This window comes from Eumetopias jubatus, unplaced genomic scaffold (genome assembly GCF_037043125.1).
Source record: "Eumetopias jubatus isolate StellerSeaLion01/CBP00866 unplaced genomic scaffold, mEumJub1_p1.0 scaffold_11, whole genome shotgun sequence".
In the NCBI taxonomy this organism is placed as follows: domain Eukaryota; kingdom Metazoa; phylum Chordata; class Mammalia; order Carnivora; family Otariidae; genus Eumetopias; species Eumetopias jubatus.
The window spans coordinates 94524924-94669102 of NW_028274817.1; the positions used below are offsets into that span (position 1 = coordinate 94524924).

The 144179-nt window shown below is 40.3% G+C and overlaps 1 protein-coding gene across 1 annotated transcript; it reads right to left on the reverse strand.

The window, feature by feature from the left end:
* Positions 1-9428: 9428 nt before the first annotated feature.
* On the reverse strand, positions 9429-99720 carry LANCL3 (LanC like family member 3). Its single transcript, XM_028113543.2, has 5 exons — positions 99133-99720; positions 26215-26338; positions 23708-23905; positions 16502-16709; positions 9429-9588 (listed from the first exon to the last, which is right to left on the reverse strand). The coding sequence occupies exons 1-5, from the start codon at positions 99703-99705 to the stop codon at positions 9429-9431; spliced, it is 1263 nt and encodes a 420-aa protein (XP_027969344.1). The 5' UTR covers positions 99706-99720.
* Between the last annotated feature and the right edge of the window lie 44459 nt (positions 99721-144179).

The window sequence follows — 144179 nt, forward strand, 5'->3', positions numbered from 1 at the left end:
CCTTTCCCTGCTGAAATTAGGTGATTCCATCAATCGTAAGGCCTAGCTGTCATTTTTCTACTTAGGAAAATGATGTCAACACAAATAGAATATGAAGATTCAGAAGAAAGCAAGACAAAAATTGTAGAGGGAGAGAACATGAAGGGCTGTTTTTCTTCATTCTTGTGTGGCATGGGAAAATCTATTTACAAGGGTTAAGGGGAGGATTCAGCCAACAGCTGAGAGGTAGCAGGCCCATTCTCTGAAAGGATTACTAATATCTATTTATAGAACCCAGCAGGCCACCATGTCCTGGATCAAGATACACACACTGTCACAAACACAGAATAGGCAGCAACACTCCACAGAATATTTGGGTAATATTGTATTTGACACTGTATTAAGGTTTAAAGGAAAAATTAATTTGTAGCTTAGAATTATTAATTAGAGCACACTCAATATTTAGCCTTGGATTTTATTTTAAGGCAAAGAATTATCACAGGTTTCATATTATTAAGTAGACTGTACATAAATATGGGGAAAGATAAGCCAGAAATAACATTGCTTTTAACACTACAGAGTCCAGTTTATGGTGAATTATTTTCTACAGTACAAAACTAATACAGAAAACACATTTGGAAAGATCACAGTGTTTAGAACATCATAACAGCAGTTTTTAAAACAGTAAGGTGCATCTCTAAGCTTCTGACTCAATCTTGCTTCTAAAGAGATGTCATTATACCATGCAGTGACTGTGAGAAAATCTCCCCCCCACATGAAGGGGAGGCAAGATCAACTGACTGTAGCACTTCCCCTCCAGGAACAACCAAGAGCAAAAGCTAAAATCTGATGAGCATTTGCAAGTTGATCCTTCTCAGTATGCACACCAGCTAACTTGCCCCAGTGACCGTGTCTTTATGTATTATCATTTACCATTTTGTCCTTGAAAATAATGTATACATTCAAGCCTATGATTGCTCTTTCCCTGTAATACCTAAATGGATTTTGACTAAAGACCAATTTAATGTCACGTATTGCATTATACTTTCTCCCTAGGACTGAAATACCCATTTTTTAAAATATTATGTACATAATAACAGACTTATAGAAAGTGGTTTTTTGGTATAATAATAATATGTAACATACCAGAATACTTGAGAATTTGGTTTCATTATAAAATACAGTACTACAACATTTTGTGATATAGTAAAATATCTGGCAGAATGTTCTGCTCTAAATTTAGACCTAACTGCTAACAATTCGTCTTTGAACGCGCCTCAAAGTACCCCTAAAGAAATATAATTAGCAAGAGGTCATAGAACCTGTTTTTGGCAAAAAGGCATTTTTGAAGAAGCCTCTCATTTTGTGTGCAAGACTTTCAAAATTTTAGTTATAGGCAACAGATAACTGGTGTTGGATTTAATGTTAATGGAAATCAGGAGTTTAAGGTAATAACAACTAATCTCTATTATTTGGTGTATTTTTTAATAGTTTTATGTTAACTCTGCATTTGTGCTGAGGCAAGTGTATTGCACAGAGTACAGTTTTATTAATATTAATTTATTGATCAGTTCTTCAAAATTTAATACTGCTTTAAATAATAGTATGTATTCAATCCTAGATACAATTAGGAATAAGCAGTTATATTCTATTGACAGATTATTCTTTTGTATCCCCTAAAATAATAAGTAATTGCACTAGTTTACTAGAGAATGTGAAATGTATCATTAGGAGGGTGAGCTTTTTTTCCTCCAATGATACAATCATATTACTGTAAGTATTGTCAATTGTGCAAAAAATCTTTTTGGTGAAGTAAATTCTATTCACTTGGTAAATGCTCACTCCAAAACTAGCATGTGGTGCTTGACTAGTCCCCATTATATGGCTTTGCAAAGTGTTTCCTTAATAATTGGATTCTACAAAATCCATTTTTAAAAATGTTTGTTAATTTAGTGCCTTTAAATCCATGAGATTAAAATTCAGACTGCCTTTCCAAGTAGAGCTCCCCCAGATGTTCATAGTTGGGGGAGCTGTTACCTTTTTAGAGAAGGGGCTGCCCGTCATTATCAGACAGATTCTAAAACCAAACTCTTGCATTTCAAATGTTCCACTCCTACTCCTGGAGAGTCTATATAAAACCAATGGTACACTTTGCATTTTCAAGAGCAAAGGGATTCTGCTGCTCGTCTTCAGAAGACATTTCTAATATTGAAATACTAAAGTCCTAAAAAACAGAGACAAAACTGATCATTAAGATCAATCTTCTTATTTGAATACATACACATTATAAGAGTTACTGCAGTCAACTTGGACCAAATTCAGCAAAGAAGTTGATAATCAGTAATTGCCACTTAAGCACACAGATAGCAAAACAAAACTTATGGGGGCAGCTTCAGAGGTCCCACTAAAACAAAGGCAAAAATGTCATTTGCTGAAGATTGACAGCTGCTAAGTATAGTTTGTATCTTCTTTAAACTGATTGCTAACACGGCTACTTTACTCACTTTACAAAAACAGTACACATTAAAGCATGTAAATCAACACCACACACAAAATATAAAAAAGCAACAGCAGGGTGGCATTACTCTACTTAAGAGACTGTATTCTGTGTTTACACATATGCACATTCAGATGTTTCTCCCCTCGTCTTTCTAGAGTGCTCATAATTTCTGAAAGCATGAGAGGAAGGTGTGTATTTGGGTACTTTCTGAAGATCTACGTCCATGCGCAAGACATTAAAACAATCTGCTGGTTTCAATTTAGTAGGTGGCTCTAGAACAAGACAATGTATCTTGGCTCTCGGGTGATTCTGAATACAAAGAATAAGTAGAGATAGGTAGGCTCCAAGAAGAGTGGAGAAGGAGGGGAAGACACGAAATTTTTCTTATGTAGAGACACTTGTGGCAATTTTCAGAATTCTTGTCCCCAGAAGTGTAGTAAAGAATGACCTCAGGTCTCTGTGAGGACAAGATAATTAATAGGGATTAATAGTCTGGGACAGAACCATTGTTCTGATATCTTTAATGGGCCGGGGTGTGGGGAAGAGTATTAAAACTCCTCTATAGAAAAAACAATTTTATAAGTATACCATAAACATAGCATGCCAGACTAACCATGTTTTTATAGTTGGCAGCTGGGCAACAGCGACAATCAGGAGGTTGAACGTTACAGACACAAACAACTTTCTTTATCCAAGAGGGTCTTCTCCGAGTCTGTGATATGTTAATACACCATAAAAAGCTCCAAAAGGGGGTAAAAGAACAGCACTTGCCTAACTTATTTAATCACAGAATCTATTTTTCCCCAGGGCAGCTCTTGGTATTAGTGTTCGGAATCTGGGGAAACACCACAGGACTCAAAGAACATGCAGTGTTTTGTCTCCATTTCCTCTCATAACAACAAACACATACATCAGCTGTGGGGAGACCACATCAGTACCGTGAAACAGCAGTATATGCCAGCCCTCCGCTGTTCAATACAGTAGCCAGCCCACATGTGGCTCGTGAGCACTTGAAATGTGGCTAGTCCCATGTGCGACGTGCAGTAAGTGTAAAATACACACCAGATTTTGAAGACCCGGGACAAAAAAAAAAAAGGTAAAATATCTCATTAATAATTGTATACTGATTACATGTTGAGATGGGAATATTTGGGATACATTGAGTTAAATCAGATACATTATTCAAATTAATTTCCTCTTTTTGTTTAACGTGGCTACTAGAAAAATTTAAAATTGCATGTGACTCGCATTTGCGGCCTTATTTGTGAAACTCACATCTGTTATCTTCTGTAGCTGGCTACTAATGGCTCTAACCTGGCAGAAGTTTTAATGAAAATGAATGCTTAAGATAGACAACTAGAAGTGTAACTAGGGCCCTCATTAATTATGTACTCATTTATTAGAGGGCAGTTAACACACAGTGAAGACCCATTCATTCATCAGTGTATGCTTGCATATACCTATTCACCACTCAGATATATATCTAAGAGCTGTTGGGTTTTATATCATATGTGATACTGACTGACTCTCCCTAAGTTAGTCTTGCTCTCTCTCGCTCGCTCTCTCTCTCTCACACACACACACACACACACACACAGAATTTCCTACGGGGGAGGCGGGGGGGGGGGGCTGACTAGGAAAAAACCAAAGAGGAGACAAATAGGAAGGGCTTGCAAACCGTGTTTTCACAGTCCTCCACAGTCAAGCCTCGCCTCTTGCATCTTTTCTCCCTATCTCGCTTCTTCTTCCTTGATACTGTATGCGGACGAGAAAGGCAAGAAAAGGAAGGCCAGCCTGCTCTTTTCACCATCTGACTCACTAACAAACCTCTCCAAAGAACAAAAATATGATTTGGTTTTCGTTTTAAATGATTTTTCAAATTCAGTTCAGAGGTGAAAGTAACAGGTTCACGAAGGCAAAAGAAGATGCAGGAATTTCTGCAGATAAGGGACTTTGCCATTTGTGGAAGAGTCTAGGTGGAAATGACAAGGTTCAATATTTGAAGGGAATTTTTAAAAAATGTTTCTTAACCCTAAAGGCATCATCCATCAGGCCTCAATTCATTAGCACTTTCAATTAAAGAAACAGCGAGAGAGGGCACCCCCGGTATGACAGTTATGGTAATGCAGAAGACCCAGATACTTAATGTAGCATCAACTTTGGGATTTTTCACAGCAGTGCAAATAAAATGACGAGGTTTCTTTATGGAGGAGAGGCAGGACGGATGCAGCCGTCATTCTGTTCTCCGGCACAGCTGCACTCGGGGTGAGCTGTCCCGGACCTGTGGCCTGACTGCACAACGGGCCCAACTCCTGCGGCGGCTGACCTAGAGGTCAGCCCTTCTGGCCAGAGGGGAGTCCAGCCTTATTGAGCCTGGAGCTTTTAGCTAAGAACTGACAAGGATGGAAGAGATAAGGAGAAATCCTGCCCTCCCAGGCAAAAGGAGGTCACATGATTAAGCACACACAGGAAAAAATAAACATCAGAATGTACTATTTAAAGACCAAAGGGAGGACAAGAAGTTGCTGAATCGTGGGGAGATGGGTGGGGGTGGCGGGGATTAGAGGTCCCAGGAAGCAATAAAACCCACAAGTAAGATGACTGGTTCTTAGCATTAAAAAGTGCCTCAGCAACTCACGCTGAGATGCTGAGCTCCAGCAAGCTTTCCCCACCCACCCCTTTGGTTGCCTTTTCATTTGCTTTCCTGGCCAAGTTTATGCCAAGATAACGTGGCCTTGGCGAATCTGAGGCTGGTCTATTAATTTGGGACAGTGTTGAATAAATAACCCAGATCCCCAAAAGAAGGCCTCATATGTAATTGAGAGTATGTTTCTATTGCTATATGTCACACAGTCCTGAGGCCTGAATTATACTGCGGACCAAACTCAACCAAAAATACTTTTATTTCCCAGGTCATTTTTGCTCTGCAGAGCTCGCCTACCAGCTCCTTTTCTTACATTACTGGCACTGTAATCCTTTGTTTCCAGCAAGCAAAATAAATATTTGCATTAAAAGGAGCTCCGAGCTAAACCAGCCTATTCTTATTTATTAAGCCCCAGTGAATCAGAACCTTCTGAGGCACGAATACTATGGTCAGGATTGGTTCTAGAATATAAAAAACATACACTTCATTTTTACCCACCAAGTGATCCGGACCCCAAGCACTGCATCCACATATGGAGATTCCATTTGGCTGACATGCGTATTTGAGGTCAAAACTTGAGCACAATTTTCTATGCACATAGTAGGTACTTGTTCCCTTTAAAATATATAAAGGACCTGTATATTACAAAACTCTCTTATATTCATTTTTTTAAAGATTTTATTTATTTATTCATGAGAGACAGAGAAGGAGAGAGAGGGGGAGAGAGAGAGAGAGAGAGAAGCAGAGGAAGCAGGCTTATATTCATTTTTATCAGTGGCAACCTCATGACAATCCTGTGAGGGGCAGAGGGCTCTTTGCATTACTAATGTTTGTCCTTTTATTCATGTGTTTCCTTAGCATGGTTATAAATCACAAGCTTACATTAGTTGCATTGAAATTATTGAAATTTGTTCTGTACAGGAATTGAAACAATTTGAGTACTACCTTGATTAAAATCTTAGTGTGTCAAAGAAAGTTAAAGTTATATAGTGCCATGGAAGAGTTCCAAATTAACACAGACCAACAAAATGACTGTTTCTCAAATTATCAGAAAGTAAATACTATTGTCTTAATAGTGTCGTCAGTTGCCTAAAGAATCACAGGGGTGTATATGCTGAAAAACCTTTTCGTCAAACCTCAGTTATTACGTTAGGAATGGAGCAAAAAAGTAGAAACTGATGACTGAAATGTGATTGGGCACAATATATGATATTTGGGGGTATGTGTGGAAGAGAAGGTCCGTAATTGTGTTAATGAAGCAAATTCACAGAGTTGTAATATTCTCCAAAACTTCCCATTCTTAAAGTATACGGCAGTCTCCCCATTGTGGAGAGATTCTTTCAATCTATCCTCAAATATTTCCACTGTTACCTTCAGGGTTTATAGCTATTCATGCCACATAGAGTAACTAATATTAAAATTACACTAGTGGTGGTGAAAATGCCCCTGTCACCTTCACGAGGCAACCTGCCTAAGCACTTATTCAGAAAAGGATGTTACTGCTTAGAATGGAACAAGTTGGTTAATTAAATAAGAAGTGACAGGCCATGCTTTCTACCACAACACTTAAGGGTCTTTTCCCCCTTCTTGGGAAAACAAGATAGAAGAGGATCTTCCAAAAGCTACAATTCTACTCTTTCAGGAAAATGGAAACTTTCAACATGTTTAAGTGCTAAACAAGCTTACCCTTGTTTCTAATTTACCAACGTGTCAATTCATAAAGACACACTCAGACATGGCCTTTGCTTGGATTTGACACACAAAAGTGTTGCCTTTTCAGAAGAGTCAGCACAATGTCATGGTTACCCTGCTAGACCTTAAAAGGGTGGGCGAGCATAAATGAGTCCAGTTGTTCTGAAGTTCCTAGAAGTGAAACTGATATGTTGAACTAGATTATCGCTTCTTAGGGCGTTAGGTTTCAGGTTTCAAGAATTAATGGTGAAAGGATTGGCAAACAGAAACAGAAGGTACCTTCCAGGGGTACTTTGGTTCACTGCTGTATCCCCAGATTCTAGTCTGGAGTACTGAATAAATATACTTGTGAAGCGAAACCCTGGATTTGAATCTTCATTCTGCCCCTTCCTTGCTGTGAGACTTTGGATCAATTACCTAAATCATCTTGAAAGGTTGATGGATGATGACAAAAGCATGTATTCCATAAAGCCCTGTATACTGGATGCTTATTACTTTCAGCCTATAGAGGCCAAAGGAAATGAAATTGAAACCAGATGCTGAAAAGCAGGTACCACTATCATTTCAAAAGGAGACTGCTCCATAGAAGGCATTTCACTTTAAGGCTTTCGGAGAGGGCCGAGACTATTCATGAAAGAACTTCCAGAACCCAACTTTGAGAGTCAACCGAAGCTGTTATTTATGTGGTGTTGCTCTAACCTGAGTATTTTCAAAATGAACAATTGAAGCCAATTTCATATATTTATATCTGAGGATATGAAAATGAAACAATAAATGAAAAAGGTGCAAGTTTTTCAAAACCATTTTGTCCTAACTTGTTCTGATGAGTGCAAACATAAAGTCATAAAATATACAAAGGTAGTTTTTACCTTTCTTCGGCCACAGATCCTTTAAGAATCTTATGAATGCTAGAGAACCTCTTCCCAGGAAAATAAGTGTGCACACGTGTGCACACACACACACAGCACATGGCACACACACATACATGCCAACAGACAGACAGACACACACACACACACACACACATATTTTGAGACAACAGAGTATTCCCAACTCCTCCCAGTTTATCTATAAATCAAGAAGTTAGGAATTACTGAACTTAATAAGTGTTTGGGTTTACATGGAGATAGATGTAGAATATACATATATATTTTTACATCTATCACATATATGCAAATATTTAATGACTATTTGAATAATTCTTTAATCTTGTACGGCACGCAAGTCCCTCCTTACTCCGATATATGAAATCACTAGTGACCAAATTCTAGGAAACGGGTAAGCTCGCATTCTGACCTGACAGATGTTCCTACCATGTTCTGCAAAACCCCATTTACCTGAAGTAGTTTTTACAACTTCTATGTGTATATAGCAGGGTAGAATTTAATATAACAACTTGGCTCCGTGGGTATTGTAGACAGTTTCTAGTGGAGCCTGTGTCTTGGAGACTAAGGTGATCAGCCAAGGAGTTCACTCATCTCTTAATCTAACAGCATAAACTTTAGCAATGTTCTTTTCACGATCGCTAGCTAGGTCCCATTCTCAGCCGGGGTCTGCCTGTCCCAGGAAACACAGTATTCCATCAAAGGCAGAAATGACATACCTTTGTAGTGGCTACCCTGATCTTTGAGATGAGTGATTTTTACCACGAGTGTATTTTACAGTTCAGCTAATAGCTTCATAGGGATTACATAAGCATTTTATATTAATTAACAATAGACACAGCTCACGCTTCAAATTGAGAAAAACACTTGACAGCAACACTTGCTACAGTATTTGCTAGCCTATGAATTTTACTATTCCAATTGAGCTTTAAGAAAGAAAAAGGAACCAGGAAAAGAGATGTAAGGCCTAAAGAAACTTTGAACAGGACTTAAACTAAGTTAAGATATGTTTAGGGGCGCCTGGGGTTGTGAGTTTGAGCCCCACGTTGGGCATAGAGATTACTTAAAAATGAAATCTTTAAAAAAAAAAAGGTTATGATATGTTTCCTTTAAAGTGCCCAGATTAATGATTAACAATAGAGATTCATATGCAAATTTATCCACTCAGTAAAAACGATAAATTTCAATAAGTAAAGGCCTAAGACAACCAAGAGTTTCCTTTTTTTGTCCTTCAGCAACCTGACATTTCATTCCTCCTAGCAATTTTCAGCTGGGCAATTACTTTAGTTTTTGATTGTGTTTATTTCTGAATTTAGGGGTGGAGGGCACTCACAAATGGCCAAATTCTCTTTCCAGTTGCAAAGGTACTGGCATTTTATCTACATAGTCCACATTTCAGTTTTGTTTTCTATGCCATAACTGAAAAATGGATCATTTCTCTTTCCCTTTTTCCTCTGATCTCTGGTTTCACATCTATTCCCTGAAATTTTAAGTCTCTGTGGTTTTTAGAAGAGTTGTGGGGTCTTAATTCTGCAGGTTCTCAAGCTGTTCTCCGTCAAGTCTGGTATCATGTTGCCTTCACCTGCCTTCTCCCATCCTTCCTTCTGGCGGCAATGTTAAGGCTCATGGTTGTGATAACCATTGAATGTGGCTTATGTGGAAACTGCCTCGGGTAGGCTCGGGAAATCTCAGGGACCTTCTACAGGGCCACAGTGGGAGATGGAGCCTTCTAGACAAAGACGCTGAAGAGAGGGAACTCGGCCTGATTGGGTTGCAGCAGATCGATCAGAAAGCACACCGTCCCAGAGAAGCCTTCATACAAGCTGTATATACTTTCAAGGACCCGAGAGCCGGCCTTGAATTCCTCCGTAAATAAAAACTCAGCAAACCTAAGAGAAGAAAAGAACATATGAACACGGGAGTGTTCCCATATTATTGGCCTTCCGTTGCTTCTTCCTCCTCTCTGCTAAGTTAAAGTTCTAGCACCATTTTCTTTGCAGAACTATATAATATTCTACGAAAACCTTTTTCTCTGTTTAAAAAAAAAGAAAAGAGGATCTGTTATATAATTGTGTATGTTTCACAACAAATTGTGTTGACAAGCAAATTCAACTATTGTCAGAGTTTGCAAAGCAAAGCAGTTTGGTATTTTCTGTGGATTTCATTCCTTCTGTCATCCAATAATTAAAAGAGACAGATAAATAACCATATTTTTATTTATCTGGAATAGAAGCAAGCTGAGGTATGACTGTTCCTTTAAAAGAGTAAATATGCTGTGATTCTGCAGGCATATCATTTCTGAGCTAGGTTTCATTTATATGTGACAGAGAGCAGAGACTGTGAAAATAAATGGGCAAGATTTTATACAACCCGTGCTTTGGGCAAACAAAGGAATAAGATGAATGGGAAAAGGCAAGCAACATTTTATAATCATGACATCAAAGAGCAAACTCAGCTCCAAGATAGATTATTTTTAGGACATCTGCCTTAAAAATAAATCACTAGCCTCTAGATTCTCGATGAAAAATCTTTTTTCTTCTACCTGTATTTGCCACAAATCCTATTCAAATTGTTGATAATGAGTAACACTGTAGTAGTTTACAGCTTTGAAAGTGCTGTGATCTGTGTTATCTCTTTTCGGACCTGCTGACACAATCACCAATTCAGAGGAACTCACAGGTTGGTAAGGCCTGAGAGCTGATACTGTCATAAATTTAGATTATTGCTACTATGTGTGTGTGTGTGTGTGGGGGGTCCTACAAAGAGTAATTACTTATTTGATCTTTTTAGGGCTCTTGGAATTATCAACAGCAGCTTAAAATAAGTCAGCAGGAAACATACTGCAATTCTGTTTGGTACAATTTTTCTATCCACTGTTTTCCTGAATATGCAACAATTTTTAAATGGAGTTAAAAATTTTAAACAGTATAATGATGATGCCTCTTAAAGAGTTAATTCAAAATTTGTCATTATGCAATGAAACTTCAAAGTATAGCTCCAAGGAGTCATAAGCTTTACAGTGCCACGGATCATTTCACAGTTTGGACTCCTCCCAGAGAAAAAAGTCTTCAAATACAGAAAATAAAATACACAGGATTCCCAAGGAAATTAATTATATGAAGGCACAGTTAGCAAAAGTTGTAAAACCCAATTTGTGAAATAATAATATATGGATTCCTTATTAACACATTAAAGAACAAGATCTAGTAGTGGGTCTAATAACTGCTGACATTTCTAAGTAGTTATGAGAGTCAAATATATTTCATAATATCTGCAACAAGAGCAATACGACATGAGAATATCTATGACTTCTACTGGTGAGAGTCACAGCTACTGCTAATTCTCCTGTGGCTTATTATCTACAGTCAGAATTGAAGGTAATGCTCCATTTCAGTTTGAGATATAATACTTTTCTCAAGTAAATTCACAAGCCCTAGATTAAGAAGCTCTGGTAGAGCAGAAAGAGGAAGGGCTTTGGAGTTGAGATCCCCAATTCTGATAATTTCATGTTATATGAACTTTGGCAAATTTCTTAATCTGACTTTAAAACGGTGAAGTTGCAGAGTTGTGTAATATTACCTGTAAAGATTAAAGATACCATATGTTAGGCTCTGAGCATATGGCAAGCATTTGATAAATGGTAAATATCGTTTTTCACATAAACATAGTGGAATGTATATAAAACAGAGACTACCATTCTATCATACTTGAAAAGAAACCCATAGTTAATTTTGTTCTTTCTCCTCCTGACCTTTTTCCCCCACAAGCTTTGATTTATTTAGCACATTATTTAAATTATAGTCTGTATAATATTAATATCCTACATTTTATTTAAAAGTAATATGATAAACATTTTTTGTGCTTCTCAAAATAATTTCTAAATGATATATAGCATTTTATAAGAGTACCAGCAATGTATGAGAGTAGCAGTTTCATTGTGCTCTGACCGGTATAGTTATCACATTCAAGTGAAAATGACCAATTGAATTTGAATTAAAAAATCAATAAACAAATAAAGTGCAAATAACTGCTCCCCAAATCTACCCAGTGATGCAAATTTCAAGCGAACAAATTTATTTTTCTAAAAAATTCTGTCAAAATAGAAGTCAGAATGGTAATTCTAGAACTAAAATGAATTACAGACACTGAGAACATTACATATCAAAACATACTGATTATGACAAGAATTGAACTGGAAAATTCATCCATCTGAGAATTTTATTACTGTTATTGTCAGAAAGATGTAAGGTATTCTAATGAAATATTTTTTTAACTGTAGAAAATAACAAAGGAGAAGAATACTAGAAAATCAAAAGAAAGGCAGAAAGTTTCTATGAATTAAGAAGCAAAAGAAACACAAAAAGAATCAATAAACAAAACTAAAAGCCAGTTCCTTGAAAGGATGAATGACATAGACAAAATGTTGGTTTCTGACCAAAAAGGAAAAGCATTAGGAATGCAAAAAGGCATATAATCGCAGACATGGGAAATTTAAAATATCATGGAACTATACTGTTAAAGCTTTATATCAAACATTTGAAAATCCATATGAACTAAATGTTTTTATAGAAATATATTCACTACCAAAATTATTTCAAGAAGAGGTAGAAACCCTGAATAATTAAATAATGATAGAAGAAACTGAAACCATTATCAACTATTTTTCTGCAACTATAAATTTCAACCAGTGACTAAGTAATGTTTATTACAAGAAGGTACATATTGTCTGACATTACTGTTTTAGGAACTGCCAAAATTAGGGAAGTTTCCCCAGTTTGGGCCATAGAATATTTAACCTTGAATTATAATGAAGTGGAAATTTCAGTACACTAAAGCAATTAAATGCAATGCCCCCCCCCCATATATTCAGATATGACCTGCACATTTTCAGGCTCTACCTGGAAGTGAGAAATGGAACCTGTCTGAAGGGCCCTGGACCCCAGAACCTCATAACTAAGAGACTCTGTAATCTAGGACTGGTCTGCCAGAAAAATAGAGGGGTTGTTCTGGCCCTTTTGACTAGGCTTTCTAGGGCCTGACAATCTCTGATGAAACCAGTCCCAAGGGTGATATCACATTCGTCTAGACAGAATCCAAAAGGACTTCCTTTTTCTATGTTTGGGAAATAAAAGGTCAGGCTGCAACCAAACAGATTAGGGAGCCATGAATCAAAATATGTTAACAATTCCTGAACAATGAAGCTCCAAATGGAGGACTGACATATGTTAGTATTTTTCCTTCAGTGTCTACCAGCAAATGTCATAAAAGGTATTTTATATGTTGTTGTTGTTTTTTTACACTGAATATTAGCTAAGTTGGCTTGGGAAGACCTTTCTGCGAAAATGACTTTAGAGTGAAGGTCTGAATGAAGTCAGGGGCCTAGGAGATATATGTAGAAAGTGAGCATTACAGGTGGGGTGGGGGGAAACAAAACAGTGAGGTAGGTTGCACCTGGCACCTTCAAAGAACCAAAAGGAAGCCACTGTGGTAGAAAGAACTAGGTGGAAAAGAGCAGATGATGATCTCACAGAGGTAATGGGAGGCAAGATCCTGTAGCACCTTTTGTGCAAAGGACAGACTTTGGCTTTTCCTGAGTCATATGGGAAGCCACTGGATTTTCCTGAACAGAGGAGTGTCATGACCGGACATGATATACATCATAAGAAGCAAATTTCAAAGGTCAGGGTGAAACATAGAAGCATTCCTAATAAAATCATCATTACTATTGCTCGTGTTAATGAACATTTTTATGGAGATTCTGACCCATGCAACGGGGGAGGAGGGGGAGAATACAAATGAGGAAGGAAGTAACAAAATTATAATTATTTGCAAATATGTCTGTCTAAAACCCAATGGACTCTAATGAAAATCTAATAGAAACAGCAATGGAGTTCAGAAAGGTGGCCAGATATATCATTACATCTATCAAAACTAAGATGTTTATAAGATACAATGCAGATTTATATGAAAGAAGTGCATCTTGGATTGCTAAGCTGCAATAATATGCACTTTTTATTTTTTTTAAATATTTTTATTTATTTATTTGACAGAGAGAGAGACCGCAAAAGAGGGAACACAAGCAGGGGGAGTGGGAGAGGAAGAAGCAGGCCTCCCACCGAGCAGGGAGCCTGATGCGGGGCTGGATCCCAGACCCTGGGATCATGACCTGAGCCGAAGGCAGACGCTTAACGACTGGCCACCCAGGCGCCCATATGCACGTTTTAAAAAGCTTTCGTAAATACCAGTAATAAACGACCTGAAAATACAGTGCAGGGAAAGATTCTACTCACAAACCTGGAAACATAAAATACCAAGGAATAAAATTAACTAGAAACATGCAAGACCTTTTTCATAAGATCAAAACCCTACCAAATGACATTTCTAAAAACTTAAATAAAGGGAAAACATACCACGTTCCTGGACAGGAAAACAATATTCTAAAGATTTTAATTCTCACTAAAGTAACCTATAAATTTATTGGAATTCCAATCAAATTGCCACAGAATATTTTTTTAATCTGAAAATTGATTCTAAAATACAGTTGGAAGAATAAATGAGAAAATGAATAATAAAATATGGCAAGTCCAGAAACAAACATTTATATAAATTATTTATGATAAATTTGACATTTCAAATCTTTGGGGTAATTGGTCAATAGATATTACTGGAATGTTTCGGTTTTTTTCAATAAAAAACAGAAAGATACCCAGATAACACCATTAAAAAAAGTAAGTTCTCGATTAGTTAAAGATTTGAAAGTTAAGATGAACTTTTAAATGGGTGGGAGAAATGGGTGAAGGAGGTAAAAAATTTATTTTTTAAAAGTTAAAATCACAAAGGTACTAAAAGTGAATGTAAACTGATATTTTTGTAATCTTTGAGCAGGAAAGGTCTTTTTAAGTATAACACAAAATCCAGAAATCTTGAAAGTTTAACAAGAAAAATACTTCAAATTTTGGTCTGGCAAAAGACCACAAGCTAAGTTGAAAGAGAAGTGGCAAAGTAGGAGAATATTTACAGCATATATCATAACAAAGAGTTACAATCCTCAAGAGAAGCATCACAAGAGGATAAAAATGGGCAAACGATAAAGACAGGCTAGAAATACCCAGGGGTCTAATGACTTCAATTCTTAAAATTTCTGTGACAAGAAATGCTTGCACAGGTGCACAGAAATGTATGTACTGGATATCTGGGACAATTTTGCTTGTTATTTGTAAAGATCACACAGGTACCAAGTGTCCATTACTTAAAGACTGATGAAGTTAATCATGGTACATCTATAATGAATAACTCTACCGTCATTTAAACAATGAGATAGATCTATACAAACTGAAATGAAGGATGTCCCTTAAAAATTGTCCATTTAAAATTATAAGCTGTATGGAGCGCCTAGGTGGCTCAGTCGTGAAGCGTCTGCCTTCGGCTCAGGTCATGATCCCGGGGTCCTGGGATCGAGGCCCGCATCGGGCTCCCCGCTCCGCGGGAGGCCTGCTTCTCCCTCTCCCACTCCCCCTGCTTGTGTTCCCTCTCTCGCTGTCTCTCTCTCTCTGTCAAATAAATAAAATCTTAAAAAAAAAATTACAAGCTGTAAATGGCATGTATAGTACTATTATATATACATAATAGTAGGATCTTATTAATATATATTACACAGTCATATATACATAGATATATAAATATGCATTTATGTATAGAGAAATGTCTGGAGTGATAGAACTCTAATTTTTAGTAATAATAACAGTGAACACTTACATTGCAGTTATTATGTGTCAGACACTGTTCTAAATGATAAATGAGGACGCTATGCTAAGTGAAATAAGCCAGTTACAAAAAACAAATACTGCATGGTAACACTCATATGAGGTATCTACAACAGCCAAACTCGTAGATGCCAAGAATAGAATGGTGGTAGCCAGGCACTGGGGACAGAGGGGAAAATGGAAAGTTGTTGCTCAGTGGGTATAAAGTTTCAGCTCTGCAAGGTGAATGAGTTCTAGAGATCTGCTGTACCACACTCCCTACAGCTAACATTTAAAAATATGTTCAGAGGGGGGGTGCCTGGGTGGCGCAGTCAGTTAAGTGTTGGACTCTTGGTTTCAGCTCAGGTCATGATCTCGGGGTTGTAGGATTGAGCCCCTCATGGGGCTCCACACTCAGTGCAGAGTGTGCTTGAGATTCTTTCTCCCTCTCCCTCTGCCCCTCCTGCTCGTGCTGTCTCTCTCTCTCTTTAAAGAAAATATGTTAAGAGGACAGATGTCATCTGAAATGTTCTTACCACAATTAAAAAATAATCTCAAATATACATACCCTTTGGCCCAGCAATTCCACTTCTAGGGCTTTATCTTTCAGATATACCCACACATGTGCAAAAAATACATATATATAAGGTTATTCATGATAGCATTATTTGTAATGCAAAATATTGGAAATAATGCCCATATCCCTCTACATGGGACCTAGTAACTACACTCTGGTTCATTCATGCAATGTAATACCATGCAACAGTAAAAATGAAGAGTTGCTTATGTACTGATTTAGGGTGATTGCTAAGAAAGCAAGGTGCTACCACTTGTATAAAACAAAGAGGGATGAAACTTTATATACACAGTATATCTCTGAGAAGATAACTAAGAAACTTGGTAACACTGTTACCTGGAAAGAGAAGCAAATTGCTAGAGTGCACAGTTGATGTGATGCATCTCTTTTTTCACTTTTCAAACTACGTGACTCTATTACCTATTCAGAACATGAATTTGATTAATGTTTAGAAAAAAAAAATACACGCAAAGATCAGCTGACCTTTGGGCTCGGTAGATGTATTTCGAGTTTCCAGTGAGGCGGTAGAGCAGCAGGAAGACATAAGCACTGCCGGCAACACCATGGCAAATCCCCGGCCCCTTCTTTAGCAGGCCCTTCTGCCACGTAAGTTCCCCACACCGGATACACGTGTCCAGGTACTGTGGTTTTTTGGAAACCAGATAAGCTTTGGCAAACAGATAGGCAATTCCTGTGAAAACATCAAAGACATCAGAGGTGACTTTGGGGCTTTATGCTATTGAGCAGAACTTCTCCAACTGTAAAAGGCTCACACATCACTGGTGTAGAACACCCATTCTAATCTGGTAGGTCTGAGGTAAGGCCTGAGATTCGGCATTTCTACCAAGTGACCTTCTGGGAACCACGTTCTGAGGAGCAGTGCTATAGAATCTTCTAGTCTTATTTTACCTGTGAGATTTAGTTGTTTGAATTGTATTGTGATACTGGCCCCTGGAGAAAGAGCAACAAGTACAAAGAGTGATACAATCCATAATTTACAAATGGGTTAATATTTAATGATGCATACTCTGGGAAGCATTACGCATATCTGGCTATTTGAAATGGCTAAGTGTTTATACAGTCTGCCCATTCCCCCACAGAGGTTCAGAATTTGTAATGTTAAAGTGCTTATAACTATACACCTTTTCTTAAGGCAAAACTGGGAGTCCTTCCAGAAACAACAATGATCCCAAATGACCTGGCCAAGACTTCTACTCCAGCTGTGAAGCGAGTCCTTCCCTACTCGATTGTTCTAAAGGAAGACAATTGCCTTCCAAACTCAACAGAGGCAATCTCAATTACACAGGCAGGAACAGAAACAAGAAAAGCGACAGCTATTAATGGAAATGATTTCCCCCAAGTTCCAGGTGCTCATATTCGGAGAGGAGATTAGTAACACAAGATCCCTTTCTCTCCTGCATGGCCTCTAACTCTCTCCTACATGAAGTGGGAAAGACTGGAATTTAGCAGGTATCTCGACTAGCTCATCCATCAGGGTTATCTCTGCCTTTCACCGTCTTTTGACCAGGCTATTTTACAACTCTGTGGAGACAGAAATTACCTTGTAGACAACTGATAGTAATGTAAATAATTCCTATTCCTAGAAAATCACATTTCTGTCTGGGATAGGTTGTTTTGACTTCCCTTGGCCTTTGTGGAAGCAGCCAGTTTTGCATCTATTAAGCAAATTCATGTCAGCCCTCCTACTGGCCCATAAATATGCCTGCTCCTGGAATTTTCCTTTGAAACCAGCTGTAACACCATTCCGGTTCCCTCATTAATTAATGAGCTAAATAAAATTGTTGACCCACGTTTATTTTATATTTGTATAAGTCATGATTTTAGTCTCTTTTAGAATTTATCCTCTAACACTTCCTATGATTAACACATAACAACAGGCTCTCCTCAGCCAAGGATTTCCAGTCAACCACTGACAATGGTCACCTATAGCCTATTGTCCTTCTTCACTTCTAGGAACAAAGTGTCTTCCACAAGCTAAAAGAAGATTTTTAAAAGAATTGAACTTATTTAATTACACATTTATTCATTCACTGTATCCATTCTGTTGTAAGTGATCATTGGTTACTGTATACATGGCCCTAGGCAGGGCTTGCTTCATGGGCATGTGACCTGTACAGTCTCCAAGGGTCTCCAGAAGGACCTCATGCTGGGTTTAATACTCTGCTGTTACCATCTTGAAATTAATAATCAATTTTTTACAGAAGGCTGCCTTTTCACTATGTGCTGAGCCCGCCAAATTATGTAGCCAGTCCTGGCCTTGGGTTATATGAAATAAATGCTAAACAAGATTCCGGACCTTCAGGAAGGTACTGTCTAGAAAGGGAGAGAAAAATTTGTACATGTAACTGATACATCATAGGACATGGAGTTCCTGATGCTGTTGGAGCATAAAATGAATGACGCTGTCAATAACCCTAGAGGGATCAAAAAAGTGGAAGTTCCCTGAGGGAGACAGTTGGATGAGGCCTAGGATAGAAGTAGGGCTTTCTTCAGGACTTTGCAGGATGCATAGGAAACTCCAAGCCTAACATGAGTTACAGAGAGCATTCTAGACATCAGGATCAATAAGGGCAAAGGTTTGGAGCCAGGACAAACAATCCACATGAAGACCAGTGGTGCAGTGTTCTAACCAATAGGATAGGGAGAGGAAAGGGTAGATTGGGTTCACCTTATGGATGGTTTTACAAGTCCAGTTAGGCAGCATGGACTATATTCTGTGGGCAATAGGGAACCAATGGGAGGGATTTTGTTGTGGATTGGTTGGGTTTTACTTTTAATGATGCAGTTAGTATTATAGACAAAATGTCCCACAGTGGTGTCAAGAGAGAGACCTAAAGAAGCACAATGCGGGGGGCAGGGGGTTGCGCCTGGGTGGCTCAGTTGGTTAAGCGACTGCCTTCGGCTCAGGTCATGATCCTGGCGTCCCGGGATCGAGTCCCGCATCAGGCCCCCTGCTCAGCAGGGAGTCTGCTTCTCCCTCTGACCCTCCCCCCTCTCGTGCTCTATCTCATTCTCTCTCAAATAAATAAATAAAATCTTAAAAAAAAAGCACAGTGGGGTAGCTATGAGCTGATCATGTTGGCAGAAAGATAGCAAAGAGGCTAATAAAAGGCTCAAAGGATTTGGTGGTTGTTTAGATAGTAACTGAGCACCTACTATATATCAGGTACAGTAGTAGGTGCTAAGGTTTTAAAAAGCCCCTCCCTTCCCAGTGTTTACAATCTAACTGGAGGCATTAATTAGGTTATCTGAGGGGAAGGAGAGCTCTTATGGAACACACAGGAAGGCTCCTAACCCACACCTAGAGGTAGGAAAGGCCCACTAGGGGCAGTGACACCATTTAGCCTGACTACGAAAGATGAGGAAGAATTAGCCGGGTGAACTGGGAGCCCTTGGTGCTCTGCTGGATTGCCTTTACCTTACCTGCAGGTGCCCCATTTCCCAGATGCTATGAATTGGCTGCTAAGAAAGCTCACAGCTGCCCTCTTCTTGAGAGATTTGCACTCAGCCAAATGAAAGGCTATGCTATATGCCCACCTCCCCAGGAGATTTCAGCCAACGACTGGTTCCGACACAGGGAAACCAAAGGTCAACTCCCCTGCCTCAGGATGGACCGACACTGTGGTGTAATCTATGACTCTTAGCACCCACTCAGAAGCCAGGTGAAGCTAGTCTCCACTTGAGACACAAAAAGCGCTCTGTGATTCAGCTCTTATTCTGTTCTGCCAAAGTCTCCTCCATTACCTAGTTGAAGATTTTCGCTTCAGTAAAACCAAACCCCTCACAGTTCCCCTTCCTTCACTATGTGGTTCCAAGCCTCTGACTGACTTTTCTTGGAATAATCTTCCCAACTTTCTTGGCCTGGCCAACTCACCTCATCACTGCCTCCAGGAAGCCCTCCCCAAACCTGGAGGGGCACCTGGAATCCCTCTTCTGAGTTCCCATCATTCCCTATACAAACCTTAGCACTTAGACAATATCATATTAAAATTATGTTTATATGTCTGCCTCCCCTAGGACCTTACAAACTACTAACGGGCGGGAACTCTGTCTTGTTCACTTTTGCTCCCCTAGTCTATGGCATGCTGTTTGACCTGGCAAGGGCTCCAAAAACATCTGCTGACCTTATAAAGTCTCATTTCTCACCCCAGCACAGGCCGACACCGAGGCAGAGACGAGACGTGGAAGCAAGAAGGGCTGATATGGTCCAATTGCTGTGCCAGGCCATTAGCCCAAGGCAGCTTAATAGCTAGCGATCCTCCGCTTCTGGCCAGAGACAAAGGACCTCTTCCTGCAGCCTGAATCACAGAATGGCCCATGGAAGGGACCTTGGAAGACTTCTAAACCACTTGTCTTCTAACCTGACCTACTGAAACCCGCAATAAGGTTGCTTTAACTAAAAGGAAGGAAGGTTGGGTTTCTTTGCTTTTGATAGGAACCGTGTCATTTTGTCACCGGAACACTGATTATTGGGCACTGATCAGAAACCTAAGTCACCAACAATATACGTGTTTACCAAACACTGGGAAAAGAAATCATTATTTAAGAAATATGGTTTGAGAAGCTAAAGCTGTGAAAGCATGCAATCTAGCAGAGCCTCGTGACAGCTAGACTTGGCACGCATAGTTTGAACAGACTGGAGCATCACCACACAGGTCCGCTCTGCGGTCTGTCATTTTACTGAGGCACGCATTGTACAGTGTGTGACAAAGCTTGGGGACCAATGACACCTGCACTGGTCAAGCCCTTGTTCTCTATTCAAAGTCACGTACCCAGGACCCCTTGTGAAATGATTTTAAAAACTAGCCACACCTGTGTTTCCTCCTCTGTGTGAGGAAAGGAAATGCACTGTCCGTGTTAGCACAGTAATGATGTAACATAATGCAATCTAGAATTTATTTTAGACACAGCATTTGTTTTAATGATTTTGTAAATGACTCTCATCCTGTATTTCAGAATCATTAAGGCTATGAAGAGGTCATATGCATCTGCCTGCTGTACGGCGTTGTATTTAGTGAGAAAAACTAGATGCCACACTGGCTATTTCTAAGTGTGGGTGTCTACAGATCTTTTGGGACTCATTTTGTTGTGAATTGGTTGGGTTTTACTTTTAATGATGCGGTTAGTATTATAGACAAAATGTCCCACAGTGGTGTCAAGAGAGACCTAAAGCAGCACACAGTGGTTTTCTCAAGGTCATTTAGTGGTTAGCACTGGGGCTACGATTAGAACCCAAAGTTACTCGCTTCGAAGCAAGAACTCTTTCCACACTGTCTCAATGATAACTATGGCTGTCTGTCATCTGTAGAGGTGGGCTGAAGGACAGTCGATAGGAAACAATTGTAGGGGGAGATAAGGTATCGTTGATGAAGTTCCACATTTGGATTATCTCTTGCAGGTTTTTATTCACAGAATCAGTAGGCTGCCCCAAACCATCTGCACTGTTCATAAATCTCTCAAAAAATGTTTTCCTCAAACAAGTGAAAATGATTTTTCTAAGTCATCTTTTTTAGAATTTTGGGGGAGTTTAGTGTTGCCGACTTGATGGTCTTTAACCTGTACTTATCAGATTTATAATCACTCTTAGGTTGTTTTTAGCACATTGCATGAAAGGAGGACCAATATCCTTGAGGTGGGAGTGCGGGTTGGCATACATAATGGGCCCCAGTTGGTTCTTTATTCATTTGTGAACTGGTTTGTTTTTGGTAGTTCAGTGAATACGGGGTTTTAATGAGTTTGCTCTGCAACCTATGTTTAATCTTACCAAGATACAGAACGTGAATGATATATGAGGACAAATGAAGTCCCCAAGGTGATAAATCGTACGCTATACTGTTACGGTGCATGATTTACAAAGACACCCCCATCAATTAACCGACCCAGTCACTCCTTTTAATGGATTATCTTCCCATCTTTGCAAGGCTGTCACTAGCACATTGAGTCCCTTTAAAATATTCTGTATTTAACTTGGGACACCTTCAAAATTCAAGGATTCTGGGGGTGCTTGGAGGATAGCCAGAGACCATCACTGAGAATGATTAAAGGGAAATGGGATAGGAAAGTGCTGAGCGTAACATGAAGGGATATCATTTCCAGAATAGTAAATAACTTGTTGTTCTCCAAAAAGTTCAAAGCCAGAAGAAATGGGCTCAAATCATCACCAGTGGGAATGAGCTTGGACATAATGCACAATATGCTGGCGCCGGGACAAACACACACAGGAGCCTTTGAAGTCCCTTCCTTAGGTAAACGTGACAGGCGCAGAAAACATGGCCAATGAGCTAAAACTTGTTATTCTTCAACTCAAACTGTACCAAAGAGAAAATGAAACTGCAGTTGGATTACAGAAGATTAATTAGGTAAGGAGCAGAAAGGAAGTAATAAAAATCAGGTAACAGACTAAAGAGAAATTGAATATATTTTAAAGCTGTGCTCATGGCACTGAAGCATAGCCTTGAAAATTAAATCCACTCCTGGGGCGCCTGGGTGGCTCTCAGTCAGTTAAGCATCTGCCTTCGGCTCAGGTCATGATCCCAAGATCCTGGGATCGAGCCCCGCATCAGGGTCCCTGCTCCATGGGGAGCCTGCTTCTCCCTCTCCCCCTCCTCTCGCTGGCTCTCTCTCTCAAATAAATAAATAAATAAATAAATAAATAAATACCTTTAAAAAAAAAGAAAATTAAATCCACACCTAATCCAAAATTTTTGTGTTATTTTGGTATTTTAAATCTCTCCCCTGGCCAATCAACTGAAATTAATGGATTTATTTGAATTTAACTTCTTTCAAATTGCTCCTTCTCAGAAAGCCTAATTAACAGGGTAATGGGATTTAAAAAAAAAAAAAAAAAAAGAAAGAAAGAAAAGATGGAGTCTGATAAATTTCTAGGCTCAATTCCAGAGAGTTCACCGCAGATGGCTTCTCAGTTCTCTAGACTTTTTATTAGGTGATGATGGAAATCCTCATTTGAAGAATTATAGAATAGTGCATCTCAAAATTTAATGTGCATATAAATACGGAGGGATCTTGTTAACATGCAGATTCTGATTCAGTGCATCTGGGGTGGAGCCTGAGGTTCTGCATTTTTAACCAGCTCCGATGTTGCTCCTGCCACTGGCCCAGGGACCACATTTTGAATTACCAGCCTCCAGATTTATACTGTTCGAAGCAGATATTGAGCCCTTGCCATGTGGCTAGTGTGAATTGAGATGGGGTGTTTGTTAGTATAAAATATACACTGGCTTTAAAACACTTTAATATGAAGAAAAACTGAAACAGCTCAAGTTTTAAATTGGTTGCATGTTGAAAAAACACTTGGGGTATAAAATATCTATTATTAAGATTCATTTCACCTGTTTCTGTTTACATTTTTAATGGGGCTACTAAAAATTTAATTTCATATGTGGTTCATATTATATTTTATTGGCCAGTCCTAGTTTAATTTATACACAAATAGATATGGATCATATATTACATATCAAATTACAGGATCATTTCTAGAGATCCTTTCCAGATGAAGACTTTTTTTGGTTTGACAAGTTTCATGTTGACCTTTTTAGCTCATGTAGTAATGACATAAGATGAGAAATACCCTCAGTCCTCAGAAAAGACACCTCTCTTTGGCTAAGCCCAGTGAAAGGCAATGTTTTCAGATAACAGTGTGGGTGAGACCTGGGGCGCCATGGCACCAGTGCACCAGCTCGTTCTCTCTCTCGATGGCCTCGCCGAGCTCGGGTGGCCAGTTGCAGTTCTGTTCCTGCTCCATGAGGAAGTCCACACTCTGCCATACCAGCTCCTGATCTGAGGGCTTGAGGTGCTCGTGGTAAGACAGAAGCATTTGGAGAATGGACGACAGGCCATGAGCTGCTCCTGTATCAAGAAACACAGCATACTTAATTCACACAATTGGGAGGACAGCCCATTTAATTTAGTGAAAAGACAATCATGGTATAAAAAAATGAATGGCCGTATTACTTGAAAGCAGACACAGTAAATTCAACTCCATAACGGTAAAGCTTTCTCTTTGCACTCAGGCCCTTGGAACTGCCCAAAAATGGTCTTAGTTTTAGCCGGTCAAAAATGATTCTTCTGGGGCCCAGTCAGTTAGGCGTCCAACTCTTGGTTTCAGCTCAGGTCGTGATCTCTGGGTCGTGAGATCGAGTCCTGCATTGGGCTCTACACTCAGCAGGAAGTCTGACTGAGATTCTCTCTCTCCCTCTGCTCCTCCCCACCCCCCTCTAATAAATAAAATCTTAAAAAAACTTCTTCCTAAAATTTAGTCATAATACTTGAAGGTACCTTTCTTTCACTGGATTTAATTTGTTAGGTAAAAAAGCTTTCCAGGAAAATATTTATGCATTAGATAGCAATCTGGTTTGTGCTATACATGTGAATGACCAGAATGTTAATTTCTCTAAAAAAATGGAAAATGAAAGGAATAGTTCTATTAAGGAACTCTAGCAGACACTGCCAGTGCCCTGCCCATCACCTTGCCCACACTCACCATTCTGGGGCACCTCTCCTCCCCAGCTTCTACCTCAAGCATTTATCCTTCTGCCTGAGGCTTTCTCTGGCCACAGAGGTATGCCCAGCCCACAGGGACAGGACTGAGGTCCTAGGGAATTAACAGGTCTGGGAACAACCCTCGACACAGGAAGCAAGGAGCTGGTGGATGAACACCCCAGCTTCCTCACCATGGGGGTGGGGCAATTCTGAGGCATGTTCTAGACAGTCTTCGGGGTCCCCAGTGGAACAAAGCCTCAGTTATCCACAGCTGTTCACTATTACATCCTCTATTAACCTCTTTCTCTACCCTGTCTCATTTCCTCAGTCCTTTATCAACACTTTCTAGGATCACCTCCCAAATAAGCTATTTATACCCAAATCCTTGTCTCAAGGTCTGATTCTAGAGAAAGTCAGTAGGAACTTAAAAAGGTTCTTTGAGAAATCTCTCAGAGAACTACTAGTCTATAAGCTCATTGCTGAAGTTGGGTACCCTCATTATGTACAGGCCGTTGGTAAATGTCCAGGGATCACAAAGATAAGTGAGCAAAAGTCCTCATCCTGAAGGTGCACAAAGCCCTCTGAGGCAGCTGGACAGGCAAACCACTAATTACAGCATAAAGTGATAAAGGCTCCAGTAAAAGCGTGGCAGGGTGACCTGACACTAACCAATTTTGCTTCAGGGTAAAACCTGAAACGTGAATGTTTCTCCAGAGAAGATTTAATAAAACCTTTTTCCAAAAGTGCAAAGTTTCTCAATAGCTCTGATGATGTTTGATCGGCCTTGAAGTCTAGGTGTATTACAGATAGTTGAAAGGGTTGGGGGAGGCCGGGCATTCTGGGCAAAAGGAACAGGGACACAGATTTTGAAGATTTGAGAGCACGAGCACTTTGCTTGTAGGGGATTATAGGGGACAGAACCAGAAAAGGGAGAGAGACAGAGCTTGAGTTTGGAGAAAGGAGCAGGTGATCTACAGAGGGCCCTGTAAGTCATGCTCAGGAGTGATGGGGAGCCACTGAAAGATTCAAAAGGGGAGTAACCAATTTTCACTCTACAGGCCTCATGTCTCAAAAGTAGCCATTATGACTCAGTAGTCTGTTGTTATTATTATTATTTAAGATTTTATTTATTTATTTGACAGAGAAAAACGGTGAGAGGGAACACAAACAGGGGTAGTGGGAGAGGGAGAAGCAGGCTTCCCGCGGAGCAGGGAGCCCGATGTGGGGCTCAATCCCAGGACCCTGAGATCATGACCTGAGCCAAAGGCAGACGCTTAACTGATTGAGCCACCCAGGCGCCCCAGTAGTCTGTTATTGAGCCACTAATATTAAACACTTGAAAATGTCAGTGGCTTCATCCTGTTTCCCCTGTACAGAGGCACTGTTGGCAATGAGTATATAAACCATTCAATAACTTTTGGTGAAATTCAGCCAATGAACTCACAATCTAGAGTAAGGATTTTAGTCTTCAGGGAAAGCAATCATCAAAATAGCTACCTTTCTGTCAGACTATGAGAACAAACATTAAATTGTGATTTGTAGTATCCATCAAAAATTGTTTTTAAATGGCATTTTAAAGTGTTTCTAGTTAAATGAATAGTGATGACCCCAAATCAGAATCTTCAAGTTTTTAGTCAGTGTGGGTATTAGAGGACTTTGCCAACACTTTCACTCACCCAGGTATTCAGTTCCATAGTAAGAATACATCAGGGGGAATGGTTTCCTTTTTTTCATGGCATACTGCTTCCCAGAGTCCAGAATCGCCTGGCAAATTGATTTGATCTGTGCTGGGGTCAGTACCTGAGTAAGGAAATCAAGAAGCAGAAGTCAAATCAGGATCTTTTTTTTTCCACAGACACTGGATTTTCTCATTAAGGTCCATCAGCATATTCCCCAAATCCTTTTCCTCTTATGTAAATAAGCTTAGCCAGAAGTAACTTTTTGTTTTTAAACAACTGATTCACTTTTTGTTGTCAAGTTTATCCACCCTCTTCAGAAAATTTGCTGTGTTGATGGGAAATACACATTTTTATTGCCCTTGGCTTCGATAAAATGCAAAGACCACTTTACCGCAGTTATATCATTAATCTTTGTCACGGGAACAAGAAATTGCACAGAGAGGAACAAAGACTGGGCCTAACGGATCATGCTTAATAAAGCTGTCACTCCCAGTGTGCGGCGCAGGTCTGGCCCAGGTAATGGGCCTTCAGTCTTTATAAGCACAGTAGACTGTGCTTATAAAGCCACAGCGCTCTGACAGGCTGCTGCATGACAGACTCATGGTAGCCGCTGCACTCCCAGAATGAAACCAAAGTCCAGTAAGTACCAAGACAAAATCACTTTCAATATCAAAATGACTCTGAATAGAGAATGGCTAAAATGCAATGACTTGCAGTCTTCCATATTTTACTCAATCTACCCACAGTTCGTTCTTAGGACCCTAGAGATGAAAATGTCCTCAAGCTTACAAAGCAGTGTTGAGTTTATTAGGATTCTGCTTAGGTGTGAGAGGTTCTCAGGGCAGATGAGATGCTCCTAGCTCCCTCTGGCTCACTCCTTCTACCTCACCATGACTCTTTGGGGGAGCACTTACCACCTGGGGTGTTATGCCTCTGTCTCTCTCTACTAGACAATCAAGATGCCACAAGACTATGGCATCTCACCTTTTTGATATCCTCAGTACCTAACACAGAACCTGAGGGGGCCTTTGGGAGTAAATAAGTGCCAGGTTTTTACTGGCATGAAAAGCAGAGCTCTCCCTCTTTCCCTTCCTTCCACAATTATTTCTTACGCCCCTACTATATGACAGGAAGGCTGTTCTAGATGTTGGAGTTATGACAACGAAAAGATAGATAAGACCTCTGCTCTTATGAAGCCAAACTTCCAAAAATGCAGACCTGCTCCAGAAAAGTACCAGTCAGAATAACCGTGGCCACTGCCCACCCCCCACCCGCCCCTCCAAAAATCACCTGAAGTTCAGCCTTAGATTGAATGAATCTAAGATCAAAGAAAAGTCCATTGGATTTTGGCCTCTCTCCTCACACATCAAGTCTTTCTGCCTGATATCTACCATTATACTCACCAATTCCTTCTGAAATAAGGTACTAATGATTTTTTTCTTTTTCTCTCCCCATTTCTTTCTCTCTCTCTCTCTCCCTTCCTTCCTTCCTTACAGGGTTTTGCTCCTCTGATATACCCAACACGAGAAAGTCAAAATATAATCCAGATTTTGGCCTCCTCAAATCTAACATTTAATTTGGGAAATTAATTACATAAAGAGGAGGCTGTTCATTAATTAATTCTGCCAATTAACACTTCCTGAGTTACTATTCCAGTGAGGCCCTAAACTCGGTATTATGGGGGAAATTCTAGAAAACCCGGGACATATTTTTTTCCTTACAGGGAACTTATTATCCAGCACTGGAGATGAGATATAGCCAGAAGTCTACCGTAGAGCAATTTTAAGTTCATGAGCCTAAGGGTGGAAAGAAAGTAGTGCAGAGTATGTAACACAGACAAGGAAGCACTGTTCAGCTTCACTAAGACTTTACTATCTCATTTTCTATCTGGTTGCTCAGAAACAATGATGTCGTGGCTTTCAACTTAAATTTTCCTTCTATTAGCAACCTACCTCTGTCTTTTGGCTGTACTCCTCCTTTCTGTCTCAAATTCCTGAAGACTCTTATCTTCCCAGACATTCCTGCCATCATTTCAAGGCTCAGCCTTGGGTCTTTGCAGAGCTGAACAGCAAATTTCTCCTAAATGATTTCCTACCCTGCATCTACTCAAAGTGCTACCCCAAATTTTCATTTGCTATTAAAAACACCTTTTCCTTTGTGCCTTTATCAGTTGCCAGCTGATCTTACATTGAGTCTCACTCTACTGAATAGCTTCCATCCCCAGTCCCATAACAACCCCTCCAGCCTGGCTTGCCCTCAGAAACATGCTAAGAGACTCGAATGGCATGGATTTCATAGGACTCTGACCTGGTCCCAGCCCACATTTTCCTGGCAATATATCTGGCTCTTCAGATGAACTTAGGTCCTGTCTGCCAATTATTTGGTTCTGAATCCATATGACAAGAAATAGTTTTTGTGATAGGAAAAGATCACTGAATTTTCGGGGTATGTATTCATTGGAATTACTAAAATTCTCCCTATTTTACTTCTATGCTACTAACTGAAAATCAGCTTATTTTTTCCTCGGTTGAGCATTTACTCATGTTCTGTGAGTGTGTGTGTGTTCACCTGCTTGTTTTAAATGCAGGGAAAAAAATCAACTTAGATTACATGTGGTGCCCTCTTCCTTTCTTTCCATCCCTAATCCACAGCTCAGAATAGAGCACGAGTTTATAAAGTATTTCAAAACCTCCCCAGTCATGCATCATGTCTGCGTGGTTTCCTCTTATCTCTCAGAAACACTGTGAAAAACAAAGAAAAAGCGTGCTAGTTTGGCTGGATAAAGCCCAGTTATGCATGCAGTTCTTTATCTCTGGGAACAGACAAGACCGACCCTTGGGTTTATCGATCAGCAGATACAAAGTGAAAACAGTGCTTATCAAAAGTGTGTGGAGGAGGAACACTGAGGAAGAGAGTGCTGTTTCTCCCCCCCCCCCCCACCCCCCAGAGCAAATAGCACAGAAAGAAGAGATGCGGTGGGAGGGGCTCGTCCTTCCCTCCTGTGTCTGCTTTCTCAGGCATCGCGCCATCCCCGAGCCAGCACACAGGAATGAGCTCAGGAGCACACACACTATGTCTGAGAAGGTGGTCTCTGTGTGCTTCTGAAACACCAAGGCCCAGGGAATGAGGAAGTGGCATTTCCAGTAGGGGGAAAAAGTGACAGGATGGCAGAGAGAGGCCTCCTGCCCATCAGGCCTCTACCAAAACAAACGCAAATTCCCTCTCCTGTATTTGTAGCACCTAAGGCCTATGTGTGTGTTGGTATCTTGGATGGATCTGGTTCTTTAAGTAAACTGTTTTCTACACTGACTTAAAATAAATTACGATACCGCAAGAATGCAAAGCGAGGCCGTGGTGGCTTGATTTAAAGTTTCGTTAGTTTAACTGATTCCCTTCACCGATCCTCAAACAGAGGTGTCTGTGGTGGGCTCTGAGTTTGAAGAGCTGAGAGAAAGATAAAGCCCATGCTATGCTTCTTGGCCCTACCCGAGGGTTGTGTGGTAACTGAACCATCTCCATGCCGAGGAGAGAGTTTCATTAAGGAAACGGATGATGTGACCCAAGCCACACAAACCTTCCTTCGCCACAGACCTCTTTCCCAGGCAAGTGTCCCGCCCACAGGCCCTCTGAAGTGGCAGCCTTTGCTAGCTATAGATCAACCACTGCCAACGTGATCAAGCAATAGTCCAAAATGTCCTATGTGTGTGACTGCTCATCTACGTGGAATGCAGAAAGCCACGCCTATGTCACACCAAACACATAGTAAGAATCTGATATTAATGGAGGCGTTTCCTCCAGCAATTTATTTGGCCCCCGTTCTTTGTCTACCACCATATGTGGCCGCACAGGCTTCTGCTCAGAGAAAAGAAGCCATTTGACTACCAATGAACATCAAAATGACTTGATGCCCATGGACAATAGCTTTGAGGAAAAGGCTTTTGAGTTGTCAGAACCTGGGTATTTTTGAACTTCAAATTGATGCCATAAAGAATACACTTGAAGGACATAGAGAGTCAGGATGGAACTAGAAGCTGTTCAAGGTATGAAAAGTTGACACAGAAAGGAAACCAGGAAGTTGAAAGTCAGTGTGGAGTCCTGCTCTCCTTCCTACACCCCCTTGTGCTAAGCCTTAGGAGAGATCCGATAATCCACTGGATAGGTTTGGGGATTTATAGGTAAGCTAGGATGTGTGCCCTCTGCTCCCTCCTGGAATTGGGGAGATGGAAGCCTCAAAGATGTGTCTCTTGCCTCAGGGTCTAGGACCAGTAAAAGAGATAACACTGCATGGCACATTCCTGGAGAGAGCCAGAGACAGTCCTAAGTTTCCTGTGCGCACCATGGTGAAGCAGGAAAAAAAAAAATCCCATCCCCAAAAGTAAACTTATTGTTAAAAATTCTCTGTCCAAATAATCTCAAACTAAAAAGTTAGGGAAACTTTTTTGTACCAAGTCAATATTCACAAGTGGTTAGGTTTTTTTTGTCTTTGTTTTGTTTTGTTTTGTTTTACTTTTTATGCCTTTTGCAGGTTGTGGTTTGGTGGGAACCTACTAGGTTACAGAGAAGAGCCACGCCTTTAGAAAATCTCTGGAGTGGGTGGAGATTTACCTCAGGTGTTGAGAAGACAAAAACTGAGGGGAACTCCTTTGGGGCAGAAGAATCTTAAAGAGACACGACAGGGCTAAGGGACAGCTTTCAAGCAGGAAACAGATCTTGATGAATCAAACAATTCCTGTCTTGTGCAAAGGCTGTGCAAGGCCCTCTGGGGGAAGGTGTAATCTTAATAATTAGACTAATAATACCCAAACCATTTAAACAATGAAACATTCAACATTTGTTTAAATTCAAAAAGTCATGACCTGTAGGGGTAAGGTGGAGGGAGTAAATATTGGGGGCCTCATAGATGGAGAGGGGTCAGAGTTAAGCTTTGAAGGACAAGTAGGAAGTGATAAATAAAAGTAGCTGGAAGGGTGGGCATTTTAAGCTGTGGGATGATGGAGAAAACTCTGCGTATTAGGGCAATGCCTCTCAGACCCAATGTGCAAATTACCTGGTGTTCTTGCTAAAATGCAGATTCTGAGTCAGTCGGTCTGGGAAGGGACCAGGATTCTACATTTCTAACAAGCTCCCAGGTGATGTTGTCGCTGCTGGTCCAGGGAATGCGCCTGAGGTAGCAAGGGATTATGGGAACACAGAGGCTGGTTGCAGCCAAGGATTTCTCCTGGGAAGGGTGAGAAATATACTGAAGGAACCGTAGTAAGTTCCCAAAGACATTCAAGGAAGTAAGAGGGAGCACCTGGCAAGAACACTGCACACCATAATTTAAATGATCAGAATACCCAGAGAAGAGAAGCAAGCAACAACGGTAAATTCTCTTCCAATATGCTGTGTGTAGGAAAAACGTGTCCAAATTTACAAACCCCAGTGGAGAGTTCTCTTAGCCAATGTGGCCAGGTTTGTTATTTTCTTAATTAGTCTCCAAACGGGGGGCACATGTGCTGGTGCAGAATGAGCAAGTCCCTTCCATCTGGTTTTCCTGATGTTTCCTGACCATTATTATGCTGGGTGATGAGGAATGGGAGCGAGGGGGACGCTCTAGTTAATGATTATCTTCCAGTTATTAAAGGCATTCAGCGGGGAATTTCAGTTATAAACATTTGGTCCCAGATATCATTTCAAAGTTGTTTCTTTTCCCTTCTCATGTCAGGAAATACAAGCCCAGAAAACACTGGAAACCAGAAAAGAAAAACAGGTTTTACCCCATTCTTGCAGACTGACTGCTGGCTTTAAAGATTTATTACAAGTACCTGGTAACCCAGTCTGCACCAAGGGCCACTAGATGATGTCATTGTTTTCTGTAAGACACTAAATGTCTCAGAGCCTGAGCTTCCTTATTTATGGAAAGGGGATCTGAAGGACTTGCCCCACCTACCTCCTCAGGTCCTGGGGAGACTCCTAAAAAAGCACTTGCCAATGGTTGCCGGCACACTGCAATCACCTGGGGAGCTTTTAAAAATCATGATGCCCCGGCCACACCCCAAACCAATTACATGAGACTATCTGGGTGTGGGACCCAGGCATCAGGATTTGAAAAAGCTCCCCAGCTGATTCTGAAGTATGGTAAAGTTTGAGGATCACTGCTATGAGATATTGAATAAATGCAAACAGAATTTTTAAAAGCAAATAATAATAATATGATGCTGATGATCGTGATCATGATGAAGAAGAGCTAAAGGAAGGAAGAACAAAAGACCTCCCAAACAAAAGATACTCTAAGGTGGAAAAAAACACCCTTGGTGTGAATCGGGGGGGAGTGGAGGGAGAAACCGGATATGCCACATGAATGGATGCCCGGGTCAGGTTAGAGGGCCACTGAACCTCATCCAGTGTTCCCAACACAGGAACCGGTGCACATATTGTAGGACAGTCATGGAGAAACCATAGAACACAGCAGACAGTACATTGGACTAGGATTCAGGAGGTCTGGGCTTGAGATCCAACTGCCACAGTGACCATGGTTCAGTCATCAGAACTGTTGCCTCATCTTTTTTGGGGGGGAGGGGCAGAGGGAAAGGGAGAAATAATCTTTTTTTTAAATTAACATATACTGTATTATTAGTTTCAGAGGCAGAATTTACTGATTCATCAGTTGCATACAACACCCAGTGCTCATTACATCAAGTGCTCTCCTTAATGCCCATCACCCAGTTACCCCATACCCCCTCCAGCAACCCTCAGTTTTGTGTCCTATGATTAAGAGTCTCTTATGGTTTGTCTCCCTCTGTTTTCATCTTATTTTTTCCTTCCCTTCCCCTATATTCATTTGTTTTGTTTCTCAAATTACACATACGAGTGAAATCATATGGTATTTGTCTTTCTCCAACTTATTTCACTTAGCATAATACCCTCTAGTTCCAACCATGTCGTTGCAAATGGCAAGATTTCATTCTTTTTGATGGCTGAGTAATATTCCATTGTGTATATATACCACCTCTTCTTTATCCATTCATCTGTCGATGGACATCTGGGCTCTTTCAATATTTTGGCTATTGTGGACATTGCTGCTATAAACATTGGGGTGCGGGTGCACCTTCAAATCACTATATTTGTATCCTTTGGATAAATACCTAGTAGTGCATTTGCTGGGTCATAGGGTAGTTCTATTCTTAACTTTTTGAGGAACCTCCATACTGTTTTCCAGAGTGGCTGTACCACTTTGCATTCCCACCAACAGCATAAGAGGGTTCCCCTTTCAGGGAGAAGAGAATCTTAAGCAGGCACCATGGCCAGCATGGAGCCCAAAGCAGGACTCGATCTCATGACCCTGAAATCATGACCTGAGCAGAAATCAAGAGTCAGATGCTTAATCGACTGAGCCACCCAGGTGTGCCTCCTCACCTTCAACATAAAGAGACTGGACTAAAATCTACCAAGTCAGGGCTTCTTTAAAATTTAGTGTACCTTAAAAATCACCTAGTGAGCTAGCTAAAACACAGCCTCCTGGGCCTTCCCCTCAGAGATTCTGACTCAGTAGCTGTGGAATGGGGCCTGAGATCATCTGTTTGTAGCAAGCTCTCAGCAGCAGGCCCACTGCTGGTCTGAGAACAACGCATTGAATAGCACTGTACTAGGTGACCTGTAAGTTTCCTCGGGGCTCCATACTCTGGTTCTCTAAGAGATAGGAGGAGTCTGGCTCTTGAATGAAAGAAGGAGCATAGCATGATGATAAAAAATAGGGGCTTTGAGGTCAGACAGACCCAGGTTCCAGACTTAGGTTCATCACTTTCTAGCATTGTGGGTTTAGGCAAAGTTACTTATACAGCACTCTCTCCATATCTGAGGTTTTGCTTCCTGTGGTTTCAGTTACCCTCAGCCAACCATAGTCCCAAAGAAGTGATCCTCCTTCTGATGAATCATCAGAAGTCAATAGTGGCTTATCGCTAAGTCACAAGGCCTGCGTCATTCACCTCACTTCAGCTCATCATGTAGGCATCTTATCTCCCATCAGCACAAGAAGGGTGAGTACAGGACAATATGAAATTTTGAGAGACCACATTCACATAACTTGTATTGCACTATTTTGATGTAATTGTTCTCTTTTATTGTTAGTTTTGTTATTAATCTCTTAGTGTGCCTAATTGATAAATTAAACTTTATTACAGGTATGTATGTATAGGGAAACACAGAGTATACATGGGGTTCAGTACTGTCCATGGTTTCAGGCATACACTCGGGGCCTTAAAACATATGCCCTGTGGATATGGGGGGGGCTGCTATACTTTCTAAGCCTCAGTTTAATCATTTGTAAAAAGCAGCAACAATAAGACCTACCCATCTCACTGCATTGCTGTGAGGATTCCGTATAAGACACTTAGTACAATTCCTGACATACAGCTTACAATACATGTAAACTATCTGAAGTTCAATTAGTGACTCAACTCCCACCATTCAGCACCATTGACCTTGGGATCAGGATCACTTAGGATCTCTCTCATAAGGTAACCCTTATGCTTAAAAAGGGAATAATTTTTCTCTTTTAACTAGAGTCGGGAGATAGGTAGTCCTGGTTGGGGGACACATGCTCAATGATATCCACAAACCCCAGGATCTTTTTTTCTTCTCCATCATTCTTTGAATGTTGGCCTTTGATCCATGTGCTCACCTCTCACCCCCATGTTCCACCCAAGGACCAGCTTGTGGCAGTTGGCAACCTCAGTTGTTGCCAACTCAGTTGGCAAGAAGTTACAACAACCTCAGTTGTACAACAACTGAGGTTGTTGTAACTTCTAATTTATAAACTGGTAATGGGTAGCCCTTCATGTCTGTGTATTTACTTTTCTCATCACCACACTTTGAGCCTTTCACTGTCCCACTTACCCCAAGCCACATTTCGTTGCTTCTGTAAAACAGTTCTCAGGTTTATCTGGTTTCTAGACAAGTCTCTGTCACTAACTATGTAACTTTAGACCAATTGCGTAAACCCTCTGGACCTTGGTTTCCTCTTTTGAAAAAACAAGGAGTTAAGCTGGTCTTTAATGTGCCTTTCAGCAATGGTATTTTGTTATTTTGTGATTCAACACTTTATGACAACTATTTATAAATCTGTCTATACTCATTTGGGCTCTAATTCTGGGATGTGGATGTGATGGTCTGTTTCAGCGGTTTCATTTCTTACAGGCTAGGCCAAAGGTCCTTTGCAATGAGATCATAATGCATGTTTTTAACCTGTCCTCTGTCCCGGCCGTTATCAAGACGCATATTCTCTTATGTACTTTCTTCCTAAGTAGAAAGCTTAAAGAACTAGAAATTGTTTCAGCCTCTCAACACTGGCTACTTGAATATCTGTAGTCTCTGGCCTCCCAATGCCTCTAAAGTGAATGGCTCCATTATTAGGGTCGGATGCATAACTGACATTTCACATCAGACCCTCCTCTAAGCCAGGGCTGAATGAATGAGTCATGGCAGTGTTCTCAAACCGTGGTTCGACAGACATTTTCTTCAAGTGCTTGCTGGGTGCACAACACTGTGCTAGATAATACAAAAATACAGAGATGAGTGTTGAGTACAATCAGGTATATAGTAAAGGCCTTTCCTATTTGGAAAGGCCAATTCTGATTACATATTTGTGGCTTCCACCATTAGTTAGCTACTCAACATCCACTCTCCCCTTATTCCTTGATAACGAGATCTCAATTTTATTAGGGTGACAATCATGTTTAGCTCCAGGTTATAAATAGTGAATAGCCTCAGCCAATCACATCCAACCTTTTGTCTCTTGCCAGATACTCCATTCTCAGCCTTCCTTAAAGCCAGGCTTGGCTATGTAGCCTCATTTTGATCAATGGGGAAATCTTCTGGTGCAGGGGCTTCTTAGAAAGCTTATTATTTCATGATAAATGGAAATAAAGTGGATAGACTGGGCTGTTACCTGCCTTTCCTCTTTTTGGTGCCTTGGATGTTTATGTGAGGCCTGGAGCTATAGCAACCATTTTGCCTCCTGAGGCAAAGAGCACATGGATCAAAGGCCAACATTCAAAGAATGATGGAGAAGAAAAAAAGATCCTGGGGTTTGTGGATATCATTGAGCATGTGTCCCCCAACCAGGACTACCTAACTCCAGACTCTAGTTAAAAGAGAAAAATTATTCCCTTTTTAAGAGTCACTGTTCATTGGGTTGCTTACGGCCAAACTCACATCAACTGGGTAGCCATAAATTGCCAACCTAACAGGATGGCTAGAATTCATTTCCCTGTAAAGCAATTTTTGCCCACACGTACCTCTGCTTCCACGGAAACCTCTAGCTCCACAGCTCTTTAAAGTGAGGCTGTCTTAAGTAGACAAATTCAAATGCAGTTTCCAGCCCTGGCAGCACTCACAAAGTTGTGATGATTTTTTTTTAAGTGCAAACCTAGAGCCCAGAGACAAAGCCTGGGAAGCAAACTGTCACCTTTGCTGCCATTGCCCTGGATGATCTCCCTTCTCCTTCCACTTATCCTGCTGTAGGTCAGGGACAATGGACACTCTCCAATATGCCACCATGACAGTAGATCCTTAAATCCTCAAAGTCAATTTGGGAAGACAGAGAAGCAGCCCATGGGAGCCTCAGCAACAAGTGTTGTGAAGCAATTACCTGCTTTTCCAGGAACCAGTGTCACCTCAACTTAAGTGATTATGTTATGTGCTACCTACATTGTCACTTTAGAGAGCTAGTCATGAAAATGGCCATGGAAGAAGAGTATCTGAACAATCTGTGACATTTTAAGGCTCAATAACTCTTTCAATGAGATACTTTTGACAGAACAAGCTGAAAGGGTTTCTTTTGCCAAGCTTTTGGACGTGGGCCTATAGGACTGATGGCTGCCCTGAAGATCAGAAACAGGGGAGGGAAGGCAGAGTTTCTTTAAAACTGCTTAGATCTTCCCCCACCCCATATCTTAAAATACATTATATAATAGTAAATCCGTTCTTTGGGGTTAAAGGAACCAGTGTGATCGAGTGTGGGTTTGGCCATGAGTGGTACCTTCCCTGTGTGCAAAATGAAACCTAAAGCTGCTGGGGTGGGGGTGGGGTGGAGTGGGTGACCATGGCTGAGAAATTCAGAATTTCTGGCTTTGTCATTATATGGCACTGGGCAAGTGATTTAACCGCTTTGGCTTCATGGTTTTCATCTATGAAACGACACTGCTGACCAAGAAACTTCCCATGACCTTTCTAGTTCATGATTTATATGCTTTATAAGTATGTGCATAACTTTCCTTCCTCCCTTCATATTCACATAGCCATTGTAGAGAACCCTCTGTGTAATCATGTCCAAAGTAGTTTTGTTAGGTCGACATTGTGTCTTCAGGTGTTTGAAAGGGAAAATGATTGTGGTTTATTGTTTTCTAGCTTCTATTCAGAAAGTTCTGGCAAGGGATTTTAGGAGAGCTGGATTATAAAATTCAGATAGAATCGCTTTCTACATAACCGACACACTGAAAAAGGAGATCTGGGGGGGACCTGGGCATGAATATGTGATGGGAGCAGCCACCACCACCACCCCTAGGTAGGGATCAGGCAGCCATGATGAACAAAAGTGTCATTGTGGCTAGTTTTGATTTTCATTTTACCCCTAAAGGAAGGAGGAGGAGGAGCTGGCTCTGTGGCTGAAGACAGAAGAATGAAGTAAATTGACACCTTTACTCTGTTAAGGACAAGAAGGTCCCCAAATCTTCTTCATTAGATTTGAGCTTCCACAAATTCCAAGTGGGTTGCTGTCAAATGAATGGAGCTAGGGAGGCTTTTTCCTGGTCCTTAGCGAGGCTGCCGTGAGCAACTGGGATATATAGCCAGTACTAAGCAAAGTAGGATTTATAACCTTTTAAGTTAGTAAATAAGGTCCTTGTATTATACAGGGTTTATTCTGTAAATATTTATTGAGCCCTCCTATGGCTCACCAGAAGACCATCAGTGAACAAGAGAGACAAATCGCTGCCATCAGTGGAGATTACAGCCTAGTCTGAATAAATTCATATTGTGTCCATATTTTATTACCCCAAATATGTCTTATTCAGCCACTTTCCATCATTTGTTATTATTTTAATGTGGCTGTCTTCATAAAAAGTAAATTGTATGCGCCATCTCATGTTGCCTGGGGAAAGTTTAACAGGAGACGAAATCCATTCACAGGCACCAATGTTCAGCTGAGGGTAATCACCAGAATCGTGACGATGGACACAGGAAAGAAATTTTCAGCTGGCCAGCTGCTATAGCTTATAATTACACGAAAGGGTTTAAAAACTGAGGCCCCACTGTAGACCAAGATTTTATGGGAGGTGGGGTAGACTGGACACTCCTATTTTGTAAAAAGCCCCACTCATGATGCTGGGATACAGGCACTGCTTAATAGAGCTTTGCATTGCAAATCTGGCACTATTTAATATTGCAAATTGCACAGGTGGTTGGAACAAAGAACTCAGCTTAATCTTATGTGGTTCCCGTATTTATACCTGGTCACAGACTAGACTTTCAATTACAAGCTTAATGCCAGGTACCCTCACTATAAGTTTGCTTCATTAGTTGCAACACAAAATACTACTGACCGTTTAGCAAGTTTTGAATAAACAAAAGCATGCATCCCCACAATACTGAGAGAGTAGCCCCATGTCTCACATGTAAAGTGGGTGGGTACATTAAATATATAATTAATTATGAAGAGGTACTTACAAAATAAGGTCTCTCAATTACACCATAAAGGAACAACTCGACACAAAATTTATCCAGGTGCATGCATATGAGATCTATATATCTATATAAATATATAGATGTTTACTGTGAAAGGTGTATAATTTGGACTTCTGCTACAGTACATCAGCGTCCAAGGGAAATAAGTACCTAGGTCCACTTGTATAAGAATGTCCACAGCAGCTTTATTCATAAGAGTTTATTCATAAGCTTATTCATAAGACCTGGAAACATCCTAAATGTCCATCAAGGGGAGAATGAATGAATAAACTGTGGTATATTTACACTATGGAATGCTACTCAACAATAAAAAGAGAATGAATCACTGATACATGCAACCACACGGCTGGATCTCATGAACGTGCTGAACAGAAGACTACTTGCTGTATGACTCCATTTATATGAAGTTCAAGAAGAAGGCAAAACAAATTACAGTGATACAGAAGGGTGGTTACTTCCTTGTGTCCTTTGTTGGGGGGGTGGGGGCAAGTGGTACTGAGGGGGATAAAGGAACTTTCTGAGATGATGGAAATGTTCCTTTTCTTAATCTGGGTAGTGAGTATTTGAGTCATACAGTGAAATCGTTGAACTAATGCGCTTAGGATTTGTACATACTGCTATACGTAAACTACATTTTAATTTTTAAAAGCAAAATAAATCAGGGTATTGAACAACATATCTGTCAAATACTAGAACAGATGGTTTCACTGTTCGTTAATACATTTTGTCTGAATGTCAAGATCCTTTGGTTATAAGACACTAACCTTACTAGCTATCCTGAAGAAGGGCCTTCCTAAATCTTGTGTGAAATCTGCCCCTTCTGGGCAAATGAATTGCATAGAGAAGCACATTACCTCTGGGATGATGCAGCCCCAGGCCAAGGCTTAGTGACCAAAATACAGAGGCTGGATCTCACTTCCTTTTCCATTTTAGTCAGGTGCTCTTATTCAGGGCACCACCCTGCTAATCTCACAGGGCTGCCTGGCTCGCTGGAAGGAAGCTGGAGAGCTCCTGGAATCTAAGAGCAGCCAAACCTATGAAGGGACTAATACTTGGACCCAGAAATGTACCAGACCCCAGGTAGTGTTCTCTCTCTTGATGACAGTGGACTCTGCCTCTTTCTTTCACTTTCCACAGACCCATTTTTCCTACCTCTCTATGGCTGAAGGTGACTTCCCCTTACACTATAACATACTGGCTTCCAAGTTTTATAATGTCCTTCAAATTTAGCCACACTGCAGTATCATTCAGAACCACTGAAACCCAATTTCAACTTCCTGAGAGGGAATCTGATTGGCTCGGCCTCAGTCAGGTGGATTTACCCCAATTGCATCAACATGGGTGCAAAAGTCCAGCCAGAGAGGGAGCAGGACTGTTTCACAGAGAACTGGGGATATCTGGAGCTAGCCAGACTTGCCCAGAGGGTCTACTATACTTGTATCAGGGATGCATTTAAGTGAAATTTTTAGAAAATCTGACTTCCAGTGGCTTAATCAAGTAAGAAGTTATTTTTTCTCATATAACAAGGTCTGGAAGTAGTGTACTGCTGATACTTGTGTAGTGGTTTTTGACATCAGCCAGAATGTCACAACTCTCTCTTCCTTCCCCCACGTTGGCCCATAGGCACAAAAAGGCTGCTGTAACTCCAGACACCATGTTTATATCCCAGGCAGGAAGAAATGGGGAAGGGTAGTACCAGTCATATCCATTCTTTTTTTTTTTTTAAATCAGGAAAGCAAAAGTTTTCCCAGAACTCCCAAGTCGACTTACACTGACATGTCATTAGCTAGTAGTGTGTGGCACAGCCACCTTGACAGAGAGTTTGGAAAATCAAGTAATTATCTGAGAACACTGCTATGTCAAACAAGATTGGGCTTCCGTGAGTAAGGATGATGTGGAAAATGGATATCTGGTAGGCAACAGACAGTGTCTGTCACCATAGTGAACTTCAGGAATCCATATTCTCTGGAAAAATTTATGTTAGCCATTCGTGATCGTGTCTGAACACAGGTGATGGAAAACAATTTTTTTTTAATTCATTGCTTCTCACCACACACTAAGCCACTGTATATATATATTCAGTTTTGCACTCCACCATGCAGGATTCTTTGGCTAGGATTTGCATTCTATTTCAAAAGCTGTCATGGAGGTAATTGGTCAAGGCAGGTTTATCGGCTCCCAGACTCATTATCCAACCACTACACAAATGCCTCTTCTATACAGATAATACAGGATTATAGGACAGATGATTAAAGGAGCTCATTTTCTCTAAATATACTGCTATTTCAGAAGTGATGTCAAAGATAATTATTTCAATATATGTAAATAGATATTATTCCATTTTACATCCAGTCCCTAGTGCAAAACAGGTGCAGGAGGTGAAGGGAGAGAGTCTGAGTGACCAACTGCAGGCAACCTTTAGAAGGAATGGGTGGGACTGGATGGCTTTTAGGTGTCCCTCTATGCCTGAGATTACCCTTTCTAAATGGACTGCAGTCATGGTCTCTCCAAATCACAGGGACATTTCCAAGAATCGAGTCTAGATTAGTGCTACTTTGCAACCAGAAAATGATGTATTCTATGAGGTGAGAATAATGCCATGGAAAAGGACAGAATGTATTCACCCACATGATAAATACAGAAACTCGAATCTTCTGGATGATTTTTCACATATGAATAAAATTGTGTTTAGACTATTACCACTGCTTTTTATGTTTAAGTACTCATCATAAATACATTTAATTGTTAGTCACCATACATCATTAGTTTTTGATGTAGTGATCCACGATTCATTGTTTTTGTATAACACCCAGTGCTCCATGCAGTACGTGCCCTCCTTAATACTCATCACCAGGCTAACTCATTCCCTCCTCCCCTCTAGAACCCTCAGTTTGTTTCTCAGAGTGCATAGTCTCTCATGGTTCATCTCTCCCTCCCATTTCCCCCCTTCATTTTTCCCTTCCTTCTCCTAATGTCTTCCATGCTATTCCTTATGTTGCACAAATAACTGAAACCATATGATAATTGACTTTCTCTGCTTGACTTGTTTCATTTAGCATAATCTCCTCCAGTCCCATCCATGCTGATGTAAAAGTTGGGTATTCATGTTAATCTTATTCTTTTTATTTATTTATTTATTTGAGAGAGCAAGAGAGCACAAGCAGGGGGAGCAGCAGAGGGAGAGGGAGAAGCAGACTCCGCACTGAGCAGGGAGCCCGATGCGGGGCTGGATCCCAGGACCCTGGGATCATGACCTGAGCTGAAGGCAGACACTTAAGGACTGAGCCACCCAAGTGCCCCTTTGTTAATCTTATTCTTGCTTCTAACTTAAAAGTATAAGGAAAAGCCACAAACTTTAGGGATCCATTTATAAGCCAATGAGAAAAGGAGTTCTAAATATCTGCAGTTGGAAACTGTATTATCTGTCTTTGGGCAAGTCACTTTTGCTGTCTGGATCTCAGTTTTCTCATCCGTGAAATGGGAGACATTAAAGGACCTTAAAAACCCTTTTCTTGGGGCACCTGGGTGGCTCAGTCGTTAAGCGTCTGCCTTCGGCTCAGGTCATGATCCCAGCATCCTGGGATCGAGCCCCACATCGGGCTCCCTGCTCAGCGGGAAGCCTGCTTCTCCCTCTCCCACTCCCCCTGCTTGTGTTCCCTCTCTGTCTCTCTCTCTCTGTCGAATAAATAAATACAATCTTTAAAAAAAAAAAAAGCCCTTTTCTTACTCTAAATTTCCAGGTTTCTATTACTCTGTTAAAAGAAGTTTATCCAGGGCGCCTGGGTGGCTCAGTTGGTTAAGCGACTGCCTTCGGCTCAGGTCATGATCCCAGAGTCCATGATCGAGTCCTGCATCGGGCTCCCTGCTTGGCAGGGAGTCTGTTTCTCCCTCTGACCCTACCCCTTCTTGTGATCTCTCTCTCTCTCTCTCTCAAATAAATAAATAAAATAAAATCTTAAAAAAAAAAGTTTATCCAGATCCGTTTGTTCTGGTGGCATCAAGCCTTCACTCCCAGTTCTCCAGTGTTGCCCTGAGTCTTACATTTCTTCCTTTAATTCTGTGAAGTTCCCCAGTATTCTGCTGGTAAAACTCCCCCCTTTATTTTTATTTTTGTAAAATTTTAGTACAGTATTCCAAAAGTTTATATATAAGAATAGTACAAACTTTTCCATGTACCATTTACCCATAGTCATGTTTTGTTAGCATTTTGTCACATTTGCTCTATCGTTCTCTGGTTTTGGAGGGGGCATTTTAGAGTTCAGTTGCCTTTACCCCCAAATACTTGAGCATATATTTCCTCTAAACGAGGGCATTCTCCTTTCTAACTACAGTATAATTACCAAAATCAGGAAATTGAACACTGATATAATGCTATTATGTAATCTACAGTCCGTATTTAAATTTTTCCAATAATCCAAATAAATCCCCCTAAAGATTTTTTTTTCTCCTGTTACAGGATCCAATCCAGAATCACACCTTCCATTGAGCTGTCATGTCCTTTGGACTTCATTAATCTGAAACAGATCCTCAGCCTTTGTCTTTCTTGACTTTGACATTTTTCAAGAGTACAGGCAATTTATTTTCTTGGCTATCCCTCAATTTGGATGTGTACAATGTTCCTCATGATCCAGTTTGAGTTATGCACTTAGAGCAGGAATATCCCTGAAATCATGTCATGATATTTGACCCCTATTGGTGCCCCCACTTTTAAAACTAAGCTAATTCAAGTTGAATTCCTACCATCTGCGATTTTAAAAAAGTTATGACTAATTTAAGGCTTTAGTTGCTGAAGACCCACAGGTTCTTTTAATGCAGTTTTAATGGTAACATGTGTCATCACTTGGGCCTGGCTCCATCCCAGCTGGGCAGCAGGAGTTTGGGCCAAAGACAACCAGTGATAAATAGACCATGAAAATCAGCTAAGTCAGGGGAGGGTAGATGGGTAGGTCCAGGAAGTCAGAGTCCATGAGGTCGAAGTCTGCAAGCGCCAGTCAACAAGGATAGTAAGCACTGACTGTGGGGCAGGGGTTGTGGGCTCACTGCCTGGCATTATAGAGCTGATGGGTGGAGCTGGCCCTGGGCCCATGGGTGGTAGTCACAGACCTCAGTGGAGGGCCGGAGTAAGGTGTTTCTGGCTATGGCAGATTCTGAGGTGCCAGTACTATCTCGCATACCTCAAGGTTGGCATCACTCTGCAATTTCCCCTCACTCTGGACCAGCGCTTCTCAAATCTTAATATGCACAAGAATTCCCTGGAGATCTGGTGCAGGTGCAGAGCCAGATTCTGTAGGTCTGGGATGAGGCCTGATATTTTGCATTTTTAACCAACCTGTCCCCATGTCACGCCTGAGCACGCTTTGGGTTTCAAAGCCGTAGAACACTGTTTTTGGCTATGGCAGCAATGGATGTGCTGACGCCACCCACGTACATTGGAGTCCGCATTTGTGGGAAGATTCCCCTCGATACCATCACCTAGAAGCTTCGTTGACTCAGCCAGTTCAGAACTCACTGAATACCCTACTGAGTTATTTAAATCCAAAAAAGCGACTCCAAAAAGATAAAGAGGTGACAAAGGCAAAGGAGACATATTTGGCACCCTGCCTAGCCAGAAATAAAGTGAAACTCTGCACACATTAAGCAATCAATAATGGCTTTCTAAAAAAATAAGTTCACATAAAATTTCATTTTGATAGCCCTGAAAACATGCACGTCCCAAGAAAGGGGGGGCTATACCCCTGGCTGGGGAAGTGTTGGCTTTGCATCAATCCTCGCTTTTTCTGTAGAAAATTATAGTCTACCTACATAACAAACCTGGTGACTCAGGCTAATTTCCTTTTAGCAAGCACCTCTAAATAGGCCTGGCACAGTCTTCCCATAATACTCCCAGATGTTCTAAAACAGAGGAGGTTAGAATTGAAGGAACAAGGGCATTACTCACAGGAAACACGAACCTGCTTCTTTAACAATTCACATTTCTGGCAAACTCTTTAAAATCAGTGTTTTTTGTAAGGCTCTGCTTTGGAAAGGCAAGAAGTGCCAGTTGGTATTACAGCTCTGTGGCAGGTAAATTTAGGACATGGCAGCAGAAACACTATATGAAAAGCCAGTCTAGCAATGCAGCAAATTGTTTATCACATTTGCTTTCAATTAAAGGGAAAGGAACTTCATCTTCAGAAAAAAAAAAAAGATGCTGTTTTCCTCCAGCAGAGGGAGCCCATGCCAAAATCAACCCCGAAATACCAGTGTTCATTTGTTCTTGCCAGCGTGAAGTAAGGGTCCTTTGCCCCCCACCTCGCAAAAACAAAACAAAACAAAACCCTCATTTACAGTTTATTGAAGCACAAAAGCATGACAATGGCCTTGCAATAATGATTTCAGGAGTTCCATGAATGCTTGCTTAGTGAATAAACGCTCTGCCTCCTCCCTCAGGGAGCCTTCTGTTTTGGTGCCTTCTCATGCACACATCATGGAACGTCAGCATTAAGTCACACACCTGGCTTCTGGGAGGAACCCACTTAGTAAACTGAGTTTGGTGGTGGAGGTGCAGGGCTAACTTTGGTTAAGGGCTTCCTATGGCACATGATTCATTTTTAATCTTCACATCATCCCAGAGAAAAGAGCCCCATGCCCTCTTGAGAGGAGGCAACTAGTCATTTGTTTATGCTCACACCCCTAGGAAGTGGGAAGGTTGGATTCTTGTTCTAAATCTTCCTTCAACTGGAGTAGGATTATACATCCATAACTTTGTTATGTAACTGAAAGATTTCTCATTGTGGTAGAGCATACTTCCCTGCCCTACGGATGGGCTCTGCCATGCAAACTGCTTTGGTCAAAGGAATGTTAGTGACATAGAAGCTCTATTTTTCTTTTTTAAGATTTTTAAAGTAATTGCTACACCCGACCCAGGGCTTGAACTCACGACCCTGAGATCAAGAGTCACATGCTCTTCTGAGCCAGCCAGGTGCCCCCATAGTAGAAGCTTTAAACATGCCTGCATAGTTTGTCTTGTCCTGAAATACATGGACTTGGGCTGAACCCTACCTGCAGCATGGAGCAGAGCCACTCCACCTCCAGAGGACCTGCAGACCATCAGCCAGAAAAATCAATATCTGTTATCGTAAGCCACAGAGATTTGGGATTGTTTGTTACAAAGTAAATTTGACTAATACAACTCTGTGAATTATACCTAGCCCCAACTTGCAGATGAGAATACCGGGGCATTTAAATGGCTTACTCAAAGAGGAAAGTAATTTCCCAGGGGCACCTAGTACAGTCCTTCCGATGTCTCATTGGCCAGAAACATGTAACATGGCTACCTACACTACAAGCGAGGCTGGAAAAGTATCTGGCATTATGATTCTCTACTGTGGAGAACAGGGTCCCCCATCCTAGAAAAAAGAGATAAAGGGTTTTTGAATGGCCATTTAACAGTATCTGCCATCCCATTGTTGTCGGGCTCCAAGGTCCATTATCTTCATTACCCCATGTTGTGTTCTATCATAAGTAGGTAGAAGCTACTCGGAAGTCCCTTCAACTTGATCTTGGCGAGCTCAATACAGTGGCATGATTTGGCTTGTCCTTGTGCACTTCCGCACTTGCCATGAGATCACCCTCCAGGTAACTGAGAACCCTAGGGGAATGAGGACACACATGGGGCCAACCTGAACCCACACAGAGCTACCCCATGAGTGAGGACAACTAAATGTTTGTTGTTGCAAGCCCATGAGATTTAAAGGTATTTGTTATGTATTTTAAAATAACAGCAACAGTGTTTTGAAATTTACCCAGCCCTAGTTGGCTATCAAGTATAGACTCTAAACTAATGGTAAAGGTGAGGTTCAATTTGTAACTACCCAAGTGTATCTGCACATGGTACTGCCTGGTAGCTACTAAGAGGATTCCAGAGAATCTTCTAGGACATCCCCCTCTCCCCAGTGCCCTCAGTTTGACTGGTATACGATAGTGTGGGTGCTCCTCCATTCAGAGGCAGTTCAAAGGGGACGAATTCTCACATGGGAGTGCCAGGAAGGTGCTATATGTGGACTGATACACTTGTTACAGGTACCGAAAGCCCTGAGAGCAGTGAGGAGGAAGCAATGGAGACAAGGTTGAGAATGACTCCTTAATCACCATTACCTCCGCTACTGTTGCCTAATCTCAATAAAGTGTGTTATGACCACTTACTCTCCCAAACTTCAGGTCATAGAATCTTTTGAGAGCAAGGCAATAAGGACAAAAAAAAAAAAAATTGCCAGAACTGTGCTAACCATTATACTGTGGCCACAGCTGGTACTAAATAAATGTGTCAGATATTAGGTATACAACAGCTAATAAAAAATTCTGCCTCTGTTCTCCTGGAACTTGTAATAATGTAAGTAGTATTGTTTTTGCATTTTCTATAATAAAATAATTTCCAGATGGATAAAATATTTAAACATTTAAAAAGCAATCATACAAGTTGTAGAAGAAAACACACAAGAATGATTTTATATATGTTGTCAAATATATGACAAACAATATTAGTTTTTTAAATTTTACAAACCAAGAAAGAGCAACAATTCAAAGGAAAAATAGAAAAGGACATAAAAAGGAATCTGCACATAATGATATACAAAAGACTTCAAACTTTGGCAAAAATTATCTTCAAACTAGAAAAATGCAAATTAAAATGAGATACCATTTTTAATCTAGCCAAGTGGCAGAAATAGGTAAGTAAAATTCATAGCACTACTCGTGGGGCAGCACTCTAACACACTACTGGCGGGGGGGCGGGGCGCGGAGTAACCAGGTGCTGCCTCTTTGGAAGTCAATTTGGCAACACTGATCAAAAACTGCGCACGTGGAAACCATCTGAGAGCCCACTGACGAATGGAAAAAGAAGTTGTGGTATCTGGTATAGACAATGGAATATTATTCAGCCATAAAAAAGAGTGGAATCCTGCCATTTGTGACAACACGGGTGGACCTTGAGAGCATTATGCTAAGGGAATAAGTTAAAGACAAATACTGTTTGATCGCACTTATATGTGGAATCTAAAAACAAAACAAAACAAAACTCCATAGAGTGATCAGATTTTCAGTTCCCAGAGGTGGGAGGTGGAAGGAGGGGGGACTGGAGGGAGGGAGTCCAAAGGTACAAACTTCCAGTTACAAGTAGGTACTAGGGATGTAATGTGCAGCATGATGACCATAGCTAACACCGCTGTAGGATTTTTGGACAGTTGTTAACAGAATAAATCCTAAGAGTTCTTATAACAAAGAAAAAAATTTTTTCCTTTTTCTGCTTTTACTTTATCAATATGAGATGATGGATGCTAACTAAACTGTGATAATCATTTCACAACACATGTAAGTCAAGCCATTATGCTGTATATCCTTATCAGTGATGTGTGTCAATTATATCTCAATAAAACTGGAAAAAATATTGGGGAAATAATTCTTAGCTATAGGTGTACAAAGATGTACGTCTAATACATGATAGCATTATAAGCAATGGCAAAAGACTAGAAACAACCAGAATGCCCGTTAAGAGGGTATAGTTAAATGAAGTGTGGTACCACCTGGACAATGAAATACTATTCAGCCATGAAAGGTACAAAGTAGATCTGTATATGTTAACATAAGAAATTCTTCAACAGACATGGTCGGATTCAAAAAGTAGGGTCCACGACCGTGCTCGTAGCATGCTCTGCTCGCACATGCATGTGTGTGGACATGTCTAGAATATTCTTGGGAAAATTAGTAAGAAAGAGGTAAAACTGTTTGCATTTGAGGATGAAAACTGGAGACTGTCAGTCTGAGATGAGAGGAAAACTGATGTCTCATTTGATATACCACCTCGTACACTTGTGTGTGTGTGTGTGTGTGTGTGTGTGTGTGTGTACCAAATGCATGCAGTCTTTTTTAAAAATGAAAATCTAGTTAATACGAATAGAATAATTGAACAGTCCCTAAAGGTGTACAGAAAAACAAAAAGAAAGCCTAATAGCCTTCTTATTACTTTAAAATATCAATGCATTTAAAAGGATAACTTTTTTTTTTAAACAATGATCTAGTGATTAGACTGTGGAAGGCTGACTCTTCAAGGACTATTGAATTTCATTCAGTAGACAGAGAATGACCCAAAAAGCAAACTAATGACAGTTTCTCAGTCAGGAAGGGAGGTACAGTTATTTACATAACTCTGAGGACACACAGAAGATAATGTCTGCATTATCTTCATGGCCCATCTTCTACTGCAGAGAGGCCGCAGGGACAAGACCCTTGAGTTACACCTATGCTGGGATTGGTCCAAGAGGATTAAAGTGTTTCTGAGGCACTGAGCCATTGTGAAATTTGAAAGCAATCACTTCTGTCAAATTGGAAAAAAATTCCACAATTATTATCTCCTTAAAATACAATGGAAATAAGTGTGTTGGGGTTTTATGGGGGTAAATGCCGAGTAGCTGCACTGTACTTCAGTAATGAAAGTGCCCTCAATGCAAACAAAACAAAACAAAAGAAAAACCACAAAAAGCTGCCTATCAAAAGGTACCACTTCTATGGTCGAATGAATATTTTTGTCATCTGTCAATGAAGAGGTGTTTCAGCACATCTCTTATATCCTCAAGAGCCTTATATCCTCAAGAGCAGCTAAGGGGAAATATTGCAGTTTGATGTGATATGGTCATGCCTTAGGGGAATGTAGTTTTGTCGTGGGGACAGATTTCTGTTTTAATCGATGAAGTACTGAAGACAAAGTTACTGGCATTTGAAGAAAGGAGAAGCCTGAGGAGGCTTTACACAGGATTTGGAACAGAAGCTGTGCCTAAAGGTAAGAGTACCCAGGGAGGTAAAATAGCAGAAGCAAAGACCCAGAGGTGGACTACCAGCAGATTGAGAAAATGGACACCAGTGGAATAGCACATCATGTTGTGAAAGACAGAGAATGTTCGGGTTAAACAGAGAAGCTCAGTCCACTTTGTAGCAGGCTTGGAAGCCATGCAGAACTGTGCAATTCAGGGCACCTGGGTGGCTCTGTTGGTTAATCGACTGCCTTCAGCTCAGGTCATGATCCTGGAATCCTAGGATCAAGTCCCGCGTCAGGCTCCCTGCTCAGCAGAGTCTGCTTCTCCCTCTGACCCTTCTCTCTCATTCTCTCTTGCAAATAAAAAAAAAAAAAAAAGGTGTGCAATTCATGTGTTACCCATGTACTTACAAAATTCTGTCTTACCACATGATAACGGATGATTGGGAGAAGGGGGAAAAGAAGGGTCCTGGCCCTTAGGGTTAAATATTTGAGATAATTTAAATATTAGGTTAAAAAAGGCTTTTCCCCCCAACATATGATTTCTCAGTGCAGTATGAATCTCCAAGAGTGGGTCAGAGTTTGCAAAGAAAATATATGACCAAAGGTCCCTCCTTTTGCATAATCTCCAATATCACAACTCCGTTTGGGAAATGCCAGAGAGGCAACAGGGAACCTCTCCTACTTCCAGCCTAAGGAAGTGGTATGAGGACTTGCACAAGGTCTACAAGCTGTGAGGTGTAAAATAAGCTAAATCGTTGACATGAAAGAAAACCTGGGAACTCTCCTTTAGGACTACACAAGTTGCCCTCCAACTGGAGTTCCTCTCCCACACATAGAATTCTGACACCTCTCCACTACCCAAAGAAGTACAATACTAGGAAATACCAAGTGGAAGGGAAGTGCTGTGGGGGGCTCCTCAAATGAAAAGGGAGCTGAGAAGCAGGAGAGAAAACAGATGGTAAAGAGGAGCAGAAGCTGTGGCAATGATGTCTTGGGAAAGACAAAAGAAGAGGAGAAGTCAGCCTATGCGTCCGCACTGTAAATGATCCTCAGGGGGCACCTGACAGGCATGTGTGAGAGGAGCGGATAATATGACTTTGGCCCGAGCTATGGGTGCAGGGCCAAGGGGATACCAGTTTGGTGGTGGTGGTGGGGGTTTGGGAACAGGGGTTGAGCTGGATCCACACCAACATCACTTTTCCCATCTCAAGTTTCTGAGTGCCTCCCAGTCCCTGGGTATGGTGGTTCACTGAGGTGGACCACTTGGAGTTCAAAGTCAACAATTTCAAGTCATAAAATCGGAAAGACTGAAATTCTGGACATAGGACTAGACACAGTCCAAAGTCTTAACAAATGAGTATCTTCCGCAACAAATCAAAACAAATCATTTTATTGAACCTGGAGGGAAGAAAGACATAATTCTCAAGTGAGCTGAGGAAAATAGAAAAAAAATCACCAAATACTAATTTAAGGTGATAAAATGTTATCAGTATTCTCCTTATTTAGAAAGCTGCTTGTAAGGTTTTATTTCAGTGAATGTGAAAATATTTGTTATGGGCTGCTACTGATCCACCCACACTTATTCTACCATAAAAATGACCTTCAACCAGAATTCCCTTCAGCAAAGGAGTTTTGTGGAACTCAATGCCTATAGCTAGAGAAAGACTACATAACTGATCTTCAGAACCAATCAAATATCTTAAATTTACTTGTCAAGCAACAGTATGTGTATGGTCTGCAAATACTGTGTCAAGCTCTGTATAGAGTCTACAGAACTAATAAAAGACACACAGTGCATGACTTCCAAGTATGTATAACTGGACAAGAGGCTGAGGGCTACACAAACACCCATCAGAGCTGCAGAGACTGTCTGAGAAGCAAAATAATGGAGGGAAAAATACAAAGGTGCATGTTACTGAGATATCCAAAGCCAGCTTGGTCTAATTTAGAAAGGTTGAAATCTTGTATTAAAAGCTTTCTTTAATCTGGATTTAAATGAGATGGGGGAGCTATTGATGTGACAGAAACAAGGCTGTGATCTGTGGGGATCAGTGTTAAGAAGTTGTGAGCTAAGAGTCTGCCGCCACTTCTCCAGCCCTTTGGGTCATTCCAAGAATGTACTAGGAGAGTTCACACGATGGCAAGGGCCTCTCAGCTTTGGTAAGGATACTCCTTTAAGTCAGGCATGTGGGGTTCAATGTTAAAGAATAACTGAGGATCCAAATGATTACTCTGGATACAACACCTCATTTATCAGTTTCCAACAGCTGTTATCACTGGTCTAAAGGTATCGGGAATATAGCTAAATCTGTCCATCCTGGCCATGGTCTCATGGTTAGTCATACAGTCTTTGCCCCATTTGCAAATTCCCTGTGACACTGGAAAGACAGCCATAGGATTGCTGGGATTTCTGGTTCCAGAAGTGGGGCCACCAGCAATTAAGATCTGCATGGGCCAGGCCAGATCAATGTGTCCTAGCTTCTCTGAAACCACATAGGCTTTGGAGCTAGTGTCAGTTTCCTTAGACCTGATGGGAAGTGGGGAGATGAACTTCACTGACTCTATCACAGCCCCAAGTATCTGCCTCCTTCTCTCTTTTTAGGAAGGGTTTTGTCCTCCAGCGGCCCGAGTAGTACCCAGATCTACACGTGTGCCCTGTTGTTCCTGTTGTCTGAGACCCCAAGAGTCATCTGCTCTTTTGCCTTTAGGCCATCTTTCTCTGGAGACTCCCACACTCTGTATTTCACTGGAGCAGTTAGGGGGGGTTCTTAGGAGAGCAGAGTTCCAGAAAACTCCAAATGGTCAATAATGATGAGCACTTTGGGCATGGCAGAGTAAGAGGGCTACAGAGAAACACAGAAGGAAACCAAGCTGTGTCACCTGAGGATCAGCTTACCAGCCTTTCTGGGGGCATCCCCATTTTATGCCTTTTTGTATGTGCCCCAGAGCTCTCAGCTTAGCTAAGTCTTGAAGTTAGAAGGGATATATTTTAGCAGAAAACAAAGAGGGAAAAGCATTCTAGGTAGGAGTGACAGTGAGCAATGGCCAAATGTGATGCTTCAAGCACTCTGAAGAAGAGAAATGAAGGGAGCTTGTTGATAGACTGGGATAAAAGGGAGAGAAGACTTGATGACATAGTGAGAGTCTGAGTACAGGGAGGGGTGAATGGAGGTTCTGTTCAGCTGTCTTCCATTTCCAGGGAACATGGAATGACAGGAAATTTCCACTGAGTAAGAGGAAATGGTTGGAACATCTGACAACACGGTTGAATGCAAGAAAGTGCTAAGACCACAGTCTGCAGAGTAACTTCTCCTTTTTGCTTTCTTGATCAAGGGCAGATTTTGTCACTAGCAATTAGTATTTAATTAGCAAGTTTCAAAGTTTAATAATAATATGTCACCAAATAGAACCATACAATTTAAAAATAGCTCAACCAGATTTTAACCCCCTTTGTCAATGCCCTTACAAAACAAAATTTTTTTTTAAATTCCACTTTATATTTCTTCAGTGTCTCATTTACTATCTCTCTCCATCTCCCCTCACTTGGGCTTCAGTGTTGCATGAACTCTACTAAATTTAGGAAGATCCAGTTACATCTCTAAGCAAAGGGTTTTCTGCAGACAATCCTGTCAGAACACACCCTCAAGGAGAATTTATTATGGAGTAAAAGTGGATGGGAAAAAGGGGTTTTGATCACTGGAAGAAAGGAACATACTTCCAAATAAGAATCTGTGTGAAAGTGCTGTATAAATGATAATAGTGGTAATGATTATAATTATTCAGTCTTTGGTTCCACTTTTTTTTATTCTAACTTAGGATTCCATGCAAAAGATTGAATATAGGTATAATTTAGCCCAGCATTTCTTTTCATACACTAGTCTACACAATTTTCTCTTCAAAAAGAGTGAGGATGGAACATCCCTTGCAATAACCCACCTTCCCTAGTAATTGCACCGGTAGAAGAATTATAGGACTGGACTGTGGCGTCACCACTGGGATCAAGAACGGGAGGGGAGGCCCCAAAGAGAAGTGGGGGTCTGCAATACGGGATGTGTTATGGGTCAAAGTATATCCCTCCAAAAAGACAATGTTGAAGTCTTAACCTCCAGTACCTGTGAATGTGACCTTATTTGGAAATTGATGATTAAGTTGAGGTCACTGGGGTGGGCCTTAATCCAACAGGATTGTGTCCTCACAAAAAGTGGAAGTTTGGACGCAGGCATGCACACAGGGGGGACAATGTGAAGGCACAGAGCGCACACCATGTGAAGATGAAGGTACAGATCTACAAGCCAAGCGATGCCAAAGCCTGCCAGCAAACCACCAGAAGCTCGGGCAGAGACATGGAACAGATCCCACCTCACGGCCCTTAGAAGGAAGCAACCCTGCCAACACCCTGCTCTTGGACTCTGCCCTCCAGAACTATGAGGCAATAAATTTCTATTGTTTGTAAAACCAAGTTCATGGTACTTTGTTAACAACAGCCTTAGGGAACTAACACAGGGTGGTAAGGGCAAGAGGCGAGGAGCAGCACCACTTCTTACAAGGGACAGGGCTCCCCTTCCTCTGGTTGTTTCCCCATGATATTCTCCTCAACTCCAGTTTTAGCAACTCAGGGTCAGGAATAGGATTAAGAGCTGCAGGGCCACACGTGGTATTTGCAAAGAGCAATATCCTAAAACCAAATACACATACCCAGCCTGGGTTGCTGTGTTGTCCAAAGACACCTATGAAGTTCCAGCTTGAGGCCCAATGGGTGACCTTGCGCAATGCCCCATGGCCTCCTCCTCCAAGGAGACAGAGGGCCCCCCGAGAACCTTGGGGGTGGCAGGGTTCAAAGTAGCAGTGCATTGTTCTTCAGTTTGACCTTCAAGAAGGCCCTTTCAGTACAACATGATCACTGCAGTTAACACTGCTGTATGGTATATCTGAAAGTTGCTGAGAGAATAGATCCTAAAAGTTCTCATTGCAAGGACAAAAACATTTTTCCTTTTTTTTTTTTCTCTTTTTTGGTATCTACATGAGATGATGGATGCTAACTAAACTTTCTCTGGTAATCATTTCACAATATATGTAAGTCAAGTCATTATCTGTATACCTTAAACTTATATAGTACTGTATCGTCAATTACATCTTAGTGGGAAAAAAAAAAAAAAAAGAGGCACTCTCAGCTGGAGTAGGCCAGAGGCTGAGCAGGCCAGCTCCAGGCCTCCCATCTTACTTCTGACCAAAGCAGCTATGCTTTTCTCTCCTTCCTGAATAAGGCTTCCACATATGATTCCAATTAAATGAAGCGTTCCCCAGATTAAAGATAAATGCCTTGAAATTCCTTTGTAAGACCCCTGGGCTTCAGTCAAACTCATCTAGTAACCATTCTTCATACACACTTCACCCTCCCTGCCTTAATGTCTTTCCCTCTCCTGGGAATGCCCTTATTCTTAATTTCAGCAACTGTGCCATAGTCTTTGCCACTTAAAAATACTTGTTCCCTGCAAAAAGAAGTCCAATTCTACTTGAATCTTGGGCTAGAATTCCTAGAAGCCGTAGAAGGTAGACCAACCCCTGGTGTGGATGGTCATATGCCCAAATTCTAGTCAATGAGACAAAGGGGAGGTTTGCGGGGAGGCACCTAGGAAAGAGTTGCCTACTTGATCAGAAAGCAGAAGAATTCTTTGTCCCATCTCCCACCGCCCAACCTTTGCTTCTTGCCTATGAATACCGTTGACTGAGGATGTGATTCTCAGAACTACAACAGCCATCTTATGATCATAAGGGGGAAAAAAGAGGCATACTCCACATTTGCAACAACATGGACCTTGAAGGTAATATATTAAGTGAAATAAGACAGGAAAATACTGTATGATCTCACTTATATATAGAATCTTTAACGCCCGTCCCCAAACAACAACAAAAAATCAAGCTCATAGGTAGACAGACAGAATAGTGGTCATTAGAGGTGGGGGGTGGGAGGTGGGCAAAATGGGTGAAGGGGGTCAAATGTACAAACTTCCAGTTATAAAGTCAGTCATGCAGATGTAATATACAGCATGGAGACTATAGTTAATAATCCTGTACTGCATACTGAAAGTTTTGCTAATAATCTTAGTCATCACAAGAAAAAAAAATTTTGTAACTATGTATGATGATGGCGAGGAACTGTGATCATTTTGCAATATATACAAATTTAGATCTTCATGTTGTACGTCTAAAACTAATACAATGTTGTATGGCAATGATACCTTAATTTAAAAAAATGAGAGAGAGAGGGCTGCAGAGATACTGACCCAGAACCCTGACATCCTTGCATACTTGAATCAGCACTGGAGGCCACCTACCCCCGGGACTACACCTTGTGTAAGAAAGAACCCCTCTTCAATTCACTGCCAATTAGGTTTTCTGTTACAGTCAAACGCACTCCTCACTGATACATTTCCCACCCTCCAAGGCCCCCTCCAGGGAACATTCAGAGATCTCCCCACCTGCCAAACAGACAAAATTTTTCTCTTTACTTCCATCTTCTTTGTGCCTACAGTCACAGCTGTTAATGCTCCTTATCACATTTGATAATTCATATTCAAATTTCATTTTTCTTTTAAATTACAGGCCCATGAGGACAAGACCTTAATGTGTTCTTCCTCTGATAGAAGTGATCTTTTAAAACAGTGCTTTTAAAAATTTTTAATTGATGTATACTTGACAATGTTACATTAGTTTCAGGTGTACAACATAGTGATTTGACAAGTCTATGTATTATGCTATGCTCACTACAAGGGTAGCTACCATCTGTCACCAAACAATGCTATTTTACAGTATCATTTGCTATACTTCTTATGCTGTGCCTTTCTTCCCCATGACTTATTCTTTCCGTAACTGGGAGCCTGTGCCTCCCCCTCCCCTTCACCCATTTTGCTCAGCCCCCACCCCCTCCCATCTAGCAACCACCAGTTTGTTCTCTGTACTTACGGCTCTGTTTCTGCTTTTTGTTTATTCATCTGTTTTGTTTAGATTCCACATATGAGCAAAGTCATACATATTTGTCTTTCTCAGTCTGATTTATTTCACTCAGCATTATACCCTCTACACCCATCCATGCTGTTGCAAATGGCAAAATCTCATCCTTATTTATGGCTGAGTAATGTTCCACTATACATACATACAACACACCCCACATCTTCTTTATCCATTTGTCTAGTGATGGACACTTTCGTTGCTTCCATTGTTTAGCTATTGTAAATAATACTGCAATAAACACAGGGGTGCATGTAGCTTTTCAAATAGTGTTTTGGTTTTCTTTGGGTAAATACCCAGTAGTGGAATTACTGGATCATATGGTTAGTTCTATTTTTAATTTTTTTTAAGGAACCTCCATACTGTTTTCCACAGTGGCTGCACCAACTTGCATTCCCATCAACACTGCAGGAAGGTTCCTTTATTTTCCTCATCCTCCTCAACACTTGTTGTTTCTTGCCTTTTTGATTCTAGCCATTCTGACAGGTGTGAGGTGATAGCTCAGTGTGGTTTTGATTTGCATTTCCCTGATGATTAGAGATGTTGAGTGTTAAAAACAATGCTTCTAAAATATTAATGTGCATACAAATCACCTTATGAACTTGTTAGAAGTGGAGATCCCTGGCCCCAACCACTGAGTGTCTGATTCAGTGGTTCTGGGGTGGGGCTGAAGAATATGGATCTCAAACAAGTTCTCAAATGATGCAGGTGCACTGTCCAGGGTCACTCTGAGGAAACACTAATGTAAGACACGGCTCACCATTTCTATAATCCTCTGTTAACCTCTTTCCTTTTTGTATTGTATCCCCAGTGATTTTGTGAACTCCTTGAGGGCAGGTATCATGTTTCACACCCCTTGGTACCTCCAGAGTACCTAGCCCAGCAGCACTCAACGATCTTTACTGAGTGACCGAATGGAATGAATGAGTGAAGTGAATACAGCACCTAACCTTCAGGTCTGGTTTCTTCTTCTCCCTAACAGTGATAAATATGACACAAGCCACTACCTCAACTGATATTTCTGCAGGGTTTCAGAATTCTAGTCAGTAAGATGCAGCCAAGAGCCCTTTTCTTTTTTTTTTTTTTATTGGTATTGTGGGGCATTTATTTCTTTGCACTTATTTATTTAACAAATATGCAAGTCAACTATATTTCAGGCACAGTGCTAGGTTTTGAGGATGCAACAATGAGCAATATTGGTGTTCTTGCCCTTATAAGCTCGGAGTCCAGGGGAATGATCAAATATTAATCAACCATACAACAAAAGTGAAATTATAACTATAGAAGATGTTATAAAAGAGAAAGGACAGAACCTTCTAAAATAATTATACTGATCATATTAACTCAGAGAGTTTTAAACACATTTCAGTAAAACTGCCTAGAGTAACATCTTTAGAACTATGGCTGTGGCACAAGGATATACTCACACTTTGTGTGAAAATGCATTTAGACTATATCTTAACTGATTTATTACTCTATAAACCTTTATTATTCTATAAATTCTTATAAAAACAAATTTGATATACTTTATACTACACATGCACTATACATGAAATGAGTCATTCTATGTAAATGTAACCCACAAAACATTGGGAATTAATTAGCTAAACAGCTATAGACAGAGTAGAGATTTAATGCTGTTATATGGGAAGGATTTTACATAAAACAAGACCAAATCTTTTCTATAGCTAATACTAACAGCCATGAGGCAAAGTTCTGTATTTAACCAATTGTTTACTTTCCAGCACATGGTAAGTCATCACTAATGTTTGCTAAAAAAAAAAGAATAAATGGATTAAAAACACCTATAAGTCCCTATGAAAGGCATGGCTCTGCTTTCAAGGATCTTAAAAATAACAGGGGTAGAAAGACAACAATAGTCATGCTAAAATGTATAATACCGCAAGTATGAGAACAATTTAAAGAACTTTCTAATGAGTGCAAGGGCAGAGAAAGATGACTTCCTGTGGAAGGGAGCAGATAACCCAAGAAGTTTTGAAAAAGGGTTAGCATTGGCTCTTGCAGCATGAAAAATATTTGAAAGCAGAATTGTAGGGAAAGGACATTACTGGCCTAGGTAAAAATACAAAGGCAGGAAGATGATGTGGCTAAGCAGTGAGGCAGAGAATCACTGACCTTTGGTGACTTTCAAAAGTGATGTGATCAGAGTCTTTAGGAGGGCTCTCTGGCAGTGGCATTACAAATGGATAGCAATTGAGTACTCACAATTCTAGAAGACAGGGCAAAGTGTTTAAAAGTCCATGGCAGTAATTCTCTAACTTTCTGATCTTAAGACTGCTTTGTAATCTTAAATGTATAAGCATGTAAAGGGATTTATTATTGAAGACAACAAAGAACTCTTATTTTTATAATTTATATTTATCAATATTAAACATTGATTTCAAGATACTTATTAATTAAATTAAGAAAAGCTATAAAAAACTCTGTAATGTAACATAATGTTTTATGACTATATTTTACTAAATAAAAAATAGTGAGAATATTAGCATTTTTTTATGTCTTTGCAAATCTAATGCCTGCAAGAGCCCTTTTCTTAACGCTGGACCCCATTACAATGTAGAGACACTAGGATTTCACTTCTGATTCCTGTTGCATGAGGTCACATATATTTATTAGTTACAATTTTTTTTTTATTATACATTTTGTTCCCTCTGGTTCTCTGAGCCAAGAAGTGCCACTTAAAATAATCTAATAAGTAAATAAATTTTCCTCCAGGCAAAACCTCTTTGTCACATATATGCATTATCTGGTTAGAAAACATTATCCAGAGTGGTGGGAGTGCATAGAGAGTTCTTCCTGGAACCTGTAATGGTTGAATTGTTGCAAGGAACATTAAATTTGATTCTTATTTTGTTTTCTGATGGGCCTTGTTCTCAGGGAGGCCACTTATGAAGAAGAAAATCTATGGTATTAGGACAGAGTTGGGGATGGGAGCCTGAATCTCATCCACCACACAACTGTACTGAGTGTGGGGGCTACGGCTATGAAAGGAAATATTTCCTTTCACCCAAAGAGTGGAAATTAATTTCTATGCTGATGACCAAACCTTAAATAGCAGCATTATTTTTGAATGGATATTGTTGTTTAGACAGTTTAACAGGAAATGCTCCTATCAGCAGGATGCCAGGTCTGTGCCACTTTTTCAAAAGCGGAGCCATGGTAAAAAAAGACCCACAGAGAGACATCCCCAATGGATATTTGCTGAGCTGTTTCCTCTTTGTTCTCTGTTAATAGCAAGGGTGAAATGACCTGTTTAGGTCATAAGAAGAAAACATGGTAAAAAGATAAAAGCTGATAGATTCATTTCCAAGGTTTAAAAAGTACCAATGAAAGATAAATTGCCTGGGCTCTATTTAATACATTCCAATCTCTGACTCTACAGTGGGGATCTGCTGGACCCAGCACCCAATATCCGATTACTTATTCATTCAAAACCACTTACCGAGTACCCAAGCATAGTGGTTCAACAATCACCTTTGAGACCCCACTGTGTGAATTCTAACTATAGCTTCACTGTGTATGTGCTGTGAGAAGCTGGTGAAACCACTACTCCCTCCGAGCCCCAGAGTAATCACCTGAAAATGGAGACAGTAATAGAAGTTATCTCATAGGGTATGTCCTCGCTCCTCACGGTGTGGACCATGAACCTGGAGCATCAACACACCTGGGAGCTTATAAGACCTGCAGAATATTAGGTATTGCCCCAGACAGAGTGAGCCAGAATCTGCCTTTTAACAAGATCCCTAGGTGATTTCTATGCACGTTAAAATTTGAGAAGAACCGGATACATAAGAACCCAGTCTCTGGAGAAATGTCTGTTCATGTCTTCTGCCCAATTTTTAATTGGATTGTTGTTTTTTTTGGGTGTTGATTTGTATCAGTTCTTTATATATTTTGCATACTAACTCTTTACTGGATCTGTCCTTTGCAAATATCTTCTCCCATTCCATAGGTTGTCTTTTAGTTTTGTTGACCCTTTCCTTCGCCATCCAGAAGCTATTTTGATGTAATCCCAATAGTTTATTTTTGCTTTTGTTTCCCTCGCCTCAGGAGACCTATCTAGAAAAATGTTACTACAGCTGATGTCCGAGACATTTCTGCCTGTGCTCTCTTCTAGGATTTTTATGGTTTCAGGTCTCACATTTAGATCTTTCATCCATTTTGAGCCTATTTTTGTGTATGGTGTAAGAAGGTGGTACAGTTTCATTCTTTTGCATGTAGCTGACAAGTTTTCCCAATACCATTTGAAGAGATTGTCTTTTTCCCATTGGATATTGTTTCCTGTTTTATTGAAGATTAATTAACCATGCAATTGTGACTTTGTCCCTGGGTTTTCTATCCTGTTCTGACCTCTGTGTCTATTTTTGTGCCAATGCCATACTGTTTTTGATCACTACAGCTTTGTAATATAACTTGAAGTCTGCAATTGAGATACCTCCAGCTTTGCTTTTCTTTTTCAAAACTGCTTTGGCTATTTGGGGTCTTTTGTGGCTATGTATAAATTTTAGGATTGTTTGCTCAACATGACTCATCATCAGGGAAATGCAAATCAAAACTACAAGGAGCTATCACCTCACACTTGTCAGAATGGCTAAAATCAACAATACAAGAAACAACAAATGTTGGTGAGGACATGGAGAAAAAGGAACCCATATATACTGCTGGTGGGAATGCAAACTGGTGCAGCCACTCTGGAAAGCAGCATGGACGTTGCTCAAAAAGTTAAAAATAGAATGACCCTATGACTCAGCAATTGCACTACTAGGTATTTACCCAAAGGATACAAAAATACTGATTTCAAAGGGATATATTCACCCCCATATTTATAGCAGCATTATTTGCAATAGCCAAATTATGGAAGCAGCCCAAGCGTCCATCAACTGATGAATGGATAAAGAAGTGGTATATTTTATACAATGGAATATTATTCAGCCATAAAAATGAATGCAATCTTGCCATTTGCAATGACATGGATGAAGTCACAGTATAATGCTAAGTCAGTCAGAGAAAGACAAGTACCATATGATTTCACTCATATGCGGAACTTAAAAAAACAAATGAGCAAAGGCGGGGGGGGAGAGAGAGAGAGAGAGAGAGAGAGAGAGAGAGAGAGAGAGAGAGAGAGAGAGAGAGAGAACACAACAGGCAAACCAAGAAACAGACTCTTAACTATAGAGAACAAACTGATGGTAACTAGAGGGGAGGTGGGCAGGGGGATGGGTAAAACAGTTGATGGGGATTAAGGAGTGCATTTGGTGTGATGAGTACTGGGTGATGTATGGAAGTGTTGAATCACTATATTGTATACCTGAAACTAATATTACACTGTATGTTAACTATACTGGAATTAAAATAAGTTTAAACCTCTCTAAATCCCGGGGCGCCTGGGTGGCTCAGTCGGTAAGTGTCTGCCTTCGGCTCAGGTCATGATCCCAGGGTCCTGGGATCAGCTCCCTGCTCAGCGGGAAGCCTGCTTCTCCCTCTCCTACTCCCCCTGCTTGTGTTCCCTCTCTCACTGTGTCTCTCTTTGTCAGAAAATAAATAAAAAACCAAAAAAAAAAAAAACCAAAACTCTCTAAATCCCAAGCTGACTTTCCAAGAGTCCTTCTTAATGTAATTTTTTTCTTTAATCCATGTTTACAGACAAAACTTATAAGTATCTATTAAACGAACAACCAAAAAAAGAAAGAAAACAGTCTCTTGAACCCAAACTGCCTGAATCCTAGCTCTACCAGTTACCATCTGACTCCTTAAAGCAGTACTTAACCAATTTGTGCCTCCATTTCTTAACCCATAAAATAGGGATAATAATAAAAACTCAACTCACTGTTGAGAAGAGTAAATGAATGAACACATGTGAAGAGCTTATAAAAGGGCATAACACGTAAGTATTCAGTAAGAGTACTGTTATGGTGAGGATTAACTGAGTTGTAAATGCTGAGTGCAGTAAATAAATAGAAAGTACTCGGTAAATATTTGCTGCAGTGGACAAAGTGCTGTTGGGTGTTGTCAGGAAAGAGGATTTAAAAATAGACTCTAACTAGGGCACCTGGGTGACTCAGCTGGTTAGGCGTCTGACTCTCGATCTCAGCTCTTGATCTCAGGGTTGTGAGTTCAAGTCCCACACTGGGCTCCATGCTGGGCATGGAGCATAGTTATAAAATAAATAGTAAAAAAAAAAAAGAGACCCTGACCTCATGACACTTAGGACTTATTGGTACTAATCCTGCTTACACATGGTGCCCATTAAAAAAAGCCATCACAATAACAGTCTTTCTGAAGCACCCACTCAGTGGTAGTCAAGGCATCCATGCCACAGCCTGGATTTTAAATGATGGATCTAAACTATAATTCATTAGCCAAACTTGAGTTAATACTGCTCTAGACGCCATGAAGTGACTAGTATGGTGTGGGGGAAAAGCCACATTCCTTGGCTCCCTCATTTTCAAGCAGTTCTCATATATTGCTCACTGAGATTTATAAAGTGGACAGCATTCAAAAGAGCTCTATCTAGTAAATTATGTGGAAACAAGTTGATTCTGCTCGACTGGGGGGAAAGGGCTTAGTTGTTATTGCTGATTCTACACATCTACACTATTTCCTAGGATAAAGTGTGTCCTGCAGCGGTTCTTAAACTTGGCTGCCTATTAAAATCGTCTGGAGTGCTTTTCCAAATTACCAATACCCAGGCCCCACTGGCCGAGATACAGCTTTAATTGCTTTGGAATAAAGCTCAGGCATGGGTATTATTTTTAAAGTTCCCCAAGTTATTATAATGTGCAGCGATGGTTGAGAAACACTGCTATAAAACACATTAGGCCCAAAGGTGCCCCCAGTTAGTGGAGGGAATTAGCAGAAAGTGAACAAGAATCAAGGACAAAAGAGGAAAAGAAGGGAAGCATATCAGAAGGGATAGCTAATCAGGATTCTGCTTCTATGTCTTGGGATAAACCACCAGAAATGTGGCTTTTTTCTCCACCAGGCCAACTAGGGGTTTTATAAATGTGATTTAGTTCCAGACATTCAGCACAAGTCCAGCATAAATCAGAACCCTGAAGTAGCAGGACAAAAGGGGACAGATCCAGAAATGTAGGACTGAGAAAATGGGGTAAGGAGGAAACCGTCCAAAATAATTGCCATAAAGCCTACGGCCTTTACTCAAAGCTTTTTGCAAGGACCATCCCCCAGACTCATTTTCCCCATCAGCCAAACCTGGAAACAACCCACATGTGAGTAGAACGGGTTAAACACATTGCAATAAATATACTGGTACTATTGCAAGTGATGAAATAAAGCATGGACTGCAGGTTCACTCAGCAGCACGGATGAATCTTACAGACATATCATGTTGAGAAGGTGGACACAAATGACATGATTACGTTTGTCTGAAATTCAAGAATGAGCAAAACCAATCTGTGGTGAGAGAAGTCAGTAGAGCAGTTCTCTTTTGGAGGAGGGACTGACTGGGAGGAGCCTGAGGGGGCCTGCTGGGTGGGTGCTGGAAATGCTCTATATCCTGGTCCGGGTGGCTTTATAATGTGTGCACATATATACACTAGTCACTGAGGTGAATACTTCAGATAGGTGCACCTGACCATATGCAAGGTATCTCAATAAAAAAGAAAAAGAAACTTATTTGCTATTATTGTTCACTCAGTAAGTATTTATTGAAGGTCTACTCTGAGCCTGACCACGTGTTAGGCGAATAGAGAGGTGTACAAAACCAACAGAGCCCTTGCCCTCTTGGCACTTAGATTCTAATGAAGATACACAACGTGGAACATAAAGAAATACATGTAACAGGTCATCATGAGGTTGTGATTGTGATAAATGCCACGAAGAAAAATCAAGCAGGGTAAGGGGCTATAATGTATGTGAGGGGGGGCAGGGGGACGGGCCATGCTGTTTTAGATGGGAAAGTCAGAGAAGGCCTTTCTCAGAGAAGGCCTTGAATGTTCCAGCAAGTTCAAGGCACCTGGTTTCCACCCTGTAGCAGATTAGAGGCAGTGCATTACATGAGGATGGGAATGTCGTCTGAAGGCAGACAAACTGACAAAGATTGTCCACTGAAAACACGGGAAGGATGCAGGAGCTATAAACTAGCAGGCCTGAGCACTCCAATGATCCAGCATGAGGGCCACATACCTTCCCACCTCATTAGCCTCATTAGGACATCCCCATAAGGTGCAAAACAGCCTTCTGTTCTATCACTTCTCTTACTGTGTCATCCCCACTTCCTGCCCTCTCCTCCACTAGACAGTATCTTGAAGGTGGGGATTTGGTTCTGTTTGTCATTGTATCCCCAGCACCTACTACCATGAGGGGACATAGCAGGGGAATCAATACATATTTACTATTTGCTTGGCCTTCTGATGTTGAGTCACCTGAAAATATTGCTACAACACTATTTCCAGAATTCTCTGTGTAAGCATGTAATAGAATTTAGACTTCAGAATGAATAATACATCAAGTTTTAACTTTTAAGATTGACTGTTTAGGGGCACCCGGGTGGCTCAGTCATTTAAGCGTCTGACTCTTGATTTCGGTTCAGGTCATGATCTCAGGGTCGTGAGACTGAGCCCTGCCCTGTGTTCCACACTGGGCACAGAGCCTGCTTAAGATTCTCTCTCTCCTTCTGCCCCTTCCCTCCAGCCCCATCCCCCTCTCTAAAAAAAAAAAAAAAAAAAAAAGATTGAATGCTTAAAACAAAAGTGTCAGCCATCTGGATCTGGAGAACTCACAGGAAACTCATTTCCCAAAGTTGTTAGGGAAATGAGGTGTCACTGTGCTAATCAATCTTGTCCTGACATCACCTGATCTCTCTGTCTCTGCCTCTCAGCCTGGAGTAGTGGTGTTCAAACTTCAGGAGCTAGTTAGAAATGCAGGTTTCCAGGCTCCATCCTCAGAGATTATGATTCACTAGGTCTGAGACATGGGCAAGAATAATAAAACAACACCACTGCTGAATGCTTAGTAATTCTAAATGCATCGTTCTAAATGCATTTCATGTCCTATCTCAGCTAATCCACAGCATAATCACATGACACACTTTACAGATGAGGAAAACAAGACACAGAAGTCTCAGGTAACTTGCCTGGGAACACACAAGTGAGTAGTTCTGAGATCCAAACTCAGGCACTCTGGATCCAAAGCCTATGCACTGAGGTTCCTCAGTGTATTGCCATCTGGTATGGATTTACATCAAGCAGGCCAATGATGCTGGTGGTCTGCAGGTACCACTGTAGGAACACTGGCCTATAGCAGTCTTTCCCTTCAATTCTTGCACCCTCTATAACTAGTTACCTTGACCCTGCGCATTCCCCACATCAGAAGGGGACCGCAGGCCCTATCCTTATGGTTAAAATGATGACTAGGTCTATATCCATGAGAAGGATGGAACAGAATACAAACCATGGTAAGACTGGTAAGCAAAGGCACCTCAAACCATGGTTTGGGATGGGAGACAGAAAAGAAACGGCCACAGCCATGGAACAGATGGACAAGGCATGGGGGTGCTGTGTGTAAGAGGTAAAAAGCTAACTGGCATTCAGCACTCTGCTTCTCTGTCTTGGACTGAAGCAGCACGATCATCTGGGAGATCACGTAAATACTGGCGCGCTCTGCCTGATGCCTCTCCCTGGCTTTAGGAGTGTGTTTGGTCTGGACACGGGGTAGGCTAGAGGTGTTACAGTTAATGCCCTCAACCAATAAGGGACAGGAACCGGCAGATAAAGACACCACATTCTTCACTCCTCCTGGGGGACAACTCTGGGTTGTGTTTCGACACCAGCAATGAAAGGTCCCCATGGGATTGTGCCCCAGCCACCCAGAAGTAACTTGTTCATCATCATCCTCCTCCTCCGTTGGCTTTCTTCCCTTCTTTACCTCACTTTCTACTCCCTCACTATGCTTCCCCGGGTCACCTCCCATGTAAACTAGTCGCTCCCAAAGTACACCCTCAGAGTGTACTTTAGGGGAAACCGAGCTAAGACAGGGAGTGCTTACAATAAACATAGTGGCTACTACAGGTGAAGTTCTAAAATTGATGAATCCCTTAGTGTGTGATGATGGCCGCTGCTGGCTGGAAAAGCCACTGATGAACACTAGAAGCTTCTGCTTTTCTTGTTGAATTCTTTTTTATTCTCTCCTTTCCAGGTCTGTGGCCCAAAATGTTTGAAAAGGGCCAAAAGTGACCTCTTAAACATGCAAGCAAAAAATGGGGCTGCTTCCGAGATTAGACTATTAGTAAGGGCCAAGCATTCTGTCTACAGGGATAAAAGGAACAAGGCGAGGAATACAGAGACACTAATTCAAAGCTTAGGACATGCCTTAGGTTAACTTATGTTAACCTATGTGGCAGGTTACATTATCCAAAAAATGTCCACAGTAGCCCATCCATGTACCTTCCTTTGCCTTCCCCTGCCCCTTGAGCCTCAATGTCCATTGTGACTGCTCTGGCCAACAGAGCACTTTAGAATCGACACTATATGACATCCAAGGCTAGGACATGAGGAGCCATGCATTCTGCCATATTCTCCGGATGCTCATTTAATCCAGCCACCACACTGTAAGAAAGCCCAAGCAGTCTATGGGAAGGCCAATGTGGAGAGGAACCAATGCTCCCAACCCCAGATGAGCTCCCAGTAGACAACCAGCACCAACTTGCTACCCCTGTGAGTGAGCCATCCTGAAAATCGTTCCCCTAGCCCCAAGTTGAGCCCTCCCGGCTGATAACAGAAGGACAAGAAAGAAGCCATCTCTCCTGAGATGAACTCTACCCAAATTTCAGATTTTTGACCAAAATAAATGATCGTTATTCGGAACTACTGAGTTTCTTGAGGCAGTGTGTTAGGCAGCAGTAGGTAACTGATACACTCAGTTTCCCAAGAATGGAATGCTGACTCAGAATTTTTACCAAAACCTTCTTTTGGAAGCCAAAGTAGATTTTCCCCTTTCTGAAGCTTGTAGTCTCAAGTGCTCTTCTGGACCTCCATAGCCTCACCTCTTCCACTAGTTCTGCTAGAGCAGCAGGAAAAGTTTCCCATTTTGCCAACAGCAAGAGCTTTCAGGTGACTGTAAATATTTGTTAACTGATAGATAGGTATAGTGTTCCTCTTATCCCATCCAGGCTTGTTTCCTTGGAAACCTAATTTTCCATGGATTCCCTTGATTGCATCTTGCAAACAAATTTTATTAGAGCAGAGATTGAGTCTTAGGTATTTTGGGTAAACTTAATAAATCCAAGGACCCATGTGGTCCAATCCTGGAGCAATGTCTCTTTTGGCAATTTCAGATCATCAGAAAGCAGCTCCTTTCTTTTCTTGTCTTTCAAAGTACAATAAATCTATTCATAACCCGCAGTAACACTTCCTCAAACCCCTTCCCCATTCTCCAATCCCTTTGTCCCTCACAGCTGCTTCAGAACCTTTTACACACAAATGATTTATCTGGCCCCAGAATCTACTTGGGTTCTTTTTTTCCTCTTCTCTTTTCTCTCCCCTTCTCCCAAAACCTTGATTTTGCCTCTAGGTCAGCAAGGAATAATTTTTACCCACTCTAGGAAGGTGAAAAGGACAACAAAGAGGGACTCTGAGCAGACAAATATGGATTTCTTTTTAGCAGGCAGTTTTCTGGAAGGAAGTGGGAGGGAAGGATGCTACCACAAATTTTGATTTTGTTTCAATGTATTATAAAGCATCCATTTTAATCTAGCTAATGAATACAGACAAAAGGATAAAAACAGGAAATAAGAAACTATGTTAATGAAAAGATGTGCTTAGAATCTATTGAAATAATTTAGTTTTTAGATTTAATCTTAATATTAGGGAGTCTTCTCATTCTGTAGCACCAAGGAAAACCGAAAGCACATTTCTGGCAATTTAATCCAATTCCTGCTTTAAGTTTAATTCCTTTTGTCAACTCAATTACCTGATTTTTGTTTTCAATCATTACTTCTGGTTTTCCTTTTTCCTATGTTAATGTGAATATTCAAGATGAATAAAGGCAATTTGATGATTTCCTGGTGGGGTTTAGATTCTGAAGAGGTGTTTACAATTAGCCATCATTCCATATTTTAAGGTAGCTCTCAAGGATTTTCTCTTCCTCGGCCTTGGTTTGCTATGGTCCCTTTAACCCATTATCCAGGCACCCAATGGGTCATAATTCTGAGTCAGGTAAGAAATTTACCCAGTATTTGTGCAAACAGTAGAAATCTCACTTAACAATAATTTCAAGTGCAATAGGAAAAGTAAAATAACTAATAGACCTATTCCCTGAGTACAAAGATACTCAGGACTAGCTAAAATCAGTCTTTCCTCTTTCCCTCAAGAAAATTCCACATTTATTCTTGGTTTCCTGACATTCTCTCTACCCCTTAACCCAGTGGTTCTGCAAGTATGGTCACTGGATCAGGACCATCAAGCATCACCTGGGAACTTAATAAAAATGCCAATTCCCTGTCCCTATCCCAGACCTACAGAAACAAACCCCGCAGTAGGGGCCAGCAATGTGTATATGGAACAAGCCCTCCAGGTGATTCTGACGCCTGCTGGACTGAGAACCCCTGCCTTAGAACATAAAACTGGATCAGAATAGGGCGGCTGGGTGGCTCAGTTGGTTAAGCGGGTTAAGCGGGTTAAGCGTCTACCTTCAGTTTAGATCGTGATCCGAGGTCCTGGGATGGAGAATCGAGTCCCAGGTAGGGCTCCCTGCTCAGCAGGGTGCCTGCTTCTCCTTCTCCCTCTGCCCGCCCCCCACTCGTGCTCTCTCGCTCTTACTCTATCTCAAATGGATAAGTAACATCTTAAAAAAATAAAACAGGGGCGCCTGCGTGGCTCAGTCGGTTAAGCGTCTGCCTTTGGCTCAGGTCATGATCCCAGTGTCCGGGGATTGAGCCCCGCATCGGGCTGCCTGCTCGGTGGGAAGCCTGCTTCTCCCTCTCCCACTCCTCCGCTTGTGTTCCTGCTCTCGCGAACTCTAATAAATAAATAAAATCTTTAAAAAAAATAAAACACAAAACAAAACTGGATCAGAATGGTCCAGTGAGCTGAAATTGAAAGGACCTGAGTTCTGTTCTGTGCTCTGCTATTAGTTTACTGTGTGGCCTTCATCAAATCAGCGCACCTCTCTGGACCTCAATTTTCTCATCTATAGAAAGAAGACCTTGAGACAGAACTCCTCTTAGGTCCTCACCACTTCTAGAAAGTAACAAAGTCACTGCCTTCAAGAGCACTAGCCAAGTACTGTAATATCATGGCATATGATTCCATTTTTTTCATGTCAGATTTTTTTTAAGTTTCAGGAAAGGCTAACCCAATCTTGTCAAAATGACTAAATACTTTAAACAGCTAGAAGCTGTATTTAAAATGTTTCTGTCAAGACCAAGTCATTTGTTAAAGTTGCTGGTGAATGCTCCTTGACAGTTCATCTCCCTCAGAATTTATCATTTCTTAGCCAGAAATATTAATTCATCTGATCAGTCCAGGAATCTTGATGTGCAATTATTTTTTATTTGTGCTAAAAATAGATTCATAATTCCCCTTCTGTTCAGAAGAATATTTTCCGTGTACAGAAGTGACTCAGCATTCGTTAGGACTGTTATTAAGATGCCAACTGAGGATATTCTCTTGATAGGAATGATATTTCAGCACATTCTTGCAAAAATATTAGGACTAAATTTTGATAGCAAATGCTACGTAAGATTTATATTCTGAGATGGTCCTACGATACTCCTTTTGAAAACCTTTCATTTTTCCTCCTGATAAGTTCAATTCAGTATTTTGGAGCTGAGACTAAACCTAAGTAGAGACATAGAATGTGGGCTGGGCACTTCTTGTCGAATTGCAACACATGATTCATTCCATCCATTTGTCAAACTTCAGAATGTGACAAGCAAGGCTCTGATGAAATGGATAGACTTTCCAGGTGGGATGAAATCCTGATACAAGTAGTTTTGAAATTAGCTTAATCCTTCTATTACTGGGGGAGCGGGCAATGAAAAATAAGGTTTTTACCTGAAGAGTCAGTGATAAGAGGTCAACTAAAGAGCTTACACGGTCACAGTGAAAAATGGTTTCAGATCTGGAAACAGAGAAAAACAAGGGCACATATATGGTGTGGGGGGAAAAGTCCTTTAACGTGGCTCATTTGCCTTTAAAGATAAAGACTGATAGAAAAAACTGACATTGCTTGCATAAATGTCACCACCGGACATGAGTCAATTAGTCCACCCAGGCCACTTTTCAGTCCAAATCAGCTAATAATGTTTAAAGAAAATATAACATTTCCTTAGCACTGTGCTGGGCACTGTGGGATGGCAAAAAACCAGATGGATCAAGAGACCAGGTCCCTCTGCACACGGTGCCCCTGGGCAAGTGGACTCATGAGGGAGAAGGTCCTTTCCAGCTCCCACGCTGCATGAATCCATCATAAGAATGGCCCTTTGTGGATGAGATGGACTTACATGTGAAACAGAGAATCAGATCAGGGTGTGGAAGCTCAGCTTGTTTCAAGCCCCCTGGACAGGGAGTATGATGAGTCTGCTGGTTCGGGCAAAGCCTCACAGGTGTAAATCAGGAGATTCTGTCTCCTTGACATGGTATTTCTGCCACAGAGAAAGTCCATTCAAGGGTGTGGGTTCCAGTTCTTCATTCAATAAATACTTATCAAGCACTTACTATGTGTCAAACACTGTTCCAGGGGATAGGTATATCACAGAACAAAACGAAGATCTCTGTCCTCAAGGAGCTTATATTCTTGCATGGTGTGAAAAAAAGATTATCACAGCAGTCCTGAGACTGCCATCCTTAGAAAGGTCTGCTTCCAAGGTCGGCCCTCAGCTGGCGTTTGAGAACTTAGATCCCCGGACAATCACTCCCAGGACTAGTAAGCGTGGCTTGCTATGCCTAAACTGTGTTTATTTGTGAACACTTGCTTTCCTTCTGGGAGGTGAGAATTTGGGTACATGCCAGGCAGAGGGTGCCTACATGACCAGCCCCCTCTATGATCAAAACCTGGGGCACGGAGTCTCTAATGGGCTTCCCTGATGGGCAACATTCCACACGTGTTGTCACAACGCGCTGCTAGGGGAATTAAGCACGTACTTTTGGACTCCACTGGGAGAGGATCTTTGGACCCCAGACTTCACTCCAGGCCCCTTTTCTCTTTGATGATTTTGCTTTGTGTCCTCTGGCTGCAATAAACCACAGCCGTGGCTATGACTATATCCTGAGGTCTTTGAGTTTTCCTACTGAATCATCAATCCTCGGGTGGTCTTGGGGACCCCCAACACACCGGAGGAGGAAGTTCAGACTACATGCAATTAATACTATAAATGACTAAATTATCTAGTACACTAGAAGGGGATCGCTGCTAAGAAGAAAATGGAGAGCATTTATAGTATTAATTGCATGTAGTCTGAACTTCCTCCTCCTGTGTGTTGGGATGTTGTGGTGAAGGGACAGAGCATACTGTATCGAACAGGAGGGGCATTGCAGGTCTCAATGAAAAGGTGCCGTTTGAACAGAGACCTGGAGGAGTTAAGGATATTAGCCAAAGTGATATATGAAGGAAGAGCTTTCTAGACGAGGGCACGGCTCATGCAAAGACCCTGACATGGCAGTGTGCCTGTGTGTTTGAGGTACAGTCAGGAGGCTGGTGTGCCTGGAGCAGTGAGAGCCAAGGGGAGACAGGAGAGGAGGTCAGAGAGGCAAGGCCAGGAAGGGAGGATGCCCCTCATAGAGGGCCTTGTAGGCCACCATGAGGGTAACCAGAAACAAAAATTAGACTAAGATAACTAAGATGAAGTTAAAGGTAAGGTAAATACATAAAAATAGACGCACCATGGAACTTCACAGTTGGTAAGTAAGATGAAAATCTGTATTGCTCTGAGAAGGAAAATCTCAGGTGTTGATTTATTGTATTTCAATTTAAAGTCAAGAATTATGTCCAAAGCAACCACATAATAGCTTAATAATTGGGATTAATAATCACCATCCATTTTTTGCTTTTCATGTGAACAAACAGCAAAAGCACATCAGTGAACACCACCGAATCATTCTGGCCAAACCTTGCAGTTATACACACTTAATACCTAGCACTGGCCATATGGAGGGGCAGAGGGAGAGATGGTATGATACCTGTGAAGTGAAGAAAGGTATTTCAGATTATTTATGGCACCTTAATGAGACATGTTGAGGGAAAAGGGGATGTGGGGGTGTGGAAAACTCAGCACCTGTCCGTACCTTCTCTGGCACACACACATCTCCCCACGCTTCCCAGAAATCTAGAACCCTGGGAAGATATATCCACACATGCATGCCTAACACACTACATCATGATGTCTCTGATATCACACACTGTGACAGACTGCAAAGCCTGCCACCAAGGCTTTCCCCGTCTGCATTCATGCCCTTGAAATTTTACCTTGTAGTTCCTCTCAGCAAGAGGTGGAGTCCAATGGTCTATCCTTCTAAACTGGACTGGTCACGTGACTTGCTTTAGTCAGCATGCAGAAGTGATGAAGCACCACTTCTGAACCTAAGCCTCAAGAGGCCTTGCACGCTTCTATTCCTTGGAATTCAGTGACCCCTATCACTCCAGCCAACAGCTGGCCAGCTGAAAAGCATATAGGTGAGGCCATCCTCCGCCAGCCAGCCCTGGCTGACCTTTCAGCTAACTGCAGAAATAGAAGTGAGCCCTGCCAAGATCAGCCAAGCCTGGCCCAGATCTGCAGAACCATCAGATGGACTGGTGAGCAAAAACAAACGAAACATAAACCACTAAGTTGTGAGGTAGTGTTGTTTTGCAGCAATAGTGGACACACGTGCCCAAGATTGAGTGTCTCTGAAAAAATTCTCCAGGTGACTCCACACAGGAGCTCCAGAGCTCAAAGTACTGCAGAAACTCTCACAGTAGCTCTTTGGACAAAGGCAGAACTAACTACCACTTTAGAGCCAGAAGAACTTGGAGGGAGGCCACACACTTCCAGGACGGGATGCTTAACTTCGTAACAGTCCTTACATTTTGGCTTGAGAGTCCAACAGCTGTCACACTGCTTCTCTCTCTCTCTCTCTCTCTCTCTCTCTCTCTCTGGCTCACGAGAAGGAGAGCAATTGAAATGTTGGAAACAATTTCTGCTCAAGTACAACAAAGGGCAGATTCTTACATTGCTGAGGGAGGCTGGCCTTCGGCAAAGTGGGGAACAGCAGGAAGGGCACAGACGCCAGAGCAGCTGAGAAAGAACTCAGTGCCTGGGTGAAGTGTAGGCAGGCTGCCCAGTGGGGAGGCTGACAGCGTTTCAAGATCACAGCCTCACTGCATGGAGCTGAGAGAATATTTTCATCTCCTACGAACAACAGAGCTGCCCATTTTATTGTTTCTTAGGCAGCAACATGTAAGGCTAATTCAAAATCTGAATAAGTCTGTGCCTGTCAACCTCAATGCTCTTTACATTCTCTTCAACTCCTTTTTTTTTTTTTTTTTTTGCTTTACTGCTGTACAAGGTATCCTCTCTAATCAATGTACTTTGAAAAGAAAAGGTCAAGATATTTCAAGTACCCCTCAAAGTTATACCAAGAAGTCTCTCAAAACGAGCTGAATAAGTACACTGAAAGCAGGTACAATGTTCCAGTGAAAATGTGGATCATAAAATGGCATACAAACTAAGAATCGCAGTGGGGTTCTGCATGCATGCATCCATTTATTTGGTACCAAGGATGATGTAAAACAAGACAGGACATACTCCCTGCCATCTGGAGGTTGAGTTCTTGGGTCCGCCCACAAGGAGCGCTCAGCCCTGGCAGAGCTCAGAACCCAAAGTGCCAAGTGCAGTGGTGGAAGCAGTTTCCAAATTCTGTGCAAACACAAAAAGTCTGTAACACTTACATGTATGTCCAAAGGGCAGAGGAACCCATGTGAAATTAGAGTCCAGCACTCCAATGTTCACATCTCCCAGGGACCACGAGTCCCGTTCATTCACTCAGAGGAATACACGAAAAGCTCTGAAATTCTATGTTGTCATATCTCTGCCACACAATCCTACCAGGACCCTGCCCATCCTTTAGACCTGGACATGAGCTATTCTACACTCTTTTGGAAGCAGGAAAGGGAATTCTCTGTAAGAACTAATCTCTTGATTCAAGAGAGCTCAAAAGAGGCCCACCCGTATCTTTTCCCAATCACCATCTCCTGCCAGACTTTCTATGGGAACCGGTGAAACACCTCTATTTCCTCTAGATGAATGAAATGAAATTAAAAGTTGTCTTTTATCTCACCGTTCTCCTCCAAATTCTAAAATCTGCACAACACAGAAATCATCATTCCCTTTCATCCAGTGACCAGGCTACAGATAAAAATGTGAGTGAATTCAGAGCCAGAAAGCACAGAGAAAGGGGATTAAACAAGGCAATCACCTTCAAAATGTTACAAAACCAAGCTGAAAAGCCTGACCTTGACCATACGCCCTGTGTTTTTAATTCAGAGAAATACGTCACCCTCTCTCCTCAAAATTGCATTTTTCTTCATCTTTAAAAGAAGAGTTAACTCCTAGCAAATAAATTATTTTAATAAGGTTAAATGAAAAAGAAGAGGGGGTAAAAGCAGATAGTTACCCAGCTCAACAGTGTGGAAAATCATAATCTTACACAGGTCTAATTAACTCTACTTGATGCAAAATGTTGGCTAAAAATCAACAGCAAACATAGAGTATAACATCGCTGGAAACATCTTATTTAAGAATAAATGTCCAAAGAACATTTTTAAAAGGGAAATACCCCCTTGATTTTCACATTCCATGTTGTTTCATTCTTTATCAAAAGACTTTATTGATTGCTCCTTATCAAGAAGTGAATCTTGAAGTGTCCCAAGAGGCATTCTAATTATAATTAATAGTACAAGGTTTTCTTTCGGAATCATTAGGGATGCATTAAGCTGACAACACAAGCTGTTTAATACTTGAACTTTCTAATCAAACTGTAGGATAAGGGGTGCCGTCATATTTATGACTTTGGAAATTTTGTTGTTGAATCTCCAAGCTACTTTGTGTGCACAGTGTCCATTTACCATTCCTTTCAATTTTAGCTGTAATTTGTGCCTTCAAAACCCAATGTATATATGTATCTCACCGGAAGGAATAAAGTTTGGATGCTGAAAGGCCATCTGACTTCTGCTTCTTCCCTCTACCAAGCCTCCCCCTAGCATATATTCTATTTCCTAGTAAGGAATATCGGATTCTGCTAAGAAAAGAACAAAGTTTAAGTCACGGAAAGCAGAAAAATTTTACTTGTAGTTACTTTAGGTTGGCATACAATTAGTTGTCTACCCAATATCTCTTTCTCCCTGACAGAACCCCAACGGTTTTCAAGGTAGTCCAGGTAAATGCAAACTTTCCCAGGCTCCTCTCTGTACAACGCAACAGTTTGGGTCAAAAGACAGAAGGAGAAATTTGCTGGAGATTTCGTGGACAGATACTGCTTCCCTGGTAAGTCCAGACATAGTCTGGCCTTCCCTCTTCTTTCTGCCTTGAACACAGACATTGTATCTGAAGCTTCCACACAGATTCTGCAGCCTTCACGCGGGAAAGGCAGACACCTAAGTGCAGACTTCTTTGCATGTTAAAATAATAACCCTATCGGTTTAAGCCACTGTAGGCTTAACTGTAGGTCAGGTTTTCTACCACTTACAGCTAAAAGCATTGCTAACTGATACATTCAGGTAAGAAAGGAATCCAGCTTTCACACTCACATCTGAGTAGATTTCGTTGTTTGAAAAACCCCTGTTAGAATACCGTACGTTGCTCCTTGGGACCAGAAGCACATGAGGGCCTCACAGTGAGCAATGGCTGCACACAGGCTCTAATAATCTCTCTCATCACTCCTATTTCGCCCAGGATGAAAACAAGCAATGAAACTATTTTATTAAGGCAGCACTCACCCTCATGCACCACTGACCACAAGTTGGGTTTGCAAAGTGAAAGCTATGGCCTTCTGAGGACATTATTAAGTGGCACAGCACAGAGCCTGCATCATAGGTCTCTCCTTGGGATTTGGGTTTTTTTTTCCTCTGATACGATGCTATGTGATTACCTTCAACATGACATTCATCACAACTCTTCCTCAACAGCATTTTCCGACGAGAATAAAATTGACATTTTTAATGAGCAAAGTAAAAAGATCTTAAAGGACACAGACATAAAAGGAGTGGTTTCTGATGAAAATACTGTCCCCAGGGTAAGAAGAATGTTCTCAAGTGAGCCAAGGGATGCAGGCAATGACTACTTTGGGTCAGCAGGCCAAGCTTCCAGGTGAAGAGCTATGCCAGCACCCTACGTGGTAGTTTGAAAGAAGGGGTACCCTTCTGAAAGCAGGTGGTTCAAAAGTGTTTAACATCTTGCCACTCCATGTGTGGTCCTCATACCAGGAACAGTGGCATCACCCAGGAACTTCTCAGAAATGCAGAATCTCAGGCCCCATCCTAGGTCTTTAATAGGTTATCCAGGTGATTCAGATGCATCAAATTTGGAGAAGCACTGGTTTAAAACTCTATGAAATGGCTAGCATGCTACACCACCAGAAATCGGGAAATGTAAATTATTCCCACCCAGTAAATGGCAGGCATAGTCTAATATTCAGAGGGCCATAAACGTTGCCTGTGGACACTGCAAGGATTTACAGCATTTGCCATGGCAGCAGGAAGAAAATTTACTCTGCCCGTGGCACCGATGATTAATATATTCAACTGGTCCAAAGATATTAATTTCCCCCCTAAAAGGTCATTTGTCAAGGTCTCTAAAGGTTAATATACATTCTTCAAGATGACAATGATAACAGGGCGCCTGGGTGGCTCAGTCGTTAAGCGTCTGCCTTTGGCTCAGGTCATGATCCCGGGGTCCTGGGATTGAGCCCTGCATCGGGCTCCCTGGGATGGGAGCTTCTCCCTCTCCCTGCCGCTCTGCCTACTTGTGCTCTCTCTGTCAAATAAATAAAATCTTAAAAAAAAAAAAAAGATGACGATGATAACAACACTTGTTGCCGGGAACTACGCTGTGGATGTGCAAGGTGCACTTTTCATAAAGACACTTCCTCCTGTCACTTCAACAAAACACCACAAATGTCTCAGAAGTCTGGTATGCTGTCTGGTTTATGCCACCTTGCCACTGCAAGGGGTTATCTTGGGCATTTGTGCTACTTGGTCAGACCCTAGAATGCTTCAACAGATCATCCACAGCATTATCAAAAAGAAGTGGGAGCTTATTTACACCCAAATCATGGAACCACTTTGCTTAAAAAGTAAAATGCACATTTTGCTCTTCTAAGAGTGTGAACATCTAATCTGATAAGATCACATGTACCCTGAAGCCTACATTGATTGTGCCAGGCCTAAAAGTCAGTGGTGTTCTCAACAGTGCACCAAGGAAAGGAGATGAAACTGGAGTTTAGAGAACTTACTTTAAATTCATGAAGAGCGATCACCGGAAGCAGGAACTTCCCAAGAGAGCATCGGGATTCCTTGTCCTACAAACCAATCTGGAAGTTCTTGGAAATAAGATTCCTGCTTCTAGCAATGTGGTGGGCTAAGCCAGTGGTTCTGGAAGTGTGGTTCCTAGAACAGCAGCATCAGCATCACCTGGGAACTTCTTAGGAATGCCAATTCTCACATCCCACCCCACACCTACCCACAGTGACCTCTTTTTTTTTTTTAAAGATTTTATTTATTTATTTGACAGAGAGAGAGACAGACAGTGAGAGAGGGAACACAAGCAGGGGGAGTGGGAGAGGGAGAAGCAGGCTTCCCGCCGAGCAGAGAGCCCGACGTGGGGCTCGATCCCAGGACCCTGGGATCACGACCTGAGCCGAAGGCAGACGCATAACGACTGAGCCACTCAGGCACCCCTCACAGGGACCTGTCTTTTAACAAGCTCTGCAGGTGATTCTGCTGGAAGCTAAACTTTGAGAACCACTAAGATCAATGCTAATCAAACTATCACTGGTAAAGGACCAATTCTGTTTATTTCTAAAATAATGTACTGATACACTGTAAGAAAAATTAAATGACAACACATATTAAATACAAGTCCCATTTTTTTATTATTAGATCCAACTGACAAAAATTGTTTGGTGTAATTCCTAAAAAAGTTCTAAAGTGCTTACTCTGTTTCTGTACTTACATACTTTTAGACCAGTAACAAACATGCAGAATGGTACTGGCCTGCAAGCTACACTTTGAGTAGCACTGGTCTAGACAAAGTCCTTTCCCTTTAACAAAGGAACTGTAATTTTATCGATTCTAAGATGCACCTATTTTCTACATTTTAACATCTCTGAAATTAGAATGTGTCTCAGAATCACTATCCGTCTGGAGGCAGTAGGACTCCGCTCTAATGGTCTGTGCATGTGCATCAAAACGTCTAAAATGGATGTCAACTACTTGGAAAAAAAATGCCAGAGACAAAGTAGAACACTCTCTTAAGAAATGCTGCATCATAGTGCTTTTGATGGCACAGGGGGACTACATGTTGTGGAAAATCACAGACCATCAGTGACTCAAAGGAGAAAGTAATTCAGACCTGTTGAACTGTGAATGTGAGAAAGTTTTATGAATATCATAACAAATTTATTTTGCTTGTATTTTCCTTTTAGGTATACACAAGAGTGATCTATGATAAAAGCCAATGTTTAAAATAGCTCTAAAGAGAGTTCTTTCAAGAAGTATAAAATCCTGATAAAAAGTATTGTGTCTGTTTAATGGACTGGTTTTTCTCTTTCTCATTGGTACATAAGCAAAATGCATCTTATAAAGGACAAAAATCTTATAATTGATTAAATTCTGCATATCCTTCACAAGGCTTACTTGCCAATACATAGACTCAAATACAGTAAGGGAAGCCCCAAGTTCCCCTAAAAAAAGTAAAGCAAAACAAAAAAGTTGAGCTGAAGTATATGTGATAAGCAAGGGAAGGCTATCCTGAAGGCTAATGTTGGTATCTCCTGGATTAAGCTGGGGACCCAGGAAAAAGGCCAAAGGGGTTCCAGGCTGACAGTATTCCTGAATCCCAGACGGAGCAAACACAAATCTCTGTAAGGAAGCGCCCTCTACTTAGACACCACATATTAAAATCAACCAAATGTGTGTGCATGGTGAAAGACCAAAGACCCAAGGAAACAAGCCACCATGAGTGACAATATGCCGAAACAACAAACAAGAAAGTTAGACCACCAAGGATTTCCAATATTTAAATGAACAGATACTGTATCCCTAACAAATGCATTAAATGTTCCAAAAAAATGGTAAAAATCACGAAACTTAACAAGCCATATGAAAGCTCGGGAAAGGTTCACCTGGAGCTTACAGAAAAGAAAAATACAATTGACAGACATAAAACTCAATGGATGGGCTGGTTAAACAGCAGGTAAAACAATGCTCAAGAGAGATCGGGTGAACTGGAAGATAGATTTGAAGAGGTTACCTAGAATGCAGCACAGAGAAACAAGGGAATGGCAAATGTGAAAGAGAGGATAAGCTAAAGGAAGTGATACAAAAGGTAATGTGTGTCCATTCGGATCCCAGAGGGATACAGAGCCCTGGTTCTCTACCTTGGCTGCACACTGTTATCACCTGTGGAACTATAAAACTATTGATGCCTAGGTCCTACTCCAGGAGATTCTGATTTAATTGTTCGAGAGCACCACCTGAGCTTCAGGCAGTTTTTAAAGTTCCCCAGGTGATTCTAATGTGCAGCCAAGGTAGAGAAGCCGTGATACAAAAAGTGGGGAACATCATGAACTCAAGTTAGTCTTCTTAGATATAAGACCAAAAGCACAAGTGACAAGTGAAAAAGTAGATAAATTGGGCTTTATAAAAATTAAAACTTGTGTGCTTCATTGATATAGTTAAAAGACAGCCCACACAATGGGAGAACATATTTGCAATTCCTATTTCTGATAAGGGCCTTGTGTTCAAAATATGCAGACAACTTTTGCAATTCAGTAATAAAAAACAATTAATTAAAAATGGGCAAAGGGTGGAAAAGACATTTCTCCAAAGATGTGCAAATGGCCAATAAGCACATGAAAAGATGTTCAAAATCATAGTCATCAGGAAAATACATATCAAAGCCACAATTCTATACCATTTCACACCCACTTAACATGGCTATATTCAAAAAGTCTGATAATATCAAGTGTTAACAAGATGGTAGAAAACCTAGAACCCTCTTATATTGCTGATGTCATGGAAAATCGTGCAGCTGCTTTGGAAAAACAGGCTGTCAGTTTTTTAAAATGTTAAATATAAAGTTACCATTTGGCCGAGCAATTTTATTCCTAGGTATATACCCAAATGAAAACATATGTCCACAAAAAAAACTGTACAAGAATGTTCACAAAAGCATTATTCACAATAGTCAGTAACTGGAAATAACTCGACTGTCCATCAGCTGAAGACAGGGTAAATACAATGTGATGTAGCCATACAATGGAAAATTATTTGGCAGTAAAAAGGAATGAAGGAGTAATATATGCCAGAACCTGGATGGACCTTGAAAACATTTTTCTAAAGAAGCCAGTCACAAAAGGCCACATATTCTATTATTCCATTTGTATGAAATGTTCAGAATAGGCAAATCCATAAAGACAAAAAAGTTGACTAGGGGTTGCCTAGGGCAGTGGGGGTAGGAGGAGGAATTGGGGATAATGGAGGAGTGCTAATTGGCTTCGGGGTTTCCTTTTGGGGTGATAAAAATCTTCTAAAATCGATCATGGTGACAGTTGCACAACCCTGTGAACATATTAAAACCACTGAATTGTGTATTTCACATGTGTGAATAGTATGGTATGTGAATTCTATCTCAGTAAAGTTGTTAAAAAATAGAGAACAGGTAATATTTGAAGGGACAACAGCTGAGAATTTTCCAGAACGGATTAAAGACAAGAATCCACAAATACAAGCAGCACAACAGAAACAAGTAGGGGGATTACAGTGAAATCTACTCCTAAACACACGGTGGTGAAACTGCAGAAAGCCAAAAACAAAGAAATCCCTGGCAATCAAAATCCAGAGGGGACTGTGAACACATTGAAAGCATCATAGCATTAACTGCCAGGGAACGGAACTTCAGAACAAGGGACTACTCAGAAGGTACCACGTTTGGCCTGAAATCTAGGGAAAAAAAACGCCAGGCAGTAACAGAAATCAAAGCGGTATTGTTTTTTGATTCACATTTGGACAGGAACACAGCTTGCCTGATGGAAAACACAGAATGCTTTAAGCTTCAAGGCTAAATGTTAAAAGCCATTTGACAGAGTCGTTTTACTTAGAATCTCGAAGAAGTCCCCGGCACCAAGAGGAAGAACTGGGGACTGTTCCCTCCTGCAAATGCTGATGGGGAGTTATTTACGTGTAGGTCAATGTGCAAGGGCAGAAATCAGAAATGGTTGTGCCATACCGGCTGCCACCTTGCTCATCAAAAGCTCACGCTAAGATGAGGAGAAATATTAAGTCCTAGTATGCTGTGTAAAAATTCAGATTCATATTTCCTTCTCATTTCTTAGATTTAATTATCTCCTCAGATATCTGCTTATTTGCTATGGGAAGGGTTTGATGAGGTATTCATTCCTTAGCTGTAGTAAAACTGCCTTACTGAAAACTGCCTCCTATACATACACGGTTCATAAATATTTAACAACTGTTTGAGGGACGGTATTTTAATATGCGATTAAACTGACAGTTTTCTTCACTAAGTTATTTTCTTCTTTACAGGAAAAGCTTAAGTCCTTCAAAACAACAAAAAAAGGCATTCTAATGGCTGATTAAGTGTCTACATCTGTCAACGTTTATAAAGCACGAATGCAAATTTTAAACAAAGGGAGATAAAGGTTGGAAAACATGCAGGAGGTTTTATCACCCACATGAATATAAAAGTAACAGATTATTTTTAAAAAGCAAAACAGAAAGCTTTTTAGATGTCAGGTATTACACAAGTCCAAAATTACAGTTTCCTAAAAGCTATCTTTAATGTTAACAATCAGAGAGTTGTGTGTGTCAGCCCAGAAATGCCTAAATGGATCATTTTGACCTGTCACAAGCTGGGTCAATTTCTCATTTTGTAATGTGAAAGTGGTAGAATTTTACCATCCTTTGGCTGTCACAAAGCTGATTGTGACTGAAAATATGCCAATATTCATGACTAACCAAGGATCCTGTCCATCAAATACTTAATCCTAAGTGGCTCTGCTGTCAGACCCATAAAAGCTACAATGCATTAAGGTAAGAGCTGCTTTTACAACGTGGGTTGCTCCTTCTGGAGCCTCAAATAAAGGGGGTTATTTACTTTCATAAAATTAAAAGCATTTCTTCTCTCCTTCCTTCAGTAAGTATTAAGAATCTTCTGTTTGCCAGGCATGTGCTTATTATTCAGCTCAGTAGTAGTAAGGGAGTGGAGATTAGCGGCTCACAGTTGCCCCAGGTATGCTGCAGGAAAGGTTCCCTCGAAACGTGTAGGATGAAAACAAACATGAAATGTGCAGTGAACGGTACACCCAGAAGGGCAAGCAGAGATGCCGGGGGGAAAGGGATCGATTAAGAAAAAAGGCTTGTGAGAAAAATAACAAAGGCAACTCACAAAAATAACAAATGTGGTATTAGAAACTTTCTGCTAAGGATTATTTATCTCACAAGTTGCCATCTACGTTAGATCCTCACTCATTAACATCCGTGCTGGTCTTGAGCATCACACTACAGTTGACAATGCTCAATTTGGGCACTTCTCACCTGTACATGAAAGACTTCCAGACACCTCCTGAGTTTTCAAGCTGCTGTGAGGAATCGGAGGTGGAGGGCGGGTGAGAGTGAGCAACTAATTCAGTCCTGAATCTCCAGGACAGATTTTGAGGCTCTGCCAACTCCCTCAAGGGTTCTCTCCATAAACTGCAACACTTATCTGCCATTTGGTTAACATTTATCGGTATATTTAGTGAATGGGGAGTTTTGTTTAACACTAATGGTACCACCAGCCCAGGGCAGCAGAAAGACCACGACCTTGGAGAAGAACATGAGTTCTAGACTAGATTCAGTCCCTTATCAACTGGGAGCTGTAAGTCCCATAGGTAAACTCTAATTATATCTCTTGTCTCTTTCCAACTGGTTAGTTCCTATCAAAAGTATTGTGCTTGGAAATGTTATCTTTATCTTACTTATCAACCCTAATATCCTTGGGAAAGTTACTTAACCTCTCTGCAACGTTTTCTATTTTCTATTCCAAAAATGGAATAATATCTAACTCGAAGAGATACTGTGAGGATTAAGTGGGACAGTTTATGTGAAAAGTACTGAGCAGACTTAATGTTCTATATAATTATTAGTTACCATTGGTTGCAATAACTTGGAAGCATTTTAGGATCTTGGAGCATCTTAGAGACACTGCCATGAAAAAAAATGTTATTCCTGCTCTGTTTTATGTAAGTGGTTCAGCCAGTCTTTACTGTATTCTAATCATCTTTTCACTTTTAATTATTTTAACTAGGTTCTCTCCTCTCCTTCTGGGGTAGAAGCTTAAATGTAGCTCTGATCCTCATTTTCCTCAATACTTTATCAAGGAAGGCACATGAAATTGAACCAGATGAAGATTTTAATTGACACAAAGCTATTCGACCATTTAAACTAATCAAGTATCATTACATCCTAATTTAGTATGACTTCTAAGGATATAAAGGATATATCAAGCCATATTTTTGTTTTTTTTTTAAGATTTTATTTATTTGAGAGAGAAAATGAGACAGAGAGAGCCTGAGAGGGGGGAGGGTCAGAGGGAGAAGCAGACTCCCCGCTGAGCAGGGAGTCCGATGCGGGACTCGATCCCAGGACTCCAGGATCATGACCTGAGCTGAAGGCAGTCGCCTAACCAACTGAGCCACCCAGGCGCCCTCAAGCCATATTTTTGATGAGGAAGAATTTGTTCACAAACTTTACCTATAAATGATCACATTATTTCATTACTAGGTAACATTCCATAAATATTCTCTCAGAACATTTTTGAATCACTGAGCAGGAACAGCATAAATGTGAAGAACAGAACAGAATATGGAGAAGTCCAGCTAAAAAGCACAAGTTTAATTTAAAAAAGTTATTTTCTTGGTATTCATATTTCTCAAAAAAATACATGTGCGTAGCTTAAAAAAGGAAGAGTTCCTTAAAATAATATCAGACTCCTGCCCCCCACCCCTCTCCATCCACATTCTGTTCCTCTGAGACAAAAACTTAAAACACTTGTATTTTTGCTACTTATCTTCATATTTCTTCTTATACAGCTATAACCTGGCTTTTCCATTTTAGGTGCTATTAATCTCCTAACATGGAAGATGAAGATTTAGCTCTTATTACCTCTCCATACATACATTCCCTTTCTCAAACACCCTAGTTATATTACATCTTTTACCAAAACAGTATTTGGTTAAATCGATACTCAGCAAAACGGGGTACAATGATTACCATTTCCTTTCTCCTAGTTTATCCCACCTCACAGTTAATAACTGCTTTTTGTTTTTATGTTGTTCGGTTTTCTGTCTGTAATAAATGCACACCCAAACTTTCCAACTGACCTACAAAACTCCCCTAGGTATATCCAAACACATCAGGTAAGCTTTCTATTTTTTTTTTCCTCTTGGCAACATCCCAGCTGTAGCTCTGCTTCAGTACTCACTGGCTGCCTTCAAGGCTGGATACCCAGCTGTCATTTGGGGCTGTCTTTACCATCACTCTGGAAGTTTCCTATCATTTCACCTGCACTGTGGCTCCAGATTTTGAGATTCCCGCATTTTCCTATTTCTTGGTTCAGTCCCCCTTTACAATGGACCAATATTTTATATATATATAGATAGGTATCTATCTATGTATATATATATATTTTTACCAGTTATAAAGTTGTTGCAGTGTTCCAGATGGTTGCTGGTTTATTTACAACCTCTGGCCTCTAAGTTCTTTTAACACATGTCTTGTGAAGCTAGATTATTTCTGTCTAATGCTTTTGAAAGAAAAAAGAATGTTTTGAAAGAAAAAAATGTTTTGATTTTTCTTTTCAGATTTTGCAAGGTTATTTTTTTCTTACTCTTACACTTGATCATTTTGGTTGCTATAGAATTCTGGCTGATAAGTAATTTTCTCTGTGAATTTTGGAGGCCTCACTCCATTGTCTTGTAGCTTCCTAAATTGCTATTCAAAGCCCAATGCTAATCCTTCTATGGAACCAGTTTTGCTTTTATCCTTGGAAGCCTTTACAATCTCTTCTTTTTCCATCCAACGTGTTGGTGGGCCCCTGAAATCTGACAACTCAAATCTTGCACCTGTGAAAAATGCTTTTGAGTCCTTTTTGTCATCTTTCCATTTACTTTGTTCTTGTTTATTGGGACTACTAGACGGAGGTTGGACTTTCTCTAATTAGTCTATTCTCTTTTTATCAGTCTCATTGTCTGTTGGCTGAACTTTCAGGGACATTCCCTCGATTTAATATTCTAATCCTTCTACTGAATTATTTTTACTTCTGCCATCATATTTTTAATTCTGAAGAGTTCTTTCTGTCCTCAGAATATTGCTTTCAATAACATCCTGCCTTTATTTCATACATGTGATCTCTTTCCTCTCTGGCAATATTAATTATAGATTTGGGCACTCAGGAAGTTTTCTTCTGCTCCCAATATTAACTGTTTACCCCAAGTTTGGCTTTCCTATATGTTGTGATCACTGTGTTTCACATCAGATGCTTTCTTCAAATGTCTTCTGACAGGTCCTATTTAAGAGTCTCAACCTAAAAAGCTCATTGGGAACCTGGGGTGGGGGAAGAGTGCTAGCCAATTGGTGGCATTGACTATAGGGTGACAAGGCAGTGTAACTGCTTTGTCATTGGGAGGGGATACACCTACAAATGTCAGTATTTGTGGTTATTTTTGTTGAATCTATCTGACAACCACAGACCGTCCTTCAGCCTGCCCACTCTTGGTGGGTGAGTGTGTCTGCTAGTGTGCTGGGGGCTGGGTTGAGAGGCTAGGCGTGTAATATGGTGGGGGTGTGTGTCTCACCATTCAGCATGTAATGTTGCTATTTTCAGCAAAGTACCTCATCTCTGCCCTTGACTGTGACCTGGCCCTCAAAGCTCAGAACTTCTCTAATTCAGTCTGTCAAGAAAGTGATTATCAAGGCTTCTACTAAGGTCTGGAGGGCCCCCATACACAAACTGGGTGTTCCTACCCAATCCCCTCGATCCTCTCCACTGAGTCTGTGAATCCACTTCCCCCCGACCATGTCCATATGTTTTACTTCTAACAACCCTCTAACAACCCTGTTAGAAGGCCTGCAGCCTTCTTCCAGGGTCCAACTTTTAGGCTCCAAGAGCCACAGTGGACACATGCCAACAGAGTGGACATACCTGTGAAGATGACAGCCCACACCCCCAGCTCTAGTGAATCACTGGTGCGAGAGTGTGCTCTAGTCAGGACAAACCCTGTGATATAATTTACACTGCAGAGCTCCCCTAACAGGATGAGACAGAGCTGGGACTCAGCCTAAATCTCACCTTTGCTTGGCTTCCTGCACTTTGCTCTTGCCCCCACTCCTCCCATACTGGTTTCTCCTAGAAGCACTTTTTAAAAAAAAAAATAATTTATTTCTTAGAGAGAGAGAGAATGAGCAGGGGGGAGGGGGAGAGGGGGGAGAGGAGGGGAGAGAGAGAGGGGGAGAGGGGGAGGGGGGGAGAGAGAGAGAGAGGGGGAGGGGGGGAGAGGGAGAGAGAGAGAGAGAGAGAGAGAGAGAGAGAGAGAGAGAGAGAAGCAGACTCCCCGCTGAGCAGGGAGCCTGATGCGGGGCTCCATCCAGGACCCTGGGATCATGACCTGAGCCAAAGGCAGATGCTTAACGACTGAGCCATCCAGGCGCCCCTTAGAAGCACTTTCTTAATGAAGCACTTCCACATCAGTCTACAGCCCAGAGTCAGCTTTTGGAGAACTAGCCTAATATCATCATCTAGTTGCATGGGTTTGGGAAAGGATCTAGATGTCTAATCATTCTATCAAACTTGCAACTAGTTCTTCCATTTTCAGACCTGACTCAAGTCCCCACACTACCATGGGTTTTGAGAACCTCCCATTCCTGAACGTTTCTAGCATTCCAGGAAGCCGTGGCTTCTGGAAGTTTGTGACAATTGTAGAACACTCTCCTGTACTGCCATTTCTATTCAATTTTAAGTTATACTTCAGTGACACCTTCAGCTTCATAGTGTCTATTCTTCCCAATGTCTTAGGTATAACTCACTTTTCTCTTAGCAGTGTAAATGTTAGTAGAAAAACATGCAGAAGTCTGACCTGACTTAAAGCCCTAGAAGTGAAGCAGTTCTATAGTCAAACATGGGTTAAACAACTTTACCAGCTGTGTGATGACAGGGAAGTTACTGAACCTCTGAGTCACATAATAGGTCCTACAATATGCTTATCACAGTGCCTGTCATACAGGAAGTCCTGTCCTTTTGAGTTATTTTCTGGTGGTGATAACAAGTTTGTGGTACTATCACACTATGCCTTCACCTAGTTCTCACCATTTCTGAGATGTTTGCTCAAGGTTAAGGGAATAATCTAAGGCAGTGGTTCTAAAAATGTAGTCTCCAAATGAGCAGCAGCATCCGGAAGTTGTTAATAGTGCAAAGTCTCAGGCCCCCCCTCCAGACCTACAGAATCAGGAACTCTAGGGATGGAGCCCAGCCATCTGTGTTATAACAAGCCCTTTAAGGGATTCTAATGTGTGCTCACATGTGAGAAATACCGACCGAAGGCCACAGATCAGAGACAAATAGAACAGACCCCCATAAAGATGAAGGCCAAGACCTAGAGCCAGTTAGTGTGGTATTGAAGACTGTAGGCAGAACTAATGAATATACATAACCACTCAATGATTAGTGATAGGAGGAAGTCACAATTATCCTTTTATTATTAGAGCAATATAAATATTAAGATCATGATATAAATGAATATAAACAGGAGTTAGGAGCTAAAGAGTAAAATGTTGATATAAGTTTGTAGAATTGACAGTGAGCCTATACTACATAGTCTTGAAATGCAAATAGAAAAGTGCATTAATGCAAGAAAAAAACGTAAGTTCTGGGCCCAGAAGCTTAAGAAACACTTGAAAGAATCGTTAATTGTATTAATCCTTTTCTGAAACAAGCTACCAAATATACATGATCCGGAACATTTGCTGAGGAAAACTCATTTGATGTTGTCACTTCACCAGGGATACAACTATTGAAATTTGGCTCAAATTCTGAATGAGTGCCATGCAAGCAAATGATCCTTAGAAGCAAAGATGACAACTTAAGAGAGTTTGCTCAATCTGCCACTCAGATTCTGGGGGAACAGACCAAGAAACATTCCACCATCACTTGCATAGCAATTTCCAGTAGCTGAAAGCCAATTAGGCGATTTACTCCGAGGAGCACAAGTCAGAGACACAGGAAAGCCAATTCCTAGAATAAGTCTGCAAAGGGCCTGAAATTTTCAGAAGAGAAAAGAACAGCCCTTTTCCCAGAGAAAGCAAAGTGCAAAGGGCAGCACGCATAGGTTCGTCTTTCAGGGCTGATGACCAGCCGCTCGATTTACTCTGACACACAATCTCTCTGAGCTGCTCACCTTCATCTCCTGGGTGGCATAGCAAAAGAGGTTTCCCTCCAGCCCTACGGCCTCTGTGTGAAGATCTCAAAGCTCTGCTGTTGTGATCGGGGGCAGAGCAGCTCTGAATGCCACCACAGGGAACGTTAGACAGACTGGCTGAATGTCCAAAAACCATACCTATATTATTTAGCCAGCACAGAGTCTTGCTTCACATTAACAGTAAGCATACTGAAAACACTAATAATGGCTGACTTAGAGTCTTTACTCTGTGCCTAACAGACCCTCTGCTAAGCACATTACGTGCCCATTCTCATTGGATCTTCATAACACACCTATAAGGTGAGTGCTGCTTGTACTACATTTCGCACATGAGGAAATTCAGCCTCAAAGATGCTATGAAACTTGGCTAAGGTCAACCAACGATTGTGGTGGAGCCAGGATCCAATCCCAAAGCTATCGGACTCTGGAAGCTCTGCTCATTAAACTGCCTTCATTGAGAGTCCAACCTATTTCAACAGTTGCAATCTGTGATGCACGTGCAATTCTCTTTGCCTCACAAGGAAAGAACATTTCAAACAGTAAGGTTATGTTATTGAAATGTGCATGAGGATAATACTTCCTTTCTGGTTGAGTGCTGGATCTCTTCAGCCTTAGATAGCTGTAAAGTCTGTTAGGAATGTGGCTCCCTCCTAAAGTCATTGTATAAGTGGAGATTCAGCTGGTCCCCATAGTGAGTGCTTTGAGATTGGTGATGTTTTGGTTGCCATGGACACCAGATTTCAACACACCACTGAGCACAGGAAATCCATTCCATGCAAAGCAATGGAGCCAGCAGATGGGCACAGTGACAGCTAACTGCACATAGTGCTATGACCAATATTTGTTTTGCCACCTCTAATTTAGATGATGTTCTCACCCATCAAGTCTGTAAGACTGCCTCTCATCTGAGAAACAGCTTCTTTATGGCCCAGGTAGCAACACTCACACTTCAACGTGTCAAAGTCATTTGTTTGTCTGGGTTGTTGGATGGGTAAAGCTATTCAGAAAAGGAAACCTGATCTTAAACAAAATACTTTCTTGTTCAGCTTGCGAAAAGATGGATCAAAATGACTTCCTGAAAATTTAACTTGTCCAAGTGGCTAGCACCCCAAAAGTAATGAGTCTGTTAACTTGGTGGGTTTCCCTAGTAACTCAATCCATAAAGAAAATAATTAGGCAAAGATAAGTGGTACTTATATATAAATAATTCATGGAAACATGTTTTTCTTTGGGACAAACCAAACATCCAAGGCACTGTACTTAATGAATATAGGTCAGAGATCAATCAGTGAAAGTCAATCATGAAGAAAAACACTTGCTTGACCACACCACAGATTGTTGGCCAGTTTACCAAGAGACCATCCCCATGTGGGGATATTAAAGGACCTCCCTGCCACATGGAGGAAATCTGTGCGTTTTGTAGGGGCCAGTCACATGACAAACATCACTCATTAAATTAACCGACAAAAATGAAAACAGCCAAGTTAATAAAAAATTAATACAACCTGTCATTTTCACATTCAGAGGTCAATAAATACAGTGAAATTCCATTAAAACAACCTCTTATAGAACACTGGGAGGTTAAGTTATTGGCAAAAAAATTCAATCCATTTAAAAGAATTTTTACTATGCACGTTTCCCCCCAATTTATTCTGTAATAAGAAAATTACAAGCCATGTTCTCGCCAAATAATTACAATGCAAACAATAAGCTTAGATTTTAGTGGAATGTATTTAATAGATGAAAAGGTATAAATAAATTCTAAGGAAATCTGCATTACTGAGGTTAAATCACTGTATCATAAAAAAGAAAAAGGAAAAGGTCTAAGCATTTTCCATTTAAATTAATTTAAAATGGGGGCAGCACTACTTTATATCACACAGGTAAATTTAATTAAATGATTCTAAAATGGGAGTGGTTCCTTAAACAACAAAATCATGTTTTTTATCTGATCTGGCAATGTAATAAAGTGTCTCTTCTATTATTATGAACTAATTTAAAACTGCTGGAACTTGGTCTATTTGGGCCTTTAAAGAAATTCTAAAAAAACAAAAAACAAAAAACAAAAAAAAACCCTTGTATATATAGTGCAAAATTATATTTATCAAGAAGAAAAAAAGGAATCCATGCATTCATTCACAGATTGTTAACAGAGTTCTTAAACCTACAAGGAGATGTGCCTGCTCAGCAGGGAGTCTGCTTCTCCCTCTCCCTCTGCCTGCCACTCCCCCTACTTGTGCTCTGTCAAATAAAATCTTTAAAATGAAATAGAAAATCTAGACAGACCAATAAGGAGTAAGGAGATGGAATCAGTAATCAAAAATCTCCCATCAAAGACAGACCAGGACCAACTGGTTCTGAAGAATTCTACCAAGCAATTAAAAAAGAATGTCAATCCTCTCAAATTCTTCCAAAAAATTGAAAAGGAGGGGACACTTCCAACTCATTTTATGAGGACAGCATTACCCTGACACCAAAGCCAGATAAAGGCACTACAGGCCAATACCCCTAATGACTAAAGATGCAAACATGTGCAACAAAATACTAGCAAACCAAATTCAACAACACATTAAAGGATCATACAACATGACCAAATGGGATTCATCCCTGTGATGCAAAAATGGTTCAACATATGCTAATAAATGTGATATAGCACATTAATAGAAGGAAAGACAAAAAAAATCATAGGATTATCTTGAGACATGCAGAAAAAGCATTTGACAAAATTCAACACCCAATTACGATAAAAACTCTCAACAAATTGGGTATAGAAAGAACATACCTCAACATGATCAAGGCCATATAAGAGAAGATGACAGCTAACATCATACTCAATGATAAAAGGTTGAATGCTTTTCCTCTAAGATCAGGAACAAGACACAGGGGTGCTCACACTTACCATGCCTAGTCAACATAGTACTAGAAAAAATACTAAAAGACATGAAACCAGACATGAAACCACAGAAGACCCTGAATAGTCAAAGCAGTCCTAAGGAAGAACAACACAGTTCGAGGCATCACACTTCCTGATTTTGAACTATATTACAAGGCTAGAGTAATCAAAACAGTATGGTACTGGCATAAAAACAAGACCAATGAAAGAAAAATCAAGAGCCCAGAAATAAATCCACACATATGTGGTCAACTAGTATCTGACATGGGAGCCAAGACTACTCAATGGAGACAAGATAGTTTCTTCAGTAAGTGGTGCTAGAAAAACTGAGTAACCACTTGCAGAAAAGTGAAATTGAACTATCTTACACCACTCACAAAAATTAACTCAAAATGGAGTAAAGACTTAAACATAAGACGTGAAACTGTGAAACATGAAGAAAACAAAGAAAACGCTCCTTTACATTGGTCTTAGCAATGATTTTCTGGATAGGACACCAAAAGCACAAGCAACAAAAGTAGAAATCAGTAAATGGGACTACATCAAACTAAAAAACTTCTGCACAGCAATGGAAACTATGAACAAAATGAAAAGGCAACCTATGGAATAGAAGAAAACATCTGCAAAATATATTTTGAAAAAGAAGCTAATATCCAAAATATATAAACAACTCCATACAATGCAATAGCAAAACAAACAGCTTGATTTAAAAATGGGTAGAGGACCTGTATAGACATTTTTCCAAAGAAGACACACCCATGGCCAACGGGTACATGAAAAGGTGCTCAACATCATTAACCACCAGGGAAATGCAAATCAAAACCACTATAGGATCTTACATCACCCCTGTTAGAAGGCTATCATCAGAAAGACAAGAACTAACAAGTGTTGGTGAGGATGTGGACAAAAGGAAACCCTTGTGCATTGTTGCTGGAAATGTAAATTGATAGTCTGGAGGTTCCTCAAAAAAGTAAAAATAGAACTACCCTACTACAATCCAGCAATTCCACTTCTAGGTATTTATCCAAAGGAAATGAAAACAGGATCTCAAAGAGATGTATGCATCCCCATGTTCGTGACAACATTATTCATAACAGCCAAGGAAGTGGGAGGTCATAAGACAGACCTTGCCAAGGGGCGTCAGGAGGCAGACATTTTGGTATCCACTCAACAGCTTCTCCTTCTTCCTCTTTCTTGTCAGAACGTGCATTCAATGATCCAGGTTAAAAATGAAGGACACTAGTCTTCCCAGCCTCCCCTGAAACCAGAAGTGGCCAGTGACTAAGTGCTGGACAATAAGGCAGAAGGGAAATTCTTCAAGTATAAAATGTTTTATATGATTTTTTTTTAAAGATGCAAGAAAAACGCCTCAGACCCTTCCTTTCTACTTTAGTTGTATGGGAACATAATGCTTGGAATGACAGTAGCCATCCTGCAACCCTAGAGAGCAGGAGGCTCCTACACAGAACTGCAGAGAAAAAGGTTGGAAAGGGCTTGGGTTCTGATGACTTTCTCGAGTTGCTGGACCAATCTGTAATGGCCTAGCTCTACACCCCTTAGAAAGTGAGGTAATAAATGTTCCCATTATTCAGATCACTTTTTATTGGACATTCTATTATTTGCAGCTAAAAGCATCCCCACTTACACAGCTGCCAACCACCTGCCTTAGGAATGAGCCCAAGACCCAATTAACAATCTAGCAATAGATATATATAATTACAGCAGGAAGATAGATTCCTTGTATTCGGTACGATTTTCTATAGGATGTTCAGAATCACTTTGATTTTCTGTTAGTAGATGCAAAACGGAACAGCATTGATTCCATTAAGCAGCTACTGTGTGCCAAGCACTAATACTAGGCACTTTATCTAAAGTGAGTCACCACAGCAACTTCCAGACCAGCCCCCTTTGGCTGGGGAAATAAAATCACATCTGTATTTCCTCAAATCTCATTTAAACAAGTTAGCATTTCCTTTCATTACAAATGCAGACCACAAACCACCCAAGTACTTGTGACTTTGCCACCTATAAAAATCACAGCTATATTCCTATCACACTGCAGTTGTTGAAGACAGCTCGAAATATCATTGACCCTCATCACTCTTTCAAAGGTACCATAATCCTTAGGCTTGCTGCAAAATCTTATTTAACGTGTTAATAAACACAAATTCTACTCATCACAATTTTTTAAACGTTTTGGTAACTGGCTTCCTTTGTAATCCTAAGTGATTTTATGCCCCTAAAAATGATATTCTAAGAGGTATCGATGGCGTCACCAGATTTACAAAGGAGTCCTTGGCACAAAAGGGGTTTAGGCCCCCTGAAACTAGTGCCCCTTGTGACTGTTCAATCTGCTGTCCATGCAGAAAACCCGGTGATCTTTTTTAAAGGTAAGATGAAGACATAACCATTTAAACCTGAAACAAGCCCCAACTCCTGACTGACCTGGCTCTGCAGGATCTGGTTTGAGCTGGCTCAAGGCTCCTACCTGGCTGGGGGCTCTCCCATCCCTCTAGTCCTAGCTCACTCTGCACCCATTATGCAGACAGCCTTCCATTTCTTTGAAATCTCCAAGCAGATTCCCACCTCAGGGGGCTTCAAACTTGCTGTCTCCTCTGCCTGGAATGCCGGCTCTTAAAGCAGCAGCTTTGTGCTCAGGCTTCAGTGATGAACCAGGACATCACCTCCACAGAGACGTCTTCCTCGCTACTGTCTGCCAAGCAGCACCCCTCACCTCTCCTATCCTGCCCCGTCCCCAGGTATTTCCTGTTTACTTCCTTCAGAGCACTTGCCACAACATAATTATATTGACTTTTGTTCACTACTAAGTCCTGGCATCTAGCAAGGGGCCTGGCACGTGTAAAAACCTGACATTCATGGAATGAAGGAATTAACGACAGAATTAAGTGAAAAGGAAGCTATCATTCATCCATTTCACAAGTGAGGAAATTGAGGCTCCGACATGTTAAATTATTTGTCCAAGGTCATCCAGCAGCAAAGTTATTATTTTAACCGTGGTCCCTAGGCCTCCCCTTTATCCCTCCACCATTTCTTTCTAAATTCCTTTCCCTGCTACATTTTCACCCATCTGGAAAGCAGAATGGACCCAATATAAGTTTCTATGGTATGATTTCATAGGACTTCAGTGCCCCATTGCTCAAGGATATCTGCTTAACAAACCATCAAAACTACTTCCCTTGAGTATTTTCAGGAGAGCCAAATTGAACAAAACTATATTACCTGGTTAGAGTGACTCTTCCTGTTGCTGTCTCTCTACGTACATTGACACATGTGTTTTCTCATCTCCGATTCTTATCAATGCAAACAATAAAATCAGGTGGAAGGAAGACAAGTCAAAAAAGGGTAGACTAAGGAAGAAAAAAATTTAAACCCCAAATTAAACGCTAGTGTGAAGTATATAAGGCACTTTACACCAGCTTATGTGGGCAATTCTGGCCATAGGCTTCCTAGTAGCCAGCCTCAAGCGAGAAACATGTCAGTTATGTGACATATTCTGAAGATTTAAAAAAAAAATCAATTTCCAGGAAGAGCACAACTATTTCTGTACTCTAAGTACTGAGAGACATTCCCCTTGTGGGTCCTTATAATGAAAGCATGATAGGATAATCAGTATTCTCAACTACAACCTTATAAAAAAATATATCAAGCTTCAGAGAATGGTGTCTTATAGCATACATAGCTTAATAGACATGACTGGTATGCCAAAACCTATGCAGCACGGCATTGCCTTGCTCTTCAAAGTGTGATCCCTGGACCAGCAGCATCACCTGGGAACTTGTGAGAAATGCAGAATCTTAGGCCCAATGCCAGGCCTGCTGAATCAGTCCATATTCTATTGACAAGATCTGCAGGTGATTCCCGTGAAAGTTCAAGTTTAACAAGCACCAGTCTAAAGGTTAAGCTTGATCTGAGGCAAAATTTCCAAGAAAGTGGTATTCATTTATTCAGGCAACACATATTTACTGAGACTTTGGTGGCAGGAAAGAGTTCCTACCAATAGGACATATTCCTACCAGTATGACACCAAAAGCACAACCATAAAGGAAATATTGATAAATGGGTCACCATTCAAAATGAGTGGCAAAGCAAGCCATAAACAATATTTGCAATAATCCCAAAAGAAAAGGTGAGAACCTGAATATGTCCCAGGTACCATCTTAACGATGGGAATATAGCAATAAAATAAAAACTCTACATGTATAGAGCTTACCTTCTAATTGGAAAAGACATAAACAAGCAAAATGGAACAAGTAAAGGGCATCAAGTCGGGGGACAAGGTTGCAGTTTCATAGAGGGTGAACAGGGAAGGCTTCACTGATGAGGTGGCGACCTATACAAGGTCAAAGATATATATAAAAATAGCTAGGGGAAGAGTACTCCAAGCAAAGGGAACAGCGAGTACAAATACCCCGAGAAAATAAATGCTTAAAACAGCAAGAAGGCCAGTGTGGTTGAAGCAGAGTGAGCAAAAGTGTAATAGGTATGCAGGGGGGCCAAATCATGTGGGGCCTTCTCGGCCATTTTAAAGCTCTGAGAAAGATGAGAAGTCACTGGAGGAAAGGTAATAGGGAGCCACTGCAGGATGCTGAGTGGGGAAATGGCATAATGAAGTGCTTTTAAGATTGGTTTCTAAGAGATAAGTGTAATGGCTTGAGAGAATCCAGCTGAGTATATTGCACTAATCCCAGTAAATGGGGATTCATTCATTCATTGATTTATTAGGTGCGAAAGCTGAGCCAAGTAGTGCGGAGAGGATCTAGACTAGGGTGATAACTGAGGGAATTGCCAGAGGAAAGTAAATATAAATGACATTGGAAGGAAAGAAACCCAGGACACAATAACAGATTATTTATAGAGAAATGACAGAAGTTGGCAACTCAATTTAATCAACATTTATGGATCTACTGAGGGCAAAGCCCTATGCTGGCTAGGATGCGGGAGTGGGGATGGCGCAGAAGACTTATTTTCCCCGCATAAGGGCTTCCAGCCAGGCGTGCTTAGCCCCTGCCCTGCACTTTTCAAGCCTGAATTTCTCAGATTACTGCAGCTGAGGCTGGCACTGAGACTAGCTTATTTGCTCAGGTTAAGAGCTGTTTTTTTGGGGGGGGGGGGCAGTGGTTTAACCCTCAGAACTTGTTCTGTCTCCTGGGAGTAGGGGCCAAAGCACCTCAAATTGATTAGTATTAAAAGACAGATTTGGTTTGGCAGGAGGGCAGCAGAGACATCTTAATAAATGTCTTTTTGGATCAGCGTTGCCCGCTGGCCCTGGGCCACCAGTTTTGGGGCAACGAGTCCTTGAGGTCTGTTTCCACTTGTATGACCTGATGGGTCTCCCACTCTTTGCCACTCTATTCTGGAGAGAAGGCCCCAAGGCACAAAAAGGGAAAGCAGGGGGGGAAAAAACCCCCGAATTTGAAAATTGCCTACCACCAGACAGCAAGGTCTGAGGAGCAGATGCAAATGTAATGCAAATGATATGTAAATAGCCCTGTGGCCTTCTGAAGGGTTTTACACAACTGGAAGGGCTCTTGGGGAACTGCTAGCAGATAAGTGACTCAGAAGCAGAGTGAACTATTTCAAGACAACTTTGTCACACAGATCTTTGCTGCCGTTCTAACACAGTGCACAGTCTTTAGTGATGTTTTTCTCACTTGGATCAACCTCACCTGCTATAAATAAAAAAATCAAGTCTGCCTCTGTTATCTTAGAAGTTATCTAAGTTAATTACACTTTAAAAATACTGTGTACCTTTAATTTTTCTTCAAACGCCTCTTTCACCCAAATAAAGTCATGTTCAATGTGTCACTTCCTCCCTAGAACAATATTTGGCTCCACTGGGTTATGAATGAAAATGCCTCGCTTTCAGTTCTAGTTACTATGATCCTTTGGAGGATTTTTTTCCCCCCTACTCCACAGGAACTGGCACATTCTCTTCTAATAGCCACATGCTGTATTCAAAGTGAATCCAGGAAAAAAAAAAGAAACAACCAAACCCATATGTAGTTGTGAAATCCAATTCACTTCAAGGAGCCACTGGAAAGCTATTCATTAAGAAAACCTGCCCTATTAAGCACGCTGTCGTCTAGACAATCCTATCTACGCGTTTTAGAATGAAAACTGCACATTCGATTCCAATGGGGTAAACTTCTGTCTACATTTATGCATTTAAAAGAGGACACCCCCATCAGATAGGCATTTTAAAAGAGCCCTGAAATGAACTTAAGAGTAAGCAACCACAGTCAGCACATCAGACCCGCAGCTGGGCAGTAATTCTGGGTTACAGACCGAGGCGCGCGCGCGCGCGGGGTGGGGGTGGGGGGCGGTCGCCAAAGCCATTTACCTCCACGTTAGCGATTCGAACAATGATAGCCTAACCAGCCCCCCCAAACTTCCAATACTCTTAACATTCGAGGGTGCTTCAGCTTTTTGACAAGAGGGTCAAAGGAAGGGAAATCCCTTTCATTTTCAAGGTTTTTGTTTTTTTCTCCCTCACTTGAAAGGGCCTCCAGGAAGCTGTTGGGGCAGAGGCGCATCTGGGGAGATGCCACGTTCGGTGTAAAACAAAGCGCAAAGACGGGGAATCCCAACAAATGAGAGACTGAAAAAGAGAGGAGGGAAGACGGACAAAAACAGGAGGTGAACCTCTGGAGACTGAGGAAACGACAGCGCCAGACAGAGTAACAAAGAGAAAGAGAAGAGCCGGGGGCGCTGCTCCCGCAGCCGGGAGTCCGGGGAAGGGCCGGGCAGGCGGCGAGCGCCCCCCCGCGGCCGGGGCTGCCTCTTACCTCCTGGGCGAGTTTCTGCTTGAGCACCAGCGCGGCGCACAGGTAGCCCGCGCGGCCCACGAACAGCTCGTCCGAGCCGCACTCCAGGAAGGAGACCGGCGCGCAGACGGCGCACAGAGCCCGGAACTTGCCGAGCGGCTGCACGTAGTCGGACCGGCCCAGGGCGTGGTACACGAGCGTGGCCACGGCGTACACGCCCGCTCCCCCGAGCAAGAAGGCAGCGCGGGTGTCGGCGTCCGGCTCGCCCCACTCCTCGGCGCGGGCGCACGCGTCAATGAGGCGCTTGGCCGAGCGCAGGTAGCGCTCCCGGGCCCCGGCAAAGAGCGGGCTCTGCGAGACGTGGTAGAGCATGTAGGCCACCCCGGCCACGCCGCCGTACAGCCCGCCTTGGCAGCTGCTGGCCGCGGCCGCCGCCCCCCGGGCCTCAGCACCGCCCCCGAGCGGGGGCAGCTCCTGAAGGATGCGCTCGATGGTGGCGGTGACCAAGGGCGCCACCGCCTCCTCGCACTGGCCCGCCAGCAGACTGCCCTGGTAGTCATCGAAGCGGTTGGCGAAGCAGCGCTTGGTGTCCATGCTGCTGCCCGTGCCCCCCAATGCCGGGCCGGGGTCCGCTGGAGGGCGCGCCCTGCAGCCCAGCGCACCACCTCTCGCTCACGGAGGCGCTCGGCTGGCCGTTGATGCGGCGGGGATGGAGCAGGGAGGCTGAGACGGGAGGTGACTAGAGGAGGCGGGCGCGAGGAAGAAGCACGGAGCGGATTGCCAAGTGGGGCACCGGGCTGCCGCGAAGCTCCCGAGTGGCCCGGGCGGGCGCGGGGGATGTGCGTCGTACTCCCCCCTCCGAGAGGCCGCGCCCTCGCCGAACCCGCCCCCTCCTGCGCCGCCGCAGCTCGGCCGCCTCTCCAAGGGGCCGAGGTGATCTCCGGCAGGACCCACTCGGGGCCCGCGCCACTCCTCCCGCTCCGCCCCCGGCTCCTCCCTTCCCGGCGGAAGGCCGGGGACGTGCGGGACACCGATCCGGAAAGCTGAGCATGGGCACACACACACCTGGCGCTGGAGGTGAAGACCTCGAGTCCCTAGTACACTCAAAGTGTGGTCCTCGAGTCAGCCGATCAGCATCACCTGGGAGCGTGTTAAAAACGCAGCAGCTCAGACTTCGCCCCAAACCTATCGAATCAAAATCAGCATATTTAACAAGATCCCCAGGTGATTCACGTGCGCATTAAAGGTTGAGAAGCCATTGAGCTGGGGGTGGGAGGTGGGAAACTAGGAAAAAACGGAGCGCCCTCCTGAAACTTGTTTTGTCATCTTGGTCACTTTGGAATTCTCATTCTGAATGTTTCAATCCCAAAGGCTGAGGGCTTTGAGTACATCACGTGTCAAGCATGGAATCGGTGGAAGGCCCCGTAGGGAAATTTTCTTGGCCTTGGTTGTCGTGTTGCCTTTCTTGGAGTACACAGCAGTAAAAATTCAAAGAACCACACCGGGTTAAGGTAAGAGGGTGGGGGGTTCTGTCTTTCTCCTACTCTAGAGACCCCTCCCTCCCATGCATGCATAGTAAGAGCCTAGTAAATATGTTGACGTCATTAACTAGTTAATATAAGGGCAAATGCTGCGTTGAGAATTTTCGGCGTTTTTACCCTTTTCTGCGGGTCCTTAGTTAACCTCTTTCCTCCCTTACCCAGGCTCCTGTTCCCTTCCGCTTTCCTTTTGCAGGCAATCCTATATGTCCTGGACTCTGGAAATAGATGGATAAACAAAGTAGACACGGTCCTAGACCTCTTGGAGCGTGCAGTCCACTGGGGAAGACAAAATGAACAATTACACAAACAAGTTGCCTTTCTTTTGTTCAGCTGTTTTAGTAAAATAATTCTTCCATTCCCAAAGTGTTGACAAGTGAAGGCCAAAGAGCTCACCTCTCCCAGGGGTATTTGCATTTTGATAGGGACTGTGCGAGACACAAAAAAATAAGTGGCTCTTGGAAAAGTTTCTGATACTTGGTGGGGAGAACAAATGCTCCACTTACTTGAAGGGCCAGTTTTGTTTGGAGGCAGTTTTTTCCTCAAAAGTGGTAATTGTCACAATGATTTGGAAGCAGAGATTAAATAGCCTGCACCTCTGTCCTCGCTCGATGCATTCTGGAAAACGAGCTCTGTTTGCCAGGATTACTGCCAGGACTGACACATCCACATAGTGGATGCTGTGGCCTCCATCCTCCTATAATGCTGCCAAAACAGGTTTATTTTGAATTATAATAATAAAAGAGTTAAGTCCACTTTTAGGCAGGGAGCTTGATGGGTTAAGAGTATCAAAGAAGCAACTGGAATGGTTCCCTTCTTCTTGGGCCTTTTTCCTCATGCCTCAATCGTGGTAAACATTAGGAGTGACTTTTGTCCCTTCCAACAAGGAGACCTAAAATGCAAACTTTCACAGGCAGGAATGAAGCCTTATTCCACTTCATTGCTCCACGCCTCCCCCTTGTCATGAATCTAGAGGCAACCCTGTTAATTTTGACTTCGATTATCCTTTCACAAATCCCAGCACGAGGGTAGCACCAGCAGTAATGGCAGGGCCTTGTGCTCACAGACTTCAACAACAACAACAAAAAAGACCAGTAAGCAGGTCTCTAAGAGAAGGTGCTCTGCCCTTTCCCAGTTATGTCACCCCCTCTGTTGCCCCAAAATGCTGCATAGCAAGCAACCACAAAATTTTGTAGCCTGTAACAATAAGTTTATTGCTCATGCATCTGGGATCTTGGCTGGGCTCATTCATGTATCTGGGGGTGGGCTGGCTGTTGCTTGGGGAGATTGGTGCAACTGGGCTCTAGTTCACATGTCTCTCATCACTCCAGCCAACCCTAGCATGCCCGCATGACAGTGGCAGAGGGGTAAGAGCCCAGGTGAAAACGTGCAAGACTTCTTTAGGTCTGGTCTTAAAGCTGACACATTTTTACCTGCCTTAATGTATTGGTAAATCACATGAAAAATGCAGGGTGTCTTTATGGAACTGCAAAATATATGACAAAGGGGTGTGTATACAGGGTGGGGTGAATTATTGGGGCTCCTAGGGGTTTTGGACAGTGATGCCAACAAGTAGACCAGAGGTCACCAGATGGATGTGAAACAGCATGATTTGGGAGAAGCAAGAAGTTAGCGGTATCCAGAAGCCCTCTTAAACTCATAGGACAAATTAACCCTTTTCCCTATAAATGTCTTTCCTGAAGACCCTACCATTTGGTCTGTTGCACAATCACCTGGCAAAACTTCAGTCCAGAGCATCCTTCACGGTGGAGCTGGCTCTTTAGACCACATGAGGCCTTGCCTCCCATTGCCATTTACTTAATTCACAAGCAGTGTTGCTTATTTTAATATCATGACTCCACTAGAATACATTCTCCATGAGGGTAGGGCTTTTTGTTACATTTATTTACTGGTAGGCACCAAGAGCCTAGAATAGTCCCTGGCACATGTATTGGGCATTCAATAAAGGTTTGTGAAATGAATGAATTACCATGAGAGCATCACAGCAAGGGAACCCGGAGTGTAGAATGCAGAATAAAGACGTTGTTGAAAGTTTACCCTGACTTGATGAAACCCCCACTGTTTTCTTGGATCCTTTTGCTCTTGTGAATGCGAGAATGTAAACATTCTGCAGTTTCTGCTTCCTTTCTTTGTCTCCACAGGCTGGTGAGACCTGTACACTTTACAGTGACATCACACAATCTGTTTTTACTAACTAACCAGGTGTAGGAGATTTCTTTTTCCAAAGACGGCCCTAATGACATCTCCTATGCCACGTGTTCCTCTACAATCGGACACTGGCATTCCTCTCATCAGACAGTAGGGTATGTGTCCCCTCTTCTTGAATCCGAGTGCACTTATAACTAACTTATAACCAGTAGAATGTGATCGAAATTATACTGCATGGCATCCAAAGATTAAAAGAAAAAATGGTGCAGCTTCCATGTTACATGCTGGACCACTCCTAGTTGGAGCCTTGAACCACCTTGTAAGAATCTGACGGCGCTGAGGCGGCCATATTGTGAGGAAGTGCAGACAACATGAAGAGGCCACTTACAGGTGCTTGCGTTGATAGCCCAGCTGACAGCATCAGCTGACAGCCATTTGAGTGAGCCACCTCGGATATACAGTCTAACTGAGCCCTCAGATGACAGAAGTTCTATGAGAACCACCATCTCAATCTCTTCCAGAATTCCTGACCCACAAAATTATGAGCAAAAAAGATAGTGGTTGTTTTAAGCTACTAAGTTTTAGGGTAATTTGTTGTGCAGCAAAGGTAAGTAGAATATCTTGCTAGCTTCCCATCATCCAATGCCATAAAGTCCCCTATAATCTGTACTGTCCCCTCAACAGGGCAAAAAATAGGAAGAGGAATATTTTGGGCAACTCTGCACAGGGAGACAGGAAGTATGGAGGCACATAGAAAGTTGTGTTCCAAAATAATAATTCTAGATGGATTCTTTAGAAGTAGCAATGACCCCACAAAGAAATATGCAGCCTATACAAAATCTTGCCAAAGACAGTTATTTTGCCCTTATCGGCAAGATTTGTCCTGATCTTTACAGAATCTCTAGCAGCATTTGCTGACAAGCAGCTCCCAACACATGGTTTCTGTGATCTTGCTGAATTGCCCAGTTCCTAGTTCTTCCTCAGGATTTCCTTATTATGCAGATTATGCAAAACTATGTGTGGAAAATAGTTTTAGTGGGTTCATCAAGGAAGCCACATAAAAATTATGCAAAACTATCCAGGGAGAAAATATTAAAATCAAAGGGTTTCTCTGATGCAAATCATTGCTGTCTCAGGGTGAATATGAAAAAAAAAACTCAGTAATTTTATAACTGTCAAACCTCAACACTTAAGGGTTAGTACATTTTATGGGATAAACGATCTTAAAAATACTTTCAGAAAGTTTTCTGAAGTTTTGCTCCAAGGGCTTATCCTAGAAATGGTTTAGTTGACTCAATCAGAGTTATGTCTAGTCCTTATAGTACATTCTCTTTGGAAATGCTGCTCTGATTTTTTAGCTTAGTTACCTAAACCTAGGAGACCTCTCCTGCTTCTGCTCTTTTGTCCCCTGAAGCCCCTTCTCAAAATAGCAGCCTGAAGAAGTCAGATCCTATCTTCCGATTTATGTCAGTTTTGCACCTGTCCCTCAAGGTAAAATCCAGAGCCCATAGGACAGCCCAAAAAGCCCACTGCCATCTCGCCCTTCTTACTTCTCTGACCTCCCTCTTATTTTTTTTCCCCTTGTTCTTTCAATTCCAGCCACACTGGCTCCCTTGATATTCCTCAGACATACTAGTCAGAGCCTTAACTTGGAAAATAATCTTTGGGGGTGCCTGAGTGGTCATTGGTTAAGCAACTGCCTTCAGCTCAGTCCCAGGATCGAGTCCTGCATCTGGGCTCCCTGCTTAGCAGGGAGTCTGCTTCTCCCTCTGACCCTCCCCCCTCTTATGCTCTCGCTCTCTCTCTCTCTCTCTCTCATTCCCTCTCTCTTTGCAGTTTTCTCTTCCTGGAATACTCTTCAAAAGATATACTTGCCCCTTCACCTCTCAATGAAGTCTTCCATAACTTATCATTTAAATTATAACCTTCCCCTGCCAACCATTAGTATCTACTCACTATATATTTTTACTGATTTATGTTGTTTCTTGTCTGTCGCCTTTTCCTAGGATGTAATCCCCACGAGGACAGGCATTTTTGTCTCCACAGTTCCCTGCTTTATCCCAAGCACCTAGATTAATGCCTGACACACAGTCTATTCTCAATAGATATTTATCAATGTCAGTGATGCCCTTCTTACTGTCAAAAACTTCCATCAATCCCTAACTCATGGCTGAGCTTTGTAGTCTACTTTCATGATCAATTTCTTGAGAGTGCTTCTCTGTATAAGCAGCCCTAAATATGTGCATTTTTGACATAAGATTTGGTTTTCTTCTCTTTTTCTCTATATCCAACATTATCCATTTTAAGCAATTTTTAGCCATTACATGTCAAACATGATTGCCAGCACATAATGTAATGGCAGATTAGAAACTAGGCAAAAGAAGTAAGTAAACTGTCACCCATCACTCTTTCTGAAGGAGGGACAGCCTGGTGTGATCAGTCACATTGGCCAAGAACAGGTAATAATGTACACCCTACCTTACTGGATATGAGAATAATATATGTCAATTATACCTTTGGGTACTATAATGTGTGTGTATGGATGTATGACTCAAGTGCACTATAATAAATTACTGCTGTGTGGGACAAAATACTAAAATAGATATGCCTCTATTTTACACTAATGAATCTGTGTAAAGTTACCTTAAAATGGCAAGTGAAGATGGGGATGTTCCTTTGTTTAGAGTAAGTTCTTCAATTTAAAAATGTTAACAGTTTCCTACATGTAGTCATTTTTAAGGTTTTCTCCAATATTCAGGATTGGGAGGGGAGGAGTGATGGAGAATCCCTGTGGTGGTATAGTTCAACAGATGTCAAATAATGACCTAGTAATGAATAATTCATTAATTAATATTCTTGCTTTTTGTCTTATGATAAAGCAATATTTCTACATCTGTAGTTCTCATTGTTGGAAGAAGTTTCAATATGAGAAATATAAGGTAGAGTTTTTCTCTGATACAATTTGTAGACATTTGCATGAATGCAAAAGAGGTAGTAGTTAGAAGATCAGATATGTCTCAAATAGTTGATCCTGATTATGACTTTGGAATGCTCATGCTCACACTTTTCCAACTGTCCTCAATATGAAATGATTTCTCAATATATCTTGGCTCAGCATTCCCATGAGATATAATAAGGAGTGATATCCAGAAAGAACTGACGTCCCAGCCCGTAGTCCAAAAGGTAGAAAAATCCATTACCAGATAACCAAAGAAAGCTAACTGCTTTAGGCTGGCAAGGATTAACAGAATCATGAAGCTGGAAGGATCCAAGAAATCATCAATTTAATCCTTTCCTTTAACAATGGGGAAATTTAGGCCCATTGCCGTCATACAATAGGGAGTCACTGAATGGTGGGAAGGAAGAGTGATGGGATCATATCTGTGCTTTAGAAAGATCATTTCTCTAGGAAATTGGAGGATATATTTGAGAGGCAGACGATTTATCAGGATGGTAAGTAGAATAATCAAGAAATGAGGAAATCTGAGTTAGGTCAGTGGCAGGAAGGGTGGAGAGACTTAGAAGGAGTCAAGAGATATTAAGCAGGTAGGATTTACAGGGTTTGATGACTGACTGGATGTGGGAGTAAGGAAGAAAAACCAAAGATTATGGCTGGTTTCTGCTCTGGGCAATTGGGCCAATGGATATAAGTAGTAGAATAGGTATGAGAAGAAGGACAATGGCTAAATCAGTTTGAAAACTTTTGAGTATGACTTTCAGTTTTATTATGGGGAAATATATATATGGTGTGTGTGTGGGGGTGTATATATATATAATTTCAGTATTTAAGTCCCAAAGATGCAGTCAAAATTCAGTAAGTCTGATTAAAAGAGGCTGATGGAGGCAAGCTTTGGAAATCAGTTAATATAGTGAGAACATGGGAAACGGCATGCACCTAGACTTCAGAGCAAAGTCTGTTGTGCTTGTCAACCCAGCTTCTATTCCCTTCTCCTATCAATAACATCTTGAATTTCCTTGGAGAAGCAACCACCCGTCATTCCCATAACATGTAATTTGAAGGGAGCTAAACCATTCCTGTGTCCCCAAGGGTGAGCATATATCCCAGGCCTGCCCATGGAGAAGCAATTCTGAGAGACTAGAACCATTGGGAAAGCTGGGATTGCTAAAGTAGGTTTAAATTTACAGCTGCTGGTGGCCATCCTGTGAATGCAAGGAGAAAGCAGGTGGAAAGCACACAGAGGAAAGCAGAACTGAGTCACAGATAAAAAACGTGACCTGATGACATTGTTGGTACACCCACGCCTGGCTTTACCTGAAGAACTGTTCAGTTATGGGACCCAGGACATTCTTTTTTTTTTTGCTCAAGTGGGTGTCTGTCACTTACAAAAGAAAGAGGTCTGGACTAATTTGGGTTTTTGATCATTTAAAGCAGTTTGTGGGGGTGCCTGGGTGGTGCAGTCAGTTAAACATCTGACCCTTGGTTTTGGCTCAGGTCGTGATCTCAGGGTTGTGAAATCGAGCCCCATGGGGCTCCACACTGAGTGCAGAGTCGGCTTACGACTCTCTCCCCCTCTCCCTTTGCTCCTCCCCACTGCTTGTGTGCACTTTCTCTCTCCCTTCCTCCCTCCTCCTCTCCCTCTAAAATAAATCTTTAAAAAAATAATTTTTGTGATTTGTTTAGAGAAGCTGGGCAGGCAGGGAGGGAAGCAAGAAAAAGGTTTGGAAAGGTTGTAGAAGTCAGGTTTGAGGGGATGAGTGAGAACAAGAGCTGATTGAGAAGAGCTCTTGAGCAATGAATGAGTGGAGGTGTTGAAATGAGACCTGATGTCAAATTCCTGCTCCACCAAATCTAACTGTGTGTCTTTGAGAAAGTTATTTAACTTTCCTTACCCTCAGTTTTTTCATCTATAAATTGGTAACAATAAGAGAATCTATCTCATAGGATGGTTAGGATAATGCCTATAAAGGGTTTATCTTGATGTCTGGCTCTGAATAAACGTTAGCATTTGTCCAAAATCATTATTATTCTACATGTAGTTGCTTCAAGAAGTGTATTCCTGCTGCCTGATTACCACCTAACCTCTTGTATCTTCCTCTTTTCCTAAGTTGATTCTCCTTAGAAAAGAGTTGGGGGGGAGGCGGTTGTTTGTTTTGCTTATTCTTTCTCAATGATTCCTAAATCAAACACATTACATTTACAGGCCTAAAGATATCTTTCTTTTTTTTTTTTTTTTACCGTGACAAATTCAACTTCTAAGGTGGAAAAATGAATCATGCTGTGTTTTTTCAGCTTTGATATGATTGCTGGTAATAAAGATTCAAGTTGACAAATTTTGTTGCTGATGCATAAGACAGAATAAAATTAATCTTTTTCAAGGCTGTCTGGTTCTGCAGTGCTAAGAGTAGGCAGGAAAGTAAAAACATGTGACATAAAGCCATGTAGGTGAGCAGATCTGCAAAGGAGGATAAGCAGGCACTAAATGAGGGCAATGTTTGACTCAGTGGTTTTCAATCTTTTAAGTACAATGGAAGCTTTCCACAATTTCTCCTTACTTTACCAAACTCTCACAACTTTGGAAAAAAAAAAAAAAAAACCAACCCTGCAGGATGTCTTTGGTTGCTGTGGTTATTTGAACTGCTTCTGAAAGGATTGACAGAGAAATTCGGTTTATTATTGGCTAGAAGTTGTATAGCACAAACTTAGTTTAAAAAGCAAAAAAGTATATTCAGTCTCTAATTATATTTTCTCTTTCAATTAAGATGTTCCAGAAAGTTGTCAGTATTATCTGTCTATTTAACATGCAGGCAATTAGAACCTTCACTTAACTGAATCTCCAGGCCACCACTACTCAGCAAAATTGATTTTTATTCAGGTAGTGACATTTAGCCTCTTTTTTGTCAAGGGCATTATACGTTTGGATTTTCAGTTTTGCATGGTACATACAAAACTGGAATTCAGATATAGAGGACTAGTAGATTCAGAAGAGATAAGTAGGTAAGTACATATAAATGATGAGTGTAAAAGCATCCAAAAGACTGGCCTTCTATAAAAGGGAGCCTGGAGATAAGTCAATGGAATAGAACATCATGACAGTCTTAATAGGTTCCTGGTGCCAGATAAATGTCATGAAAAAGCAGAGATATTTATCTAGTCTCAGTATTTATTTTTAAATCTGAGGTCTATTATCTCTTATAATGGCTTTATTTCATTTACCAAATGATTAAATATAAATAAAATGAAGCTATTTATTTAGTACAAGCTCACTGTGGTTTGTGTTGCAGACTAAGTATCTAGACCAAAAAAAAAGATCTGGAGTATGAGATTGGCTAAGGGATTAACATCTGGATATCTATCCTATTCTTCCTAATTAACCAAAACAGCATGAGAGCCATTGTTTTCCTATTGGTAAAAACAAAAAGAGAATTTGCTTTCCTGAGAACTACACTTTTACGTATTTCCATTATTCTTCTAAACTTCTTCCTTTTCATAAAATGTTTGGGAGAAGAAAAATGCTTTGAATCTTAGATTTATATCATCCTATATTTATAAAGTTTTAAAACTTCATATAATATTATCTACCACCTAAAGCAGGCATCTATCTGCATCCATTAGGATTAGATTTAGCTGCTTAAAAAGAAAAATATATTAAAAATTAAGCACAACAATTTCTCTCACCTATTAAAAAAAGTCAAAGGTACAGAGAGTGATGTCAGCAAGATGCCATGCCAGAATAGAAGCCCCAGACCTTCCTTCTTCCCAGGGAAATAGATTCCACAACAATATATGAACCAATTCCCTCTGTGAGAAATCTGAAGGCCAGTGAAGAGGTTTCTGCACCCGAGGCCAAGCATGAAACCAGTCACACTGAAGTCCATGGGAACATTTGTGGTACTTTCTTGCCATAGCCCCTCTCCCTGGCACAGTGCCATGTAATCTGGAATAAACTCCTAGCTCCTGGCTTTAACCTAGGAAGGGAAAGTGAAGACTAAGCCAAATACCCAATGTTCTGATTTTAGGAGGCTGCCCAAGTGACTGGCTTCTGCTTCACCTGTCTTGGAGCACTGATGGGACCCGGCATAGTCTAGGTGCCTGGAAGTTGCTGAGAACAAAAAAGAGCTGTACAGCATGCTAGAGCTCTAGGGGAACCACGTACAATAGACAGAGGTGATATAACTCAGCAGCCTCTCTTTTAGTGGGGGAAGAGAAGACTGGAACATGTCTCCACCATTCTGGATTTTCAGCGGGCTTCCTGGGGGACTGCCTTTTATCTTGCCTATCTCAGAGTGTGGATGGGCCCAGCATACTCCAGATGCTGCAGGGCCACCATGAACAAAAAAGAACTGTGTGACATGCTGCTGTTCCAGAAGGCCCATGGCACAGCAGACAAAGGCTGATATAGTTTGGTGGCCTCTCCCTCTGTGGGAGAGGAGTGGAGTATGCATCTGACATTCTGGCTTTTGGGGAGGGCTACTTGAGGGACTAGTGTCTGTCCAACTTGTCTCAGAAAAGACACAGGAACTGGCGTACTCTAGATGCCTGGGGGCTACAGAGAACAAAGAGCTGGGCAACATGCTGCTGCTTCAGAGGACCTACAGTATAGCAGACACACACCAGAGGGAGCAAGAGATTACAAACTCCTGGAAAAAAAAAGTCCAACAAATCCCTCTAACTAGGAATCTACATGTACAAGGCCAAAGAACACACATTTACAAAAAAGACTTGAAAGGCCCCCAGATCTCTAGCTAAGCTGATTGGTGAAGATATTTTCTTGTATGAGGTCAGTCTGTAAGGACTGAGAGAGTTGACTGTTTTTTCAAATGTGCAAATACCAATACAAAATTACAAGAAACATAAGGAAAAATGACCCAATCAAAGGAATAAAGTGAATCTCCAGGAACTGACCCTAAAGAAACAAAGGTGTATGAATTACATGGCAAAGCATTCATAAAGAGGCTCAAGGATCTTGGGAAAATTATGAATGATCAAAGTGAGAATTTCAACAGAGATAGAAAATATGAAAAAGAAGTCAACAGAAATTTTAGATCTGAAGAATACAGTAAGTGAATTGAGATGTTCTTTAGAGAGATTCAACACCAGACATGAACAAACATATGAAAGAACTTGCAAACTTGAAGCAAAGGTCATTTGAAATTATCCAAATGAGCAAAAAGAAAAGGGATAGAAAAAGAGTAAAGAAAACCTAAAGAAATTATGGGATATCAAAAGACCAATCTGTGCTTTATTAGGGTCCCAGGAGGAGAAGAGAGAGAAAAGGGCAGAAAGCTTATTTCAAGATACAGTGACTGAAAAATTCACAAATCTGGGGAAGAAAATTAACTTCCAGATTCAAGAAGTCCAACAGATGCCAAATAAGATGGAACTAAAGAATTTCAAACTGAGACACATTATAATGAAGTTATCAAAAGTCAAAGGCAAAGTTTTGAAAGCAGCAAGAGAAAAGTGACTCATCACATACAAGGGAACCCTATAAGAATATTAGTGGATTTCTCAGCAGAAACCTTGCAGGCCAAAAGGGAGTGCAATGATATGTTCAAAGTCTTAGAAGAAAAAACTGCCAAACAAGAATACTGTATCCAGCAAAATACTCCTTTTTGCCACACAATCATTTAAAATTAAACAAATTTTCCAGATAAAAGCTGAGAGAGCTCATCACCAGTAGAATTGCCTTACAAGAAATATTAAAGGGAGACCTTCCTGTTGAAAAGATGCTAAACAGTAACACAAAAGCATAGGAAAATAAGCTCACTGTTAAAGGTAAATATATAAACAAGTATGGAATAGTGTAATACTGAAGTGGCTATGTGTGAATCACTTTTTAATTCCGGTATAAAAGTTAACTGAAGTATAAAAAATAACTATAAAATATATTAATGGATATGCAAAATAAAGTGTAATTTGTTACATCAATAACAAAGTGTTGGGGAGGTGAAATAAAAGTATAAAGTTGTATTTTGTTTGAAATTGAGTTGCTATCATCTTATAGTAGGTTGTTATAAGGAGTTCTTTGTAAGCCCCATGGTAACCACAAAGAAAATACCTCTAGGAGATAAAACAAAAGAATATGAGAAATAAGTCAAAGCATGCTACTACGGAAAGAAGTCAATGAAAGACAAATGAAGAGAACAAGAGAGAGACAAAACAAGTCAGAATATAGTTTCCTAAATGGCAACGTTATTGCCTATCAATAATTACGGGGCGCCTGGGTGGCTCAGTCATTAAGCATCTGCCTTCGGCTCAGGTCATGATCCTAGGGTCCTGGTATTGAGCCCTGCATCGGGCTCCCTGCTCCACGGGAAGCCTGCTTCTCCCTCTTCCACTCCCTCTGCTTGTGTTCCCTCTCTCGCTGTGTCTCTCTCTGTCAAATAAATAAAATCTTAAAAAAAATGGATTAAAGTCTTCAATCAAAAAAGCATAGAGTGACTGAATGGATTTTTTAAAGATTCAATTACATGCTGTCTACAAGACTCATTTTAGATTTAAGGACACAGGCTGAAAGTGAAAAGATGGAGAAAGATATTGCATGCAAATGGTAATCAAAAGAGAGCAGGGATGGCCATACTTATACCAGACAACACAGACTTCAAATAAAATATTGTCACAAGAAACAAAGAACAAAATATAATGATAAAATGGCCAATTCACCAGGAAGATATAGCAATTATATGCATCCAAGAAGAAAGGACATAAATATATAAGCAAACATTGACAGAAATGAAGGGAGAAACTGACAGCAACACAATAATAATAGGAGATTTCAATATCTCATTTTCAATAATGGATAGAACATCCAGGGAGAATATCAATAAGAAACACAGGACTTGACAATGTTATAGACAAAATGGACCTAACAGACATGTATAGAACATTCCACCCAACAGCAACAGAATAAACATTCTTCTCAAACACAGATGGAACAATCTCCAAGATAGATCATGTGTTGGTCACAAAACAAGTCTTAACAAATTTAAGAAAATTGAAATAATTCCAAGTATCTTTTCTAAGTACAGTGGAATGAAATTAGAAATCAGTAGCTTAAGGAAAACTGGAAAATTCACAAATACATGGAAATTAAACAACACACTCTTGAACAAACAATAGGTCAAAGAAGAAAAATATAAATTAGTATTATGAGACAAATGAAAATAAAAGCACAAAACATTAAAACTATGGAATACAACAAAAGCAGTACAAATAGGGAAGCTTAAAGCAAAAAATGCCCACATTAAAAAGGATCAATCTCAAATAAAAGCCCTAACTTAAACCTCAAGGAACTAGAGAAAGAAAAACAAAGCCCAAGGATATCAGAAGGAAGGAAATGATAACGATTAAAGCAGGTATAAATGAAATAGTGAATAGAAAAAGAATAGAAAAAAACAACAAAAGTTTTTTTTTAAAAGAAAAACTAAATTAGCAAACCTTTAGATTAAGAAAGAGGACTCAAATCAGGAATGAAAGAGAAGACATTACAACTGATGCCACAGAAATAAAATGGATTATGAGACTTCTAAGAACAAGTATATGCCAAGAAATTGGATAACCTGGAAGAAATAGATAAATTTCTAGAAACATACAGCCTATCAAAATGGAATTATAAAGAAATAGAAAATCTGAATAGATCTACAGCTAGTCAGGAGATTGAATCAGTAATCAAAAACCTCCAAACAAAGAAAATCCCAGGACCAGATGGCTTCATGGGTGAATTCTGCCAAACATTTAAAGAACAAATGATGCCAGTCTTTCTCAAACTCCTTAAAAAACTTGAAGAGGTGAAAATATTTCCAAACTCATTTTATGAGGCCAGCATTACCCTGAAAACAAAGCCAGAAAAAGTCGCTACCAGAGAAGAAAAATAGATGAACCAATGAGCCTAGATGCAAAATTTCTAAAAAAAAAAAAAAAAAAAAAAAAAAATACTAGCAACTGAATTCAACATCACATTAAAAGGATTATACACCTTGATCAAGTGGGATTTGTCCCTGAGATGCAAGGATGGTTCCAACATACCCAAATCAATAAATATGATACACCTTGTTAACAGAATAAAGGATAAAAATTGCATGATTATCTGAATATTTGAAGAAAAAGCATTTTACAGAATGCAGCACCTTTTCATGATAGAAGGAACTCTCAACAAACTAGGTGTAGAAGAAATTTACCTCAACATATTAAAGGCCATATATAAAAAGACTGCAGCAAATATACTCAATAGTGAACAATTGAAATCTTTTCCTTTAATATCAAGAATAAAGCAAGAATGCCCATTCTTGCCACTTCTATTCAACATTGTACTGGAAGTCCTAGCCAAAACAATTAGACAAGAAAAAGAAATAAAAGGTATCCAAATCAGAGAAAAAAAGGTAAAATTATCTCTGTTCACAAATAACATGATTTTACATGTAAAAACCCTGAAGTTTCCACACAAAAAAACCCTTAGAACTAATAAATGACTTCAGTAAAGTTGTAGAATAAAAACCAATGTACAAAAATTAGTTGCATTTCTATACACTAACAGTGAACAATCCAAAAGGGAAATTAAGAAAACATCCATATTTACAATAGCAGCAAAAGAATAAAATACTTAGGAAGAAACTCATCCAAGAAGGCAAAAGATTTGTACACTGAAAACTACAAAACACTGCTGAAAGAAATTAAAGAAGACACAAATAGATGGAAAGACATCCCATGTTCATGGATCAGAAGACAATTATTGTTAAAATGCCCATAGTACCCAAAGTGACCTACAGATTTAATGAAATCCCATCAAATGCCAATTGCATTTTTTTACAGAAATAGAAAAAGTAATCCTGAAATTCATATGGAACGACAAAAGGCCCTGAATAGCCAAAACAATCTTGAGAAAGAAGAACAAAGTTAGAGGTCTCACACTTACTGATTTCAAAACATATCACAAGACTAGAGTAATAAAAATAATATGGTCTGGCATAAAGGCAGACATATGGGCCAATAGAGAGCTCAGAAATAAACGCATGCATATATAGTAAAATGATCTTTGACAAGGGTGCCAAGAATATACAATGGAGAAATGATCATCTCTTCAATAAATGGTCTTAGGAAAACTGAATATCCACATGTAAAAGAATGAAATTTGACCCTTGTCTTGCAAAACACACAAAAATCAACTCAAAATGGATTAAAGACCCATCGACAGATGAATGGATAAAGAAGATGTGGTATATATACACAATGGAATATTATGCAGCCATCAAAAGGAATGAGATCTTGCCATTTGCAACGACGTGGATGGAACTGGAGGGTGTTATGCTGAGTGAAATAAGTCAATCAGAGAAAGACATGTATCACATGACCTCACTGATATGAGGAATTCTTAATCTCAGGAAACAAACTGAGTGTTACTGGAGTGGTGGGGGTGGGAGGGATGGGGTGGCTGGGTGATAGACATTGGGGAGGGTATGTGCTACGGTGAGCGCTGTGAATTGTGCAAGACTGTTGAATCACAGATCTGTACTTCTGAAACAAATAACGCAACATAGTTTAAGAAAAAAGAAAAAGAAGAAGATAACAGGAGAGGAAGAATGAAGGGGAGTAAGTCAGAGGGGGAGACGAACCATGAGAGATGATGGACTCTGAAAAACAAACTGAGGGTTCTAGAGGGGAGGGGGGTAGGGGGATGGGTTAGCCTGGTGATGGGTATTGAGGAGGGCACATTCTGCACGGAGCACTGGGTGTTATGAACAAACAATGAATCATGGAACACTGCATCAAAAACTAATGATGTAATATATGGTGATTAACATAACAATAAAAAATTTAAAAAAATGGATTAAAGACTTAAGTGTAAGTCCTGAAAGTATAAGCAAACCTAGGAGAAAAACCTTCTGATGTTGGATTTGGCAATGATTTCTTGAATATGACACACTAGCACTAGCAACAAAAGCTTTGGTACTACATCAAACTAAAAAGTTTCTGTGCAGCAAAGGAAACAAACAAACAAAAAACAGAATGAAAAGATGACCTATGGATTGGGAGAAAATACTTGCAAACCCTGTGTGAAATAATGGGTTAATATTCAAAATTCATAAAGAACACTTTCAACTCAATCACAAAAACAAACAAAACACCTGATTTAAAAATGGGCAAAGGACTTGAATAGACATTTCTCAGAAGAAGACATACAAATGGCCAACAGGTATATAAAAAGATGCTCAACATCACAAATAATCAGGGAAATGTAAATTAAAATCTCATTTACAATGAGATATCACCACACACCTCTTAGGATGGCCATGATTCAAAACACAAAAAATAACAAGCATGGAGAAATTGGAGCCCTTGCACACTCCTAATGGGAATGCAAAATGGTGCCACTGCTGTGAAGAACAATGTGGCATTTCTCAAAAAATTAAAAATAGACTGCCATATGATCCAGGAATCCCACTTCTGGGTATTTATCCAAAAGAATTGAAATTAGGATCTCAATGAGATATTTGTACTTTCACATTCATTGCAGCATTATTCACAATAGCCAGGACGTGGAAACAACCTAAATGTGCTTCCATGGATGAATGGATAAAGCAAATGTCATACATAAATACAGTGGAATATTATTCAGCCATAAAAAATAAGTAAATCCTGTCATATGCTACAGTATGAACAAACCTTGAAGAAATCATGCTAAGTGAAATAAGCCAGTCACAGAAGCACAAATACTATGTGATTCCGCTTATGTGAGGTATCTGAGGTAGTACAACTCATTGAAGCAGAAAGTAGATGGTGACTGCTAGGGGCTCAATGTGGGGGGGGATGGGAGATGTTCAATTGGTATAGTTTCAGTCTTGAAAGATGAAAGTATTCTAGAGATCTGTTATACAACATTGTGCTTATAGTTAACAGTATTGTACCATACACTTAAAAGAGTAGGTCTCATGTTGCATGTTTTTTTTTACCATAATAGAAAAAGCCCAGGGCATGGAGGCAGGACTGATAAGATAACATCACAGTGACACCAAGGACCTGGGCTGCTTTTGTCTTTCTGCTCTTCTATATTTAAGTACATGGCTTCCATTCTCTGACACACTTCACAGCTGAAGATGGCTACTGCAGTTCCAGCCACAAAGTCTAAATTCCAGGCTTGCAGCAAGGAAATGAATTGAGGGAGGACAAAAGGTTGTTCTTCTACATTGAGTTAGCCCTTTGAAGGTGCCCTCTTTGAAATCCCACAGAATATTTCTGCTTCCTTCTAGTTGTCAGTCATATTGCCCTATCTAAGGATGACTGGAACAGTCTTTTAGTTGGATGTATTGCTACTCTACATAAAACTAGGATTTTATTACTAAGGAGTAAAGGGAGAAAGGATGCTATTGTAGGCTCCACATATACCCATACTTCGAAATATATTAGTCTCTGCCAGGAGCTATGATCCTCTGGCTTTTTTACAAGATTTCCCTGGAAATGCAGCCTTATTGTGAATCTAGAGTTAGGCCATGAGAGGACATTTGCATCTGTTAAAATATCCTTGTCTGTAATGAACACGTTCCAATTATCCCAACTTTATCTCCTACAAAAAATCTAGCAACAGATCAATAAGGAAGAGCTGGGTGGGTGGTGCATGTGGGGTTTGGATTAGATAGTATTCCTGGAAAAAGTGATGCTTTCATCTCAGGATACACAGTGCTAAGGGAAATAGATGATTCTTCAGACTAAAGTTTGCCAATTCCCTCAATTATTATTCTTAAAAATTGGTTTCCAAATGCTTCTGGTTCTCCTAGGAATTCTAGTTGTCAATAATCCTCTTAAAAACCAACTCCTCAAAGCAAACAAACTAAATGTGGTCTGTGGAGGGTGTTGCCAGTAGTCTTGACTGCACTCTGGTTGATTTACTCCCTCTGAGGAATTCACACTTTGTTTTAGTGAGAGGCAAAATCTACCTCCTCCTGTAGAATTAAGCAAAAATACCACGTTCAGATTTTCCCCAGCATTCCTTGCACCAAGAATGTGAGTATATAAGTACATTCTGCTAATCAGATACTTTTCTCAGTGAATTCAGTGTTTGATTTGAAGCCAACAATGTACAAAAATCTGGGGCTATGAGATTCATTTCAGGTGGAAATTACAGTTGCATCAAGAGAGAGTTCCCAGGGCAGCAGAGACAGGGTTCTAGTAGCAGCATATAATGTCCAATACCATGGTAGTTGTGGTACAAACTTTAGTATCCACTGTACAGTAATGGTGGCAGCTGAATCCTCAATAGGCTATTCTGTGGGGTCATTTAGGTCAATGTCTCTGGCCCTTAGTCTCTGTGTGCAGCTTTCCACCCTTCCCAGAGTTTCTATGAGCTGCCCAATTTCCTGTTAATAAATCACTTTTATATTCAAATCAGCCAGAGTTGTTTTTAGCCTGGGATAACCTTCAATCTCTGTAAGTGTCCAGAGTTTCTTTTCTCCTTATCTTTGTTGTTCTAAACTTTTCAATTTGAAAATAATTTTCCTCAGTGGAAAAATAATAGAAACATAGAAGTGGAATAGTTTGGGCTTTCCTTCTATCATCTGTTATGATCCAACAGATACTCCTATAATTTCCTGTATCTTCTTGTTGAGAAAATAATTTTTAAAAAAGGATCATGTCTTCTTTTTTACATTTACATAATGAGCCTAAACAGTCTCTTCCTAATGCCATTCTTAGGGCTTCATGATACTCCTTCTTATACATATTTGGTTATTTCCTCCGTCTTGTTTTTGTCTTTTAAAAATTTTTGTTACCCAGCAAATTCCCTGTGTAACTGCATTGGTTTCTTTTTTTTTTAATTTAAATTCAATTAACCAACATATAGTACATCATTATTTTCAAATGTAGACTGCATTGGTTTCTTTAGATGCTTCTGTAATTAGGCAGGACCAACTCAACCTCTCTACCTGGTTTCAACAAAAGGGAACTTATAGGCTCATAACCTAATTATCCTGGCATGGCTAGGACCAGGTGCTAAAATAATGATGTTAATTTCTCTGTTTCTCTCTCTGTGTCCTCACATCCCTCCCTCCACCCTACCTCCTAGATTGGATTCATTCTTAGGCAGGCTCTTTCCTTGTGCTGACAAAGTAGACAGTGGAGACACTTCAGTTCTACAGGGTAACAACCCTAATAAAAAAGAGTGCTTCTCTTTATTTTTTAAAGTTGTTTAAAATAAAATTTATTATTTTTTATTTAAAATCAATTAATATATAGTATATTATTAGTTTCAGGGGTAGAATTTAGTGATTCATCAGTTGCATATAACGCCCAGTGCTCATTACATCAAGTGCCCTCCATAATGTCCATCACCCAGGTACCTCATCCCCCCACCCCCTTCCCCTCAAACAACCCTCAGTTTGTTAACTATAGGGAAGAGTGCTTCTCTTCAGATTTTGACTCTCTTTGGCTTGATTTGGGTCACATGCCCATTCCGGAACAAATCTGGCCACACTTTGGTCATATGCTCATATGTGGGACCAAACTACATATTCTGGGAGTGGAAGAGAAGTGATTCCCAGTGGAAATTAAGATGTTGATGCCAAAGCAAAGGGTAAAGGATGCTGGCCAAACAAAACATCCCAAACTCTTTTTAGTCTTTCACCCCCACAGTTACTGCACAACTGTAGAAGAGTTCATTTCTGTTTTTTTTTCTGTGAAAATTTTGAAAACTTTGCTTCCCAAATATGTATGCAGACATATGCAGAGTCTAAATCAGGCAATTTCTAAGACAACAAGGTAATATTCTTCAGATCCCTAACACTTTTACATCACCGTCATCACCATCCAAATCTTTGTGGTTAGAATTAAATGAAAAGGAGCTGTTCCCTTTTACTCTCACTCTCCATTGACAGTTGAAACCTTTACGAGTAGACAAGAATTATCAGATATTCTATCTTTAGTAGAATGAGATTTCTGAAAGTACCTGGGGGCTGAAGCTCTCCCTCATTACTGAGCCAGTTATGCTATAATGTTAAGCTAATTGGAAAACAGGAGAGGTAAAAACAATTCAAAGCTCTCAATCTCTTCCAAGTTTTATCTATGTATTCTTTTTCACCAAAAAGGAAGAATCATTATAAATTTTAGTCCTGGTTTTGCCACACAATAGCATGTAACTTAAGCAAGTCTCCTTAACCTCTTTGTATCTCAGGTTTTTAAAACTATTTCAGAAGTTGGTTTAGGCCAAAGTATGATACAGTGTAATAAAATAATTTACAAATAAGAGATTCTAAAATCCTGGCTGTGTTTATTAGAATATTTTTGGTTGCAGGTGATAAAAACCCAAACCAAGCAAATTTGGGCAATAAATTCAGGCAACTTATTGGCTCACAAAACCAAGGGAAGGACAGGTAGATAGCTAGGACTCAGGGGCAACTAGAATTATGGACTTGAGTATTTCTAGGACAGTCTCATTCTGTCTCTATCCCCTTCTTTCAAACATAGGGGAATATGGTAGCCTCACCATTCACAGTGTTCACTCTATTAATTTAATTTATTAAATTAATACATAGCTCATACTATGTGACTAACACGATTTGAGGTGTTAAAAGATACATCAGAGAACAAAATAAAGTTCCTGCTCCTTATGGACCTTCTGGTGCAGGGCACCAAATTTAAAATTCTAAGGAAGAGCCTTGATGGGCTCTGTTTAGTCATGGGCTCACTCCTGGGTCAATCAGTGATGGTCAGGTAAGAGCTTGATAAAGAGGAGGGCTCTATATCCAGAAATGTGGGTTCATTCAGTGGGTCCTAGGAATTTGCAGTTTTAACAAGCTCTCCCAACCAGTTCTGATTTAGGTGATTCTTGAAAGAAACCAAGAAACACTTTTCTCTGGCACAGAGGCACCATCATTTTTGGCATTTGCTTAGAATGTCACACCTCTATTCAGATGCTCTAATGCTAGAAGATATGTTCTCCTCCAACAACACTGTCTGGATCTTTGGCAATAAGGGCCAACCGTAACAGTAAATGAAGTAGATCACTAAAGAAGCAAAATAGGAACAGCCACATTGAAACAATTATGGACTTTTGTAAAGAGTCAGCATGAGGCAATAACTCAGGCGTGGGGAAGCTTATGGAAAAATAACTTTTCTTTACCACATGTGACAAGTGATGAAAAATACTTCAAGTCTTTGGAATTTCTGCAACTGCTTGTTTGTTTGTTTGTTTGTTTGTTTTTCAAGCTATGTGTTTAACCAAGCCTAATTTTCATGGAAATTGGTTGATGGTGAAGATCAATTTTATCTCTAATAAGAGGACTTCTGAAATTCAATGTACAAGTGCCTGATGGGAAGAACATTCTAAGGCATTGCAGGTAACTGAGTTAAAGCAAACAGATTTGGAAAGGGCCACTTCCCTTGTTCTGGGGACTGTCATTACTGGAAAATGATAAGAAGGGGCATTTTGCAGGCCAACCAGATTGCCAAGCTCATTTGCCTGCTGTGAGAATTTTGCATGTAAGTGTCCCAAATGGGGCTTTGCTGAAGGCTGTTAGGGAAAGAGAAAAGGAATTGGGTAGGACTGGATTGGATGGCAAAAGAAAGAGACTTGATGAAACCTTTTATCTCCTTTTTTATTTCTAATTATGGCTTTTTGAAAAATCTGTGTCAGATTATATTTGAGTAATTTTAGTAGCATTAATCACAAAATGGTCCAAGAGACAGATTCTGTAGTGGTGTAATTATTTTCACCGTTTCTTACTTTAAAACCCTTTTGATGATGAATTCACTTTAAAGAAAAATTCACTTGGTTATTTTTAAGTTATAAGACATTTAAATATATGTTCTCCCTGCCTGGAAAAATAATCCTTTAATAACATATGGTTTAAGTCCTTTGACTATTCTTAATGTACGTGCCTACAAAATGTATATGTATCCTATGTGGTTTGAAAAAACACAAACAACATTAACGAGCTTATATTCTGTATGGGTAGTCTATGAGATGTGGTGGTGTGGAGGAAAGAGAACAGGGGACACAAAGGGACTAAAACATTTCCCTTTCTTAAGGACCCTTTAACCCAGTGGGAAATACAGATGTATAAATCATATTAATAACTAGTTGATAAGGGCAAAATAAAATATAGGCTAAAGAGTGCTGAGTGTGTAAAACTCTGTGCATGTGTGTGTATTTCTATAGAAATACGGCATAAAAAACTGCCTTAGGTCATGATCCTCAGAAGCAGACCCTGAGAAGAGGATTTGCATGCAAGTGATTTATTCAGGATATGCTCCTTTGATGGGGTGTGGTATGGATGAGAGGAGCTGGGGAAAGACATCAATAATGAGAGTGGAAGAATGAAGGCGGGGGGAATCGGAGGGGGAGACGAACCATGAGAGACGATGGACTCTGAAAAACAAACTGAGGGTTCTAGAGGGGAAGGGGGTAGGGGGATGGGTTAGCCTGGTGATGGGTATTAAAGAGGGCATGTTCTGCGTGGAGCACTGGGTGTTATGCACAAACAATGAATCATGGAACACTACATCAAAAACTAATGATGTAATGTATGGTGATTAACATAACAATAAAAAATTTAAAGAAAAAATAATGAGAGTGGAAGAAGTAGAAAGGAAAAAGAGAAAATGCCAAGTGAGGGTGCCATTTTAGGTCGAATTACATAAAGAGTAGCTTCAACCTATTTTCATGAGGGAGCTCTGGAGTGTAAATTACTTTTTAGAGTCATCCCAACCTGAAGCTTATTAGCTGTGTTTTCATACTTCTACATCCACAATCATTGCAAAGCTTTTCCAGTAGCCTGAGGGGAGTCCTCCTCCTGAAGGAGAGCTGCAGGTGTTAGCCTAGCTGTTGAGAGCACACCAAAGTTGAGGCAGGGACATAGAAAAACCCATTAAAAGGGATCATTGTGCCCTCTACAGCAAGTGTAGGCTGTTTTGCCTAATTGCAAAATATACATTATCTCCTATTGTAAGGCATTATAATATGATGATACTATTTCTACTTAGTCCTACTAAGGAGTGATACATTCATGTTGTTATGCCCTCATGTAGGCACTTAAAACATAATGCCTTAGAGTATATTTAAAATGATTTACTGTTGAATGAATGAGTAGATTAATTGATGCACAAGGAACAGATAAAAGTCCAATTCTCATAATATGAAATTTTCCTTGGGAGCCATATAGATGAAATAAGAGTCTATAGTTTAGGGCTTTAAAGAATGCATTATTTAAAAATTTTCCTTTAAACAGTGAATGCTTCATAAAAAATACATCTCATAACCCTTATCATTTTAAAACCCAGATGCTTTCTAGTGGTTTTCTATTCTGCCTGAATAAAACCTCTGCCACGCACTTGGCAAATCTCCATGAGGGGAGCTGGTTCTCTCTTTCAATTACTGATTCATTATGTATGTATTTATGGAGGGCCTATGAGTCCAAGGACATGTGGTCCCTCTCCTGAAAGAGCATTCAAAGTAGGAGGAACTACAGCCTCACAGCAGATAATTATCACAGAAGGCCACATGCAGGAGGGACTCCTCAGCCAAGGATACTTAGGGTGAGTCTCCATAGTGAGTTGGTATTTGAAAGCTAAGTTGGCATTTGCCAGGTGAGGAAGGAGAGAATTGACATACTAGTCAGGGAGATGGCTCATTTGAAGGCAGGAATAATAATAATATCTAGCTAATATTTATTGAAGGCTTCCTCTGTGCAATATGAATCATCATGGATGTGTAAAAGTTGGGGTCCAACAGGAAAGTGACTGAAGTAGGTAGAATCTGTAAAAAGTCTTGTGTGATGAGGTTCATAAATGTGAAAGTAATTAGTATCATTAACTGACTGATTTCCTGGGGTAATAAGGAACTCCTGACAAGGAACAGAAACATCCTTAACTTTGGGAGGTCTTTACAAGCATGCATCTACTTGTGGACACAAAAGACTATCCACACACGTGATCTTAAAATCAGAAAATATTAAATGCAAATGCTGGTGACCGACTACCTACCTCCAACATAGTCAAACTACTGGTTGCAACTATGGTTCACACTCATGACCTTGGTCTTATTAACCTCAATCATTCACCTGAGGACTCTAGAACAGCACTTCTCAATCTTTAACATGTACGTGAATAATCTAAGGATCTTGTTAAAATCCAGATTCTTATTAGTAGGTTTGGGGTGGAATCTAAGATTCTGTACTTCTTATAAGTTCTCAGGTAATGCTGTTGTTTCTGGTTTATGGACCACATTTTGAGTAATAAGACTGTAGCTCACTGGCTGCACATTGGAATCACCATAAAGCTTTACAAAGTGCTGACACCTGGATTCTACCCACATAAATTCTGATTTAATGTGTCAAGGGTGTGGCATAAGCATTGGAATTTTAAAAAATTCCCAAGGTGATTCCAATAAGCAGCAAAGATTGAGAATTACTATAATCAGTTATAAATGCGCAGGTAAATGACTAAGGAATATATCTGACATATGGACAAAACACAGTTCAGAGAAGAAAAAAATCTGTTGAAGAGATAATTCTGGAAAATGGAAGAACTATCACTCTGATTGGAATAGAATACTTAACATATTTAACAAAGATTACCAAGGCATGCAAATGAAGTTTCATATTGCAGTAGTCAATCATTCATATTAATAACTTAGCAATTAGAATTGAAAGTATATCCTTTAAACATTTACATACATTATAATACTGAACTCTTAATAAAAATATTTTTCCATTTAGAAAGGCAATATGTGCTGATGGTAGAAAATTTGAAAACTATAGCCCAACATCTAGAGAAATATAATATTTTCATATATTTCCTTTCATAATTTTTAAGCCTTTGCATAGGGTTTCTTGATTTTTACAGAACTATGGAATTGCTGTATTTTTTATTAAAAGTACTTTAAAAGTATAATTTTTAATGGCTGCATTCTTCTACTGTTGTTTATCTAGTATTTTGTTATTTTTTTTATAAGCCAAGATGGGACGTAATATTCTTTCCCCTTCTTTGGCAGAGTGGTTCATCATAATATAAGTCACAACAGAACTTAAATAGTTCAATTAAATAATTTTTACTACACTGCCATACTTTCTCATTTCTAAAAGCAAAGACCTATTGTGAAATTTCAATATGAAAATTATGTAACTCTATAAATGACAGCACAACTAAACTATGATACAGGAATATTTCTGTTATTGTTAGTAGGTTGGGTTTTACTTTCCCTTTGGACAAATGGGGCTTAGCTTAAAAACACATGATGATTTCTTATCTTGCTTGGTTAATCATACATCTAGTTGCTAATTTGAATGTTGGGACTGCTGCAAAGAGATATATAGAAATTGCTCAAGACCTGACATGCTTAAAGTATCACAAGCCAAGCGATGGACATAGCCTTTGGTAGAAAAGGTGCAGTCAGCTTTGCTCTAAGCTGTCTGAAGGAGGAATTATCATCTTTCTTATTGCTAGCAATAATTGAACAGTACCTCTCATTATTTAGTTTGATAGGGTGCTAATGATGGCTTTTTACAATTTGCTCAGGCTAGCAGTTGGTGGCTTTATCATTTCATTAAAACTCCCTGAATACTTCATGTATATAAAATAATCAGTGATGAGACTTTGAAAATGGTGTTATAATCATTCCCTTACTATTATTTTTAGTTGGTTGATTTTAAGACTATATCCTTATTGGACATTGTCTTTTCCTACTCTAAAGGTTACTACAACCCTAAATTTGGCATTTATTATTTCTATTTGTATCTTTATATATATAATTTATATGTGTGTATATATATTTGCATGTTGATAAACTACAAATGGTATCATACTGTACATACCCTCTGTAACTTACTTTTTGGATCATCATAGGTCTTGAGATCTATCTCTAGTGATACATGTAGCTCCAATTCATCCATTTTAATTGCTGTATAGTATTATATTATATGACCATGCTATACCACAATATACTTATCCAGTTTGCACTGATGAATATTAGAGCTGTTTTACTCCTTTTCCTACTAAAATCATGCATAAACATCTACTCATTTCTATGTATGAGAGTTTCTTTAAAGAGCATACCTAAGATCAGAATTGCTGGGTTATGAGATCATACATTTTACTAGATATTGCCAAATTTTAAACCAAAATAGTTGAGGCAATTTATAATCCCTACCAGCACTAACTGAGAGGTTGCATTGGTTTATATCATTATCAACCCATGGTATTATCAAACTTTTATTTTTTGTCAATCTGATGTCTCCTGGGTTATTGCATTGTTACTTTATTCATTGGTCAATGAGTTTTCATAGTGTATGAGTTGCTTGTTCATATCTTTTGCCCATTTTTGATTGGGCTGTTTGACTTTCTTTTATTTATTTGTAGCAACTTTTAATATATTATAAGAACTAATCCTGTTAGTGATGTGTGTTATAAAAATCTTCTCACAGTCTGTCTTGTCAATGTTTTATGATATCTTTTGATGCATAAACCTTTTTAATTTTAATATAGTTAAACTTTAAATTTATCAATTTTTTCCATTATGGTTGATACTTTTTTAAAATTTAAATTCAGTTAGCCATCATATAGTACATCATTAGTCTCAGATGTAGTGTTCAACAATTTATCAGTTGCGTATAACACCCAGTGCTCATCAAATCATGTGTACTCCTTAATGCCAATCACCCAATTACCCCATCCCCCCACCACCTCCCCTCCAGCAACTCTCAGTTTGTTCCCTATAGTTAAGAATTTCTCATGGTTTTTCTCCCTCTTTGATGATTTCCCATTCGGTTTTCCTTCCCTTCCCCATGGTTGATTCTTCTAATGTCTTGTTTAAAAACCCTTTTCTACCTCCCATCGTAAAGGAAATTTCTTAAAAAGATTATCCGTTAATTTCCTCCTAAAAGTTTCAAACTTTTGCTTTTTCATTTTTAAATATCACAATCTACTGAAATCATTTTTGGTGTATGACGTGAGGAATGGGTTCAATTTTTTCTCTATTGTTAACCAACTACCCCATGTCATTTATTAAACCATTAATCCTTTTCCCACTAAACTGCAATACCACTTCTATCATATATAAAGTTTCTGTAAACACACAGATCAATTTCTGAACTTTCTACTCAGTTCCATTTGTCTGTTTATCTGTCTCTGAACCAATACTGTTTACTACACACTATAGCTTTCTAATAAGTTTTGATATCTGGTAAAGCAAGTTCTTTCTAGTTCTTTTCTTCAAAATAATCCTGGCTGTTCTTGGTCCTTTGTTCTTCCATATTAATTTTAAAATCAGATTCTCAAGTCCCATGAAAATACAGTTGAAATCTTGATTGGAATTGCATAGAATTTATCGATTAATATGGGGAGTAGATAACTTTAAAATATTGAGTGTTCCTATCTGTTGATATAATTTTTCTCTCCACTTACTTAGACCTTTATTGTCTTTCAATAATTTTAAAATTTTGGGCATAGAAGTTTTGCACAACTTCTGTTAGATTTATCCCTTCCAAGGAGCTTTTCATTGGTAATATTGACAGTCCTTTTTGGAAATTACCCTTTCTGACTCTTTATTGCTGGTATGTAAGAATGCAGCTGATTTTTATATGTTGCCCATATGTCCAGAAACATTGATGAACTCTCCTTTATTTATTGTAATAATAGACTAATAACATTTAAAAGCATGAATAAATTTTATTTTATTTATTTTTTTAGCTATTTTTAGCATGAATAAATTTTAATACTTTTTCTGAATACAAAAGTAATACATGGTCACTGTAAAAAAAAACTGAAAGTATCAGAGAAAATCCTTGTAAACATTTTGCTTTCTTTAGTTTATTTCATTTTGTTGTCTTTTTACCTTCCTTCCTTCCATTAAAAAAACTTTTATAATAGAAAATTTCTAACATACAAAAGTAGAAAATTATAATAAACCTCCATATTTTGATCTTCCAATTTTCACAATTACCAACTCATGGTTAATCTTTTTAATATATTACCCTCTACTACCCCTTTCTCTCCTTCCCAGATAATTTTGAAACAAATTTCAAACATCATATAGTTACATCTGTAAATACCTCAGAATATAGGTCTAAAACGGTAGTCCCCATATCAGCAGCTTTGGCATCACCTGGGAACTAGTCAGAAATGCAAATTCTCAGGCTCTACCAAAGATCTACCAGATCAGAAACTCTGGGAGTAGGGGCTAAGCAATCTGTTTTTAAATTAGCCTCCCATTTATGCTGATGTACATTCATGTTTAAGAACTCCTCTACTAAAACATAAGAATACTTTAAAAAACACCTCAATATCATTGACATGCTTAAATAACAATTCCTTTATATCATCAGTCAGTGTTCAAGTTTCTCTAGAATTTTGTTTGCTTGATGTGAATTTTTGATAAGAATAATTTATAGGTGGGTGGTGTACTTCCATCATGAGGCTCATAATGTCTGATTTTCTTGCTTTTCATGCAGTTAGCAGACACTGATGGTCACTTTCCAGAATCATTATATCCTTAGGGTCACAAAATGGTCATATTCTAACTCTGTTGTTCCTTCTTCATTTATTGCTGGAATACTTCTAAAAACAAATTTTCCTTCATCAACTATTTGTTTACTTTGACATACAGTGCATATAAGAAAAGCAAGATAAATGCTTGGTTCTTTCCCTTTATTTTCCAGCTTTTAAAATAATTAGTTGGTTTTTGGCATAAATTTAAACAAATTTGATGTGCTTTAATTATTGTTGTTATTCTTATTGATGTCCCCTTTCTTATAATTGAGTTTTTATTTATATCAAAGTTATATTTGCACAGAGTATAAAAAGTCAAATCATTTCCCCATTTCCTCTTCCAGTAGCAACAATTTTTAATTATTTTAGCTAATTAATTTGATATCTTTAAGTAACTTGTTTTTTGCTTCTTTGTTTTCAGTTTTTGGCATTTTCTATTAACTTTCCATTACTCAAAATGAGGATTTAGCTCACTTTCACCCTTCCAGTATCCACCACACACATGCACCCATCATCTATCATCTTCATACAGTTATAACATAATTATGGTGAGTTCAATATTAAGTGTTTTCCTTGACTATATAAATACTGTTCACAACTGAGCCCCATACAATACTATGGTTATTTTTCCATATTTGCACAACTTTTAATTTTACCTGGAGTTAATGATTGCCACTCTTTGTTTGCTTGCTTAATTTTCTACATTCTTATGGCCAACTCAAACCTGAACTCTCCATTAGTTGTCAAAATCTCCTCTTAACACTTTTGATAATCCAGTGTTCTCTCCATTTCGACATCTTGAATAACCCTCTCTAAAATCTTCCAATCACCTCCAATTTGTACAGCTGGGTCTCTACCCTTGGTGCACAATTGTTATTCTATGATCTCTCACCCTTTTGCCTGTGAACTTCTTGGCTTCTTTAGTTGCATCCACTGTTTCCTAGTTTCCTTATCTCCCTTTTCTTGATTTATTCCCTATGTTGATGCAGGAAAGGACATAGAAGAGGTAAATTTGGGGGAACTTTGCTTATACAAAAATATTTTCATTCTATTCTGATACTTCATTGATAATTAAATAGAATTCTAGCTTAGGAATAATTTTCCTTTAGAATCTTGAAGGCATTTCCCCATTGCCTTCTAGCTACTGGGCTGTTTTTGAGAGGTCTGAAGTCATTCTAATCTCTGGCCTTTTGAATATGAACAGTTTATTCTCTCTGGAAGCAAGTAAGATCATCTCTGTCCTTAGGGTTCTGAAAATTAGTTATGATATGCCTTGATGTAGGTCTATCTTTTATAAATTTTGCTAGGCACTTGATAAGCCCGTTAAACTTAAAGCCCATGTCCTTTAAATACAAGACATTTTATTACCAGTTCTTTAATAATCTCTTCCTCTCCATTTCCTTTGTGCCGTTTTTCTGTGATTTTCATTAATTGGATGTTGGACCATCTGGATTTGTTCTTTAATTTTCTTATCTTTTCCATACTCTCTCTTTGTGTTCTTGCTCTACTTTCTGGAAGATTTCTTGAACATTATATTACAAACTTTTAATTTCTGAAATACTTTTCTTGTTCTCTGAATGTTCCTTTTACTCTCTAAAAATACTAATGAAATTCTCTTCTTTAAAGTTTTCTTCTTGCAAATGCAGTTTCTTCCCCCACACTCCTTTTTCTGTTTGTATGTTTGTTTTGTCTTATTTGGCCTCTGTCTTTCAGGTTAGAGGCTTTCCTCAGAAGATCACTCTCTGGTTTGTCTGTTCATACTTAAGAATGAAGTATTACAAAGCTGACTAGAAATTCTATGGGAGTAGGTACTATTTGTTGAGAATGGGTGACATGGTAATGTGGTAACATGACTGGCATATTCCCTTGGGTGACATCTGATATCGATATCCACAAAGAAGGATTATCCAATAACCTGCCTAGAAGGCACAAGTCTGGCTGCCATTGCTTGCTACAGGGTCTGAGTGGAATAAGGTCTGGGATAAGTGGCATATCAAATTCAGTATATAAATTTTTACATACTCCCTTATTTCATACAATACTCCTGACCTCAACTATACTTGGTTTTCCCCATCCAGAAGTGGTCTATCCTAGCCTCTTCAATGACCAACCCCCAGTTGCTGCCATAATGCAGACAGGACAATCAAGTGTAGTACATGGTGAAAGGGATCTGGACTCAAAATGCTTTATAAAAAGAATTTCACCCAGTCCTCCTGCAGTCAGTCCCACCTACACCCCAACTTCCAGGATTAGCTGTTACCACCAGTTCCTAAGCTTTTCAAGGTGCTGCTAGATAAATCAGTTTGGTTCTTAGCTTTCCCTGCTGCCAGTTTAGGATTCAAATTTCTCAGGTTTTCTGGGTCATTTACTGCTTTCCAGTTTCCAAATTTTGTTGCTGTTGTCTTATCTCCTGTTGTATTTATCCTTTCAGGTTTCTTTCTTTAAAAAATTCCCTTTCCTGTTGTTTCAGTGAAGCTTTGGGAAAGAACAAAAGGAAGGTCCTACATTCCCAGATTCACAATTCCTTCTGAAGTAGGAACTCTTTGTTGTCATAAGAAGATAGTTCAGTCATTGTTCTTCAAGAAATCATATCCCCATTTCATAGATAAAATATTTTAGAGACAGAGAAGCCAAGTCATTTTTCCAAGATGACAGAGCTGGGAATGGGGCAGTGGCTCAGTGCATTTGTGATGAAGAAAAAAACATGCTGTAACATTATGCAATTGCCACATTCCTGACATAAGTTACTCTATCCTGCCTGCTCATTGCATTGCAGTTGACCTCGACCAATGTCACAGCCAAGCAATAAAAGCCAGTGCTGAATACAAAATGACCAGGCTAAACATTCACACATTACTCTCTTCAGCAAAAAATGGAACTAATGTGACCTAGTATTTTTCATGATAATGACTGTAATTAACTAACCAAGCTGAACGAGCCTTGGAATTCATCTGAGAAAAGACTACCGTTGCCAGCTTTCAGAAACTGGAGGCATGACAAATTTGTGAGTTGGGTCTTTCAGAGACAGGAAAAAAGCTGAGGCCATCTAAAATTTAATTTAGTACCTGAAAGTAGGTCTCCAAATGAAAATGATGCTTTACCTTTTAGAAGCAGAGTTTTCTGGATCCTTAGGCCTCCTGAAGTGATTTACTGCCTAGATTTCTCTTAGGTCAGCAGGATGGTTATTCCAGGTTTAAGCCAAGAACATTTCACAATCAATTTTTGCTCAGATTCATTATTCTTATAGCTAGCTGTTGGGCTTATATTGCATCACTAGAAGTCAGATAATATTGCCAACAGATAATATCATAATCTGTTGATGAAACTATTCATTATTTTTCCTGCCACTTTTTAATTTACATGGGATACAAACTGCATCTCCCCTATTAAAATGTGTCAAATGTGCTGATGTTCCATATACCTCAATTGTGTTCTCTTAACTCTAAGGGTGAGATGAACCTATACCAAAAACCCAGTGTTACTCTGTAAGAATGCCTCTGAATTAATTATACTTCCTATTAGAGCAGTTCTATTCTAAAATGCATTAAATTGCATTTCCAGACATTTATATTGAAACTGGTCATTGTTGTCGGTTCGTGGTTTTGCTCTCAGGAAGAAGGCTGCTATATTTAAATGAATCAATAAGGAATAGATACAGTTGAAAAATAGTTTATGACTTTGTGTTTTTAGAGTAAAGATGTAGAAAGAAAAGTCCTGCAAAGTGTGAGAACAAGAACTCATCCTGGAGATTACCTAGACAAGCTCAATAATTTTATAGAAAACTGAGTCTCAGAGTGATTTAGTGACTTTATCTCACAATGCTCAGTTATATTTTGGTGGACCTAGGAGTTCTCAAGCTTCCTCAGACCTATTCTCTTTCCACTTTACAGTGGCCTTAGGGTATTTAAATGGAATACTACTCAGCCATAAAAAAGAATGAACTCTTGCCATTTGCAAAAACATGGACGGAACTAGAGGGGGCATTATGCTAAGAGAAATAAGTCAATCAGAAAAAGACAAATACCATATGATTTCACTCATATGTGGAATTTAAGAAAGAAAATGAAGAAAAAAAAAGGAGACAAACCAAAAAACAGACTCTTAACTATAGAGAACAAGCTGGTAGTTGCCAGAGGGGAGGTGAGTGGAGGGATGGGTGAAATAGGTGAAGGAGATTAAGAGTACACTTATAATGATGGCACTGAGTAATGTGTAGAATCGTTGAGTGACTGTATTGTACACCAGAAACTAATATAACACTGTATATTAACTATACTGGATTTAAAATAAAATAAAAATTAAATTAAAAAACCTGTTTTTAATAAAAAAATAAATTGGTATTTTAAATTTTTTATTGAGACATAATTTAAAACTTACAGAAAAATTGCATATAAAGTACAAATAACTCCCTACCTTTACCTTTATCTAGTTATATCAATTTTTACCATTTTTCCACATATGCATTATATGTGTTTGTACTGTATAGGAGCAGGATTTGCCACCCCCTAAGAATATGTCTCTTAGGCATAAGGATTATTTTAGGCTAATTATTTTTAAGAAACTGCAAACACAGGCAAAGCTTGGAAAACCTAGTAGATGTTACCCTTTTGAAAGAGACATTTATATGTATAAGGGAAATCTCCATTTGTAAGTGTGTTTCCCTCTCTGTACCGCTAAGAGACAGATGACTCAATCTCTAGAAACTCTTTTCAGTGGAAAAGGAAATGACCTAAATTTGCATAACAACCTTACCCTTGATTATGCTGCTTTGCTTGGTAACCTTCCATGACTAGCTTTTCCTTTCCCCAACATCTTTTGTCTTCAGCAGGAGTACGGTGATGGCTTTAGCCATTTTAGAGAGTAACTCCATTTTCTTGACCCTCTTCCATTTATATAGGAAGTATACATGTTATTAAGCTTTTCTTTATTTTTCTTCTGTTAATCTATCTTAAGTCAATTTAACTATTAGACCAACCAAAGAAACTAGAAGGGCAGAAAATTTTTTTCACCCCTACCTTGTATACACACATGGACACACACACACACACATACACACACACACACACACACACACACACGCTGAATTATTTCAGGTTGAAGGGGCGGATGGATGCAGCTTACTTCACTTCACCAGTATATCCTAAGAGCAAGGAAATTCTCTCACAAAACTATAGTATAAGTATCAAATTCAGGAATATTGACATTAATACTGCTAAAAAGAAAACCACATACCCAAAATGGTGTCACTTAGTCTAAATCACCAGACTAGGGCTTAATACCTACTCTAATTTCAATTTCAATTTCCTTCAGAAATGTAGTTTTAACTGGTCAGTCAGGAATTTTCTGCACTAGTGAGGTAATCTGTCAGATGTGCTGATATTCTATATGTCTCACTTATGTTCTCTTTACTCTGTGGATGAAATGAGTAAGATCTTCGGTCTAAACATGGACCCTCTCTATCCCCCCCCCCCCAAGAAGATGAGGTAGTCCACATGATAGGATTCCTTGTTCTTCCTCCAAGGAGAAAGCTACCTTGCCTGGAACAAATCTCTTCTTTTGCTAATAATTTTATTGCCCCACCCTCCCTCCTGTAAAAACCTTCCTTTTTGTACAACTCCTCAGAGCTCTCCTCTACTTGCTAGATGGGATGCTGCGCAATTTATTAATCATTTAATAAAGCCAATTAGATCTTCAAATTTACTTGGTTGAATTTTGTTTTTTAACAATACAGTGTTATTTATCCTATAATATACAGTCCATATCAATTTTCACCAATCATCATAATAATGACTGTTGGGCAGTTCTTTTTTTTTTTCTCCTAGATCCAATCCAGGTTTATGCATTGCATGTAGTTGTCATGTCTCGCTAGCCTCCTTTAAAAGATGAAAGATTTATATGATCTGAAGAGAAACCAGAGTATTTAGCCTCCTTTAATATGGACTAGTTCTTAGCTTTTCTTTGTCTTTCATAACATGGATATTCTTAAGGAATACAGGCTAGCTGTTTTGTAGGAGTCTCTTAGTTTGGGTTTATCTGATGTTGCCTCATGATTAGATTGATTTCTGTACTCTTCTGGCAGAAATGCTACATAAATGACTTTGTGTCTTTCTTAGAGCATCACATCATGAGGCATATGGTATTGGGTTTTTTTTTTTTTAATAAAGATTTTATTTATTTGAGAGAGAGAGAGAGAATGAGTAGGGGCAGAGGGGCAGAAGGAGAAGCAGCAGACTCCACTGAGCAGGGAACCTGATACGGGACTAGATCCCAAGGCCTTGAGATCATGACCTGAGCTGAAGGCAGCCATTTAACCAACTGAGCCACCCAGGCGCCCATAGTATTGGTTTATCCATTATTGCTAATAACATCTTTGACATTTGGCTATGTGGGGTCTTCCAGGTTTCTTAGCAGGACAGTTCAGCACAACATGAGGAGCAAGAAAGTCTGCATGAAAGGAGGTACCTAAAATCCCTCTGTGACCTGCACTAGATAAAAACTTGGCATGAGGTAGGGTTAAATATGGTTCTTTGCAGTGCCAGCCAGTGTGATTCAACCCTGCATCTAGGGGTCCACACCAAGGGTCTCAGATTGTATAGTTTTTGCAGGCCTCCTTCTCCTGCCAAACCATGCAGTCTGCAGTATTTGCATGGCAGTCCTTGTTGGGGCCTGCTGAGTTTTTTTTCCTAGGAAGCCAACACTGTGTAGATACCCCTTTAGAGGATAGGAACTCACAAATCATTATCTCAAAATCCAAAAACACTAAAGCTGGATGAAACCATGGTCTGTATAACCTGAGCTCTTTATTGATTGGTTGTGGAGATATTTGCTAACAGGCTTAACTTTATTTCAGCTTACTTACAGAATAGGCAATGATAATGACCAAAGGAATGTATTTCCCAAGGATCTGACTGTAGTTTCAGGGACCTCCTTTCACCACTCAGTTCTTCTTCTCTCTCCTCTGCTGAGGTAATTAGAATAGAAGGGATTTTTAAAAGCATGATTGTGGTTGTCTTCCTCAGAGGGGCACTCTCACTCTGGTGGAGGTCCTACCTGCTACCCACTCCTATGCCCTATTCTTTCTCTTACTAAGCTGGGATAATGTAATAATTTTTAAAAATTGACTTGACAGAAATATTCTTAATTAGTGATCACCAGGCTGTCTAAAAAAAGTAAAGTCATATGGGACCATGGGACTTGAAATAGGATATTCTACCCTCTTTAGGCCCTGTTTGGAAATAACAAGAATCAAATAAAATGAACAAGTAGTTCTCTATACAGATGTTTCCAGACCTACGTTTTAAACTTCAAAATGATTTAATAATGAGTTGCTGCTGGGACGAGAGCTTCTCCCACATTTTAGAATGTTATGGTTAAGAGGGAGTGTCATTAATGATGAACCTACGAGTTGCCCCAGTTTCTCCATTACAAATGAAAATAATCCGTAGTGAAGAGACATATTTGGAACAAACTTGAATTCATTTGGCCTTCTGGTCAAGTGAAGGCTATTTAGCTTGCAAGGAACAGAAACATAGTTAAACTAGCAGCAGGCAAGCTCATGGATATGGGACTGGCTCTGGCAGGAGTTGTAACTAGAGAGGGCTCTGTATTCAAGGCCTTTCCTGAGACAGACATAAGAGCTCCTGCTTCTTTACCAAAAAGCTCCACAATTTCGTTGACTTCGCTGTACTCCATATGTCTGCTTCTTTCTGTTTTTCACCAACTCGTTTTTTTAAATTTACTAAAGAAAGTCTGATAGGAGCAGGGGTGGTGTCTTTGTTTGAGTTCCCCTATAAGTAGATCCTGAGAAAAGGGTTTGTGTAGAATTAATTTTCAGAGTGATACTGAGAAGCATAGAGAGGGAAGAGGAGACGGGGGAAATCAGTAAAAGATTTGTTGAGGGAGGAGAGGCAAGTTGGTGGAAGAGTAGGGGACCTCATTTCATCTGGTCCCTTTAATTTAGGTAGGTAACTATCAGATCATTCTGACCACCCATGAATTCAACCTAAGATGTAAGAAAAGAATTGCTGTAACTCTCCAAGTAGAAAAGCGACCACTTTTTGAAAGGTAGGAGATGCAGAGAAATGAATCTGAGGGGATATATCAGAAGATAAATGGCGGCGGGGAGGGAGCCACCATAAGCCAGCTACTGGAAAATGATATAGTTCCAGAGCACGAAATCAGAACCCTTAGAAATCTGCTTCAGTGAGAGACATCCCTGCCTGAAAGGTGCTCACTTGGTGAAGCAGGGCAGAATCCTAGGTAGGACAGTGTAGTCTCAGGATCCCCAGAGTCACAGAAAGAAAAGGGGTGCTTGAGCCAGTAGAGTTCCCAAGCACTGTAGTGGGGAAACTGATTATGGTCAGTGAGCTCGGGAGAGGGCTCTCAACTCTGTTCTCCATAAACCGTGAGCTGCGGCCTGATCGCAGGTGACAGCTCTCCGTATGGGGATCCTGCAAAGGACAGGAATGTGGGGATCCCCCACCTTCCCCTGAGAGGGGTGGAGCAGGTGCATGTATGACTGGGGGACAGCTGTCAGTGCGGGAGCCCTGCAAAAGACAGGAAAGCAACAACTCTCCACCTTTCCCCAGGAGGATTGGTGTGGATGTACACCACAAAAGTAAGCAGTTTGGCACATGCAAAAGTGAAGACCACTTATCCCTGAGGATTTACTAAAGAGAGGGGACTGCGATCTTTTGGCTCTGGGGCTGGAGATCAAAGCACGGCCATTTTTATTTTGATCCTCTAAAGAGGCGGGAAAGCTTTCAGGGAACAAAAGCCACACAGAGCAATAAAAAACAGCTTACACTGAGCCCGGCCCCCTGGCAAGGGATGGTCCAACTCTGCCGAGGCAAAAATACCTGAGAATCAGTGCAGCAGGCCCCTCCCCCAGAAGACCAACTGGAAGAACAGGTGAACAGCAAGTTTATGGACCACACAAGACTGTAAAACTCCAGCATTAGGGGAAAATAGTATATAGAATTCGAGGTTTTTTTCCTCATGATTCGTTTATCTTTCAGTTTAAAATTTTCCATTTCTTTTTTCTCTTTTTTCCCTTTTCAACTATTTTCTTATTCTATCAACTCTTTGTTTTTAAGTCTTTTTTTTAAACTTTCATTTTTTACATTTACATTTTATAGATATAGTCTTCATTTTGGGCTTCCTTTCCCTCTATTCAATTTTATTTTTGTGTATATATATATATATATATATATTGTGTATATATATATATATACATACATACATACATACATACATATATATAAGTTTTGCTTTCTTTACAGTTTTTGGATTTAGGGTCTTCTAAGACACAGATCACAATACACTCAGGACCAAGTGGATCACCCTGTTTTGTCCACCCTGTGAGATTATATTCTCTCCCCCTCTTTTTTTCTTTCCCTTTTTTTTTCTTTATCTTTTTTATTTTTTCCTGGTTTCTGACCTCTTCGGATTTCTCTAATCAGGCTGAAATTAAAAACGCTTTAACTGAGATGCTGTCTAAATTGGATGCTCTAACAGGGTAAATGAGGCAGAAGAGAGAATAAGTGACATAGAAGACAAGACAAGTTGATGGAAAGGAAGGAAGCTGAGGAAAAGAGAGAAAAACAACTAACGGATCCTGAGGGGAGGTTTTGAGAAATAAGTGATGTCATAAAACAAAACAATATTAGAATTTTTGGGGTCCCTGAGGGAGAAGAAAGAGAGGGCCAGAAGGTATATTTGAGCAAATCACAGCTGAGAACTTCCCTAATCTGAGGAAGGAAACAGGCATTCAAGTCCAAGAGGTAGAGAGGATCCCTCCCAAAATCAATAAAAATAGATCAACACCCCAACATAGAATAGTGAAGCTTGCAGATTTCAGAAAAAAAGAGAAAATCCTGAAAGCAGCTCAAGACAAGAGTTTCCTAACCTACAGGAGTAGGAATATTAGATTGGCATCAGACCTATCCACAGAGACCCAGCAGGCCAGAAAGGGCTGACATGATATATTCAGGGTACTAAATGAGAAGAACATACAGCCAAGAATACTTTATCCAGGGCACCTGGGTGGTTCAATCATTAAGCATCTGACTTCGGCTCAGGTAATGATCTCAGGGTCCTGCGATCGAGTCCCATGTTGGGCTCCCTGCTCAGCGGGGAGTCTGCTTCTCTTTCTATCCTTCCCCCCTCCCACTCTCTCTCTCTTTCAGATAAATAAATAAAAACTTTAAAAAAAAAAAGAATACTTTATCCAGCAAAGCTGTCATTCAGAATGAAAGGGGAGATAAAGAGATTCTAGGACAAACAGAAACTGAAAGAATATGTGACCACCAAGCCAGCCCTGCAAGAAATATTAAGGGGGATCCTGTAAGCAAAGAGAGAGCCCAAGAATAACATAGACCAGAAAGAAACAGAGACAATCTACAGAAACAGGGACTTTACAGGCAATACAATGGCACTAAATTCATATCTTTCAATAGCTACTCTGAATGTAAATGGGCTGAATGCTCCAATCAAAAAGACATAGGGTATCAGATTGGATAAAAAAGCAAGACCCATCCATATGCTGTCTACAAGAGACTCATTTTAGACTCAAAGACACCTCCAGACTGAAAGTGAGGGGGTAGAGAATCATTTACTATGCTAATGGACTTCAAAAGTACGCTGGGGTAGCAATCCTCATATCAGACAAATTAGATTTTATTTTATTTTATTTTATTTTTTTAAAAAGATTTCATTTATTTGAGAAAGAGAGAATGAGAGATAAAGAGCACGAGAGGGAAGAGGGTCAGAGGGAGAAGCAGACTCCCTGCTGAGCAGGGATCCTGATGTGGGACTCGATCCTGGGACTCCAGGATCATGACCTGAGCCGAAGGCAGTCGCTTAACCAACTGAGCCACCCAGGCGCCCCAAATTAGATTTTAAACCAAAGATTGTAGTAAGGGATGAAAGGGACACTATACTCATACTTAAGGCTCTACAACAAGAAGATGCTCCTAATTTGGGAGCAGCCAATTATGTCAACCAATTAATAACCTAATTAAAGAAACATATTGATATTATTACAATAATAGTAGGGGACTTCAACACTCCATTCACGGCAATCAACAAATCTTCTAAGCAAAAGATCAGCAAGGAAACAAGGGATTTGAATGACACACTTGACCAGATGTACTTCACAGATATATACAGAGTATTCCATCCAAAAGCAACAGAATACACATTCTTCTCAAATGCACATGGAACATTCTCCAGAATAGATCACATACTGGGTCACAAATCAGGTCTCAACTAATACCAAAAGACTGGGATTATTCCCTGCGTATTTTCAGGCCACAATGCTTTGAAACTTGAACTCAGTCACAAGAGGAAATTTGGAAGGAACTCAGACACACGGAGGTTAAAGAGCATCCTACTAAAGAATGGGTCAACCAGGAAATTAAAGAAAAATTTTTAAAATTTATGGAAACTAATGAAAATGAAAACACAACTGTTCAAAACCTTTGGGATACAGCAAAGGAGGTCCTAAGATGGAAGTACATTACAACACAAGGCTTTCTCAAAAAATTAGAAAAGTGTCAAATACACAAGCTAAAAAGGAGCTGAAAGAACATCAAATAAAGCCTAAACCAAACAAGAGAAGAGAAATAATAAAGATTAGAGCAGAAGTCAATGAAATAGAAACCAGAAAAATGGTAGAACAGATCAATGAAACTAGAAGCTAGTTCTTTGAAAGAATTAATAAGACCAATAAACCTCTGGCCAGACTTATCAAAAAGAAAAGAGAAAGGACCCAAATTAATAAAATCATGAAGGAAAGGGGAGAGATCATGACCAACGCCAAGGAAATACTAACAATTTTAAGAACATATTATGAGCAACTATATGCCAACAATTTAGGCAATCTGGAAGAAATGGATGCATTCCTGGAAACTGATAAACTACCAAAACTGAAACATGAAGAAATAGAAAATCTGAACAGACCAATAACCAGCAAGGAAATTGAAGCAGTAATCAAAAACCTCCCCCCAAAAAACAAGAGTCCAGGGCCAGATGGCTTCCCAGGGGAATTCTATCAAACATTTAAAGAAGAAATAATACCTATTCTACTGAAGCTGTCCCAAAAATAGAAATGGAAGGAAAACTGCCAAACTCGTTCTATGAGGCCAACATTACCTTGATCCCAAAACCAGACAAAGATACCATCAAAAAGGAGAATTAGAGACCAATATCCTTGATGAACATGGATGCAAAAATTCTCACCAAGATTTTAACCAATAGGATCCAACAGTACATTAAAATGATATTCACCACCACCAAGTGGGATTTATTCCTGGGCTGCAAGGATAGTTCAACATTTGCAAATCAATCAGTGTGATACATCACATTAATAAAAGAAAGGACAAGAGCCATATGATCCTCTCAGTTGATGCAAAAAAGCATTTGACAATATATAGCATCCTTTCTTGATTAAAACTCTCCACAGTGTAGGGATAGAGGGAACATATCTCATTATCACAAAAGCCATCTATGAAAAGCCCACAGCAAATATTCTCAATGGGGAGAAACAGAGCTTTTCCTGTAAGGTCAGGAACATGACACTCTTACCACTGTTGTTCGACATAGTACTAGAAGTCCTAGCCTCAGCAATCAGAAAACAGAAATAAAAAGCGTTCAAATTGGCAAAGAAGTCAAACTCTTACTCTTCACAGATGACATGATACTTTAAGTGGAAAACCCAAAAGACTCCACCCCCAAATTGCTAGAACTCATACAGAAATTCAGCAATGTGGGAGGATATAAAATCAATGCACAGAAATCTGTTGCATTTCTATACACTAACAATGAAACAGAAGAAAGGAAATTAAGGAATTTATCCCATTTACAATTGCACCAAAACCCATAAGATACCTAGGAATAAACCTAACCAAAGAGGTAAATGATCTGTAATCTAGAAACTACAGAACATTTATGAAAGAAACTGAGGAAGACACAAAGAAATGGAAAAATATTCCATGCTCATGGATTGGAAGAAAAATTATTGTTAAAATGTCTATGCATTTAACTCTCTAAGTCCAGAGCAATCTACACATTCAATGCAATCCCTATCAAAATATCATCAAGATTTTTCACAGAGCTGGAACAAATAATCCTAGAATTTGTATAGAACCAGAAAAGACCCCAATAGCCAAAGGAATGTTGAAAAAGAAAACCAAAGCTGGTGGCATTACAATGCCAGACTTCAAGCTCTATTACAAAGCTGTAATCATCAAGACAGTATGGTGCTGGCACAAAAACAGACACACAGATTAATGGAACAGAATAAAGAACCCAGAAATGGACCCTCAACTCTATGATCAACTAATCTTCAACAATACAGGAAAGAATGTCCAATGGAAAAAAGACAGTCTCTTCAATAAATGGTGCTGGGAAAATTGGACAGCCACATGTAGAAGAATGAAACTGGACCATTCTCTTACACCATACACAAAGATAAACTCAAAATGGATGAAAGACCTAAATGTGAGATAGGAATCCATCAAAATCCTAGAGGAGAACACAGGCAGCAACCTCTTCGACCTCGGCCGCTGCAACTCCTGGCAAGACATGTCTCTAAAGGCAAGGGAAACAAAAGCAAAAATGAACTATTGGGACTTCATCAAGATAAAAAGCTTCTGCACAACAAAGGAAACAGTCAACAAAACTAAAAGGCAACCTATAGAATGGGAGAAGATATTTGCAAATGACATATCAGATAAAGGGCTAGTATCCAAGATCTATAAATAACTTACCAAACTCAACATCCCCCCCAAAAACAAAGAATCCAGTCATGAAATGGGCAGAAGACATGAATAGACATTTCTCCAATGAAGACGTACAAATGGCCAACAGACACATGAAAAAATGCTCCACATTACCTGGCATCAGGGAAATACAAATCAAAACCACAATGAGATACCACTTTACACCAGTCAGGATGGCTAAAATTAACAAGACAAAACAACAAATGTTGGCAAGGATGCGGAGAAAGGAGAACCCTCTTACACTGTTTTTTTTTTTTTTTAAGATTTTATTTATTTATTTGACAGAGATAGCGAGAGAAGGAACACAAGCAGGGGGAGTGGGAGAGGGAGAAGCAGGCCTCCCGCAGAGCAGGGAGCCCGATGTGGGGCTCGATCCCAGAACCCTGGGATCATGACCTGAGCCGAAGGCAGACGCTTAACGACCAAGCCACCCAGTCGCCCCACCTCTTACACTGTTTGTGGGAATGCAAGCTGCTACAGGCACTCTGGAAGATGGTATGGAGGTTTCTTAAGAAGTTAAAAATAGAGCTACTCTATAACCCAGCAATTGCACTACTAGGTATTTACCCCAAAGATACAAATATAGTGATCCGAAGGGGCACCTGCGCCCCAGTGTTCATAGCAGCAATCTCCACAATAGTCAAACTGTGGAAAGAGCCAAGATGTCCATTGACAGATGAATGGGTAAAGAATATGTCACACACACACACACACACACAATGGTATATTACTCAGCCATCTGAAAGGATGAATACTTACCATTTACATCAATGTGGGTAGAACTGGAGGGCATTATGCTGAGTGAAATAAGTCAAACAGAGAAAGACAGTTATAATATGGTTTTACTCATATGTGTAATATAAGAAACAGCACAGAGGATTATATCGTAAGGGAGGGAAAACTGAATGGGAAGTCATCAGAAAGGGAGAAAAACCATGAGAGACTTTAAACTATAGGAAACAAACTGAGGGGCGCCTGGGTGGCTCAGTCGTTAAGCGTCTGCCTTTGGCTCAGGTCATGATCCCGGGGTCCTGGGATCGAGCCCCGCGTCGGGCTCCCTGCTCGGCGGAGAGCCTGCTTCTCCCTCTACCACCCCCCCTGCTTGTGTTTCCTCTCTCGCTGTCTCTCCCTCCGTCAAATAAATAAATAAAATCTTAAAAAAAAAAAAAGGAAACAAACTGAGGGTTGCTGGAGGGGTGGTGGCTGGGGGAGTTAGGGTAATTGGGTGATAGGCATTAAGGAGGGCATGTAATGTGATGAGCACTGTGTGTTATATGCAACTAATAAATTATTGAACACTACATCTGAAACTAATGATGTACTGTATGTTGGCTAATTGAATTTAAATAAAAAATATAAAAAAAAGAACAAGATTTGCTAATAAGTGGGTTATTGCTATGGAGCGTAATTCTGTTGGGGACCCTTAGAGAGACTCTGTAGATTATACTACAGAACTGTCCCTCCAGGGATGGCCTGGATGGCTCAGTTGTGTAGGCATCTGCCTTCGGCTCAGGTTATGATCCCAGGGTCCTGGGATCGAGTCCTGCTTTGGGCTCCTTGCTCAGCGGGGAGCCTGCTTCTCCCTCTGCCTGCTCTGCCTGCCACACATCCCCCCCCACCCGCTTGTGCTCTCTCTCTCTCTCTCTCTGACAAATAAATAGATAAAATCTTAAAAAAAAGAATGTCCCTCCAAGAGAGTGAGGAAATCGGGGAGGTACCCACCAACTTCTGGCCTTTATTAATCAGGAGTCACTCCTAGGGCAATAAATTTCCTGGTACATCTGGCCTGCCTCATGAGTGGACCTACCATATTCCTGTGGCCAGAGAATGCCCTTAGCCAGGAAAATACAGACACTCAATTTAAGAAGCATCTGGTGAGTAAGAGAACAAGTAACTGTTCACTGAAGCTGCAATCTTCTGGGTGAACTGAGGGGCAATAGGTGATAAATCAACAGTGAGTGATTCTACAGGTAGGTACTGAGTCAAAATGGGCTAAGCATCTTAGGGGGAAGACAGAGGTGCCATGGCATAACACTGGCTGCCTAGACCAACACATCAGCAGAGGCTGTATGCAGGGTAGTTCCCAAAGACAGGGATTATGACTGGTACCCTAAAGCCTGTCTGCTAAAGCCCCTTTCTGAACAACCTATATAG

Excerpts from the sequence above, each read along its gene's own strand:
- LANCL3 (XM_028113543.2), bottom strand. The coding sequence starts at position 99,705 with ATGGACACCAAGCGCTGCTTCGCCAACCGCTTCGATGACTACCAGGGC. Across the intron at positions 26,339-99,132 it reads AGCAGAAACTCGCCCAGGAG|GTACTGACCCCAGCACAGAT; the intron begins GTAAGAGGCAGC and ends TTCCTTACTCAG. Across the intron at positions 9,589-16,501 it reads TACATCTACCGAGCCCAAAG|GTTTGCTGAGTTTTTATTTA; the intron begins GTCAGCTGATCT and ends TTCTTCTCTTAG.